Here is a 128720-nt window from a genome sequence, read left to right on the forward strand (position 1 = left end):
TTTACTATAGATAATTTAGCTGATCTGTAACAATAACATCTTCATGCCTTATATATCATGTACTGTAGTACGCTGCTAGATTAAAACTGACGTGGAAAGGTAACACATGCCCACCGAAAGCTCTTTTCTTAGAGAGCCCAGGTGGTCGTGTGGTCTAGCGGGACGGCTGCAGTGCAGGCGATTTGGTGTCACGATATCACAGTAGCATGGGTTCGAATCCGGCGAGGGAAGAACCAAACATTTGCGAAAGCAAATTTACAGATCTAACATTGTTGGGTTGATGTTTAGACGAGTTATATATATATATATATAAATAGATAGCTTAATCGTGTATTTGGATTTTTCTCGGTCCGTTTGATTTTTTTATAATAGGTTAAAAATATATGTTAATCATCGTTTTACCTGTATGAGAGTGAGTTTTTGGGGATCGAATAAGTCAACAAAATGGTTAACTATTGTTTTACTTTTAATTTTGACATTCTTTTTCCGTTAAATAACTGAACACGTCTAATTTATGCTCAATTCATCTCTATATAACGAGTTAAATTGTAGGTTATATCAATACTGATTCAATGAGGTCGAATTATTGACTTGCAAGTTTTACTTTTTCATTTTCATAAATGATTGAAGAAAACCAATCATTGTTTATATCAAGTAATTGTCATAAACAGAGGTAAACAGAATGCTACCTAAAGCAAAAAGGGCGTATGATTACCTGAGTTCATTATTGAGCATTTTATTTTTTATGAAACAAAGCAGGACTAACTCTTTCAATCTGTCTTTTAGTTTGCATTGTGGAGTTGTTGTGTAAAGTGTAAAAAATTCAGACCCAGCATTATAAGGTTACCGTTGTTTATAAGGACACTTATGTTGTTAAGGTATCCAATACAGTGATGGCAGATCTATTTCTTTATCTTAGGTTGAAATTGGAGAGAAATATAGACCAGACCTATGATTATCTGGGATTTCCTCTTTGTTAATTGTCGTGGAGGTATATATAGAGCTTTCTAGTGAACTGTCAATAACTTATTCATTTATCAAGCAGTTTTGTAATGTGATTAACACAAGTAAAGATGTTGTTTGTGACTCTATCTGCGGGGACAAAAACATATTTGTCATGAAAAACGAATTTTGCATCATTTGGGTTTTTCAAGATTGACATTACCATTAGAAAAGACCCGTTCAGTTTCTTAATTTTGATTTGTATCAACGATCTCACAGCAAAAATCCATTTGGAAAAAAGTATTACGTCTTCTTTCCCGCGCTTAGCCCATTGCCTGGCTTAATCCTCGACTAAAACTATCAGTACGTTGAATTTGTGCTTCAAATTGTTTGATAAAAGCTTACGATATTTCGGGCCGTTCGAAAACACTTTTAGCATAGAAGTGTTTTTGACAATGTCTAGGTGACCAGTTATAACGTAGCCAGGCGGATTAGCTATGAATGGGGAACTAGCACAGAAGTAATCAGGAGCTTACGACACAAAGTCATCAATATTGAGATCCTGCAATCTGTTGTACCAAGTATAGAATAAAACATCTTCCACTTGGAATTTAAAGAAATAACCATAATAAAATCAAGTGTTTGTAATAGATATCAGAAGATGTGGTATAAATGAAAATAAGAACAATTTTCATCCAAGTCACAACTAGTAAAAGTTTACATTTATATGTAACAGTACGACAATGAATACAGAGCTTTGTCTCACACCGAACAGCAACCTAAAAATCCCCTAAAAAGTTTAAAACCATTCAAACAGGAAAACCAACGGTCTAATCTATATAATAGAAACACTAATAAACCATATCAACTAACGGCAACCAACGAACAAGACTTTGATTAAGTTAATTTTAATTTATTTTGACGAAAAAAACAAGGTCCATGACCCCAAGTTTTTATATCGAAATTACAAATTCCTTAACCCAGATGTCTTTGACAGGAATCGAACATTTATACATGATACCACTTTATAATGCTATGTTCTAAAAAATATTTTCCCAATTTTCAGATTGCAATGGCAGGTCAATTTATCAGAGTTTTATACTTGCTTCGAATAGACCTTATTATTGGTTGGTATATTTTATTCATTTATAAGATATAAACTTTCCTTCTGAAATTAATGATTAAGCATTAGTGTCTTATATATTACTAGAATAGGACGGTTTGATTTCTACAACAACATATTACAATGTTCTTTGTACAGTATTAAGTTATAAGACAAATACATTCTGATCCGTTGTGGTGTAATTATATCGCCAAAATATCATTCTGTTATTATCTTTAACTGTTCCCGTGTTAGACAATGAAAAAAACCAAAAACAAAACATGCGTGCACTTCTATATACCTTTTCACAACTTACAAACATTCTTCTTTAAGTAGCAGGTTTTGGCCTGCCAGAAGACATTCCCAGCGAGAACTTGTATGTGTACAATGGTGATACGGCCAACCTGGTATGTCCCTACATGTCAATGGAAAATTCAGCCCAGTGGAGGGGTCCCGTGGGTTTGACTGTATATACCGACGCTGGAAGAATAAAAAATTCACTAACAAATTACGGAAGGCTGCAAGTAGTTTTTAGTAATGTCACTGGCGAAAGTAATCTGCTGATAAGTACCTTTTCTGAAACAGATGAAGGGCTTTATCGATGTATCACAATGTTGAATGGAACTGCCGTCCATAAAGATTTCATGGTGATCCTCTTCAGTAAGTATATAGATTTTTAAGTAAGCATATAGATTTCAACAACTAGCCTATTTCTACAAGAATTGAACAAAATGATTCAACTATACAGCATTATCGAAACATTATAAAATTATGTGTTGATGTCAGTATTTTGTTATCTTTCATTTATTTACAGCGTGTCTAGAGCAACGCATGGTGCATAAACACTTGTAAACTTGTAGATGATATGAAAAAATGTTTTTTTCAACATAAAGAAAACACTAGCTTTTTAACGTACCAGTCAACTCGTTATAACTATACACATACAGTTTACTATCAAGCTCATCCAGGTCAACACACATGTCCGTTTCACCGAAATGAGTCCTTAAATTCATATATCACCCACAAATTTTCAACTCTAGTCTAATTTCTTCCTTTGCTCAAAGTGTCCTATATTTACCTCAACCGCCTACACGTTTTCGACGTTCTAATCGCAGAACCATGCCCTTTTCAAGACCTTTTACAGTTTAGAATTTAATTTATTGCTAGTGTGTCCTCTGTGACGACAGTAACATTGTCAGTAAATTTAATGATAGCGACGGTTTTCAGCTGGGGTAAAAAACTTCAATGCCTTTTTTCACACAAATATTTATCATCATCGCAATAATCCCCGCTATCTAAAGTTTGATTTCTTTTTACTTACTTTGTAACTTAAGTTAGATGTTGTTTACCATTTTTTATGTTTCTAAAATCCACCAAGATATACGATCATGGGGAACAAATCCTACATTTATGATTTTTACGACTGAAAATGCCTCGTTATTACATGTATTATGACTTTCTATTTTCCATCATTGCATTAACTACATACGGGATCTTATTCGTGTTATGTATGCATCACAATGCAATTTTTCAAATATTCCAACTATAACGATATTAAACTTCATCTTTGGGTTCTTGTTACTAACCATTCTTTCTATTTTACATACTTCTATATATCATAAATTTTATAATATTCTTTGCTTCCTCCAATTCATTTTTACCATAAAAAACGAAATGTGAATACTAATAAGAATATTAATTTTTTTTGTAAAAAAGAACCACCTTTAAATATGACGGTGTCTAATGTCACTGACGATGGGACAATACATGTACTCGAAGGTACACAAATAACTTTAAGCTGTTATGTTGGCAGTGGAGTACCAGAGGAAATGATGACGTGGATTTCAAATGATATCCTGTTGAATAATGGTGGACCAGGATATCTAGAGTACATATTTATTCCAAAAAGAATTGACCATATGAGGTACTTCACATGTAGTGCTAGTAATGACAATACACATGAACCACTCAGTCAACGAGTACAATTAGAAGTTGTATGTAAGTATATAACGACTAATGTTCCGTGTCCTGGTTTTTCAAAATTTTCTCTTGAAAATAAAAAAGTAGAAAAAAACCTTGCTTGTGTTGACAAAAAAATGTATTCGAAACTTAATGTCTGTATATAATTATATATATATGTTGAACTCAGATCGACGTCCGTTCCTCAAATCGACGTCCAAATCTGACCTCACATTCTCAAATCGACGTCCAATATTTTAAATACTCTAATCCACGTCCAATATTACTTCATGTATTGACAAAACGACCGCTGATGGAATACAAGACTTACACTTATACATGTACATGTTTTGTAGGGTTCCAGATCATGACAACTAAATTTTCAAACATTTATACATACTTTCCAAATAGATTTTTTCAACCCGAAATAGGTAAAATACATATTAATATTTATCTTGATAAACAGTTAGTCCAATCGATCTACATTACAGTATGTCATTCATATTCATAACAATAAATAACATGCATGTTAGTGTAAGTCAATGAGAAAACAACCCAACAACAAAGAAAACAAAACGACATCTAGAGGTCATAAGTCAGTCTTCAGTAATGCACAAAAAAAGAAGTATAGCCAATGGTTATGATCGTATTATAATTCGGACTTTGTTTATATCTAGAGTGAAACATATACGAAAGAAACTGGCATTTTGTATAGAAACTATTCATACCGGAAATGTTGGATTTTTTAGTAATCTATATATCTATACACAAGAACATTTATTATAGTGATCTTTATATATATATATATATATATATATATATCTTCCCGGCGAGGGAAGAACGAAAAATTTGCGAAAGAAAATTTACAGATCTAACATTGTTGGGTTGATGTTTAGACGAGTTGTATATACATTATGTACACAGCCATATATCACCATCATTGATGGCGATCCGATGGACACATCTGTTGTAGAGTTGTCACTGACTCAGACGTACTTATAAATATAATTATTTTCTGTGACTGAATATTACATTAATTTGTAGGATCCTTTACTATAGATAATTTAGCTGATCTGTAACAATAACATCTTCATGCCTTATATATCATGTACCGTAGTACGCCGCTAGATAAAAACTGACGAGGAAAGGTAACACACGGCCAGCGAAAGTTCTTTTTTTTTTGAGGGCCCAGGTAGTCGTGTGGTCTAGCGGGACGGCTGCAGTGCAGGCGATTTGGTGTCACGATATCACAGTAGCATGAGTTCGAATCCCGGCGAGGGAAGAACCAAAAATTTGCGAAAGCAAATTTACAGATCAAGTTATATATATATATAACTCGTCTAAACATCAACCCAACAATGTTAGATCTGTAAATTTGCTTTTGCAAATTTTTGGTTCTTCCCTCGCCGGGATTCGAACCCATGCTACTGTGATATCGTAACACCAAATCGCCTGCACTGCAGCCGTCCCGCTAGACCACACGACCACCTGGGCTCTCAAAAAAAGAGCTTTCGCTGGCCATGTGTTACCTTTCCACGTCAGTTTTAATCTAGCGGCGTACTACAGTACATGATATATAAGGCATGAAGATGTTATTGTTACAGATCAGCTAAATTATCTATAGTAAAGGATCCTACAAATTAATGTAAGATACAGTCACAGAAAATAATTATATTCATAAGTACGTCTGAGTCATAGACAACCCAACAACAGATGTATCCATCGGATCGCCATCAATGATGGTGATACATGGCTGTGTACATAATGTATATACAACTCGTCTAAACATCAACCCAACAATGTTAGATCTGTAAATTTGCTTTCGCAAATTTTTGGTTCTTCCCTCGCCGGGATTCGAACCCATGCTACTGTGATATCGTGACACCAAATCGCCTGCACTGCAGCCGTCCCGCTAGACCACACGACCACCTGGGCTCTCAAAAAAAGAGCTTTCGCTGGCCATGTGTTACCTTTCCACGTCAGTTTTAATCTAGCGGCGTACTACAGTACATGATATATAAGGCATGAAGATGTTATTGTTACAGATCAGCTAAATTATCTATAGTAAAGGATCCTACAAATTAATGTAAGATACAGTCACAGAAAATAATTATATTCATAAGTACGTCTGAGTCAGTGACAACCCTACAACAGATGTATCCATCGGATCGCCATCAATGATGGTGATACATGGCTGTGTACATAATGTATATACAACTCGTCTAAACATCAACCCAACAATGTTAGATCTGTAAATTTGCTTTCGCAAATTTTTGGTTCTTCCCTCGCCGGGATTCGAACCCATGCTACTGTGATATCGTGACACCAAATCGCCTGCACTGCAGCCGTCCCGCTAGACCACACGACCACCTGGGCTCTCAAAAAAAGAGCTTTCGCTGGCCATGTGTTACCTTTCCACGTCAGTTTTAATCTAGCGGCGTACTACAGTACATGATATATAAGGCATGAAGATGTTATTGTTACAGATCAGCTAAATTATCTATAGTAAAGGATCCTACAAATTAATGTAAGATACAGTCACAGAATAAAGATGTAAAATTATTGCAAATGAGACAACTCTATACAAGAGACCAAATGACATAGAAATTAACAACTACAGATCAATGTACGGCCTTCAACAATGAACAAGCCCATACCGCATTGTCAGCATGTTTCACCTTGCACAATATAAATATAGAAATATGTTGTTCAGTCTGGAGTTTTATGTTATGTTATGTGAACTGGTCATCTGTTCGCTGTCGTTCGTTTTTAGCCATGCGTTGTCAGTTAAGCTCGCCTTTTTTTAATGTCCTCGTTGTACCTTTTTTTAAAGACATATGTCATACGGGTATAATTCAATAAAATGCCTTATTATGAACCAAATATGATACTGAACGTAAATCTCGTGGTCATGCTATCTATCTTAACCTACCAGTAATTTAATTCAAAAGAGGTGTTTACATTTATTAAGCCTTTGAGCTATTTCTTTGTGTATTACAGTTATTCCAAAAGTGACCATCAACGGCAGCGAAAAGATTCAAATTTCGGAAGGTCAAAGACTAGTTTTGACCTGTTTTGTAGATACAAACGTTAAAAACTATACCTTAAAATGGATAATCAAAGACAATGTAGATATTACAGATAAAGACACGAGTGACAACATTCTAAATTCTTTTGATGAATATTTACCAAAAAGTACTTTAACAATTCTTTGGATCAGGAAAGACTACAATGGACAAATACAATGTCGAGCGATAAACGAAGCAGGAATTGGAACAGACACAATTGATATCTATGTAAAATGTGAGTAAATAATTTTTAAACTGTCTAAGAAAAATGCCAGTTATATTATTTACAGATACTTTTAACTTTTTAAAATTTTATTTTAAAACATTCTGAAGCTTTTCAAAAGTTTTTTTTCTTCAGGAAACAAGGTATTGACATTTTACGTGGATAGTCTTTTGTGAGATTTTCTTAATAATTAAGAATCAAAATCGAAATCGAAATGATCGTTATTAGCATTTAGAACTACATTTTCATTTCTCCTTAGTGTTTGTATATTGGCCAATACCGAAAATCCAATTTTTGTTTATCTTTATATACAGAAAGAGATGACAATATTTCCAAACAACTTGTGGGAACATAAAAAACCAGTGGGAATATTCTAGATATTTTAAGAACGTGAAAACATGTCACCAGTGAGTTGAGACACAAAATTATATCAATGAACACTAAACAGAAAACGAAACCGGTCAAATATGTAACAAAATCTAGTAAATAGTCCGAAAGTGATGTAATTATATATTACGCCACATCTTTTCCTGCATTTCATTGGAATTATATATACTTGTTTAGATTCAGAGCAGAAAGTTTAATGAAGTCAAACGACTTTCTATGAAACTCAAATTGCAATATAATTAACAGAAAAAAAACTAAGAAAACTAATATTTTAAAATTCAATGTTACAGAAGTTTATATTCATATTGTTTTCATTATGTTGTTGACCGTAAAGGTATATCTGTTTCGGAGATGAAGATGAATATGTTTCAATCGTTATAACCATCGTTAATGCCGCCCTCCTTTTACCAAAATGTGCGTACGGAATTAGATTTTTCAACGAGTTTTGAATGTGTGTTAAAAGTAGCTACAAGACGGATGCTGCATGTGCAACAGGATCTGCCAAGCCCTCCACAGCACCTGGTTTTTGATGGGGACAGAAAAAATCTGAAGGAATAAACAGCATGTTGTCAGCACTACTGTGTTAATATGTCTCTAAAGCAATCATACAACATCTTCTTTTTTCATATATATAATTGATGTTTTATTTTAAAATCTAGTATTTGTTTTAAAGATTTGTATATTTGTTTGCAGATAAACCGGTTATAATTTCAAACATTTCACTTGTGATTTTAAAGGCAGAAATAAACGAACCAGCTAACATTTCCATTTTGGTTCAAAGTTTTGAAAAACCAAAGATTGCATGGATGTTTTCTTCTGGTGGAATAACCGGGCTTTGGTCTATACACAAACATATAAATGCATCATCCGATACAGATACATTTATTTTGTCCAGCATAATTGTTCCACGTAGACACAAACATTTTGGAAATTATACAGTTCGAGTTAGAAATAGTGAAGGCAGTGACGAAATGACGTTTAAATTAACATATAAAGGTACGTTATGGCTTTTGGGTTTCCAGATTTTCGAATATGTATGGTACAAAGTTAAATTTTACAATCACAAATGAGTATCAACCGCAGGTCTATTGTTAAAAAATCTTAGAAATGGAAATATATGTATAACTATTAGGTAACGTCACAAGTCGTTACTATTAACGATAAAAATTCTGTCTGATGAACCGTAAGAGATGCATGCGGTAAAAGTGCTTTACAGAAATAATGTTCGATTCATAATGTGATTTTTTTGTGTTTTTTATTTTTAAACTTATAATTAAGTCTTAATTGAAAACAACATTCAAATGCAACAGATCTAACATTTATGGGCTGATAGTAAGACGCATTAAAAATACAGATTGATTTTTCCGCCTTACATCACCATCACTGGTGAGCCGATGGATAAAATCTGTCGTAGCATTGTCACTGGTTTAGACGTATTTATAATATAATTATTTCTGTGACTGCATACTACAATAAGTTGTAAGATCCTTTACGATAGATAATTCAGCTGATCTGAAAAAATCCATCTTCATGCCTTACATATCATGTTTTATGTTATGACGCTAGATAAAAACTGACGAGGAAATGGTTACACCAGCCCACTGAAAGCTTGATTGTTATAGAGTCTAGTAGGTCGAGTGGTCTAGCGCGTCGGTCATAGTGCAATGTGATTTAGTGTCACGATATCTCAGTAGCATGAGGTCGAATCCCGGTCAAGGAAGAACAAAACATTTACTTCTGAAAGTTTACAAATCTTATATAATTATATATATGTTAGTTTGAAAATTACATGACATGACTTTTCATATTGTCATAATTATAAATTAACTGTTAACAAAACTTTGAATTTTTGAAATACTAAGGCTTTTCTACCTCAGGAAAAGTTTACTATAGCTGTATTTGTCAAAACGTTTATGATTTGTTTGGTACTTAATGCTCCTCAACTTCGTACTTTATTATGCCTTTTTAACTTTTTTTTAATTCGAGCGTCACTGATTATTCTTTGGTAGACAAAACGCGCGTCTTGCTGTAGTACAACAAGTCAATACTGGTATCTATAATGATATATAAAAAAGAAGACGTGGTATGATTGCCAATTATACAACTATCCACAAAAGACAAAAATGACACAGAATTAACAACTATAGGTCACCGTACGGCCTTAAACAATGAGCAAGGCCCATACCGCATAGTCAGCTATAAAAGGCCCCAATAAGACAATGTAAAACAATTCAAACGAGAAAACTAACGGCCTTATTTTGAAAAAAAAATGAACGAAAAACAAATATGTAACACATAAACAAGCGACAACCACTGAATTACAGGCTCCTGACTTGGGACAGGCACATACATAAATAATATGGCGGGGTTAAACATGTTAGCTGGATCCTAACCCTCCCCCTAACCTGGGACAGTGGTATAACAGTACAACATAAGAACGAACTATAAAAATCAGTTGAAAAAGGCTTAACTCATCGGATGGACAAAAATAAAAATGAGTTTATATACAACCACTGGGTCGATGCCACTGCTGGTGGAGATTTGATTCCCGAGTATACCACCAGCACAGTAGTCAACACTTCCGTGCTGACATGAATTATCCTGGCTATGGTCATATTTGAAAATTAACTGTTAACAAACTTTTAATTTTTGAAATACGTAGGCTTTTCTATCTCAGAAAAGGATTACCGTAGCTATATTTGGCAAAACTTTTAGGAAATTGTGATTCTCCATGGCCTTAAACTTCGTACTTTATTTGGCCTTTTAAACTTTTTTTCGATTCGAACGTCATTGATGAGTCACTGTCGCGTCAGGTGTAAATACAAAATTTCAATCCTGGTTTCTATGATGAGTTTATTTACACCAACAGTGATAAAACTGTATTGTTTTGATGCTAAATATTTGTCCCTGGGTCGATGCTACCGCTGGTGGAGTTTTTATTCTCCGAGAGTATCACGAGCCAAGAAGTCAGCACTTCTGTGTTGGCAGGAATTATCATTCATATGGTCATAATTTTAAATTAACTGTTTACTGTAACTTTGAACTCTTGAAATACTAAGGTTTTTATAACTCAGGAACAGAATAATTTGTCTGTATTTGGCGAAACTTTTAGGAAATTTGGTCCTCAATGCTCTTCAACTTCGTACTTTATTTGGCCTTTTTTTTAAAAATTCAAGCGTCACTGATGAGTCTTTTCAAGACAACGCGTGCGCCTGGTGTAAACAAACAAATTCAATCCTGGTACCTATTCTGAGTTTATTTACACCCAAACAGTGATATAATTGAATTGTTATGATGCTAAATATTTGTCCTTCAACGGGATTCGAACACACACCTTTGATACATTAAGTCTACGCAAGAGACAGCTTTACACTATGCATATGCCCACTGGATCTCAGTGTGTTCGTAATACAGAGTAAATACAAATATTTATATAAGTCTGAAAATTACATCCAACGGTGTTTGAATTAGGTTTTTGTGCTGACAATTTTTTGTCCCTTAACGGGATTCGAACTCCCACCTTATGTATAGTTTTTAGACTTAGATCGACGTTCGGTCACTTATCGACGTCTGTTTCTCAAATTGACGTCCAAATCTGTGTCCTATATTTAACCCTCTATCGACGTCCAATGGGACGTAATTAAACACAAAAATGACGTCCGACCGATCAGCAGACCCTCATCATGATGTTTACATTCATTTTTTAGCTCACCTGGCCCGAAGGGCCAAGTGAGCTTTTCCCATCACTTTGCGTCCGGCGTCCGGCGTCCGTCGTCCGTCGTCGTCCGTCGTCGTTAACTTTTACAAAAATCTTCTCCTCTGAAACTACTGGGCCAAAAAAAACCAAACTTGGCCACAATCATCATTGGGGTATCTAGTTTAAAAAAATGTGTGGCGTGACCCGGCCAACCAACCAAGATGGCCGCCATGGCTAAAAATAGAACATAGGGGTAAAATGCAGTTTTTGGCTTATAACTCAAAAACCAAAGCATTTAGAGCACATCTGACATGGGTTAAATTGTTCATCAGGTCAAGATCTATCTGCCCTGAAATTTTCAGATGAATCGAACAACCCCTTGTTGGGTTGCTGTCCCTGAATTGATAATTCTAAGGAAATTTTGCTGTTTTTGGTTATTTTCTTGAATATTGTTATAGATAGAGATAAACTGTAAACAGCAATAATGTTCAGCAAAGTAAGATCTACAAATAAGTCAACATGACCAAAATGGTCAGTTGACCACTTTAGGAGTTATTGCCCTTTATAGTCAATTTTTAACCATTTTTCGTAAATCTTAGTAATCTTTTAGAAAAATCTTCTTCTCTGAAATTACTGGGCCAAATTTAACCAAACTTGGTCATAATCATCATTGGGGTATCTAGTTTAAAAAATGTGTGGCATGACCCAGCCAACCAACCAAGATGGCCGCCATGGCTAAAAATAGAACATAGGGGTTAAATGCAGTTTTTGGCTTATAACTCAAAAACCAAAGCATTTAGAGCAAATTTGACGGGGTAAAATTGTTTATCAGGTCAAGATCTATCTGCCCTGAAATTTTCAGATGAATCGGACAACCCGGTGTTGGGTTGCTGCCCCTGAATTGATAATTTTAAGGAAATTTTGCTGTTTTTGGTTATTATCTTGAATATTATTATAGATAGAGATAAACTGTAAACAGCAATAATGTTCAGCAAAGTAAGAACTAAAAATAAGTCACTATGACTAAAATAGTCAATTGACCCCCTAAGGAGTTATTGCCCTTCATAGTCAATTTTTAACAATTTTCTTAAAATTTGAAGATTTTCAATAACATTTTCCACAGAAAGTACTGTTATAGATCGAGATAATTGTAAGCAGCAAGAATGTTTAGTAAAGTAAGATCTACAAACACATCACCATCACCAAAACACAATTTTGTCATGAATCCATCTGTGTCCATTGTTTAATATTCACATAGGCCAAGGTGAGCGACACAGGCTCTTTAGAGCCTCTAGTTTTTATCAATACCTGTATCGTTGAGTCATTTTATGAAGTAGCTTACAGAAACTATTACTGTTTTAAGTATATTGCTATAAAAAATAAAAGAACAAACACCAGGAAATGACAATAAGACAATCACTGACATCATATTACTATTACATGTACTTGCATATTAAATATTTAGTTGAGATATGTCATATTCTCGACCTACGTTGTTGTTTTCCTTTTGTTTTTATATAAACTAAAGGCTCTAAAGAGCCTTTGTCGCTCACCTTGGTCTATATGTATGTGCATATTAAACAAAGGACACAGATGGATTCATGACAAAATTATGTTTTGGTGATGGTGATGTGTTTGTAGATCTTACTTTACTGAAATTCTTGCTGCTTACAATTATCTCTATCTAAATTGAACCTGGCCCAGTAGTTAAAGTGGAAAATATTTTGTAATATTTTACAAAATTTATGAAAATTATTAAAAATTGACTATTAAGGGCAAGAACTCCTTAAGGGGACGATTGAACATTTTTAGGTCTTACTTTGCTGTAAATTATTTCTGTTTACAGTTTATCTCTATCTGTAATAATATTCAAGTAAATAACCAAAAGCTGTAAAATTTTCTTAAAATTACAATTTCGGGGCAGCAACCCAACAACATGTTGCCTGAATTGTCTGACAATTCCAGGGCAGATAAATCTTGAGCTAATAAATAATTGTATCTCAACAGATTTGCTTTAAATGCTTTGGTTTCAGAGATATAGGCCAAAAACTGCATTTGACACCTTTGTTCTATTTCTAGCTACGTCGGCCATCCTGGTTCGAGAGCGGGGTCATCGAACACAATTTTTTTAACTAGATACCCTCATGATGATTGTGGACAAGTTTGGTAAAATTTGTCTCAGTAGTTCCAGAGGAGAAGATTTTTGTAAAAGATAACAAAAATTTATGAAAAAATGTTAAAAATTTACTATAAAGGGCAAGAACTCCTTTAGGACGCAACTGACCATTTCGATCATCGGACTTATTTGTAGATCCTATTTTGCTGAACATTATAGCTGTTTACAGTTTATCTCTATCTATAATAATATGCAAGATAATAATCAAAAACGGAAAAATTTCCTTAAAATTACCAATTCAGGGGCAGCAACCTAACAGCGGGTTGTCCGATTTATCTGACAATTCAGGGCGGATAGATCTTGACATGAAAATTTTTTTTACACTCATGTCAGGTTTGCTCTAAATGCTTTTGTTTCATAGATATCAGCCAAAATCAAAGTTTACCCCTACGTTCTATTTCTAGCCATGGCGGCAATCTTGGTCGGTTGGCCTGGTCACCGGACACATTTTTTAAACTAGATACCCTAATAATGATTGTGGCCAAGTTTAGTTAAATTTGGCCATTCAGTTTCAGAGAAGATTTTTGTACGACGGACTACGGACGACGGACGCAAAGTTATGAGAAAAGCTCACTTGGCCCTGTGGGCCAGGTGAACTCATAAATCACATACGAGTATACATTTTACGACAACGAGACAACAATCCAAAAACAAAGATAATTAAAAGACATCTAGAGGGTAGTATGCAAACTCATTCATTAGAAATTGTGACAATAGGAATAGTATATGATTTAAGTACAAAATATTACATAAAATCTACAAATAGAACAATCAGGACAATAAACTACGGGTTTTTAAAAGCAGTTAAATACAGAGAAATTGCATGACTACCATACAACACCGTTAAAGGTAACGATGAATGTATACAAATGTTTTCACGTTTTTAAAGAATAGCTTGTATATATGTATTAAAGATCAAACATTAACGAATTCAAGGACAGAATTATTGCATGTCAATAAAAAAACTATGACAGAGTTAAAGTGCAAATATAATTACGGAGTTTTTCGTTATCTTAATATATACAGAGTCCTTAATGGTAAAGTTTTTTTGTGAAGATAAAAAACTTTTTTAGCTAGGATTTAACTAGTTCATATATAGAAAAATTGATAAAACTGAAGCAAATTTGACTTTGAATATTCCCCAATTAACTTTTTGTACTAAGAATAAAAACACATTACTTTGAACTTGATATATATATATATTGAAGTATATAACTCAGCGTTTTCTCTCTGTAAATAAATTTTAGGAAAATCTTTTTAATTCTTTTCAGAATGGCACGTTAACTTCATCCCAAAGAAACTGATTGTGAATACATCTAAAATTGTTCAAATGTGCTGCATGGTTAACCCAAAACACTATTCAGGATGGGCGATTAAAATCTACCACTATTGGAATGGCGTGTTTATTCGACAGTTTGGTGACATTGCGGTTGACCAAAATACAGCCAATCTTTCCTTCTCTTATAGTGAATATACTGACACAGGGGAATATGTGTGTTCAATGAGCATACACGAGGCTATTTTTACCTCAGCAATTAGTTTGCATGTTTTAGGTAATTTTCTAAATATGTTGTATCCTATCAGATAGGATGATTGTTTTTATGCCCCACCTACGATAGTAGAGGGGCATTATGTTTTCTGGTCTGTGCGTCCGTTCGTCCGTTCGTCCGTCCGTTCGTTCGTCCATCCGTTCGTTCGTTCGTCCGTCTGTCCCGCTTCAGGTTAAAGTTTTTGGTCGAGGTAGTTTTTAATGAAGTTGAAGTCCAATCGACTTCAAACTTGGTACACATGTTCCCTATGATATGATCTTTCTAATTTTAATGCCAAATTAGAGATTTTACCCCAATTTCACGGTCCACTGAACATAGAAAATGATAGTGCGAGTGGGGCATTCGTGTACTGAGGACACATTCTTGTTTTTATAAATTTAAAAACGCAGTGATTTTAGTCTTTGCGTCAGATAAGAAAATAAATGACTCTTTGATATAAATAAAACAGCCGTTAAAATCAAGGAACGAGTGAGATAATGATAACAATAATAAAGTGTTTATAAAAGAAATAACATGACATGTTATGGTATAGAATCTTTTATTACCCTTTTGAATAGTAAAAAATGAGAGTAACAACTGCAATTGGAATACTATTTTATAAATACAATTAAAAAATTGGAATTCAGAAATATGGCCATGCTATTCTTCATTGTGAACATTAAACCGTTAAGTATTTAAACGAATACGAATAAAACATAAAAAAAATAAAAAAAAATTTAACATAAGGATTTCTTTTAGGTCCTCCCGTAATAACAAGACAAAGAATCATACAGAGCCACACTAGTATTGAACTACACGTAGATCTTTATTCAAACCCACTTCATTCGTACATAGAATGGTTTTCAAGCAAAAACGGAAAAGAAATAAAAATAAATATTGACAATTTACAAGCAAAACAACTTACTGTGAATACAACCGTATTTATCTCAAGCTACAAAGTCAATGTACCTGTGAGAGGACTCAAAATCAAGCTAAGGATTGTTAAAAAAGAGACAATCTACACTGACAAATATATATGTCATATCAAAAACTCTTTTGGAGCAGCAGAGACGTCATTTGATATGTTGATGTATCCAGCTGAATACACATATCCTGCTACTACAAATCCTGATAATACGCATTCAAATAACAGCAATGTTTCAAATGGATATGGTATGGTAATCTAATGACTTTAAGGTTTATGTTTTGATCAAAAGTTGCAAGCCTCAAAATTAAAAAAATCCCGTACATGTCAATTATTAAAACAACATGTTATTCTCAAATAGTTGGCCAACAGTTGGTTGATAACCGTACAAACCATTTTTCACACGTTGTGAAGGATCGTTTTACGAATGCTAAACATTTAAAAAAAAATTTAACAGATGTTTTGCGTAGAATATAAATTAGCTGGTTACAAAAAAAAATAAGGAATGGACTACCTAGGCTGTATTTGGTACAACGTCTCGGAATTCTGGGTCTAAATGCTGAAATAATTCATAGTCTAGTGATTATGATGACCGCATCTATCCTTTTGAACTTTGAATAAATGAATCAACAGTTATTTTAGTTTCATATCTTGAACCAGATATATAGTTGTCAAATGTAGCAGGCTTATAATGTGATACACCAGACGCGTTTGGTAATTTGCTTAGAAGGTTTATAAAAGATAATATTATTTATATAATAATCAATCAGGTGTAAAATAAACTCCAGCATACTAGGAACATTTGTTATACTCATCAACATATAAGATAAGTTTCTAACATCAGTGGAATAAATATAATACAGATGGAAAAAGTATTCCATGACATTATTTCCGCAGAACAAATATTATTATAATATCATTTCCCTCAGGAACGTTGACACTCTATATGTCGATCATCGAATGTTACTCATCGCTGATTTTATTTTCTTGTCATGAGCAAGAAGCGAATGAACTAATTACTCTTTTGGAAGGAATTTATTTTTTAACTCGTCCCTAGTTTTAGATGCAATTCGCTTTGTTCAATCTTCAGCTTCCTCTGCAGTGCTTTTTTACTTGTTTGTCTTTCATTTATTTTTTGTTAAAGTCTAGATGTTTTGAGCTATTGTTTTTGCCACTTGATAAAGAACTTTCCGTTTTGAATTTTCGGGGGAATTCAGTATTTTTACTAATTTACTTTTAAGATATTTTGTTTTCTAACTAGGGTTTGATTGTCTTTTTAATAGCGTCTACATATCCAATCATGTACATTAAATACGGATTACTACTTTTGAATTTTAAAAGCATCCGATATGCTTTTACCTTTTTTGGAATATCCTTTTGGATTTAAAAAAAAATTAATTGCTTTCATCTTTGTATTTTATTTTGCCTTTGGAGTGTATGATTTGATTGCGACTGGTATGCCTTATATAGAAGAAAACTGTGTTTTACGTACATAAAATGTACTTACTAATAAGCCATGTATATTATATGAGGTGCTTCTCGTTTCAGATATTATGCGACCTCAAAGGTGTGTCTTGATTGGTTTGATTTCTGCATTTGCAATAACCAATGCCGTATTGATTACATACATTGTTGTTCGAAGATGGAATACAAGTTCTAGAGGTATGACTTATATTAAGAAACGTTACACAAACTAGCAACAGTACACCAGTAATTTGTCATATCTTTTTCACAATCTCCTTAAACTATTCGTATTCGGGTTTTGAATATTACACGACAATGAAATATAATAAAAAACAAATGGTATCAAAACGGTTTTGTGAGAATACGCTTTTGTTTATTTTTGAAAATTTTTGTATTCTAAGTGTCCTGGAAGAACTTTATAATTGCTTATAATTGCACAGACACTTCATTTAAACGTTCATGGATAGTTGTCACATTGGCAATCATATCACATCTCCTTTTTTATACCAATACTAGGTATGAAATTTTCAAAATCCAGATTTCTGGGAAAATATATAAAAACCTTTCGAAATTGATAAACAAGTTTTTATGCAAATTTAACATTGTTGTGCTGATATTTAGAGTAATTATTTATATAAACGGAGACACAGAGAATGTGAATAACGGGGGACCGGTATGTCAGAGTAGGGGAAACCCCTGACAAACTTTTTGTCCAAAGTGGCTCAAATGAGGATTCGGTATATCGAGGCCCTCAGTGAGCGTTTATAGCAAAATCATGAAACAAATATATATATAAAAATGAGATTTTATCAGTATATTTGATGTCGTTATTTTCATAGTATTATTATTTGGATTGTGACGTTTATACCTGATTTTTATTTGTGGGGGGAGGGGTAGGGAGGGTTGTCCAAAAAGTGTTGTTGTTTTTTGTAAAGTAAAATAACAAAAATACCGAACTCCGTAAATTAGAGCTGTGGATAACTTATATTTTACCAATATCATCCATCGATGAGAACAAAAAATGGTCGTCCCATCTTAATACTTGTTTGAACTGGGATACTGAAATATAAGTGGAATGTTGTTGGAATTTTGTCTTGTCCTTCTGTGTATATTTATGAAGCATTCACTATAATGACATAATAAGTAAATTTAAAGAAAATCACAAGATGAAATATCTCAAAAGAATGTATGTCTTTTAGATCACCATTCTCTTTCTGTCTGTGTTATCAAGAATAGTAAAATAGATTTATTAAAGACATTGAAAGTTGAAAGTATCAAAATATGTTTACACACAAGATTTTCAGATTGTTAGTTTTAAGTAAAAAGTGTGCGTGTTATTTTCTAGACCTATTTCCCCATTCGAATCGTTTTCAAACTTTTATCAATTTAAAATGAAAAAGATGTAATGAAAGCAGTTTTATTAACAAAAACGATTGAGGATATAAATGTAACAAATTTAAAATTCAGAATTATACGATAATCCAGTTTCAATGATGAGTTTTAGTTTAACAAAAAGATAAATAGATAAAAAAATGAACGTTGTAGCATATATTTGGAATAAAGATTGTTAAAATGTTTTTCTATCAACTCATCATAGATATCAGGATTTTGAGTCATATTCATTCTTTACTGAAAGTAAAAATGAATATCGTGTACGAAGCTACTTCATTTCGTGGTCAGTCGCAGTGTAAAACAAAAGACACATTGACATATTTCTTCTATAATTCTCCAAATTTATACATTTCTATTTTTATTTTTTGTAAAAACATAATGAGTAAAGTTTTGTGAGAAAAAAACCAACATGCATTGCATATCAGTTAATATATATATAATTTTTGTTTAAAGTTTTGGGTGAAGTAATTGGCCATGCTCCAAACGAAATTAGGTGAGTATTTGACTTTAGTGTTTATTGAATTACAAAAATATACTAAATGATTATGAATGATGAAAGATGCCAATTCATATCACTACTAAAATTGTTTTTTCTAAATACAACAAATGCTGATAACACGCATTCAAATAACAACATCATTTCAAAGGGGCACTAGCTACGAGATATATAAAAAAATCTAATATATTTTTTGCTCAGTCATTAATGGAAATGCAAATAGTGAAATAAGAATTCGCTTTTAACAGCCAGTATTGTTCAATTTTGTAAAAATAAGCTTAAAACATTAATTATGAATCATTCACTTGCAAGTGAATAATTCGACCTCATTGAAAACGTATTCAGGTGAATTTCAATTTAACCCCATAGCTTAAGATGGATAACACGTGAATTGTATATGTACATATAAAAAAGAAGATGTGGTATGATTGCCAATGAGACAACTATCCACAAGAAACCAAAATGACACAGACAGTTATTTGAGGAAAAGAAAGTCAACATTGAAAGTGAAACAAAGGTAAATCATTTGATTGACTGATTCGATCCACCAAAATTGTTCTTAAACAGGTAAAAACGATGATAAACATTTATTTTTCATCTATAATATGAAATTAAATAGACCTAGAAAAATCCAATAACACGAGTTTGCTTAATATATTTATATCTATATTGATGTTTACATCGCTTATATCGTCATCGGATGACTTTAGAGGTCAACTCGATAGTTAATTAGATGGCGTATAAACTTAAATACACGCGAAACGATGCTACGTATTTTCATGCCTGTGCCCTGTTAATTGTTTATTTTAGACTTTTAATAGTTTGGATAAATGTTTTACTTTGTTCTAAATGAAATATGAGAATTTGATTAAAATCGATGAACATGAATTTGACAGCTAGTGCCCCTTTAAGGTTCATGTTTTGGTCAGAGGTTGCAAGTTTCAAAATAAAAAAAAACAAAAAACGTACATGTTAATTATTAAAACAACATGTTATTCTCAATAATTTGCCAACAGTCGGATGATAGTGTTTAAACAACTGTACAACTTGCGGTTATTGCTATTATTAAATATTAACTTTTTACGCATAAAAGGGAACCATTTTCACACGTTGTGAAGGATCGCTTTGCGAATGTTAAACAGAGGCTGAGTATTTGAACATCTCAACTAAATAGTAGTTAAAATCTGATAATAATTAATTACAATGTATTTAACTTTAGTTAAAATTTATTATTTTATTTCTATTTATTTGAGATGTTTAAATACGCAGCCTCTATTGTTATTACTCTACTGAAGTAAAATTTGAAATATTTACAGAATTAGATCGGTCAGTGCTGTGTACTTGGAATGTTAAACACCCAATCGTTCTAGTAACATCGCAGCTGTCGTCACCGTTTAAATTTTAGAAATGTGCTAGTTCATATCGCACTTTACTATTTTCATTTGAAGTATATATTTGCGGAGGGATTGTACCTTATATTCATATGATGAAAAAATAATCTTTCAATCAGTTTAATTGAGGTCTGCAGCTGGCATGTCATTCACTGCAAGTGGTTTGTTGTTATCTATGTATTATTGTCATTTTGTATATTTTCTTTTGTTTCATATTCTGACATCAGACTCAGACTTCTCTTAAACTGAGTTTTATTGTGCGTATTGTTGTGCGTTTTTTTTTCTACATTAGATAGAGTAATAGAGGGAGGGTTGAGATCTCAAAAAAACATTTAAAACTCCGCCGCAATATTACGCCTGTCCCAAGTCAGGCGCCTCGGGCCTTTGTAAGTCTTGTATGATTTTTAATTTTAGTTTCTTGTGTATAATTCGGAGTTTAGTATGACGTCCATTATCACTGAACTAGTATACATATTTGTTAAGGGGCCGGATGAAGGACGCCTCCGGGTGCGGGAGTTTCTCGCTACATTGAAGACACATTGTTGGCCTTGGCTGTTGTCTGCGCTATGGTCGGGTTGTTGTCACGTTGACACTTTCCCTATTTCCATTCTCAATTTTATCTGTTGTAAATAGCCATATAACCTATGTCATGTTTAATTTTTTTTTAGAATTGAACAAGCGTCTAAACTAATGTTCGGTTTAACTGTTTTATTGAATAAATTTTAAGATTGTTACAGTTTAATCAAAGAAGATTGACATGACTCATTTCACATCATAATAATACTGATGAAGGACACCTGTTACCTGAAATATTCATAAATAATTACATTTATATTTTTCATTTTTAGATGTCCCCACAACGAAGTTGTCGGTGCCATATAGTTTTACCCTTGTCCGTAATTCCGTCATTCCGTCATTCCGCAACAAACCAATATACGGAGTTTTTTTCTAAACGCCTTCAGATATTGGGCTGATTTTTGGTATGTGAGTTAACCATGACGAGTTACTGATCAAGTTTAAATTTCGTTCCACTCTGCTAATTTTTGCCGAAATTACGGACTATGAACTATCCCATGATTACTATATTCCATGTGTATGAGAACTTGGGAATTGTAACCCGTAAAAGGTTATTTCTTTGAGGGGACAGTGCTCATTCCGAAGTAAGGTTAGCCATCTTTGATTTATGCACCGCTTCGAAGGAGATGCATTTGTTTAAATTGACATTAAAGTGGCCTTTTACGAACCTCGTTTTAAAATACCTCGCCGTTTTTACAAACAAGAGGCTCTCAAGAGCCTGAATCGCTCACATGTTATTTTTTGCTTAAAATCTTTCAACAATGATAATTTTTCTTTTTAATACATATTTAAATGAGTGTCTTAAAATTCCATTTAAATGTTCTTTGTAGCTGTCATATTTTCTTCAAAAGCGAAAAAAATGCATTTTACCCCCTATGTTCCATTTTAGTCATAGTTGCTATGTTTCTTGACGTACAAGGAAATAAAATACAAAATGTATACTAGAATTTCTGAAACTCATTTAGCCTACTGGAATTGATTCGACAGTTTTAAAGCAAGCAAACTAGATGAATAAATTCAGAAATTTTTTCTTTAAAGGGTAGAAACTCCTAAAGGGGTCGATTGGCAATTGTGGTCATATAAACTTTTTTGTAGATCTTACTTTGCTGAACATTTTTGCTGTTAACAGTTTATCTTTATTACAAATTATCTTTAATAATATTCAAGATAATAACAATAACTAAAAACTTCAAAATTTCCTTAAAATTACCAATTTAGTGGCAGCAACCCAACAAAAGTTGTTAGATTCATCTGAAAATTTTCTGGTTGATAGAACTTTACCTAATGAACAATTTTTCTTCTATCGGATTTGCTCTAAATGCTTCAGTGTTTGAGATATAAGCCAAAAACTGTATTTTACCGCTTTGTTCTATTTTAGCCATGGCGGCCATTTTTTTTTAGAAGAAACAGAAAATAAAACACAAACTTTATTCTAGATACCCTAAAAATCATTCAGCTAAAGTTTAAGAGGAGAAGGTGTTTGAAATAGTTTACTTCAGGTGGACGACGACGGACGCAAAGTGAAGGCAAAATCTCACCGACGGTGAGCTAAAAATAGAAGACTCTTTCCTTAAAATATTGATGGCTCTGGGAAGGACCGTTTGTTAAACCTATCATCGGCATCAGCTGGGTGTCAAATACTAGTATTTTAGTCACCCCTATAACTCCTTTGTTTTACCTGGTTAGTGAACTGGTCCGAAGATACAGTTATCAGGAAGGTTTATTAACTAATATCGTATATAGATGAAGAATGAGAAATATTTAATGCGCAGGAAATTTTTCAATACAGTTATCCAGTCAGGAATTTCAATTTATGAAGTTTAAGTAAAGACTTGGTGTCGAACACAACAAAACGAACTGGTTATTTGTAGGTTAAATCTTTGATATATATAACACAGATACATATTATTTTGTAGACGAGTTGAAGAAATTGAACTACAGAGACTTTCGCATGACCATACCTACAGCTACTGCTACGAAGAAATACAAAGCATGAATGTTGGTGCAGTTAGTATTTCTGGCGCAAGCGAATATTCCGAAACAAGTATACAAAGTTGTGATAAAAATAGTATTCAACAAAATTCAAAGTATGATGATCTTTGTTATTCCCACAGAAGACATTCATTGTTTGACAACGATTCTACGAAGAACCTTATGTATAGCAATCTGTTTGTATTTCCACGTTGTGTGAAGTCAGAGAAGAACATTAATAGTCAATGTAATATTATAGACAAAAGGGTTCTAAAAAATAAGAGAAAAGTTATTAAGAGTTTCTGAATTGTAACTTTAAATTCCTATTAAGAAAATTAAGCGAATCGAAATTTCTTCACAAAATAATCAAATTTCCGATACCACCAAACGATAAAAGAAATATAACAAAATATAATTGCAACATTATACATTAATTTCAGTTGTATCGTTCGTTACAATGATAATATCCAAAGAAAACAGATGTACAAAGGGGTTAAATGAATAATATTGAACTGAGACACATAACATAACATCAACACAGCAAAGCAAAGCAAGCAATAAGAAATAGGACTTTCGCGATAAACTTCATATATATGTACAAAAAACATTTCGAAACTTCTTGTCAAAATGTCATCTTAATGATAGAGAGAAAAAATATTATCTCTTTTTTTTTAAATTTCCCAGGAATGCGCTATTTTATTATTATTTAGATCATCGAGGGTTTAACATTTTTGGAAAATCAAAAGCTGTCAATTGCATCGCTTACCAATAATAAAATGATGTTAGTTGTGGCTGGCAACAAAAAACATGCTATAAGGAAATTTAAGTGGCAACCGTTTAAATTCAAAATAATACTTTATCGAGACATGTGGTGAAAATCGGCATAAAACAAATCCTTTTAAAGATGTTAAGGGCGAACTGGTTTCTGAAACATCAATAGTATAAAAACAGAAACTTTTGAATTGGGAAAAAGAAAAATATGACATTTTACCTTCTAACAGTTCTTACGTATACCTTACCGAACGTCATGGTTGCATTTGCCATAACATCGTCTTTTGTCTGTACACTGACAGATAAATTTGTTTTGCATAATGGATAAAGAGAATAAAAAAAATGCAAGAATGATCATCATAAACTGTGGGTTTTTTTAAAATTGCATCATGTGAATCAAAATTAAAAAAAAATACATGGTCAAAGATCCGAATAAACCTTTACCTTTAGTAATGTTTATAATGTTTATTTTTATAATTAGAATGTATCTTTTTTTCTAACATTATTGTATATGCTGAATTTTAAACAGTTAAAAGTAGGCGTAAAAAAGGTAGGTTGTAAACAAACTTTAAATCAACTGACTGTGTACTATAAATATAATATTTACCCTGGTATCTAAATAAAGAAAATCGAACGATTTCGACGATTTGTTTCGCCAATACACTGAAACAATACACATATCAAGTAGGTAAATATTTTAAGAAAACTTAATCCTCTGCGACAGTTTGATTTTTACATTGATTATATTTGTTTTGATGTTTGTCATATAATTTGTTTATTTTTATTTTCATTTTAACTTTTAATATTTTACTTCTTGCCTTTAATTTTGTTTTATTTTTAAACATATGTAATATCATTTAATTTTAGACAGTTTAATACTTCTACAATCAGTATTTAATTTTGCACATATCTCCTACCTACCTGTCAATAACAAACATTCATGAAAAAAGATTCGATAGTTAGTTTTTAATCTAACAATGAATAGTCGTATGACAAATCAAATCTCAGTACAGTACGACGAAAGCTCCGCCTTTTTTTTTTAATTCTTTACAAACTTAACTTACTAAAGCAAAGTTGTTTGCTTCTAAACTTGTTATTCTGTAATGGGATTTAAAGTTTGATACTTATTTCGATATTCATATTAAGTTTCGATATAAACATTTGTGATTTATCATTTAATCAGACGTTACTTTTGACTTTAATTTTAATAAACAATTGTTGAATGTTGTTGATGAAAATTGACAGTTAGAAGTTAATAAATAAATTTGGATTTTTGTATATTCGACAATTGTTGTGCTGACATTCAGACATTATCTTTCAGGGTAAGTCCATATTGTTTTTTTTAATATTTGAAACGGTATGTATATATACAATTTGTAATCATGTCTTTTTTTTTTTAAATATTGGGGACACATGGGTAACTATAATCAGCTGTATGAAAAAAACTTTCGTTATACGTTTTTCTCTTGAATTAAACCATTTAGTATATAGTTATTTGCTTATAATGTTTTGTTGGTTTTTTTTGTTGTTTTTTTGTTGTTGCTATTTTTCGTTTTGTTTTTGTTTTTTCTTTTGATCATTGTTTTTCTTCTTCTTTTTCTTTTGGTGGGATATTTAATTATACCTATTGATATTGCTCTGTTAAAACAATGACACATGGTAGTCTTTGAATCTTCCACTTTTCTGGGTTAATATCCCCAATCAGATGCAACTTTTGTTTTACATTCGAATCACTTTTTAAATCAGTATCAACTTTTAATCGAATAGAAATTATTTATCCAGGAAAATAAACCGAAAAAACTTTTGTTTTTTTAAAATGCACCCCAAACTGCTGTTGTTATACCAAACATGTACTTGTCGTAGCCTGAGAGAGCTCGTAGACCCTGCGATAACTTCAGCTGTTCGATTTTGTAGTCGATATAATTTTATATTAACTAACTACGAATTTCCAATTTGTATTGAATATTTTTGCTTTAATACTATATAACCATAACTTTAAATCTGTACAGTATTCATTTTTCTATGTATGTATTAAACTTCTTTTACATCTACCCTCTGTTAGATCTGTAAATTTGCTTTCGCAAATTTTTGGTTCTTCCCTCGTCGGGATTCTAACCCATGCTACTGTGATGTCGTGACACCAAATCGCCTGCACTGCAGCCGTCCCGCTAGACCACAGCTCAGGTGGTCGTGTGGTCTAGCGGGACGGCTGCGTCATTGATGGCGATCCGATGGATACATCTGTTGTAGAGTTGTCACTGATTCAGACATACATGGTAAATATAGGAGTACCTATCCCAAATTTAGCAGTGGTACTGCTCCTTTGAAAATTGAGACTGGAAGGTGTGAATGTCGTTTAGTTGAAAATAGAATTTGTTATAAATAAAGGCAACAGTAGTATACCGCTGCTCGAAATTCATAAATCGATTGAGAAAAAAACCAAATCCCGGTTGCAAACTTAAACTGAGGGAAACGCATCAAATATAAGAGGAGAACTACCACACAACAGAAACACAATTATTAAAATGTAACACACATAGTAACGAACTACAATATAAAAATAGCCATCTTCCTGACTTGGTACAGGACATTTTAAGAAAAAAATGGTGAACAGCATTTGTAATGAAAATCTTTTTAATTGAAGACGAAAAACATGTATTAATGAAATGTGTATGAAGATTTGCGTTATTTGTTTTATCAAGCATCTCTATTCAATGTAACTTTTATGCAATTGTCGGATGACGATAAGTTTATATTTTTATTCACAGATGAACATATGAACTTTTATACTGCCAAAATCTGCAATGACATTTTACTGAAAAGAAAATGTATTTTATATAGCTAGTTTTAGTGTTAATAATGTATATACATTTTAGATAGTCTCTAATAACTCTTTTCATGGTGGCTCTTGTATGTTTTATGATGTTGTTTATTAACTATTTGTATGTTTTATATAATGAAGAGGTGAGACTTAAATGAAATATTTTCTTGTCTTATACGACACAAAATCAGTAGATGCACAGAAAAACAACAAAAAAGCATAGGGACAGCGTATGTGTAATCTTATAATTTGTATTCTAATTATTTTTCATATGCAGAGTATTTCTTTCTTTCAATAATAATCATAAGTAATTCTTATTAATTTTGTTGTGCAAACATTTTTATTCTAAAAGATACAAAAGGGTAAATGGTGCATGATCATAGTAAGTTTTAACATTGAATTATAATTTCGAATGTGACTATCACATTATCAATGAAGTCAAAAGATTATTTGAAAAATAGATTGTATTATCAAAAGTTAAAGCAAATTAGAAAAAATAAAAATGTGTTTGTGAAAAAGAAGTATTTCTCAATAATACTTCTTACTAACGTAGAGAAAAAAAACAATTACTTTTTTTTCGGACAGGACAAGGCCTGTTTATCGAAGCTGTCCTTGGATTTGTCTTAAGACCTCTCTTAGAAATAAATAAGGAAAAAGTTTGGACCGACTTACGACATATCTCATCATGCATATCGAAGCTATCTTAGGACTATCCTACATAAGATGTCGTAAATAAAGGCAACAGTAGTATACCGCTGTTCAAACTCATAAATCCATGGACAAAAAACAAAATCGAGGGAAACGCATTAAATATAAGAGGAAAACAACGACACAACACTAAAATGTAACACACACAGAAACGGACCAAGCATCAGACAAAATCCCACGAGAATAACAAATATAACATCAAAACCAAATACATGAATTTGGGATAGACAAGTACCGTGACACGTCTTATCGCAATGTGAATTTACACTCAAAAATAAGAATAACCTCTTTTATGAATGTTAGCGTAAAGAAAAATAGGAATTTAATTGTTCTAAATGTTTAATTTCTGCATTTTGCCTTTCATTTTCAAAGATTATCATGTGACCACGAGAAAACAGTGATGATTTATGCAAATGACCATAATGTAACACCTCGTTCATTTACGATGCAAGTTATCTAAATGTCCGAGAGCTTCCGATTGTTCTCGTGGTCGGAACTAAATGCTTAATACCGATCTCCTTTAAAGGTGTCAGACCACCAATTAAAAATCCCTATCTGTTAAACCAAATTTTGCAATTTTCACAGCTTTCTAAATATTTTACCTTAAGTTTAACTTCAAGGAAACCAGGTATATCCCGAATTGTACATGTATCACCTTCCTACATGCCAATTTTCAACCAATGTTTAAAGTCTTGTAACAAATTTCTGATTTTGAAAAGACAGGTACTACCAAAATAACTCCCGGTTTTCTGGAAATCTTAAATTAGTGTACTATGTAGCGCATTAATCCTGAATTTTTAATGCAAACTCATAGACAAGTGAATTTTGGCTCAAAATGGTCTAAATATATTTCCCTTTCACCAAAAGTTTCATTTCTGCAAATTTGTTGGTTAGTTTAAGTAAACAATGACATCAAAAGCACTATTTTGTGTCAAAGTAGGACTACTTTTACATACGTTCTAAATTGGAGGGAGTAATTGGTGGTCTGACACCTAAAGGAGGTGAAAAATCGTGGTTGGCTACTAAATGTTAAACATCGATCTCCTACAAAATTTGCATATTTGAGTCTCGAGGCCACGAACTCTCTCGTAACTTGACGTCCATTTGAAAGTGAAAGTCAAAATGCAGAAATCGATGGGTCTCTGTGAAAACTGTTAAAATATGGAAAAATAAAAATTGGCAGGTAGGTGAAACTTACATAAACGAAAAGATAAATGAAAAATGAACAGATTGATGCCCGATTTATATAATTCCAAGGCCGTCAGTCGGCACCAGAAGCGACGAAGCAGCGCATCTATTTTGGGTGGGCAAATATCCACTCTTTGATATGGGACGAGCTCTGACGTCCCACGGCCCCAGCTTGTCTGGCAAAACAGCCGTTGGACGTCAGAGTAATCTCGGACTAGTATATACCCTAACTTAAGGACCAATTGTATGACATATCTTATCTTAGGAGACTTCCCTCCCCCCCCCCCCCCCGAAAATCAAATGGTTGCTTATTTGTAATCGTGTGTTCTTACCAAATAGGGGTCTCTATACAATTTTCCATGCCGAAATTCTTTTAAGGTTTGAGGCAAAAACAATACTGTCCTTTATTTATCATACTTAATTTTTGAAATACTAGAAAACGTCTATAACTATTTTGACATGAGCGTCACTGGTGAGTCTTATGTCAATTTATCGGAGACATTCTGTGAGAACCTATTATATAATATTCTATCCTGATTTTCAATATTTTATGAAACCTTAAGAAACTTTAGAAATGTTCTAACAAACAAAATTCAAAATCACGGTAAGAAGAAAATGTTATGCAGTGAATCTCGTATATCATATAATAATAATAAATGTTATTCGGAATACTTTGCTTAGTTTACGACAAGGAGAAAAAATTACACCTTTGATATTTTTTTTCTAAATGTACTTGGAAAATGTCAGTAAAAATATAGCAGGATATACAACTATAACAGAATAGCCTAGTCAATTAAGCTCTAAAATCACCTGGAAACTAATTGCAACACAAGGTTTTTAGTGCAAATTATAATATAGACTTGTTCTAACAACATACTAAAACATACATTGATACAATTTGAGGAAAAGGTTAGTATGAGGTGAAATATGTGGTTTTTATAGAAAAAATGCTGAAAACGGGAAAAGAAGAAAACTTGTTATTTATGGTTACAGTTTTAGACCTAAAGCTTGTTGAAGACAGGAAACATTGTCTTTATAGAGTATTATGTAGTCATCTACTTATCATTACTCATATTGAAGTAATTTTAAGGTGAAATGAGTGATTTTTAGTGAAAACGCTGAAAACTGGAAACGTGGAAAATCTCCATTGTTAATATTTTTGAAATGTGATCTCTTTATAGAAAAAGAACTTGACTATTTTATAGTAATTTTGAGAAGACCTTTAGTTATCAATATTAATATTTGGGTTATTTTGGTTGAATTATATGTTTTAGAGAAAAAAACTCGGTAAACTGGAAATGAAAAAATTACAAAACACGGATATGTCCATAGTACACGGATGCGCCACCCGAACTATCAATTATTATGTCCCGTAGACCGTAAAATTTGGGTCAAAACTCTAATTTGACATTAGAGTTAGAAAGATTATATCACAAGGAAGATGTGTGCTAAGTTTTAACTTGATTTATATATGATACTAGCTGTCATTTTTCTCCATTGTTGAAGCACATGATAAAAAGATCATAACATGTCATTTTTCATATCGCATGTATTATCAGCCCATGCGGCTCTAGGGCTGATATTGAATCTAGAGCTGACAATACATGCGATATGAAAAATGCCATGTAATAATCTGATTTTATCATATGTTTAGACTACAGTAGTTTTGAATATTTGATAAATAGACTGCTGTTTAATCCATATCGCGCAACTTTGATGCGCACCCTTTTTCGCATACACTTTATCACACCCCTACCCTTTATCGCATATCCTTTATCACACCCCTACTTTTTTTTTTTTTTTTTTTTATATACATAAAGTCAGTTTTTATTTATGTAAGCTTAAGAAATATTTGTTTTGCATATGTAATAACCTCAAAATTGCTCGGAGCAAAAAAGAGTTTATTGGTTATTGTGCCCTGGTTCCAAATGACGTGACGTCATTGCATTCTTAACGACACTTTTGTGATAAAAAGTTTATTAAGATTTTACATGTTATGTTTCATTAAATTGTGACAATTTAATTTTTTATCTCTTTTCTGTAGAACTTAAATATGTGAAAAATAGATTATAACATGTCTTTTCCATATTGGCCCTGGTATCATCCCTTGACCCATATCAGCCCTCTAATAATATTATAAATTTATTTTGCCTAAAACATAAATCTTTAACATACATGGGTTTACAATAATATAAAGAACAAATTCCAATACGTATATAAAATCTATAAATACTCATTCAGTTATAGCTAGGAAAATACATTTAATGGCGGGTCACAAAAAATAAATATCCGCCGCATAAAAAGTAAAATAGCAAAAATACTGAACTCCGAGGAAATTCAAAACGGAAAGTCCCTAATCATATGGCAACATCAAATGATAAAACACATCAAACGAATGGACAACTTTTTTCATATTCCTGACTTGGTACAGGCATTTTCAAATGTAGAAAATTGTGGAGTAAACCTGGTTTTATAGCGCTAAATATGTCACTTGTATGACAATTACATTAAAGTTCATTATAGTTACAACAATACGTTAACAAACAGACATAATAGGTAAAATAGTCAAAATATGGGTACAGCAGTCATCACTGTGTCACTGATGCAAAATATGCAAAAATAAAATAAAATAAATAAAAATTCAAATTCAAACAATATAAAAAAGGAGGGAGGGTGGGAAATTTTTTTCGATCTTATTACACTTGGAGTGAACACAAATCAATATCAGTTAAGCGAGAATATCTAACGATCGGCCAAAGGGGAGTAAATAGAACATATTTCGCATTGTAATAACTAGTTTTTTAAGGAACAAACAAACAAAATACTTCTGATTTGAACAACATGACAAATGTGCCCTTCTGTTAAAATTTATATACTTTTTATTATTTATAAGAAACTTTCAACAAATATTCTGAAGTTATCCTCAATCCACAATACATTAGCTTTCATTTGATACACAAAAAAAACCCCAAATATTCAAAAGAAATATTGTCAAAGATACAGCTTCGCGTAGGAACTTTTTTGTTTAAAATATGAACTCCCCCCCCTTTTTTTTTTTAATTCTAAACATGTTACGATATAAACATGTTAAAAAGGATAACTGAAATACACCTTGAATAACATTCAATGATGTTATTACAAAAGAAAAACGTAGCACTACAATTTTTACAAGCACGTAAACTTCTGCTTTTTCTTCTATTGATAACATTTAAGACGTAATTTTCGTTTAATATATTGAATTGATATAATGTTTGCAGTTTATATGTACATAGAAAAATTTTACCCTGTTAAACTAGCCTTTTCCTTAAAAACGACATCAACAGGCTGATTATAAATGTTTGAAGTTATGTTGCTATAACCTGCCATGATATTTTATTTCGACGAAATAGTGTATACATGTACTTATTGACTATGTATGAGTGAAATTGTAAGTTTATTGTCGTGCAACTATTGCCCTCAGCTACGAATAGTTGCTTCCGAGGGGACAATAAACTTACTATTCCACGAATATCCAGTCAGTAAGTGTTTTATTATACCGAAAGAGACAACAGACAATAAATATCAGTACTAAATCAATTATCGTTATTAAAGAAGAGAAACACATGTTTACTTCATTTATATACTAAATGGTAAAGCTACGTTATGCACAGATACAACCCCAGGTGAAAGAGGTAAAACTCGATGTTGCAACTCCCGAGCCATTCTAAAAAATTGGCCAATCCCGTAGCTGCATTTGAAATTCCGATAAATATGATTACGCTTGCGGTCATATATTTTTACCGAGGTCCAATAGTTGGAAACTATTTATCGGTCCCATAGTTCAACGCTTGCAATTTGAAGAAGAAAAAAAACAGTGAAAATGTGTGGTACTTATTTTATATAGAAAATGATGACTGAGGTATAATATTCGAGTTTTACCTCTTTTATCTGGGGTTGTGTGTGTGCAATAGTTGCACTTTGGGATAATAAACTTACTATTTCATTCATACCCAGTCAATAAGTATACAATACTGTTGACAATTGAAGTTGTTATTTTTATGTACATGTATCAATTTTTATCCTTGGATGTACATGATGATATTTCACTTTTATGTGTTGTATAAATAACAAAACTATGTTTTATTCTGATGTTTTATACATGTAGTTGTATATATATAGATTCTACCACTGCATCGAGTGTGATACGATATTTAACCACTCGAGACAGTTAAAATTTCCAATTTAAAACGCGAGGCTCGTCGAGCGTTTAAAATATTTGAAATTTAACTGTCGTGAGTGGATAGATATCGTATTACACAAGATTTGGTGGTGGAATCTGTTTCTTTAATAATTTTTAAACAATATGCAGACAAATTCAATACTTCTTTTCAAGTGATCTTCAAAAAGATGTGTTCTTTCTATGTGACGTCATATTAAAGGCATGGTCGCCTATTTTCGTGCCGTCAAAATAGGAAATTCAGAGGAAAGCAAGAAAAATCGACGTCATAATCGAATTTTGACCAATGAAGAACTGAGATCAAACGAACCACTTGTTAATTAAATAAAAATAATCTACATGTCAGAAAAGGGATAAATCGTGTAAGAATTAGAGAAAACAGTCTCTCATAGTTCTCATGGCACATGCATTCTAAATTTTAACATTGTGTATTAAATAAAGGCAACAGTAGTATACCGCTGTTCGAAATTCATAAATCGATTAAGAAAAAACAAATCCGTGTTACAAACTAAAACTGAGGGAAACACGTCAAATATAAGAGGAGAAAAACAACACAACAGAGACACTAAAATGCAACACACACAGAAACGAACTATAAGATAACAACTGTTAAACATTATATTGTGTTTATTCATGTACTTGTATATGTATGTGGTGAGACTATAATAAACTTTTGAATCTGATAATTTTAAAAGATTGCATACTCTATAGATTAATGGTAATACATACAACTTTTGTGTGTCGTATGAATTAATTACGGACTGAACGTTTTTATATATGTTTTAAAAAGGAAACATCTTTTACCTCATGGAATGTCTGCATATCTATAATTTCATATTTGAAAATATCGCAACTCCACATGAGAATCGATTCGCACTTTCCATAGACTGATGATGTCAGGAAAAGAGTTATCATTTTTTAGCAATATTTTGGGGTAAATTGAGGAACATCCGTTTATTTGCGGTTTTTACTTGTTATGCTATAATTTTGTACTCCGGTTGACAATTAAAAGCATTTATTTTAAAGTAAAATACTATAACTTTACTCTTCTACTTTCAGAAAGAATGTTGTTTATCCAGTTGTTTTTGATTTGTTTCTGTGGTTCTACACCTATGATACATGCATGTGGTAAATATTGTTTTGAAGAGTACTTAATATTTTTTTATTCGTTTTAAATATTAACGTACGATGATTAATGAAACTGGACGTAGAACACTAACCCTAATACTAAACAATTATACTTCGTCATAAGGAAACTGCAAGTTTATGCTTAATTAACTATAATGTAATAAAATGAAAATTATATAAGTTCCATGAAGCAATGAAAATCAACAGTGTCTATTTATATAAACGATAGTACGTGTAAAAAAAAAAGAAAAAAAGAAAGAAAGAAACAGACCTCAATATGGTTGTCTACCCCGCTTAAACTTGGAATGCCGTGAATCTAAAATGATTCATCTACTGTAACACATTAATGTATAATACGTCTACCTTTGTTGTCGGAATCACCAGTAGCAGGCCTACCCAAGTATGTCAATAATTGTTATTGTTTCGTATGCCGGACTGGAAATACTTTCCAATTTTACAATGCAGTTGGTTAAAATAATTAATTTGTATTTGGATATTGTGCTTAAGATTTCGATATTTATATTTGAAAGATGTTTAAATAGGATTTTATTGAATAAATTATTCAACTAATATTCATTGTCACTCCAAATTTCAAGGATAAGTTAAAAACATATTTATTTAAAGTGGATTGTAAAACAAGTTATAACAGCTTAATTAGTCCCTTTCCATTTTGCGGGTGCGAGTGCTGCCTTGTAGCGGCATTAGCCTGCCCTTTTTCGAAATCTACAAGGGTGTCTTTATGACTCTATCTGTACCAAGTCAGGAAAATGGCAGTTGTTATCTCATAGTTCATTTCTGTGTGTGTTGCATTGTCGTTTTGGTTTTTTGTTGCACTTCAGTGTTTCCGTTGTTTCGTTGTTTTCCTCTTATAGTTGATGTGTTTACCTCAGTTTTAGTTTGTAACCCGGATTTGTTTTCTCTCAATCGAATTTTGACTTTCGAACAGCGGTATACTACTGTTGTCCTTATTTAACACGGGTCAGCCATTTATCGTCTCCTTCCGACGGACAATCATCGTTTCTGAAGACAAAACTCGCAAATGGTGCCAAGGAAGATTCTAAAATTCAGTTCAGTACCCCTAATTTCTCCCCGGAACGGGGATCGAACCAGGAACCTTTGTGTTAGTAGTCCGATGTGCTAATCGCTACACCACGGCTCTCCTATTTGGATCTCAGGGGTTATATACATTTACTGTCTTCACTATAAAAATATGCATGTGGAGTGTTGTCTCATTGGCAACATACCACATCTTCTTTTTTATATGCCTAATTAAATGCAACCATTTTTTAACAATTCTGTAAAAATGAGGGGTCCGTGTTCTTGTTTTTCAGATCCATTGAAAATTTGGCGAATCATAATTCTATCTAGACATTTCTCACATTTAACATTAAATGGCATCCTTTTCTATAAAAAAATTATGAAAAAAATAACAAGGATTTTACAATATTTTCAAATATGGTCTTTTAAACTATACGTTATTTTAAAAATCATAAAAAAAAATTAGAGGTAAGCGGGGACTTTTTTTAATGGCACTACATGGATAAAACCGGAGGATTATCTTGCAAAAAATCAAAAACAAGAGGAGCGAACATCCTTAAAATACACAACATGAGGTGCACCTTGCTATTTCGGCACATTGTAACTAAATTGCTATCGTTCTACCCAAGTTGACAATACCGTATGTGTTTTGGTTGCCTATAAGTGGTTACAATCACTTTATTTAAACTTTGGTGGATAGTTGTCTCTTTGGCAATCATACCTCATCCCCTTACTTTTAACCAATTAGGAACTGTTACAGCTTCTACATCGATAGCACTATGAAACCGCCATTTCTCTAAATGTTTAAGACACCAAAAAACTAGAATGATTGGAAGATATTTGTTTTGGTATTGCGGATAAGTCACAACTCTGTTGAACTCTTGAACATTATTTAACGATATCAAATTTTCGGCCCTGCAATAGATATTTCGGTATTAATGATATTGTATTTTCCCCCTCTTGCTAAACTTTTAAGTTACACCATAGATTGAAGAATTTCATTTTTACACCCGACGAGATTACTACTAATACGTAACGTTCGTGTTTGACAGGTAACCTATCTCATGATATACGTGGACATTATCTAGTGCAAAATAACATTCCTTGTCGCTTGTTATAACTTCGTTTCTTCAATGAATACTCATAAAAATATTTTTGTTAAGAACATACATTAATTATATGAAAATGTTTTGTCGTTAGAAATATATATATATAAGTACATATATATGCACACGTCCTAAAAAAATGCGTTAACGCATGCGCAAGAATATCTGTTCTGTTCTGTTAAAGGCCGAGTTCACTTGAAACTCTACAATCGACCTCAGAGTTAATAGATTATCACGTGAACGTTAACACGGCCGACACTCGGCTAACTGAGAGATTAGTCGGTTAATCTATATTGAGTATGCAGCTATATGGGCGATTGGTCTGTTAATCGGGATGGTTATACGTCTGTTAAGAGTAAAACGCTTAATTTAATGTTAAACTCTATAAAATATACAGATTTTTGGCATGTTATAAGCACCAAATCAAAAAAGGAAAAGTGTCTGACAAAATGATATCTATCATAGAACATTTTGCACTTGTAAAAACATTTCTTAGTCTGCGCAGTTTTCAGTAAAACCAAAAAGGCGTCGCGCAAGTATGTAGTATTTATGCTTATACGCATAGCAATTTTTTTTAATAAAAGGCGAAGCAAACAAATTTAGATATCATTTAAAGGACAAAAAATAGTACTGTGGTTCTATAAAAAAAATTGACATTAGTAAATATTTCATAATTGTAAAATAACGTGAATAATACCACGTTTTAGTGAAAATTATGGGAATAAAGTCTCTTAATGGGTTGGACAATTGAAATTGTGTCAGTTAAGAGCTATTTAGCCACGACAATAATTTTGCTACCTTTATATTTTCCCCTTGAAAAATTTAAGAATGAGATGTTCCTGAGTAAACAAAAATGACAATACGGTACCACAGTATCCTAGAAAAAGCATTTTTATTTTGACTTTCTTTGCATTTTATTGAAGGGTGTGTCACTTGACTTCAATATAGCGTGATATGGATTGGCCTCTGGAATATGCATGAATTTTTTATTGACGTTTTCAATCAGCCTTAATTTTTGTGTCTGTTCGAAGTAGCACGTTCTCAATTCCGACTGAAAATGTCTTTCTAATTCAACACAGGGTACATATAACGTGTTCTCGTTCACATATGAACATGATATTTGTCACTGGATGTTAAACCCTAATTCGTCAGCATCATCCAATGGGTTCTTTTCTTTTATTACTTAATCATATGTTGTTTACAAATCACTCTAAAGAAGTAAACGGAAAGGAGCGAATGCAGCTACATTTGGTTATTTTAAGTTTCAATTCATTTTATTCCGTTTAGTTCCTTTCTACATACGTGCAGACGAGAACTACAGTTGTCTATGGTGGCCGGTGAAGTCCATTTCGCGTTTTCGCGATTTCGCCTTTCATATTCTATAGGGCGAAAACACGAAATCGCGAAAAGGCGAAATCGCGAAGTCGAAAACGTGAAAACGCGAAGTCGAAAACGAGAAATCGGTTCCGCGTTTTTGACTACGCAATTTCGCGTTTTCGCCATATAGAATATGTAAGGCGAAAACGCTAAAACGCTAAAACGCAAAATTAAAGCCTATTCATTTCTACCAGTGATTTTTCCTTAAAATTATGTGTGAAGGTGTTTCATGATTTGAGGAACAAAATATTATGAAAAAAATTAGGGGTCACCGACTTACTTTTGTCGCTATAGCAACCGCAGTTTCGTGTTTTCACGAATATTAACATAATTTTTGCTTGTTATATAAACTCCTAAAAAATACTCTATATCAAATCTACAAGCACAATTCTTGTTTCACGTTAAACAGTAGATTTGTATCTATAAAATACAGGTTCAAGAGTTTAAGACTCATATTGTTTTGCTCTTTAAAAATATGATTTATTTCATTCCCGCCAAAAATAAAACGTAAAAATGAAAAACGTTTCCAGTATTAAAAAATATCTACTAGTGATTTCTTCATAATAATTTCAAGAAGGAAAGTGCCATGTGCACTCTTCAAAATAAAGCAAAAAAAAAATTGTATGTCACCGACCTTTCAAAAAAGTTATGAGTAATTTTCATGTTTTTTTTCTCGTTCGCTTTGAAGAATAAAGGCAACAGTAGTATACCGCTGTTCAAAACTCATAAATCCATGGACAAAAAACAAAATCGGGATAACAAACTAAAACCGAGGGAAACGCATTAAATATAAGAGGAGAACAACGACATAACACTAAAATGTAACACATATAGACAAAATCCCACGAGAATAACAAATATAACATATATATATATAACATCAAAACCAAATACATGAATTTGGGATAGACAAGTACCGTGACACGTCTTATCGCAATGTGAATTTACACTCAAAAATAAGAGAAAACAAACGGCACAACGTTATAATGTAATACACACAGAAACGAACTATAATATAACAATGACCATATTCCTGACTTGGTACAGGGCATTTTTAAAGGAAAAAATGGTGGGTTGAACCTGGTTTTGTGGCATGCCAAACCTCGCACTTTTATGGCCATATGAAATATAACATCAAAATGACAACACAGGACTACAATATAAATAAATTGGAGAACACAATTGACAAAGAATCACACGAACAACAGCCAACAAAAGGCAACAAGTTTAAAATTTTAATACGCCAGAAGTGTATTTTGTCCACACAAGACCTATGTGTGACGCACAGATACAAAAGTTTGAAAGCCGAAACGAGTACAAAGTTGAACAGCATCGAGGACCAAAAGATCAAAAAGGTTGTGCCAAAAACGGCAAGGGTTTTCCGTTAAGTTACCAGAAAATCCCTATAATTTAGAGTAATTTATACTTTTGCAAACAGTAAATTTAATAAAATGAATATTCAAAAGATGTACATGATAAAGCTGAAGTATTAACTAATTACAGGAAACAACTGAAATACATTTACATAACCAGACATTTGAAACACAAAAGTAGACACATCCGAATACGTTTAAACCTCTACGCCAAGTGACGTCCTATTTGAAACTGAAAAATGACGAAAAAATGACGTCATTAGAATTAGTAAAACAGAGCATCAAAAAATGAAAAATGACGAAAAAATGACGTCATTAGAATTAGGATTAATTTAAGATTATATATTTGAACTAAATACTGATATTGCATTTAATAACAAAGCACATTTTAATTCTTATTAATATAAAACTGAGGTAGCAATTAACTATATTATAAAACTATGTCAGGTTTGTTATGAATCTAACTTCAAACGTAAAATATCGTACTGATTACTTTGAACGAAATCAAATCTGATAAATGAAGGCGGTGATTAATTTTCTTTACCATAACACAGAAATATAATAGAAAAGACGTCAACACATTTGACAAAATCCGATGAGAATTACAAATATAACATTAAACATTTAAACTAAATACATGAATTTGGGATGTATAAGTACCGTACCACGTCTTATAGTAATGTGAGTTCACACTCGGCAAAACAGTCACAATCGGGAATAAGTCACGTTTGGTAATTAAAAGATTAGACGACATTATGACAAAACACAATCTACCATGTGGTAAAAATGTCCTTAGCTAGTTTGGTCAACGAAACATCGTATGGATCCACCAAATCGTGATGGTGTCCATAAAATTTACGGAGTGTCAATTTTAATCTGTCCTCCTCATAACTTTGTTGGAGCAGTTTCTGCGTAAGGAGCACACTCCTGTATATGAAGTCCGTATAGTGTGAACAAGCACGTGAATAACGTATCAATTGTGATATGTAAACACCATACGAAGGGGCAGAGGGTATGTTACTGCTAAGAAATGGGAAATTGATAATTGGGAAGTTGAAATCGTCCCGTTTATCCCGCTTCTTTTTGAAGAAAAGAGTTGTCTTTCTTCAGAACATTGCATATGACGTCACAGTACAAAACTTTGCTTGCTGGCGCACTATTTGAGAAAAAAAATCGCAAATTGGACGTTTGAAACCCAAATTTAAATTTCCAAGAATAACAACTATATTCACCTACTTTATTATCCGGTAATACAAGAGATTAAATGCATGTGTCAGTATTAGATCTTTTGATATTGTTGCCGCACAATATTAACCTTCAGAAACATGCACCATCCGTCGGAATGGAAAATTGTTTGAAATAACCTTTCACCCCGCTTTTGTTAGGAAAGTCTGTTTTTGTCCTCTGCTCCTAACAATTAACAGTAATTATTGAAAATAAAAAAGAAATAAAAAAGAAATGAAAGATGGCACTGGCTAACTACTGAGTATTTGACTATATCAGACCAGATGTGTGTGGGTTTTTTTTCGCGTCAATTTCAGAAGTTTGCCGTAACGATTTCATTTGCTACTGTTGACAGACGGACATACAAAAGCATGGACGGACATCTTTAAACCATTATATTTTCCTGACTAAGATGAACGTATGGAAATTATTCCATCTATTTTGTGAATTCATTATTTCTGAATATTTATCTTTCGTCCCTCTTATTAGATATAAGGAAATTGAAATTATAGGTGTAATATATGAACTAAACGGTTTTTGATTCTAAAACGTTATACATCTATCATAAAATACAATCCCTGTTATTACTACCTCACGTGTTTTAAATAAACGAGACAGTAAATATAAAATACAAAAAGTTTTTAATTCAAAAATTAATTTAGAAATCAGTTTTTCTGTTAAAAAATACAAAGTAAGATTTTTCCAACAGGATAAAATATTATAAATCTAAATTGCTAATTTTGGAAATTAAAACAAAGACAAGGTTGTTGCCGGCATTGAAAATCGAAACGATTTCAATCTTTTCGGTCATAGTCGTAGCTAAATGAAAGGGAGAGATTTTATGTTGGATATTATTCTTGGAGCAATTGTTTTTGTCATAAGTTAAATTTACAATAATTAAGTTTTAAACACCAAACATTTTGATTTTAATTCATATTCGCTGAGTATTAATTTGATTAAAATGTTTTGCCTTACATCTAATTTCCTAATGCATGTAGGGTAAAACTTTGGTTGACTTTTGCTTTGTTTGTATAAATGTTTATTCAAGCTTTGTAATTAAGATTGACATCTTCATATATAGGTAAAATTGGAGTAGGAACTCATTTTTATAATATAATCAAAAGTATGTATTCTAATAACATACTATGTATAAAAACACGAAACATGTTAACTTCAGACTTTAGATCATATATTGGAGTAAGACAAGGAGATAATCTTAGCCCAAGTCTCTTTAAAATATTTATAAATGATTTTAAATCTTTATTAGATGAAACCTGTGACCCAGTATTGCTATCAAATGTTTCATTAAATTGTCTTCTTTATGCTGACGATCTTGTACTGCTTTCTGAATCTAAAAAAGGCTTACAGAATGCATTAAATAAGCTGGAAATGTATTGTCAAAATTGGGGGTTAGAAGTTAATTTAAAAAAAACAAAGTCTGTAGTTTTTAATACATCTGGCCGTATTAAAGATGCACAGCTTTCATATAAAGACACGTACATCCAAAGTACCCAACATTATACTTATCTTGGCGTAACTTTTAGTGCATCTGGCAGCTTTTCAGAAGCCAAAAACATGTTATATAAAAAAGGCTTAAAAGCATTCTTTAAATATACAAAATATTTTACTAATTATAAACCTAATATCTCCACTCTAATGCACATTTTTGATCACACAGTGAAACCTGTATTATTATATGGTTCAGAAATATGGGGCTGTTTTAATTCAAAAAAGTTAAATAATGACACAGAACTTAATTATTTCTATAGATTATGTAAAGATCTAAAAAATGAAAAAGTGCATCTAAAATTCTGCAGATTTACATTAGGAGTGAATAAGCACGCAACAAATTTAGCCATATTTGGCGAATTAGGTCGTTATCCTCTAATGATAGATATTTTAACAAACATGATTAAATATTGGAAAAGAATTCATATTAAAAATAATATTTTATTAACAAATGCATACTCTCTCTCAAATACATTATCTAAAGCCGGGAAGAATTGTTGGGCTAGTAGTATTGATGCTATCTTAAAATTACTTGATTTAAAAGAGTATCAGGTGCTCTCATCTAAAATAAACATTAGAAATATGGTGAAAAAGAAATTATATTTAAAGTATTGCAGCATATGGAAGAAAGAATTATTTAATGATAAAAGACAAAATAAGACCTCTGGAAATAAACTTAGAACTTATCGATTATTTAAACCAAATTTTAATTTTGAGCCTTACTTATTGAAATTACCATATATTCAAAGATGTGTTTTAACAAGATTTAGAATTGGAGCTCACAAACTTGAAATAGAAAAAGGTCGTTATTTTAATATTAAACTAGAAAATAGAATATGCAAACTCTGTAATGAGGAAATAGAAGATGAGATGCATTTTCTTTTAACATGTAAAACTCTGGATAATGTTAGAAATCCCTTTCTAAGCAAAATATATAGTAAAAATAAAAATATTTCAAAACTTGATAACAAATCTCTTTTTATTTGGCTAATGGGAAATGAAGATAAAAACATTTTGATAATAATTTGTCAGTTATTAGAGGTTTTAAATATAAACAGAAATACAATATTAAATTAGATTTCTCTATATAAAATTATGTATGATCAAATATGCAATTACATAAGTTATTTCTTTTACATTTGATAAATTATTAGTATATACTACGAGGTGTGCTGTCCAATAAAGGGACCAGAATAACAGACTATTGGTCATATTGTATTATATATGTTTATTATTTACAAATTGCCTACTTCATTTTCTTTAATATTATATCAATCAACTAAATCAAAATCAATCATATTATGTACTTTGTTTAACCTATTTTGAATTTACTTTACATTATGTTTGAAAATTATATTATAATTATTCTGCTCATTCTGGGCGCCGTGATTGGCAAATAAAATATTTGTTTGTTTGTTTGTTTGGTATGTAAACCTGTATATATGATATTTAAATTCAATTGGACATTATCAAAATATAGTTATACAAAATATACAAACAAAGCAAGAAGCTAACCAAAGTGTTGATCTTCATAAATTAGGAAATTAGCCAACATGTTTATCATTTCTTTTTAAGACAATTTGAAATGAAACAAATGACAAACGACAATGACCCTTTGTCATAATTTTATTTTTATTATGAGATTTTGTCAAACAAGCAGTATAAATAAATTTTAACTTCATTGCAAGATCGGACATTATTTTACGAGAATCATCCAGATATCAGTTACATGCATACGTTGCAAGTATGTCAAAACTTCTAAGAATAATTTCTTATCGGCCTGACCTTCTGAATACTCAATTTTTGAAAGTTTTGAAAAAAGACATTAAAAAAAGAAGGATCAAATCATACGGAACATGTGTACTAAGTTTTTAAGTTGACAGGACTTCAACTTCATCAAAAACTACCTTGACCAAAAACTTTAACCTGAAGCTTGACGGACGGACGAACGAACGGACAAACGGACGCACAGACCAGAAAACATAAATTGGACATAAAAATAACTCTTACCATTCTAATAACCCCGGTAATCTGTACACAATCGGCGCAAATGAAATACAAAATTTACCCAAGTGAAAGAATGAAAACAAATGAAATGCAGATCGGCGCAAATATAAGACAAAATTTATACGCATGTGAAAGAATAAATAAATGATCGTGATCAAAATTCATATTTTATTATTTTTATTAGAACGAAGGTTCAATATAGTGTAGTATCTTTTGTGTCCATTTGTATTAAATTTCCGCAAGATATCAGCGCAACGTTTAATTCCTCTTTTCTTGTGAGACTAAGCGTACACCATGTTGGAATTCATGAAAAACGCGAAATAGGACGTTATAACTTGACGTTTTTTTATTGCTAGATAAAACGTCATAGAGCTTTTATGTCACTGCCAAGTTGCGTTAGTTGATGCGCATAAACAATAGGCTGTTTGGTCTTTAATTAACCTGCCACCATAGTTGTCCGCATGTAAACTTCTAGAATTTGTCACCAATATAAGTACATCGCAATCCGTTACTGTTTTAACAGCCATCGGTGTTTCATGTGTGTATTCTTAAACGAGTATTATTTTTCTCTCGTTTTTAGCAATGTATCACTCTCTACTGTCCTTATATATTATTCTATATTCTGCGTTTCCATCCAGATTCTCGTGTATACCATGAGGGTCCGGATTGGGGGTATTGTTTATTTCTGTATTCTTTAAATTGTTATGTCATTTTTTTCTACATTTTATTTATCTTACTCATTATTCTTTCTTTATTTTTCATATTTTGTCATCCCAATATATTTTACTTGCTGATGTTTAGTTACATTACGACGTTTATCTCTGATTTATATGCTGGTTACCAATGTAGATGACAAATTTGTGTCATTCATGACAATTAAACAGAATCAACATGATATTTGCGATCATTCTTGGATGAAATTAATATTACTTTAATATTACACTTTTTGAAACCATTTTAACAATTTTCAATTGCATACATGTGTTGTTTCCGTATATGTTATGTTTCATTGCTCATGTGTTGTTTTCGTATATTTTAGCCGCTCGTCTTGAGCCTACTCATTTGATCCGATAACACCCCATATAGCATTGCCAAATAAAATTATAATTTTATTGCCATTCATAACTCTTAACAGACCAATTAACAGACCGGGTTTTATACATCCGACCCATTAACAGACCAGGTTTTAAATAAAGATTGATTTATGTCACCAAAACACAGATTTTCCTGTAGATTTTTCACACAATGATATCAATATGGTAAACAAACATAATGCCTTTCTTTTTTCGATGTTCAAAATATTGAATGCAAGTAAATTTAACCAATGTGTCATTTTGTGTACATTTTATGTGTGTAAAATGTGTATAAATTTATTGATGAGTAACCCGCCTTTTCATTTTATAGATCGTACATCGAAGCTAGAAAAATAATAATTACACCACTGAATTCAGTACATTGAATTGTTTTGTTAGACATGAATACTTTTTATGATGAAAATATATTTAGAAAGTTATACAATGAAACATGCTGAACTTTCAATGATTTTCTCGATAACACCTGATTAACAGACTTTAGCCAACCCGATTAACAGACCAACCGCCGATATAGCCGCATACTCAATATAGATTAACCGACCAATCTCTCGGTTAGCCGAGTGTCGGCTGTGGTTAAGGTGGATTAGATAAAGGCTTATAATGTCTTTGGTGCAAATTGCGGCAATATGATTCAACGTTGAGGGAAAATATGAATGCCTGCTCAAATCCAATCTATTAGAAAAATCGAATTATTACAGAAGAGTGTCAATCATGTACTTGTACTGCACTATAATTAGAACAGTAGAATAGAATGATATACAAATGGATGAAAATTATGTATATATGTAACTGCTATATACAAACATGAATATAATATATTTCCATATTATTAATTCATGTTTGTGGTTTACCATCTTTGCTGCAAGTGTATTGTTTTCTATTTGGTATTGAATTAATATAAAGATCCACTTTGTGATCAATTTATTTGGCAATCGTCAATTGCAGTCAGCAGGGTTTAAGAACATCAGTTGTTCGACCTGTTAGGCAATTGCGTTATGTTAAAACATACTTTTTCACTTTTTTGAGTCTTTAAGAAAATGTTGTTTGTGCAGTATTTTGACCCCAAACATGAATATAATATATACATGACAACAAACCAGAGTATACTGATTTGCATCACTACACTATCGTCAGTTACATGACGTTAAATTTTCCTGTCATTTATTCATCCTCTACGCACGAACTTGTCCAAGAAAAAAAAATATATATCTACACATTAACCTCACTTTCAGGTATACAGATGTAATTTTTTTCTGAGACAAGTGCTTGTGACCATCCAGAAGAACTTCCGATGTTCACTACTTCAGTATTTTGATCACACTTTAAGTTAGTCACGTCTAACGTCAGACATATCACACTATTCTTATACATCAACACATCAGTATATTCAACATAGGCGGATCCAGTGGGTCCCTTGGAGGGGGCCGGGCCTCCCTTAGATGGGGAAAATGTGGTTGATTATATAGGGAATCATTGAAGCATGAAGGGAGAGCCCCAGCCTTAATGTCAGTCAGCGCTCCCACCCCTTTATGAAAAGTTCTGGAGATCTGGATCCGCCACTGTTCAAACATAGAACTGAAAAGCCTTTGATCCTGAAATATCGCGAGGTTAGCTCAGAAGCAGCACTACCAACATAAATTATTTTTACGAGATATTTATTTTTCGCGACTTTCTTGTGTAGAACAATAAGTAGAAAAATAACGCGAATAAAAGTAACTTGGAAATTGCTGTAAGCATGCTCTTTGGTCGGGTTGTTCTCTCTTTGACATATTTCCCATTTCCATTCTCAATTCTATTTAACTCCCTGATATATATACATATAGAAAACAAGAAAACCACAAAAAAAGCGCCTCAAAATATCCCCAAATGTGTCTGGAAAGGGCGGAACACGGTTATTATGAATTCATTAAATTTGTTTTACATTATACATGATGTACTTTCTGGTCTTATCAATTCTGGTATAAAAAAAATACGACCATAGTCGTTTCAAAATGTCAAAAAATATTTTTGCAGTGAATTATTTAATTAGTTGTTTTCTTGTTGCGATCAGGTTTTAAAGATTCTGTTCCAACTGATTTTATATTCGGTCATAGCACTTGTCCATTTGTCAAGAAACCATATATAAAAAAAGTATTATTTTGATGAACAAAGGAAGAAATACTTACGCAAAACACAAGAAAGTAAGTAAGTGGGGTAAAAGCGAAATTTGAAAACTGCCAGTAGCGAAACTGGTACCTTTCCTCCTAAGGCGCACTAAAGAGCGTATACATGTCGAACTAAAAACGTCATTGATACGATCGGAGCCTTTGTGACCCCTCTTATTTGTTATATATAAATAAATTAATCCTTTTATTTTTACAGCTGAGTGGAAAATAATTTCACCACCGATAATATTCGGACAAACAGCTAGGCTTGGTTGTGAAATACAGAATGGAACTGACGGGAATACAAGAACATGGCAAGGGGGACCAGGTTACAATTCTATTTATTTTAATGGACATTCGTCCAACCCCGACAAATATATGGAAGTAACAGCTCGTGAGCCCTACAGATCTTTGCTAGAAATTTATAAATTTAGTGAGAATGATGTCGACTGTGATTATTCATGTTCCATTGGATTTCATGAAGACAGGCATAAATTATCACTAAACCCGGAGGACTTTGAATGTAAGTTTTTTTATTTTATTTACCACGAATAATATACGATCCATTTTTTTTAGATATTTATTTGGCAAAATCACCCGTTTTCAACGAAGACGAACATTAAAGGTGTAAACTCACTATAACTCGTGTTTTACGATATTTCTCCACTCTCGACAGTTATATTTTAATTATTTAAAAAGCTCGACAAGCCTCGCGCTTTAAATATTTATAGAATAACTAATCTAAGTCTTGACAACGCCTGTTGTTGTATGACGTCAGAGAGTGAAATAATATTTGTAATGAATACCTTCGGTTTTGCATATGCAGTAACCTCAAAATTGCCCGGGGCAAAAAAGAGATATTGATATCGTGCCCTGATTCCAAATGACGTGACGTCATTGCGTCCTTAACGACAACGGCGAGCAATGACGGTGTTGTAATTGAACTTTTTTCTCCTCTCTGCAAAACTTAAATATGTGATAAATAGATTATAACATGTCTTTTCCATATTGGCCCTGGTATCATCCCTCGACCCATATCGGCCCTCGGCTAAAGCCTCGAGGCCGATATGGGAGTCTCGGGATGATACCAGGGCCAATATGGAAAAGGGCATGTTATAATCTATACTTATTTCACATGTGAAATTATCGGTTTTTAGTTAACTGGGAAATCAATGTAATTCATGGCAACCAATGTAATAATAAAATTTAACTGTCTCGAGTGGAGAAATTTCGTAATACACTTGTTGCAGTTGTGGAATCTATATATAACTCATATATGATTATGGTACAAAAATCAACCAAAAAAATCAATTCGGTTTGGCCCCAGATGACTTTTAAATATTTATATCATTGAAAAAGCTCCAAATTATTTCCCTTTGGTGCAAAAATGTAGATTTTGGGCATTAAAATTGAAATATCTTTTTTAACTCATCGGTGACCTATATTTTTTTATTATTTTTTCAAATAAGCCGTACATAAACTAAATAATTGTAAAATTTAAGCGATTTCTGTAATTTAGTTCTTTTTTTATTTCGATACTTCCTTTATTTCTCCTATTAGTTCAACAGGAAAAAGGACATTAACAAAAATGTATGCTTCTTTCGGAGGCAGATTATGAGCTTAAATGAACGGTGACCCCATTTTTTTATTTCATTAATTTTTTTCTATTAAGTATATGATAAAGTTCATCTATAAAAAAAAATATATCGAAATCCTACATGTATATTAAAAAAAAAGACAATTAACGAAACTTGCTCTGGTATTTATAGTGGCATATATCTGTGATTTTTAGATGTTAAAATGGTTTAAAATAATCCCTTTTTTTGTGTATCCATGGCATTATTCTGCATATATTTACCATAACATATTGTAACAAGAGGCTTTCAAGAGCCTTAATTGCTCATCTTATATATTTTTACTTAAATCTTTCATCAATGATTATTTTAGCTTTTCAATATTTTTATGAGTGGCTTAAAAATGCCTTGAAAATGTTCATTGTATCTATCATATTTTCTTCAAAGCAAATAAATGCAATTTAACCCATATGTTCCATTTTAGCCATAATGTCTATGTTTCTTCAAGATAATAACCAAAAACTGCAAAATTTCCTTAAAACTACCAATTTAGTGGCAGCAGCCCAACAATGGGTTGTTCGATTCATCTGAATTTTAGGGCTGATAGATCTGACCAATTGAACAAAGTCACCCCATGTCAGATTTGCTCTAAAAGCTTTAGTTTTTGAGATATAAGCCTAAAACTGCATTTGACCACAATGTTCTATTTTAGCCACCATGTTTGTCGATGGATCAAAACTCCGGATACAATTTATAAACTAGTTACCCTAAAAAACATTAAGTTAAAGCTTGAAGGTATTTGGCCCAGTAGTTTCAGAGGAGAAGATTTGTTATATAGTTTACGACAACAGACGACGACAGAGTACACAGCCGCCGCCGCTGACGACAGACGACGGACGCCAAGTGATGGTATAAGCTCACATGGGGCACTTCGGGCCTCTGTGAGCTAAAAAGGGACAAGGAAATGTCGCATATTCCCCAAAATTTGATTGAAACTAGAACTGCAATGCCCTTGAGTGATACCTTTTCTAAAAAAAATAAACAGTAATCTACCAACATTAAATGATCTAATAAAAATTGAGTGTCTATCGACTCATTTTTTTCGTAAATTTAATCACAAAGTTCGTGCGACAAAAAGTTGGAAAAAAAACTTTACAATAATTGCCTGATCGATTTCTGGTATGGATATAAAAAAAACCGGACTGCCATACAGAAAACAGAGCATAATACTTAAACCACACGCTCTTGATATTCCCATAAACCTAATTTGAAGGCTATATTAATCCTCAACTATCCAAAAATCAACAAGCTCTCATATTTGAAAAATCCACAGTGGCCAAAATGCAAACTTCACACCTATCTGTGGAGTGCTACCCAAACACCCCATAATTACATGTCCCAGACACGCCGAAAGCACTGATAATTGTTCCGAGTACTACAGGGACGCGTCTCAAATATGATCAAGGGACGTTTTTCCTCCATAGCGTGAAGTTCATCTACGTAAGATAAACGCCAGACATACGCCAACATATGTTACTTGAACACCCAATAAATATAGATTATACCACTACATCGAGTTTGATATGATATTTATCCACTGAGATCAAATAAACCACACGTAGATTACATTTTTTATACATTGTGTGCAGAAAGGGATAAATAGACGAAGCATTTGAGAAACGCTTATCTACGCTTCTCGTACGCCCTAAACACGGTAAAACATCGTTGCGCACACGATACACATGTGATTGACAAGTTGAATGCGTCCAAATTTACTAGCCTATTGGCAACGTACATGGTTTTTGAACACGCCGGGCTTACGTCGGTGCTTTACGCTGATGTGTGCCGTCGATATTAGGCTCTTTATAGTATTGTAAAATTATTGACATTGACGAAGGATATTTGTTCGACCGAAATATTTGTCATCACGTTTTTATAACATCATCTACGACATATCCGTCTATCAGTTCTCTTGCCTTCGCTAGAAGCGACTCATAAAACGGCTTTTTGTACTTTTTTGGCTTTATAACTATTTTGATCTGAGCGTCACTGATGAGTTCACAGACGAAACGCATGTCTGACGTATTAGATTATAATCCTGGTACCTTTGATAACCATTTTTTCCGTAAGTGAAAAGACACGCGTTTGGGGAATGGGTCGTTTTTTCCTTTTCCCATTCAATTGTTGGTACTTTCATCTTATTGTTCTGTTTTGGTCCTATTTATACGATCTTACAATAACAGGCGCAAAAGACGCAAATTATATCATTTTTGTTACTTTTCAGATAATTAGAAATGTATTACATATAACAGGAAATAAGTACTTCTATATAAATGTTTTATATTTCAAGCGTTTTGAATAAGAAAATTTCGAATGACCTGGTCTAGTGAAATAAATGTATCTTTTTTAGTGCACCCCACGAGAGCCTCAACATCTCGTGCTGCAACTCTGCGTAAAGGACACTTGGTTGTTGATGTTTCCATGATGAAAGTTTATCCGGAACCGAAATGTAAAATAAAATTTCAGGTAATACACACATATCTTGTCTGCACTCGTCTTTTCTGTTAACTAAACTTAAGTTTCAAAAAATGATTTATTTGTCGATTTGTATTATTTTGTCAAATTATCTAATAAGTGTTAATTTTCCAAAAGTGCAAAAAAAAAACACAAAAAAACAACAACATGTAACACAATGTCGCTTCTCAGAACAGGGCCATTTAAATATTCACTAGTGTTAAACTGATAACCGATGGCGACGGCAGAAATGGGTAAAATCTTTTCAGTCATTTTTCTCAAATGTAGCATGTTTTTGTCAATAGTCACTCAACTGCAAGGTTTTCTAAACCATTACATCATATTTGAATCGTTACGGTGCACTGTCTAAGCGCTTAGAAAATTCCCGTTGGAAAATTCAGGATGATAATCGTAATTCAATGGCTTTTTTCTTGTTTGATAATCGTAATTTCTTTATGGGATAATAGTAACTGAAAAAAAAAATAAATGTGTCTTCCAGTTTTTCAATGGTATTTTGTGTGTAAAAACAGGAATGTCCAGTGAAACGATGACATTAACCCAAAAAACTTACAGGTTAATATCTAGGACAAAACTGATATATATCTCGATTTATAAAAATATGCATAACCATATTTCCAATCGACATAATCAATAAAAAGGGCAAATTGACCTCCCCTATCCAATATTCCCTATACTACAGGGTGGCTGTGGGTTACTTCCTATATGATATGTAAGTTATAACATTGATCAGATTTTTGGTCTTCGGCAATAAATGGACGGGTATGTTTATTTTAGATTCCAGAAGCACGCCAGGGATGGCACCACCCCGCCCCCGTGCTCTATAAAAGCCTCATTTGACATTAGTTCTGTTTATATTCTGGAATGGGTCCACATGTTTTGAAAAAGGGAAATAGGGGTGCTACTAACTGAACGTTTATACTGAATTTATGCGCGAATTGAACAAAATTTTCCATCAGTAACTTAATTGCATTATCGGATTGAACAGTTGATCTTGTATTGGTGTTGGTTTATACCCGATTGTCCCACCTTTTAAGATTTAAGAGTTCTGATTGTCCCACATGAAAAGTTTTGATTGTCCCACATTATCTGATGAAGTAAAATTAAATGTTCCTTAGAAAAAAAAACCAGTTGAAAAAGGCTTATCTAATCAGATGCATGGGTACAAACAGAAATACATTTAACAGAACACAGAGTACACGTGAAAGGCTACTTATGAATACCCACAACAAAGACACTCAGTACAGATCTTAGAGTACTCGCAGTCACTGACAGCTAGTTCAAAGCCAATAAAAACTAGTTAATAAAATCATGCATCTAAATCTTATGAATTCATATTATATTCAAGGTTTGATGATACTTCAATTGTACCTTCTATGTGAAAAATTAAATATGTAAATCTTATTATTTTTTCATGGTTTTTTTTCATATTTTATAAGAAATAAAAACTCTATTATATTATTGTGTCACTTATTGATTGACATACATATTTTAAAGTGCCAGTCTTTGTAAGAATCGGGCAATTTAGGTAAAAATTAAAACATGATTAGAAAAAACCCACCGAGTTAATCATGCTATTTAATACTAACCATTATCCTGAGTTAAAAAGTATTAGTCTTTTGTTTGTGTGTGTCTGGTAATATCAAATAACTTTGTTAGAAAATTGGTTAGAATGATAGCAAATTAAAGAGTTGTCTCCCCTTATTCGTTAATTTCTAGTGCATTTCAACCAAATTGTATCTTCTATTACCAGAACAGAAAATGGAAATGAATGTTATTTTTGTGCATAACTACATATTATGAACTGAAATCAATGTCAAATAGGGTGGGTTTTTTTGGTCATGTTTTCACCACTGCCTGATTCTTAGGCAGACTGGCACTTTAAACAACAATATTAAAACATACATAGAACAATTAATACCCAGCCATATCATTTGGCTTATGAGACGCATTGCACAAAATATATATAATGTTCTTGTAATGGCCCTGTTTCGTGCAGGCTCGCTCCCGTTAGCCATCGAGACTGAAAGATACACCAAACCGCCAATACCTATTGAAGACCGTTAGTATGTAGCTGTTTACATAAGAATTATTAATCATATATGCACAAAAAGAAATGTCATAAGATGTTAGAGCGTTTCCGTGATCAATTCAGCACCATATTTTCATCATATGCTATTAGATAGACAGCTTTTAGTGTCAATGGTATAGAACAATCTTGCAGCTGAGTAACTTTTGACAAAAACATGCTAAATTTGAGAAAATGACTAAAAAGATTTTACCTATTTCTGCCGTCGCAATATATCGGGATCGTCGTAATTCCAGTTACGGTTATCAGTTTAATACCAGTGAATATTGATATGAATTTAACGCATACTGTAAATATACTTAATGTAATCATAATTATCATGTTTGGTTTGTAACATTCAAATTTCACTATATTTTATCAACTTGTCAGGTGTAATACAAAATCAGGGGGTATTGACAGTACCTCTTTTAAATTATTAGACAATAATACCATTTCCTTTTCTTTATTTCAAGGAAAAATATTATATTGGAACAACAAATTCCGAAAAAAATGGAAAGTTTTTCCGGGTTAATATTATGCTCGACCATACCTTTGAAATACATGTTTGCAAAGGACAACTAACAGTCGCATGCATTGTTGGGAATTCAGATGTTGAAGTTTACTCACAGTATTTCAATACTTGTCCAGGTAAATAAAATGTGAAAAACAGCTACACTCTCATGTTGTCGAAAAAGTTGAACCTTTAAAAATCAGTCTATGGAAGAAGCGAATCGATAAAAAAAACTTTTCTTATATCAACGAGCGATATTGTCTTATATTAACGAGTTGCATTGTGGGAAATTTCAGACGAATGTCAGTATTTGTACGAAGAAAGGCACATTTTTCGGTATAAAGTAATGACTAGTAATTTTTCTTAAAACAGGGTGACATTTAACACGACATACGTCTGCTGTATAATTTCCGTGAATTATTGTATGTAATAACAAGCAAGGTGTATTTAAACGAGAAAATTGAATTGTTGAATAAATGAAACATAAATGCACGATTTATCATTTGTAGATGTACACATTCAATAAATATCAGGTAGCAAATTCAGTGGAATGCAATTCAGATGAATTCAATTGTTTGCTAAGCCAAAATCACCTATAAGTCAAAGATACTGCTATATTTTATTATATCAATGCGATATTTGTCTTATATCATACCGATGTTTTTTTAATATCAAAAATTTATGAATGCGATACTTTTCTAATATAAATGCTATAGTTTTCTAATATAAAATGTATACGATGATACGTCACAATGCATGTCAAGAAAACCGAAAACATAATTCACAAACTTAGTTCATGACCGGCTTAATGTTTGAGGATCAATATCACTAAAATTTCGTATCTGTAACAAAATTAACGCTTACATGAACTTATCATTTCGAAAAGTTGCTTGACCCTATTGATAGTTGAAAGTGTTAAGGTAGATGGGGTGTCTAAATTATAATCCATAGAATTTTTTAATAATTTGCCAAAATGTAGTTTATATCGTGCTTTTTAAAAGAATAATAATAAAAATAATGGGTCACCGGGCTTATTTTAACGCTACACGGTGTTCAAAATTGACAAATTTTGTATAGATTATGCATGGAAAACCCAATTTTCAGGAATAAAGCGTAATCTACACCATAGAATTTTAAGATAACATATGAGGAGATGACTTAAATAGTATGCTTTCATTTAGGAAAAAGAAACAATGGGGTCACGGGAACCGTTTTCTTGCTACATTTTAAAATAGGTAAATTCATAACACAATCCAGTGTAAAAGTACCTTATCTGAATTATCTGCCCTTGCATTTGAGTTGCCTCCCCTTATTTGGCAAAGTTGAAAAAAAATTATCAAACAAAAAATTTCTGTTTTTTGTAAAATACAACCATAAATATGATAAAAACCCCTTTTTTGTCCGATCAATGCATTTGAATGGGAACATATGGTTGGACCCCCTTTTATCCTGGGTTTGGAACCCCCTTTTGAAAACGACTGTATCCGCCCTTGAAGTCACACTGTTATAGCCTATCCACATGAGTAATATCGAAAAAGACAAAAAATACATTCATTCAAACAATTCAATCCAATACAGCTTCAAATAACAATGAATATTCAAATGGATAATAAATATTCCAAACAAATTAAAATGTACATATGCTGATGTCCCGAACTTTGAAGATACCAACTGAGTAGCCTCAGACTATGAATTGAACAACTTCAGATACAACGAAAATCAAAAATCTTGTCAAACAGAAAATGCATTTATTATTAACATAGAAAAAAACTATTGAGATGGAAAGCAGTTCTTTTTGGATATCAAAGACTTTTCCAGTTGGTAAATCGATATCTCTATGAACATAATCAGCTCGCCGCGTGGAGGCTCTTTTACATCGCGATGACTGTGAGGGCTTTCCGATGTATTGGTGCCACAGATATTTGACTTTCGTTTTTGACTAGTCGTATCGTATAAATACGCAAACATTTCTTAGTGCAAAAAAACAATCCGTATCGCTTTTCTAAATTCATTTCTTCAAAGAATACTAAAAAAATATTTAAGACAATAAATGAATAAGATGTAAATGTCTGTTGACGTTAGAAATGTGTATATATCTTTTATATATTTATAAATTAAGATCGGTCAGTGCTGTTTATTTGGTATTTTTATTAACGTAATCGTTCTTGTACCATCATAACTGTCGTTACCGTTAAAGCTTTAGAAGTATGCTAGTTCATATTGCACTTTACAAAAGATTCAGCACCCAAATGACGTTTTTGGAGGACTGGAAAGCAGTTATTTATAAGGGGAAATTTTAAAAATTTATAAATATAAGAAGATGGTGCATGAGTTCGAATGAAACAACTTTCCATCAAAGTAATAATTTGTTTCAAGTAAACCATTATAGATCAAGGAAACACGGAGCCTTGGCTCACAGCCAACACCACTCTATATAGGAACCAACAAATTACTAGTATTAAACCATTCAAACAGGAAAACCAACGGTCTAATTTGTATAAAAAAGGAGATTCAAAAGAACAGGTCAGATTTTGCCGAATGAATCTGAACGAGGACAGTATGATTCATCTTTGTCACAAGCTAGTTTCATTGTTATCAATAAAGAAAGTCTTCCATGCGTGCGTTGCGAGCATATCAGATATATATTATTTTCGTGCGTTCATTATAACATTTGTTAAATGTTATATAAGTGAACAATAATTTTGATACCTAGCTATTTGATTACGACATTGTTTATTAAACCCCATCGGTACCGGCATTTTCAAATTTTGAAAATGGTGGATTGAACCTGGTTCTATAGCGCTTATAGTAGGGTGCCCAGTATCGAAAAAGACGTCTAGTAAACGAGTTTAAGTTAACGGAGAACATACGTCTAAATTTAGATGCAAACTGTTGAAAAATCATTATATTTTCCAATCATGAATGTCGTCGTATGCTGCCGTGGTCACGTTTTTCAAAATTTCGTTGTTTCTTATGGTACCCAAAGATACTGTACAGTACAGGTCATATTCAACACAAAAAATAAAAGTATTCCTCTTTGTTTTATTTGTTCAAATTGTACTTATCATTTAGCTTAAATATCAAATTATTCATATAAAGAAAGCTAACAAATATTTATATAATTTAAGTATAAGTATTTCATGATTTTAGTAGGTCTATTTTTATAGCTGAAATTAACTACATTTTCAACGAAAGCAATTTTATTACGTGTTACTTTCACGGGATTTTTACTCTGATTACACCAATAAGACATGGTTCATATGTGTGCCAAATATATTTCGTGTAATGTTAATCGGTGAAAAGAAAATAGCAATTAAAAACACAAATTTAGTGATAATTTTGTCTTGATTCAAACACGTCTTTTCTCGTGTCGTTAATCGTTTTGTAGCTTACACTACTAGGTCATTAACTAGGACAATTGTCACTAACTTCATTTCTTTTTTTTGCTTGTTGTATGGCCAATTTGTTTGTTTTTGATAGTCCAGTTTGTTTGAAGATCGTTGTTTTGTAACTTGAAATATCATTTTGTTGGCTTTTGTAACTTTAATTGTTTTCTTTTAATTGATAGTTTTGTTATAATTGTAATATACAAAACAAATCCTTCGGTCACGTTTCAGACCCGGTATATGGCACACATTCACAGTCCTGTTAAACTATGCTAATCAAACCCTAAGCAAAGTAGGACTGAAATACAATGGGATAAGTGTGTTATAACTTATATGTCATGGTTCTTCTACTGAATTGCCTATTAATATGCGAGGAATTAACACTAAAGCTTTATCGAGGCTATGGGAGGACGGAAAGATCATGTATATTTTAGTATATTGCACGATGCTTCAGACCTAGACTATCTTCGTACTGATGATTACAAAATGTTGTACCATCATTCTTGCTATAAATCTTACACTAGCAGACACAACTGCAGTTATTTTAAAGCTTAATCAAGTTCTTGTTCGTCTGTAAAGTGTTTCAGGGCATTTATAGAAGGTCGTCAAATTCCTGACTGTATAAAATTTCTTTGGGTCAGTGAGAACCAGCAGGCCTTAATCAGATTTCTTGGTGAATTGATTGTTCAGCATCATGGTATATCAACAGTTACTATAATACATGAAGAAGTCATATTCTATTTAACACTTCCAAGGACCCTAAATCAGCTCAGACGGAGTATTCAGGTTTGAAGAATTATTTTGTACGCCCGATGAAGTAGATACTCGCATGATTGTACATGCTATACATGTAGACAAAGAGTTCGGTGTGAAAGGAATCAAGAGTAGGCTATTAGTAAAAAAGTCACAAGATACAGATGTTCTTATCTTATGGTTTCATAAGTACAAGTGAGAGGTTTAGCGCTATGAAACCAGGTTCAATCCACCATTTTCTACATTTGAAAATGTCTGTACCATGTCAGGAATATGACAGTTGTTGTCCATTCGTATTTTATGATTTGCATGCGCTATGGTTTCAAACTGGCAATATAGCTTGCACACAAGATTTGCTCCGCTATTTACCTGTCCATGACACAAGTTAAAGTATCGGGTTTGCCACCTGTAACATGGTACCAGCCGCACATGATGTTACATGATGCGATACAATCAATGTAATCGGTCCTGTTTAGGATCGATAGGCGCACTGTTTATAAGTCTTAAAGGACAACCCAGATGATTTCACCGATTTGTCAAACCTTTCTTATTGTGACATCGATGAATCGATTAATGCAGCTCGAGATCTTGTTGTTAGGTTGGATGATCTCAAGTCAAAACTAAAAATAGGTCATTGTGCTTAAACAAATTGAGCGTAAAATTGGCTACAATTTAAAATTTCTCCCTTGTCAAATTTCCTACTTGTGAATCTACTTTTAAACAATATGAAATAAGCGCTTCACTCCAGACGTAAAGATATCTTCCAAAATAGCAAAACTAACCTAGCATTCTCCTCTTCAGTTCGAATGGGAAAAGAAAAATGACTTGTCTATCTGTCATCCGAATTTCTGCAAGATTAGTTTGTACTTGTGAGGGGGAATCTGTGTTTTCAAAGGGTTGCATTTGCTTCGACAAAATCTATCCTGTACAGATGTATGCTCATGTCAGGCAAATGACATATGTCAAAATGTAAATACTCATCTGGTTGCAGTAAAAACATTGATGACGACGAAGATGACGATGCAAAAGATATCATTTTTCTGTATGTACCTTATAAATCATTGTTAGTTATCGAATGAAAATTAAGAAGTCCATAATATTTTCTAAACAATAAATAAAACATATAATCAATTTTGATATCGTTGGAAATATAGTAATAATCTTTCTGTAATGGGGATTCCGAAAGATATGTAAATTAAAAAAAAAAAACAAAAAAAAAACCCTGCCATATGTTCTCTGACCTTGGCATGGTTGATGGGCTAAAACTACAGGAGACAATAGAACGTAGTAGGTAATACTAGCCTCGATCATAATTTTCTATTTGCATTTGATCTTTTGTGTGTGTGTGTTTTAGCAATACTGTTGTCTGCTTGTTTTCATTTTATAAGTTTTTAATGTTCCTTTGGTTTCTTACGCCTTTTTTGTTTGCATTTGTTTGTAAAAACATCGGTGCTGTACATAACCCTCTCCCTTATTACATTTTTGGAATACTTATAAACATTATAGCCAATTGTTGCTCATTTAGTATATGTAAGAAGGGGTGTTTTACCTGTTCTAATAGACGTTTTGTTTTCATAACTTTTGCCCCCCCTCCTTTTCTCTGTTTGCAGTGATTTTTACTTCTTTAAAGCAAAGTTATACACATAGCTTTAAATTCAATCAAGTTCGACGTTAATTTCAGAACAAATCATTTATATTTACTATTTCGCACCGAATAACAGAAATTTGATATTTACCTTGAAATTGACGAACACCTTACTATCAAAAGACGTGAAAAACACATTTTGTTTTCAACAAAAGATTAAAGTTAAGATCTAAAAAACGTCTTTAGATATTACTTGTAACGAATTGAATACAAAAATAATAAATTTAGAAATTGAAATAGGTCAAGGTCACTGTTATTTAACAGCTGTTTGAAAATTTCAAATTTGCACCCTACATGCAAAAAAGTCAATCTAAAGTCATTTTTGGGGATAAAAATATAAAATAAGTTCTAAATGTAGACACAAAAGATATTTTTCTATAAATTAATTGTTTTTATTTTGCTCCAAACGCATAGATCTAGGAGAATCAAGCTATCTAAATGTGACTGTGCATTTTCCTTGAATTTTTGCTCTGACCTTTGACCCTGATTTAAAAAAATCGTGACCACGGTAGACAGCGACGACAACGCTATTTCGATGAGGATTGTTCTCCTCTTTCCAATGATATAAAATATAGCCGTATGTTATTCCGTTAAGGCAAATCGATAATATTTGTTGATTGGGCACCCTACTATTAACCTCTCACGTGTATAACAGTCTCACCAAATTCTGTCATATTTACAACGATGCGTGAACAAAACAGCCATATTAGGTAAAATTGTCAAAATATGGGTACAGCAGTCAAATATTAATACTAATAAGTACTATTATTGATATAACAAAAACACCGATATGATATTTTAAAAGTATCGCATTGATATTAGAACTAATAGCATTTTGTATATTTATGTATATAAGCATTTCAAATTTTACACGGACATAAACGTTTGCTTCTAACTAACTTCTGAATGTATATTTAGACTCAATTGTTGTTCGTATTTGAACAATAAGTTTTAAAGTTAGTATTTTCTTAATTTTTCGTTGCCGAAAACAACATTTTTTGCATGGAATGTCTGCATATTTACAATTGATATTAGACAATATCGCTATGTGATATAAGAAAAGTTTTTATCGATTCGCTTCTTCCATAGACTGAAAATAATTCAAATAAACAATACATGATTGAAGTTTCTGATTTCGAAAAAAACATGTGTTTACCATTCTAGTGCACAAGACCCCGTTGCCTTATCAAATACTAAAAGCTATAACTTCAAAGCTATAAACTCAATAAAACCTAAAATTAACGACAAAAGGGACGATTTTCCGTTCCATATTTTTAATTTTCCATTTTTAATAGGTGCTGTTCCTTTGACATCATCTTACGGAGTTCATATTTCACAGCTCTTTCGCTATGCCCGTGTCTGTTGTGACGTTTTTTATTTTAACGAACGTAATCTATGTATAACTGGTAAATTATTATACTAGGGATTTCGTTACCATAAATTATTTAAACCTTTACTAGATTTTTCCATAGATAAAAAGATTTGGTTTTGAAGTTTGGTTGTACCTGTAGAAAACTTATTTCAAACGGGATAGCACATCCTCATTTTTTCGGAAATGTTGTTAACCGTGCACTGAAATTTAGAAATGATCCTTGTAATCTTATCGCTCCTTTAAATAAACTTATTATAAAAGTTTACCAATTCAAGAGTTGAGAGGATACCTCCTTGACGGACACCTTGCCTTATGGGAAAACTGGTACCTTTCCAATTGATTCTTGATGTTAGACCGTGATACATTTCATTAATTGGTTCCAAAATGTCTAGTGGGATGTCCCTTTTGCAATAATTTGTCTAGGAGAATATCGTGTTTTACTAAATCAAATAGATATAATAGGAAGATGTGGTGTGAGTGCCAATGAGACAACTCTCCATCCAAATAACAATTTATAAAAGTAAACCATTATAGGTCAATGTACGGCTTTAACACGGAGCCTTGGCTCACATCAAACAGCAAATACAAAGGGCCCCAAAAATTACCAGTGTAAAACCATTCAAACGGAAAACCAACGGGCTAATCTTTATAAAAACGAGAAACGAGAAACACTTGTGAACCACATAAACAGACGACTACCACTGAACCTTAGATTCCTGACTTGGAACAGGTGAAAACAATTGCAGTAATGCATTTTCAAATGTGTTCCCTAATATTAAGGAGACTGTTTCTCTATAGCTGTCTAAATAAACTCATCATAGATACCAGGACTAAATTTAGCATATACGCCAGACGCGCGTTTCGTCTACAAAAGAATCATCAGTGACGCTCGAAAAAAAAAGGCTGCTGTCTTTTCCTTTTTTTTTTGCATACCGGGGTGATAATTCCTGAGCCTGTCAATTTAAGATGTTATGAGAATAAGGAATATTTATCTCCTGCTTTACCACTATTGAAATTTTTTATGGCAGCTAGGATTTCGTCTTCGCTAAAGTCAATGCCACTGTCCTTGTTGTTTTGGGTAAGTTCTTTAATGATGTTACAACGAAGCTGACATGTTTTGAGATATTCTTTGTCATATTCATTAGAAATTTGAGGTGTAGATAACTGTTCATAACAATTTGCCAAAAGTTTCTGTTTATCCTGACAGCTTATTTCCTTATTTTCATGCTGAATAACTGGAGTATTTAAATTTTCCTTGTCCATATTTCTATTTATAAGTTTGAAATAATTTTTTTCAAGGTTTTTGTTCAAGTTGATGGTAAAAAAAATCTTTTTCTATGGCTCTTTCTTTGCGGACGATTTTCCTTGCATTATATTTTGCTTCCTTTCGTTCAATGTATGATTTGTCATTTCCTTTTGGACGAACCTTTATAACCCAAATTCTGTGTTTTTGTTTGCTTGATTTTAGCAGCCTTTTTGCTCTGGCGACAACTCAATTTTTTGGCCCACTTAGCTTTTTGATCCTAGATGGTATCGATTGCTTATCTGCCTTTTTTAAAGAGTCAATAGTAATGGCAACTATATCTGTTGTTGTCGGATTGTTATGACTAGACATCTGTTGTGTTAATGATTCCTTTAGCTTTGTTTTATACAGATTAGTGTTTCCACGGTCCAATTCTATTTCATTATTCACAGACAACAATGAATGGCTCTATTAGTTCTTCATAACTTTTTGTCTCATGAAAAAAAAAGTTTTTTTGTCAAATCTTTTGTGTTTGTAATGTATAGTCCAAATATATATCCAACATTCAGAAAGATTGTCCTCGAGAATCTTACATATTTAGCCAATACACACCCATACCCTATGGACAAGTCCCGATAACTGTAAATATTACCTTTTTGCACTTGGCCTAATCACTCTTTCCATATCAAAATGATTTAACAGTTTAAATACAACATCCCAAAATTATTATTTGCCTCTCTTTTTTCATTTCAACCCAATACAAACTAGAAAATAAATTATAAAGGCAAATAAAAAAAAGAAAGAAAAAATACACTTCAATCAAAGAGAACTATATCATAGTGGGGTCATTAATTGTGGTCTTGGGTCATAAACATCAGCTTTTATTTTTTTTAGAGATTGGTTTATCTATATTATATCATGATTCATGTATATTTTAGAAGTGTAAATCCTAACGATTCTACTGATGATCAATACTTTAATTCTGACATTGCACAAGTCTTCTTTGACTGTCCAAGGCGTTAAAACACGAATCCTTTGGATGTGTTCTAATTGATATTAGTTTCTGATGCATGATATTTTATTTTTAATTGGTTTCGGCTTTAAACTAGCTTTCAGTAACAGGTTATACCCTCAAATCTTTTTTTCGTGTTCATTTGACCTGTTGACATAATTTTGAATGCATGTAACGCCTATGTTACATTGGCACCTACGTGTTGATGAAGTATTTATATTGTGTCATTGATCAAACTTATACGTTCAGTGTGTGTTTGCTTGTTTTTGTTTAAATGTCTTTTTGATGAGTTGAATATTTTATAGTGTTTATTTTATGCTGTGATTACACTATTGTCTAAGGTTTGAGTGAAGGCTGGCGCATGTTAAAACGTTTTAACCCACTGCACTTTTAAGCACCAGTCCTAATCCAGGAGCAAATACTTGTTTTATATATCTGTTATGATTTTTTACTGTTTCATTTATTCATTATGGATTTTTCTGTTCAGTAAAGTTTAAAAGGCTGAACCCCACAAACCTTTCACAGTGGTGCAAGCAAATAATACGAACAAACAATAAAAACCAGTTTGTTCAACTGATCAGCACTAACCGTACATCAAATCTTAAAAAAGAGCAAAATACCACAAGGTTATGATCTAAGATTTGTTGTAGTGATGGCCTTCTCTTGAATCAAATACGTGATAGAGATGACATACTTTTTTAAATCTACCATTTCATCTGAAACAGTGCAAGAATGAAAAAGCTATTTCAACAAATTGATACATTTTGGTTGATTCACGTAGTAATCGCCCCTTTAATGTTTAAATTTATAACTTTTTCCTTTTTTATATAATTGATTAAGATTTTTTTTTATTGTAGATAATACAGCAGAAACTGGTAAGAATAATATAGTGTTGCCCTGTTTGCAGCGGGTTGGAAAGTAATAGTATCTGGGTAAAAATCCCGTTATACAATCAGTCACGGGTCTTACACCGAGTGACGTAGACTATACACTTGTACCGTAACTTCCCCCTTTACCAAAAACGAAACATGAAAAATCATATTTCCTTACCTTGAAGCACACTAATCAGGGTTAATATCAATTATGCAATACTTAGCAAAGAAATCAAGCCAAAACTGGCATTATTTGTCCAACAAACATAAATATAACAAACTTTAAACAAACTAAGAGGTACTTATAGGTTTCATAACGAGTGTGAATTAGATATCGTTTGATAACAACTCAGTTATTTAATTTTAATATAATATTATACAATTATGGCCCGTTGAAAAGGTGAATATCCAAAATTGTCAACACGAGAAGGTTATTTCACTGAGGGCGCAGCCCGAAGTGAAATAACTTTTAAGGGTTGACAATTTTGGATATTCACCTTTTCAACGGGCCACAATTGTTTTATAATACCGAACTAACAGTGGAAAGGCCTTTCGAAAACTTTCAATATATTTTTTACATAACAAAATCAAAGACAAACTGACGTTTGAAAATACATTTGTGCTCTAGAATTTCTAGAATGTACAACAAAGGTAGAATCTTTTTGTAAAATATTGATGGCCCTAAAAAGGACCGTTACTCTATAAGAGCTATCATCAGCTGCTGGCACTCTATTCATGTCCAATGCCTTATTTCCTCGTCTCTCTGTCAATGAGCTTCCAGTTAACGTGAACGCTGCCATTTTGTTTATTTACGTCTATGACGTCATTTTCATGGGAGATAACTCAAGTACAAATCAACAAACTCAAATTCTAATGCAACAACGTTTGTAACGTTCATTTTGATTGGATAACGTCACTTTCTTACATGGCATCAATTGACAATTGATGCTATGGGACGTACGCGCAAGCGCAGACGACATATGACAGATTTTAAATACATGTTTTAACGTTGTTTTCTGTCAGTTTCATTAGAATGGAGATAACAATATTGTATTTTAAGCTCCGACGGCATCAATTTTGGATTGGATGGTCGCAAATACCCGTTTACTGTCTCCGCTAACGCGTCGCCAGTAAACTTAATTTGCAACCATCAAATCCCCAATTGATGCCGTCGGAGCTTAAAATACAATACAGTTATCTCCTAAAGGTTATTCGCCGGTGAATAATAGGGTTATTCACCGCTGGTGGAAATTTTTAGGGTTATTCATCCTTCCTTGCAATTGAATAAAAAAACAACTGAATTATTCCATGTCACGTGATAACGTTTCACCCAATAGAATTGTTTAAAATATATGAAAGGTATAATAATAGAATATACTCACCCCTTCTCGTCCAATGAAAAGTCAGTTTTTTGCCCTCTAATTTTCATAGTACATGGTTTTCCATGCACTATGAAATGCTATACATGAATGACTTTTCATTGTCAGTTAATTATGAAAGTGAACTCTTAATAGCTGCACTGACGAAGTGTACAATCCCCTAAGGCATTTTCTTTAAGAAAATAGCCTACTGATTAAAGATGAAATAGCAAAGATTAAAATAAAAACATTTTGAATTTTGCAAAATTCCATGCATTTTCACATGGTACACATATATAAAATAACCAAAAAATAAAATTGGTAAGGACAAATAAAATGATATTGATTTAATTTATATACCTTACATTTGAGGGAATTATTTTCTTTTTCTTTCAAACACAATGCCAGACTGCTGATATATAAAGCAAAGGATTGTTTTCGGAGAAACACAATACATTTAAATTTATCAAAAAAAAGTAAGCATTTAATGTTGAATGGTCTGAATTCAAATATTCATAAAACTCACTGTATACACATTTCAATTCAGACCATTCAACATTAGATGCTCGCTTTTTATTGATAAATGTACATGTATTGTGTTTTTCGAAAACAAATCCTTGCTTTATACTGGTATTTCCGCAGTCTGGCATTCTTTTCTTGAAAGAAAAAAAAATCACTCAAATGTCAGGTATATAAATAAAATAAATATTATTTACCTACATCTTTACCCCCATTTCATTTTTGTATTTATTCTTTATATGTGTACTTAATAGTTATCCCACAAGGACGCGGTGTGTCAGTTTAAGATCACCCCGATGGCCGGAGGCCAGAGGGTGATCTAACACTGACACACCAAGTCCGAGTGGGATAACTATTTTACATCCCAGCTGTTTTAGATTAGACGAAAAACTATTTATAATTCATAAAATCTAGTTTAGAACGCCACACAACCATTATAATATACTTTATATATTACTATATGATGTATACCCTTTATGACCCCCGAACACGATGAGTAGATATCAAACAATGTCAACTCGCCCCACTTGCCAATCGGCCTATACTATATCGACACTTTATAAAAAAAATCGCCCCACTCTTGTTTACCGACTCGCCCCACTTTTGAAGAAGTGTAAAATCAAATTGAACAATCAGTCTGACAACTCACTTATTAACGAAAAGGTTTTAAAAATCCCACTAAATAAAGGTCTGTCAACTCGCCCCGCTTATAAAAATATTTTGTTCCTTTTAAGAATGTTAAATTACTGTTAGTTCGTATCGAGTCTTCCTGGTGAAGTGGTAAGTGTCGTGGCTTGGTATGCTACAGGTCTTGAATCCCAGCATATACATTGGATTTTTTTCTACGTGAATTTTGAAAGATAGTCTTTTCCGTTTAATTGATTATAAGTTTTATAGTGGATTTGACATTCCCGCCAAAATGATGCAGAACAAAGGAAAGCATGCATAACAAAGAAACTCAAACTGAGGTGATCTGTAGGGGCGATCAGGCTCAGATCACCTCTGTTAGTACAAAGGAGCTGGGATATAACATTACACAGGTCGGGACCACTACCTTATATGGAAATGCATAAATTAGCATACTTATGTTCTCTCACATGTAATTGTTTATTTACATGTGACGCAATTTATTTTTACCTAGGTTTTTGACCAATCCACTAAATGAGTAACAATGCATGATGGACTACTACGCGTTTACAATCACAACACATTTTTTCATGCAATACGGGATTCACAGTTTCGCTTAGTTTTTCATTTTGTGTATCCTCATTTATAGTTCGTGATACAAAGTATAATTCCTTCCATGCTCAGATTAACGAAGAGTTGTTTCTATGCGAAGAAAAAAGGGTTTGAATTACCCGATATATAGCCATTAATATATTTGATGATGGCACGGAGATTTCATGTATTTGTCCACCCTACAGTAACGAAACAACAGCGAAAAACATTACCCATAAGACAAACTTACTAGTGTAAAGTAAGCCGTCGATAACAGTCGGTGCTAATATTCACGAGTACAGCAATTTCCGTATAGATAATTAAAGGCAAATGTGTGATCCTTGAATTTTGTGTTCGTAAAAAGGCGAAGAAATATTTACATACATGGCAGTGTTAACAAAATCTACAAGTATTTATTTTTGTCACATTTCAGTATGCGAGACTTCCAAACTGTTCCCTTTGTTTTGAAGGTAGTGAAGTCACCAACTGTAGTTTCATTTTGTTTTCGTTTTTAAAGGACGACATAAAAAGATCGATGTAGGATAAAAAACTTAAATCGAAGAGTTTTTTGTTTTTTTTTGGGGGGGGGGGGGGGGGTGTTGAAAGTGCTGCAAGTTTTATCGATCAAAAATCAATTTTATATAAATACATATTGGTCAATCAATTTTTCCCAAATAAAGTTTAGAGAGGGGGTGTTGGGGTCAGTGAAAAAACTATGCGAATAAAGGTTCTTATCCTTCATTGAATTTTTGATGTCGTCCCTTAAACGGGCTCGGACATTTAGCAAAATAAATAAAACCATTACAGCTGATTTCCTAATGCTTGCAAAGTAAAACTTTGGTTGGCTTGCTTGCTTTGTGTGTATAGTTGTTTATACAAGCTTTGAAAATAAGATTGACATCTTTAAACAATATATACAGGCATAGTTTAACTTGTATATTTTATATTTGAATTTAATTCTTCTTATATTTTTTTGTTTGTTTATTTGTTTTGTTTGGATTGTTTTACAAAATTAATTTTGGGGTTAATTATAGCGTACTTTTCGGCACTGAACCTATGACTGCTTACTTTACTAGATTGTGTCTTTTTTGGAAAGATGTCTCATTTGGTACTCATACCGCATCTTCTCATTTCTATATACAAAGCACGTTTTAGAATTAAAATAATAGGTATTGTGGCACCCACTGTGATCCATGAGCTTTAAATATTGGAGATATTTCACATACGTCAACATGACAGCAGCCGAACGATAAAAAAACCTCTGAGGTATATTTTGTGATAAAACTAGCAACAAATGGACTTTATCGATGGACGAAGTTATACAAAATGTATTAAGCTATATACCGTACCCGCTCAGTGGCGGATCCAAAAAGGGGGGGGGGGTCGGGGGTTGGACCCCCCTTTTTTGAACGATCAATGCATTTGCCAGAATGGTGACATGTAGTTGGAACCCCCACTCCCTTTTATCTTGGTTTAGGACCCTCCTTTTTAAAATGACTGGATCCGCCCTGTCGCTTTCATAACACTTATTTTTAGCATACTGAATATTATAATGTTTTTACTTTCAGTTCAGGACCTGATAAAAATTTTACACATCCAGTACAGAAAGAAACGTTTCAATGAAAGTTTTCGTGTTTTTCTAGGCAGAAATGATTTTGGAATGACATTATACAGGTTTAAAAGAGCTCAAAAAATTTCATCTGAAATTTCACTGTTTCAGGTCGTAAAATAATTGCACAGGTACAATGCATACCAATGGTGAAAAACCTGTTCAACAACTTTTAACAAGGCGAAAAAGAAAGTCGAATAGCGAAGCCCGTAAACAATACTTTTTTAATCTGAGCATCTAAATTGAAGATTATGTTATATATTTTACAAAAATCACATTCGCAGAACAAAAACATATATTTTGAGAATCCCAGACACTATATTAGTTGACAGTTCTTCCACTAATTCCACGTGTATTCCGGTTGCAGTAAACTCGTAGTAGCCCACAATGCATTGTAGCTCATTGAGTCGATTGGTCTGTTTTTCAAGGCCGTATTGGCCTTGTGTTTGGGAAATTACTATGCAAATATATTCTGACGTAAAGAAATCTAGAGTTCTCGACCTGTTACAGAATGTATGAAAAAATCTCAAGGAAAATGCCTCAGGGGATTGTTATTAAGAATTCACTTTCATAACTAATCTACAATAAAAAGTCATTCATGTTAAGCATTTTATAGTGCATGGAAAGCCATGTACTATGCAAATTTAAGGGGGAAACACTATAATGAGAGTTGATACCAAGCGATATCCAATCTACACGAGTTTGAGTTTTTGTATTCATATTTCGTTTATATTGATTATACATGTATCTACATGTTGTAAAACATTTGGTCAATAAATAATTGAATTAAATTGAATGGAGGTGTTTAACCCATTTCTCTAACGGTCAACACTCTTTTTGTTTTTATCTATCTGCTCTGAAATTTTCAGATGAATCGGACAACCCGTTGTTGGGTTGCTGCCCTGAATTGGTAATTTTAAGGAAATTTTACTGTTTTTGGTTATTATCTTGAATATTATTATAGATAGAGATAAACTGTTAACAGGAGTAATGTTCAGCAAAGTAGAATTTACAAATAAGTCAACATGACCGAAATGGTCAGTTGACCCATTTAGGAGTTATTGTCCTCATATAGTAAATTTTTAACCATTTTTCGTAAATTTTAGTAATCTTTTACAAAAATCTTCTCCTCTGAAACTACTTGACCAAATTAATCAAAACTTGGCCACAATCATCATTGGGGGATTTAGTTTAAAAAATATGTCCGTTGACCCGGCCAACCAACCAAGATGGCCGCCACGGCTAAAAATAGAACATAGGGGTAAAATGCAGATTTTGGCTGATAACCCAAAAACCATAGCATTTAGAGCAATCTGACAAGGGGTAAAATTGTTTATCAGGTCAAGATCTATCTGCCCTGAAATCTTCAGATAAATCGAACAACCCGTTGTTGGGTTGATGCCCCTGAATTGGTATTTTTAAAGAAATTTTGCTGTTTTTGGTTATTATCGGTAATATTATTATAGATATAAATAAAATGTTAACAGCAGTAATGTTCAGCAAAGTAAGATTTACAAATAAGTCAACATGACCGAAATGGTCAATTGACCCCCTTAAGAAGTTATTGTCCTTTATAGTCAATTTTTAACAACTTTCATAAAATTTGTAAATTTTTACTAACATTTTCCACTGAAACTACTGGTGCAAGTTCATTATAGATAGAGATAATTGTAATCAGCAAGAATGTTCAGTATAGTAAGATGTACAAACACATCACCATCACCAAAACACAATTTTTTCATGAATCCATCTGCTTCCTTTGTTTAATATTCACATAGACCAAGGTGAGCGACACAGGCTCTTTAGAGCCTCTAGTTATAAAATTGATTGAGATTTTTTTTTATTGTAGATAATACAGCAGAAACTGGTAAGAATAATATAGTGTTGCCCTGTTTGCAGCGGGTTGGAAAGTAATAGTATCTGGGTAAAAATCCCGTTATACAATCAGTCACGGGTCTTACACCGAGTGACGTAGACTATACACTTGTACCGTAACTTCCCCCTTTACCAAAAACGAAACGTGAGAAATCATATTTCCTTACCTTGAAGCACACTAATCAGGGTTTATATCAATTATGCAATACTTAGCAAAGAAATCAAGCCAAAACTGGCATTATTTGTCCAACAAACATGAATATAACAAACTTTAAACAAACTAAGAGGTACTTATAGGTTTCAAAACGAGTGTGAATTAGATATCGTTTGATAACAACTCAGTTATTTAATTTTAATATAATATTAGAATATACTCACCCCTTCTCGTCCAATGAAAAGTCAGTTTTTTGCCCTCTAATTTTCATAGTACATGGTTTTCCATACACTTTGAAATGCTATACATGAATGTCAACACTCTTTTTGGTTTTAATTAAAAAATTCAGGGAATCGATGATCTTTTTCATACACTAGTATAGCGTCATATGACCCTTTCAGTAGTAAAACCTTAACATTTGACATTTTAAAACATTTCTGACACTTCAGAATGTCATAAAATTTGACAAAAAGAAGGTTTGTAGGTGAAAAAGTGTGAGTGTTTTGTATATTATTGAAGAAATCAAAAATGTCCATTGCCATGAACGAAATGTAAATCGTCTAGTTATTTGAATTACCTTACGAAGAACCAATGAAAATGTCGTTATATTGCCTCATTATAATGGACAAGACAATCAAATTAACGCACTTTTTCGTATCACACTCGTTCATAGATAACAAACCACAACCATAAGAGAAATCAAGAAACTGTTAACTGTAGATAACTTGGTATGTAAAAAAATGTATAATTAAGGACATCCTTTTACAAAAAAAATAAAAATTATGAAAGTGATAAATTGTTAAAATGCTCGGATGTCTACTCGATTTTCATGTGAATTTTAAGCATTTAACAATGAATGATTTACTTCGCCTTCATTATGAGTGAAACCATTAGTGGCGTTTTCTTTTTGAAAGAAAACAGAGTTTTAATGATCTTTAATGTCCCCTGTGTGTTCAACAAATTGCTGATATAAATTTTTAAATACAAGTTCGATAACAATTTGATGACAATTGTATTGGTGAGAGCGTTTTTTTGATTTTGGCATTTGATATGCACTGATGTTCGAACTTTTCTGACATATTGATGACATAAACTTTTGATATTGGTTATATAAAAATCTATCAATAATTGTACACAAGACCGATTACAATGAAAGTTCCCAAATACTACTTTCCAAGGAACTCTTTTAAAGATAAAAGATAGGTGGTCTGCATCGATTTTCAAACTTGTCCAAAACACTGCCTATATAAATCTAAGATTTAAATTTGATAAAAGTCTAGTAAGAATTACACTCGTGAGAACACTTAAAAGACCGAACACCCTGTATTCCTATGTCTCATCCACAACGCGTCACGATGGAAGCAATGATTACCGAGGAGTTCCCTCCGGTCAATGAAAACTTAAAGGGCTATGTCACAGATTTGGATTAATTTTTGCATACAGCTTGATTCCTGAAGTATATCTGAAAATCGAAAAAATAATACATTTTTCCCTTTTATTGTTTGATATATATTTAGAATGTATTCTTTTAAAACAGGTGTATATAAAGTACATAAAATAAGAAAAAAAAACAACACATTCTAATTGACCAATCGGTTACCTATAGTTGATAGTAGAAAGCCAAAAAAAATGTTTCCTGGCCAATAACGACATAACGTTACGCTTATTTTAACTCTTTATGGTTTTGCCTCACCAAGATCACTACTATGATATATACCGTAAAAACGAAAACGATGACCCTACTATTAGCTTACGTCATTAAAACGGAAATTTGTGTATAAACCACAGATGTTTTTAAGAGGAAAAGTCTATGGATTTAAAATTTGAGATTTGATGATTTAAGGTGGTACATAACACTACAGGGAGATAACTCTGTAAAATCAACAGAACGTTTTAATGACGTTGTGTTGTTAAGGGAATATTAAGCTTCTCAATGATCAAAATAAGTTTTTGTCAAACTGCTATATAACCAGTTCAATTATCTGATTTAACGGTTATTTTTTTTTTTTAATTTTCATATTTTTGTCAAAGGGTCAAAGTAAATACTGTGTCAAAATTTTAAGAAAATGAAACGAGCCAAATTAATTTTGGTTAAGGTGTTGGGTACCACCTTAAAGAATTTTGTCACCAATTTTCAGTGCATTTTAATATCATCAACTTTAAAGAATTCAATCATAAATATTTTAAACAAGAAATAGGAACAAATGACTTATTTTTTTAATTTTCAATTGTATTTCAACCATTTAAAATCTTTAAAAAATCAGTGGCATTGTCCATTTAGTGAAATTCGATGTACCATATCACATCTACTATGATAACACGCGTTTTTCTTTGCTTTTGAGTAAGTTTGTAGCGGAATTCGGGTTGGAATTAGTATATCTTTTTTCGGAGCTGCAGTACTCATTTGTAAGTCGTATTTTTGACTATAATGGTTCATTTTATCTTATTTCTTTCTTTAGAATAGTTCTTTGCTTGTGATTTTTTTCTTTGCTTTTTATACATTACTGGTTGTATTTCTGTGTTTACTTAAAGTGCTTTATCGTATGGTTCGACCATTTTGGAAAAATGTCAAAAAGTGTAAACTGCTTCTATAATACTCACTTTTTGATATATAACAGTTAGACTGTCTCACTTCTCGACGGAAAGGATCTTTATCAATTCAAATAATTATCAGTATTCATAGTTCTTATTTCATTTTTTATTGCTTCTGCTTTACACCGACTTCATTTTTCTAGTACTAAAATTTTGCTTTTCTAAATATACCATTGAAACATTAGTATATGATATTAATCCGTTGTTACGCTTCTAACTCAATCGAGTATAGTTTGTAAGGGCTGTCCCATTTTGAACTGTAATCAATGCATTTTCAAAGTGTGTTCCATTTACAATAAGTCGCTATCAACTTTGACCAAGCGGTCCGAAGTAGAACGTTTTCAGATTATCACTTCCGTATTTGAAATTGTTCTATGATGATGCACATGCATAATTCTGAATTAAACATAGAGATAATTCGGTTCATATGTTGGAACCAGTCTTTAAACTTTCAAAAGAGGAAATTACCCAGAATTTTGCAACCAAATGTTCTTAGAATGAAGAAAAATGTCCGAATTTAAAACGCTAAAATCGAAATACAAACAACAACATGGTCAAAAGAAAAAACAAGAAACTGACAAACAACAATATACAAAACCCAACACAAAGATTTAAAAACACGACCTCACTAAAGACTTTACACTTCACATTAGACAAAACAAACATATACATAATACATTTCAGGTAGGCGCTTATGGTAATATCTTCTTCAATTCCTCTGCCAAAATTAATGTGTATTATGGCATGTTCCGAAGCTATGACATTCTCACATACGTTAAATTTTCAGAATACGAAGTAAAATTAATTTTGATAATTTAGAATACCCCGAAAAAAAACCTCTGAGATGCAGCCTTTCGAGGTAATAAAAAAATCCCTCCAATTTCACAAAAAGTTCTCTAAAAACTCAGAAATATCGTATAATGCATTGATTGTTCAATAAAAACTAAGTTTACGCTATTTTACAATTTTTCCTTTGATCTTGCTGGCTGATAATTTCTAACGTCCTTGATAAAATAGCGATAAACAGATTTTCATTATCCCGGCTCAAGTGAGAAAATCACTTCCGTTCCAATATTGAGCGAGTGGTTGGAAAAACTATGAGAATATATTGCACAAATTATTTTGCAAATTGAATTCTCCTAATTGACCATCAGCACTGCTGTCATTAGGGAATTCATTAGAGAAATGTGACTAAGATCCTGCAGAACAAACATTATTTCTAGTTTATCCTGCACAATGAAGATCACCAAGATGCTTGATGAACGTTAATAGTGCAGGGATACATGTGATCCCCTCTATCAGGTAAATGACGTCATAAAGGCGCGCATAATTAACGAGTGTTTTTTCCAGTGAAGGTCAAACTCAAAAGTGGTGTATCCAGTTAAGGTTTGTAAGATATAAATAACGTAAAACGTGAATTAAAGATACCAGTGTATATTCAAATATAAATTGAATGTGTTATCAAGCTACATGAACTAAATTCTTTTCTTGATTTCATAAACTTTATATTTCAGGGACAAGGAATTATCTACCTTACGTTGTTGCAGTGTTAATATTCATCATTTTACTGGTAGTTTTATACATTGTCGTTGTTTATCTTAGGAAATGTAAAAATCCAGTATTCTGCAATTTTTGCAATACGGGAGATGGTGTAGCACTAGAGCATGTGACGCAAGATGGCCAAAGACAAACCCTTGTCGTTCATAGTCCAAACATGAACATTAATACCAATAAAAATACCATAGGAGATATTGCTAAGACTGATGGAAAAAATAAAAAGCAGGAAGAAGCTAAGAAGGAAATGAAAGCATTGATGCCAAATGAATAAATTAAATAAGTAAAGGAGATGTCTTATAATGATAGGGATTAGAACACTCTATTTTTACAAAAGACTCAAAGATTTTAACTTTCCATATGAGTATTATTTGTTTCATTGTCTTTATTTTTTCATTGTTTGCGAATGGTTGCACTCATCATGTTGTACTTGGTATGAAATTTTGAAAGACGAGTTACAGTTAAAGGTGATTTACTGTCATCATCTACTTTACTGTTATATATTTTCAAGTTGATAGGTTCAAGTTATTCACATACGGTTCGTTATCAGCTACCGTTTCATTAGTAAACAATAACTAAATAAAGGATTCACTTTATTTCAGCATGAAGGTTCTATTCTTTTCGAGAAAATGAATTAGCTTTGCCATGTTATATTGATATAATTAAAACAAATTTCTATTAATATATAATTAAACGCTTAATCAACTGGAATATAACCATTAACAATGTATTTCATTTTATAATAAATTGTTTGATTTTTCAATTTAAGTTCTACAGAAAGTGAATCTAATATCGTTTGAAATCCCCCATTTTCTGCCGTCGTTTACGTTTACACATTGAAAAAAATTACAATCATTACAACCCATTAACATATGAAAGAAACATTGTTTTTTGGTGGGATCCTTGTAGCTCAGTCTTGTGTTTTATAAACTGCTGTTTATTACTTCTTTTTTTGTGTTTTGCCATAGCGTTATCCCTTTGCTTTCAACTATTGATTTTGAATTTCTTTTAAATTCGTCTGTCTCTCATTTATAAATGAGGGACGAAAGATACCAGAAAGGACAGTCAAACTCATAAATCGAAAATAAACTGACAACGCCATGGTTAAAAATAAAAAAGACAAACAGACAAACAATAGTACACATGCCACAACATAGAAAACTAAAGAATAAACAACACGAACCCCATCAAAAACTAGGGGTGATTTCAAGTGCTCCGGAAGGGTAAGCATATCCTGCTCCACATGTGACACCCGTCGTGTTGCTGATGAGATAACAAATCCGTTAAATACTCTAATTCGTTAGGTCACATTTATGAAAGGGAAGGGCATTGTAGTTACGACGTCTGAATATATCAAATTAATATGGGCGTTTTGATATTCAACTAGACATATATACACATTATGCTCGGTGTGAATACAAACAGTTGGTACTTTTTTTATCCGTTTAATTACAATAGCCATTACAATAACATATTTGGCTGGATAAGTTGTCAACAATTTTGTTTGCGGTTGTATTTTTGTGTTATTTTTGTACATGCCTCTTATTGTTATGTTTTATCTTCAACCATGCAGACCATGGATGTCCTTGTATTTCCTGAGTCATTTTATCTCCCATACATGCATCATATTGTTCTATTTGAACTGTTATTAGACCACAGATGTCTTTTCTTCTATGTTTTGTGTTATTTTATCGCCTAAACATGCATCATTCACCAAACCACGAAAGCATTGATATCATCACTCATAATAGTATCAACATAAAATTTCCTTAGTGAAACATACATGTAAATTTCTCCTGCCATAAAAACAAAATTGTTATGTGTGGTATATATGCATACACGGGAAAAAATTGCCACTTATATCTAAGTGTGAAAAATAAGAGTGTTGAACGATTGTTTAAAACCATCGTTGCAAACTTTTGCGTAAAATAAATTTCAAAACTATGCGTAAGTCATCTGCATCAAATAAGTGTTAAATAAATGTTTCTAACTAATCGAAAAAAGTTTTACCAATTGCTGATTTTAGCTAGATATATAATTAGTTCACGTAAAGGTATATTGATGATCTTCTTTCCATCGACAATCTAAATTTAGGATCACATTAATATATCCTCCGGAACCTGAGATTAACGAAACTTGAGATACAACTTCCTTCGCCTCATTTTCTACCATTTACCTCAAGTTAGACAATAGCGGCAGTCTCAGAACCAAAGTCATAATTATCCAGTAGATTTAAAAATAATAATTTGACAGATTCCAATCGAATTTATAATGAGAATATCGGGACTGGACACTGTTCCGATGTTTGAGAATTTAAATTGGTGATGTTCCGATCAAGGATGCAAGTAAAAATATGATGTGTGGCTGATACTTAGTCCAACAAAATCTAATCAATTGTCTGGTGTATTTTAATAACCATTTCACAGATGATATCGGATGTGTTTCTTACGTCGTAACTACAATCCCCTTCCCTTTCATGAATATGACCTACCGAATTAGACTATCTAACGGATTTGTTATAACATAAGCAACACGACGGGTGCCATATGTGGAGCAGGATCTGCTTACTCTTCCGGAGCACCTGAGATCACCCCTAAATTTTTTTTATGGGGTTCGTGTTGCTTATTCTTTGGTTTTTTATGTTGTGTGTGCTATTGTTGTCTGTTTGTCTTTCTCATTTTTGGCCATGGCGTCGTCAGTTTATTTTCGATTTATGAGTTTGCCTGTCCCTTTGGTATATTTCGTCCCTCTTTTGTAGACGTTAATACAATCTACAAATTAGAAGCATTTATAATCATTCATCGACTTTTTCCTTCGAAGAATACGATTTCCTTCATCCAAAAAATCAACATTGATTTTACCCGATTAAATATGAAGCTGTAATTAATTTTGTCGGTTTGCAGGACTAAACTGCAAAAAAAAAAATCAAAAAAAAATTCGTTAATTGCATAGGTATCTTTTTAATAATAAACACAAAATCCCATTATCGACACGTTTTTGAGAACCCTTGCAAAATGCAAAAGATAATAGCAATTGATAAAAGATTGGTGTAACAGTAACGGTAAATGCAGTATTTTAAAATTATTTTTGTAGATATCAAAGATACACTCATGGTGTACTTATTCTAAAGAAAGATTAACGGATTATTGAATATTCCGCATAAGCAAAAGTTTAAGCTGATATAATATCATAATCTGTTACATGTTGAATTCCTTGAAATAGTTATATTTTTTATCCAAATTAAGTTGAGGTTCATTTTCTGTGTAATTCATGTTCACTGATTTGATTTATAACACACTAAACAGTGTATCCATATTACAACAAATCTAAAATAAACAATTATTAAAGCATAGACTTTATAATATGCATAAATATTTCGTGTGTAATTATATCATCTAGTTACCCAAAAATATGACCTCCGAAGATGTTCATTTATAACTCGATATAAACATATATATAAATATAAACAGATAGCGATAACGCACAATTAGATATATAGGGTAAAAAGTCAATCAAATGGTTCATCCTTGTTTCACTTTCAATGCTAACGTTATTTTCCTTTTAATAAATGAATATATGCGTAATCCATCTCCAGCTAAGGGCTTACATTGAATACAACGTGAATACAGATTCAATGAGGTCGAATTATTCAGTTGCAAATGAATAATTTATTAGCGATGTTTCGTAGCTTAGAAAGATCAAGAATATGATGTTAAAAAAAAGGGGCCAAACTGAAGACGTCGAATATTTTTTTAAAGAGAAAGCTGATTCACATTGATGAAGATTTCAAAGGATTGAAAAATTGTGAACACATTTATTTCAATACTTATTATTGTAAATCAAAGTTGTACTTTTATTTTCAGATTTTATTGTTGTGGAATTTTGTGCTAAAACTTTATATCTTATCTGATTGTTTTATTACTGTACATTTTTCAAATGTTCTTAGGTAGCTTGTATCGTCTCTCATAGTTGTTAACTATATGGCTTTTGCATTTTTTCGTATGTTGTGTTTTATGTATATGAATTATGTTATATTTTTTAAAGAGTTTTCAAATATTTCATGGAGATTTCTTCCAAAAAAATAAAATGCAATAGTTGCCAAAACTTTAATTGTCTCCTTTTATCTTTTTATATCAAAAGCGGAGAATTTCATGCGTTAAAATATAGCATTTTGACCGAATGCACATTCCATTTTCTTCTCTTTAATTTTTTTATGCACTAAAGCGATTCTGGTATATTTTCTGTTTCATTTATAAATGTATTTTACTTTAAGGAACAAAAATATACTATACACTGTATGTACTGTAAACGGAATAAAACTTTTGTATCTGCGTCTTCGTAAAAAAACAACCTTTCTTTCGGGTCATTTTCAATTTACCATCAACAACAAAAACGTTTTTTTTTAATACTTTGTCACTACCAACTACTACAAATGTTCTAATCTTTTTTGTTAGACTTCTATTTGTATGTGTGTTTGGGGGTGGGGGTCACACAAGTGGGGGTTTCAACTAGCCATCAAATTTACCAATATCTTTGGGATAAAGTCAGGAATATGGCAGGTTTTTTTTAATTTGCGCTGTTCATTGAAAGCGTTTGATTTTGTTGATTTTCATTGACATCTTTTTAGAGTCGGAGATTTTGTTAAACTTTTTTTATCTGAGGTATTTGCATATATTATAAAGAATGACTCCAATGGGGACGCTGTCTGGACGAACTGGTATTTTTTTTGGGGTACCAAACGAAAGATAAAAATATGAAAAGAATCGTTTATTTTATTATGCAAAAGATAGATTGAGAACGGTATTTTTGGAACACCTCATAATCCAGATCTGGTCATTGTCGTAATTAAATTTCATACTACAAATAACTTAATATCGATTCGATGTTTGACAAATTTAAATTTGGAATGGTCAAATCAAGGACACCAGTAAAATTATTATGTGTGACTGATGCCTCATGTCCGTCAAAGTCTGTCAACATTTTTGTGTGGTGCATTTTATAGAGGCTAACACAATCTTAAAATTTGAAACATTAAGAATTTATTAACATTTCTTCCATTCGACGACAGCTATAGCAAAATGCTAAATAATTTAGCAGTTAAAAAAAAAGATTGGTGTAACGGTCAATGAAGTAAAGATTTTTAAAATATTAAATTCATGTTCACCGATTCGACTTTAATTCATGAATACAAAAAATATCAAATACACAATTAAAAAATCAGGGACCCGAAACTATGCATAAATATTTCGTGTGTCTTTTTGTTCATATGTCATCTTATTAACAATCGATATGACCTCCGATGAATGTCAATGGTAATATATGACCCGCAATTGATATAAAAATAAATGGAAAGCAACCACGTGCAATTGATATAAAAAAGTAATTCTATCACCGTTTATTTACGTATAAGAATGATATTTTGGGAGCGTAAAACTTGCTTAAAAGACACTAGTGTATATTACAAAAAACAATAAAGAAATTTAAAGTGTTTTCATGCGATGTTTTTTTAATCAGACGATACTACATAAACGAAACCCTTTTCCTGATTTCAAACGATTTATTTTTCAGATTATCTACTTACCGTGCTAACAGTATTCATTGGCGTTGTTTATCTAAAGAAAATAAAAATACAGCATTCTGCAAATATTGTGAAAGTGGAGATCTTACTTCTACTAATGTTGTGCTCCTACGTTATGTGATACAAGATGGCCGAGATCAAAACATTCTCATAAATACCCACAACGTGAATGTTGATACCAATAACCATACCGAGGGAGATTAGACTGATGGATAGTATGAAAAGGATGAAAAGCAGGGAGAACCTTTTGTTATAAATGAAATGAAAGCATTAATTCCAAATGAACATGTCAAAATGTGTAAAGGATATGTCTTATATTATAGGGATAAAAACCCTTTATTTTACAAAAGACTCGAAAGTGTTTACCTTTCTGTAGAAGTATTCGTGGTGTCAATGTATTTATTCCTTCATTGTTTGATTATTTTTTGCAGTACTCATGATGAACTTATTTTCAAAGTGGGAATACTTAACTTAATAGATTATTGAATATTCTGCAAGAGCAAAAGTAAGAGCTGATATAATGATATTATCTACTTACCTGTTGACTTTTTTGAATTAGTTATGTCATTTTCTATTCAAATACTGTTTGTTATCAGTTTTCGATAACATAGTGATTGCAAACGAATTGTTTAAATAAATATACGATTATGTATTTTGACTCTTGTTACACATGATATATATATATATAATGACTGAATAAATAGTCAACGATTAATCTTATAGGGCGATGGATCATGTAACATGATTCTGTACACTACAAAATGACATCGTGCTATTCCCGAAGAAGGATATCTGCTTTCCGAAATATCTAATATATGTTCATTTTATAGTTATTTAATGGTGATGTTGTACCCTTTTTGACTTGTTCTATATATATATGGGTTCGAATCCCGGCGAGGGAAGAAAAACAAATTTGCGAAAGCAAATTTACAGATCTAACATTGTTAGGTTGATGTTAAGACGAGTTGTATATGCATAATGTACACAGCCATGTAGAGTTGTCACTGGCTCAGACGTACTTATAAATATAATTATTTTCTGTGACTGTATCTTACATTAATTTGTAGGATCCTTTACTATAGATAATTAAGCTGATCTGTAAGAATAACATCTGCATGCCTTATATATCATGTACTGTAGTACGACGCTAGATTAAAACTGACGTGGAAAGGTAACACCCGGCCACCGAAAACTTCATTTTTATGAAGCCAAGGTGGTCGTGTGGTCTAGCGGGACGGCTACAGTGCAGGCGATTTGGTGTCACGATATATCAGTATCATGGGTTCGAATCCCGGCGAGGAAAGAATAAAAAATTTGCGAAAGCAAATTTACAGATCTAACATTGTTGAGTTGATGTTTAGACGAGTTGTATATATATACATAGATTACTAATAAATCCAATGTTTCCGGTATGAATAGTTTTAATTCACTAATACTTTCATGTTTTAAATAACAATCTTCAGGTGAAACTATATATATATATACCATCTTTGCTGCAAGTGTATTGTTTTCTGATTGGTATTAAATTTATATAAAGATCCACTTTGTAACATATTTGTCATCAATGTATTTGGCAATCGTTAATGGCAGTCAGCAGGGTTTAAGAACATCAGTTGTTTAAACTTTTAGTCAAATGCGTTTTGTTGCAATATACTTTTTCACTCTTTTGGTTTTATTTGAAAAATGTCGCTTGTGCTGTATTTAGACCCCTCTACAACGAAATTTGTTTTACATTGAGGTTTTATCCAACACAATCACACGTTGGAACGTAGTTTTCAATTTATACTTTTATATATATATATATATATATATAAAAACGAGTCTAAATTGAAAACTACGTTCAAACCTATGATTGCGTTGGATAAAAACCGTAATTTTTATACGTATGCATGTAAAACAAATTTCGTTGTAGAAGGGTCTAAATACAGCACAAACAACATTTTCCAAAAGACCAAAAAAGTTAAGAAGGATATTTAAACAAAATGCATTTGACTAACAGGTCGAACAACTGATATTCTTTAACCATGCTGACTGCCATTGGCGATTGCTTAATAAAATTGATCACAAGATGTATCAAAATGGATCTTAATATGAATTTAATACTAAACAGAAAACAATTAACTTGTGGCCACGATGTTATGCCACAAACATAAGGTGTTAATATTTTTTTGTACACCAGATTCGGATTTCGACAATAAATGTCTCTTCAGTGATGTTAGGGATCGAAACGGTATTTGGAAGGCCATATGAAATGTACCCTCATTTTTAGATAGACTCTTCAATTTTAAGAGTCAATATAGGATGAACGGATCATATAAACCGGAGGGAAAATATGATACAAGCCCAAACGAAAAAATATAAACGAGTCTAAATTGAAAACTACGTTCAAACCTATGATTGCGTTGGATAAAAATTCAATTTTTATACGTGTGCATGTAAAACAAATTTCGTTGTATATATATACAGCACAAACAACATTTTCCAAAAGACCAAAAAAGTGAAGAAGTATATTTAAACAAAACGCATTTGACTAACAGGTCGAACAACTGATGTTCTTTAACCCTGCTGTTCTGTTTAGTATTAAGTTCATATTAAGATCCATTTTGTTACATCTTGTGATCAATTTTATTTGGCAATCGCCAATGGCAGTCAGCAGTGTTAAAGAACATCAGTTGTTCGACCTGTTAGTCAAATGCGTTTTGTTTAAATATACTTCTTCACTGTTTTGGTGTTTTGGAAAATGTTGTTTGTGCTGTATATATATACAACGAAATTTGTTTTATATGCACACGTATACAAATTGCGGTTTTTATCCAACGCAATCGTAGGTTTGAACGTAGTTTTCAATTTAGACTCGTTTATATTTTTTCGTTTGGGCTTGTATCATACTTTTCCTCCGGGTTATATGATCCGTTCATCCTATATTGACTCTTAAAATTCAAGAGTCTTATCTAAAAATGAGGGTACTTTTTATATGGCCTTCCAAATACCGTTTCGATTCCTAACATCACTGAAGAGACATTTATTGTCGAAATCCGGATCTGGTGTACTAAAAAAATATTGACACCGTATGTTTGTGGCATAACATCGTGGCAAAAAGTTAAATTTCTTTTCTGTTTAGTATTAAATTTATATTAAGATCCATTTTGTTACATTTTGTGATCAATTTTATTTGGCAATCGCCAATGGCAGTCAGCAGGGTTAAAGAACATCAGTTGTTCGACCTGTTAGTCAAATGCGTTTTGTTAGAATATACTTTTTCACTTTTTTGGTCTTTTGCAAAATGTTGTTTGTGCTGTTTTTAGACCCTTCTATAACGAAATTTGTTTTACATGCACACGTATAAAAATTGCGGTTTTTATCCAACGCAATCGTAGGTTTGAACGTAGTTTTCAATTTAGACTCGTATATATATTTGCAATTATTGTATAATTTATATCATCTGTTCAATGTTTCATCTTTGTGCGATGATATTCAACACTTTTTAGTGTTTTGTTTTCCATCTATTTATCGGTATTGTTACATAATCTTTTAGACTCATATAATTTTTCCTGTTTATGTAGTATTTTCAATTTTGATGTTCCAATACCTATATATATATTACTCGTCTAAACATCAACCCAACAATGTTAGATCTGTAAATTTGCTTTCGCTTTTTCTTCTTCCCTCGCCGAGATTCGAACCCATTCTACTGAGATATCGTGACACCAAATCGCCTGCACTGCAGCCGTCCCGCTAGACCACACGACCACCTTGGCTTCAAAATAAAACTTTCTGTGGCCGTGTGTTACCTTTCCTCGTCAGTTTTAATCTAGCGTCGTACTACAGTACATGATATATAAGGCATGGAGATGTTATTGTTACAGATCAGCTCAATTATCTATAGTAAAGGATCCTACAAATTAATGCAAGATACAGTCAAAGAAAATAATTATATTTATAAGTACGTCTGAGTCAGTGACAACTCTACAACAGATGTATCCATCGGATCACCATCAATGATGGTATTACATGGCTGTGTACATAATGTATATACAACTCGTCTAAACATCAACCCAACAATGTTAGATCTGGCAATTTGCTTTCGCAACTTTTTTGTTCTTCCCTCGCCGAGATTCGAACCCATGCTACTGAGATATCGTGACACCAAATCGCTTGCACTGCAGCCGTCCCGCTAGACCACACGACCACCTTGGCTTCAAAATAAAGCTTTCGGTGGCCGTGTGTTACCTTTCCTCGTCAGTTTTAATCTAGCGTCGTACTACAGTACATGATATATAAGGCATGGAGATGTTATTGTTACAGATCAGCTCAATATATATATATATATTATGACTGAATAAATAGTCAACGATTAATCTTACAGGGCGATGGATCATGTAATATGATTCTGTACACTACAAATTATAATATATATTACAAGTCAAAAAGGGTACAACATCACCATTATATAACTATAAAATGAACAAATAAGTTATATAATGGTGATGTTGTACCCTTTTTGACTTGTAATATATATAACGTCTGCATAGAAGTCAATGATCTTTCACACGAGTGCACTGTATCGTTGCGAGTAACGATGTAGTGCACTATAGACAGTCAGGATTCTACTTCGTTAAAATTATCTCCTCATTACGCCAGTTCATTTTCACAATCGTAGAAATCGAAGCCATTGTAGGGATGATCTTGGGAACCGATAAATTTATCCACATTGCACCAATATATGTCAGTTGTATTTTAAAAGACAAATGTATCAACTAGCTAATGAGCAGCAGATAATGATCTTGTCTGCATTGATTCAACTTAAAAACTTTTGTCTGATCGGTTGTCAGGTGGAATTTTCGACGCTAGATTAAAACTGACGTGGAAAGGCGAAAATTCATAAACATTTAAAAAAAATCTAATTAAATATTTCGTGGAAGGGCAGACTAGATTGTTTTAGTTGTTGAAGACTATAAACCCTAGTTATCACACACACAAAAATAATTTTTTTCGAAGATATGCATTTTCATCATCCGATTGTGGTCAAGTACTTTCAGTAAAAAATAGCTATTCGAACACACCTTCTCTGTTTGTGTGATTCATTAGATAGGTATTTCACTTGACCCACATATTTCAACTTTTAGTACTGTGATTTGTTTATGTTATAAAGTCAATCTATAGCTTTGATATATAAAAAATGATAGAATCTGAAGCGAGACGATTTCTGAAATATTCTTGCTTTGTACGATATCAAGACAAAATATTCAAACACGCCATAACACATAAAAAGGTGCACTCGATTTTCTCTTTCGATACAATTGTTACCCATTTTTTCTGGAGTCACATAATGGAAGGGCAGACACGAAAATTACTGAACTAATAGATGGGTTTGTTTTCCGTCCGTGGTATTTTTTTTTAAATCGGAGGTTATGCATTTTCTTCATCCAACTTGAGAGATACCCATGTTGTCGACTTGATATCTTATTGTTCTGCTTAACTATGTACAAATGTATTAAATAAATTGAAAACTTCTGCAAATGGTGTTTTTAAAATAAAAGACTTCGTTATTGAGAAGAAAATTGTAATTTGGTTTTTTTCTATTAACTTTTAAACATTTTGTCACTATAGAAAACATTACGGTAAAAATTTCTCGCCTTCTCTTACAAAGAGCTCCGATTCTTTTGTTCTATTTCAACCGGGTTTCCGACTGTAGATAAATTATATAAACGCCTATTACTTATTACAGTACTACATGTGACATTATCGTATTAATGTTGGCCATAAAAAATATGGTCACCATGATGGCCCTTAATGTCAATCATTATACCTTATGTTGCTTAATAAATACACAAGGTATTAATCAAAATCTAGTCGAAAGTCTTTCTTGATTGTTCTGATAAACATTTTGTCTGTCTGTATAGGAACTTGAATCTTGAATTTATCGTTTGAATAGTACTATTTAAAAAAAATTCTCCAGAAGGAGAATTGTCTTATTGAGGCCTAAATATTTCACACAATTTTGCGAGGAAATTGTGTGATTATTACAAGTAACATCAAAAATACGAATTTTAGATAATTTAAGTTTTGACCCAAACAGAATAGTTTCTTTATGACCCAAATGAAGTGATATTTTATTATCAATCAGCCATTTGCTACAAGATTCACGTTCCTTACCCAGTTTCTCAGATATAACTTCTGGGTTCTTATGAGAGTATAATATGGTACTATCATCTGCATATAATAAAATTATGCAGTCTTTACCAATACTTATAGACATTTCATTAACATAATATAAGAATAAAAGCGGTCCTAAAATACTCCCTTGTGGTACACCACATGTAAGATATCTTAAATCAAATTCAGTACCATTAATACTAATTTTTTGTTGTCTATAACATTAATATGATTCAGACCATTTTGTACATTTGAAACCCAATTTTTATAGTTTGTTACACAATATAAGATGGTCGACAGTGTCAAAGGGTTTTTGTAAATCTAACATGATTATTCCAGTATTAAGTCCCTTAGCAGTTTAATTTTTAATATGATCTAACAAATGAATAAGACATGTATCTGTAGAATAAGCAGATCTGAAACCAGATTGTAAATCTAACATGATTATTCCAGTATTAAGTCCCTTAGCAGTTTAATTTTTAATATGATCTAACAAATGAATAAGACATGTATCTGTAGAATAAGCAGATCTGAAACCAGATTGTAAATTATAAAGTAGATAATTTTCCACCAGATATTTTTCAAGTTGTGAATATACTGATCTTTCAACAATTTTAGAAACTAATATTAAAGTACTGACTGTTCGATAATTTCCGACATCCAGTCTACTATTTTGTTTAAATATAGGACACACTCTAGCTGTTTTCATCTCATCAGGTACTATGCCTGAAGTTATTGACAAGTTAACTATATAAGTAATTGGTTTTGCTGAAATACTTGAGCCATTTCTTAAAAACTTTGATGGTATTCCATCCAATCCAGTACTTTTACTTAGATTATTTTGTTGTAACTGTTTAAAAATATATTCTTCAGTCACAGGTTTTAATTTAAAATTCAAAACTTTACAACAAACAGTGTTATAATTTTTTTTTTAAATATGTCTGTTTTAATATCAAACACTTCTGGAACTGGTGGTAATTTTGATACTAAATTATCAGCTAAAGTTGTATAAAAGTTATGAAAATAGTTAGCCACTGTATTTGAGTCATGACAGTTCTCATTATCTATATTAAGTACAACTTTACTTTTCTCCTTCTGTTTAGTACTGTAACCCATACTTTAAACTGTTTCCAGATATTTTTTGGATTATTTTTATTTTCTTCAATTTTACTTTCAAAATATGAAGACTTAGCTTTGTTTACCTCTCTCTTGGTTTTATTTCTGCATTTACAACAATCATAATAAAAATGTTTACTATTTTTTTTTTTTTAATATATATATTTAAAAGCAGGTCTCTCTTTTGCTTAAGTTCAATAATTTCAGAGGTCATCCATGGCTCTGTATTGTTTTTTTATATTTTAATATCTCTTTTAGGAGCTGCTTCATTTAAAATAGAAGTAAAAATATCTTTAAATTTTGCCCCAGTTCCATTCACTTCTCTACATAGATATAATTCAGACTAATTAGCATCATTTAAATTTTTACAGAAGTCTTCTCTATTATAATTTTTGATGGATCTTATTTTTATTTGATTTTCTCCACTATCTGAATTTGTTTTTCTCTCAAATTTTCTAGTAAAATATGTCATAAAATGATCACTAAGTCCAATTGGAATAACACTTGATTGACTGACTCTGTCGTCAGAGTTAAATAAAGGCAACAGTAGTATATCGCTGTTCCAACTCATAAATCCATGGACAAAAAACAAAATCGGGGTAACAAACTAAAACTGAGGGAAACGCATTAAATATAAGAGAACAACGATACAACACTACAATGTAACACACACAGAAACGAACCAAGCAACAGACAAAATCCCACGAGAATAACAAATATAACATCAAAACCAAATACATGAATTTGGGATAGACAAGTACTGTGACACGTCTTATCGCAATGTGAATTTACACTCAAAAATAAGAGAAAACAAACGACGCAACGTTAAAATGTAACACATACAGAAACGAACTATAATATAACAATGGCCATATTCCTGACTTGGTACAGGACATTTTTAAAGAAAAAAAATGGCGGGTTGAACCTGGTTTTGTGGCATGCCAAACCTCCCCTTTTATAGCCATGTGAAATATAACATTAAGATGACAACTCAACACCACAGGACTACAATATAAATAAATTGGAGAATACAATTGACAAAGAAACACACGAACAAAAGGCAACAAGTTGAAAATTTTAATACGCCAGCAGTGCATTTTATCCACTAGTGATGCCTAGATACAAAAGTTTGAAAGCTGAAACAAGCACAAAGTCGAACAGCATCGAGGACCAAAAGATCAAAAAAGTTGTGCCAAAAACGGCCAGGGTTTTCTATTAGTTACCAGAACATCCTTATCATTTAGAATAATTTATACTTTTGCAAACAGTAAATTTTTTAAATTAATAAACAAAAGCTGTACATGATAGAACTGAAATATTAACTAATTACAGGAAACAACTGAAATACATTACATAACCAGACATTTGCAACACAATATGTAGACACATCCGAATATGTTTAAACCTCAACGCCAAGTGACGTAATGTTTGAAATTGTAAAAAATGACAAAAAATGATGACGTCATTTAAATTTGTAAAACAGATCATCAAAAAATTAAAAATAACGTCATTTGAATGAATAAGATAGAACTAGGACTGACCCAAGATTACATTTGAACTAACTACTGATATTGCACTTAATAACAATGCACATTTCAATATGTATTAATAGCAAACTAAGGCAGCAATTAACTATATTATAAAGCTAGGTCCGGTTTGTTTTGAATCTCACTTCAAATGTAAAATATCGCACTGATTACGTTGAACAATATGAAATCTAATAAATGAATGCGGTGATTAATATTATTTACCATAACACATAAATATAATAGGAAAGAAGTCAACACATTTGAAAAAATCCGATGAGAATTACAAATATATAACATTAAACATTAAACTAAATACATGAATTTGGGAAAGACAAGTACCGTAACACGTCTAATAGTAATGCGAATTTACACTCAGCAAAACAGTCACAATCAGGAATAAGTCACGTTTGGTAATTAAAAGATTAGACGAAATAATGACAAACAACAATCTACCATGTGGTAAAAATGTCCTTAGCTAGTTTGGTCAAAGATACATCGTATGGATCCACCAATTCGTGATGGTGTCCATAAAATTTACGGAGTGTCAATTTTAATCTGTCCTCCTCATATCTTTGTTGGAGCAGTTTCTGTGTAAGGAGCACACTCCTGTATAGAAGTCCGTATAGTGTGAACAAGCACGAGAATAACGTATCAATTGTGATATGTAAACACCATACGAAGGGGCAGAGGGTATGTTACTGCTAAGAAATGGGAAATTGATAATTGGGAAGTTGAAATCGTCCCGTTTATCATAAATTTTCGTGTGAAGTCGTCCATCTACGTCAATATTGAGGAAAAGATCAAGGTATGAAGCAGTCCTTCTAGTATCAGTAGTATCCTTAATTTCAAGTTCACTGGGATATATGCGATGTAGGTATTGGCTGAAATATGGGTTATTCAATGACAGAACATCATCAATATATCGGAAAGTAAAATTAAAGAATTTCGCAAGGTGCTTTTTCTTTTTGTCTTTAAGAAGGTTCTGAATGAATTCTGCTTCATACGAGTACAAAAACAAATCAGCCAGCAGGGGTGCACAATTAGTACCCATTGGAATACCGACTGTCTGTTGAAATATAAATCCTCCAAACTCAACAAATATATTGTCGATCAAAAAGTCCAGCTTTTTGATAATATCATCTTCAGTATATTTTCTGGAAGATTCAGTGTGATTCTTCACAAAATATGCTCTATTGTAACCCAAAACAAGAAATTTGTATCTACGATTCCCATTTTTATAGAAAAAGCTCTGTTTTATGAGATGGTGAAGTCGATCTTTCAACTGAGCATGGGGAATAGTAGTATATAACGTAGAAAAATCAAAAGTTTTTATGTTGCTGCAAAACTGCAAAGATTGTGATCGAAGGTTAAGCAGTAGATCTTTCGAATTTTTGAGAATCCACATCTGGTTAACACCACTGGTAGAATATATCTCATCACAATATTTTTGAAGCCCATCTTTAACTGTAGAAAGAATAGTAGTCAGTACTTTAGAAAGATGTTTAGTCGAACATTTTGAAGACCCAGCTATGTATCGTTCTTAATATGGGGTTTTGTGTAATTTAGGTATCCAGTATAATGAAGGCAAGTTTTCTTCGTTTTTTTTTATGTTGATACCAAAAGAAAGAAGGACAGATTTATGATTTTGTAAAATTTCGTCCTTGGTAAATGATGTTAAAGAATATATAGGATTACCAGTAGTTTTATCAATTCCAAGCTCTGTAGTGAGACATTGCAAATAATGTTTTTTACATATGAAGACAATATTATTGGAGGCTTTATCTGCTGGAACAACGACATATTTGTCATGCAAAGAGGATAAAGCATCCACAACCTCCGGATTCTTGAAAGGGTTAGAAACTCTAGTACTCATATTACATCGTAGTTTTTGTATGCGCCTCTGAATGCATGATCGAATAGCTTTGATCCATTCAGACAAAGTGTAACAATTACATGATCTAATAACGTTTTACTGTTTTCAGTTATTCAGTTGTATCCGTCAATGTGAATTTCAGCATGTGTTACTGTTTTGTCCAGCCATTATTCTGTAATTAAGATTACAGCAACTTTTTTCTTAGATGCGACTATTTTAATTTCTGACAATTTTGGAAGACGGGAGAGTACATTACACTGGATAAAATGCAAACCCTTCCGCTTAAAGAGTCGAAATAGATCACCATGGTTTTCACTAGTAGAAATGTTAAAGGATGCTCGAATGTCCGTAGTATCTTCAGATTGGTCATTTATATGCCCATCGTTGTTCAGAGGTAGATGTTGTAGATATATGAGAAGTCTGTGTTGTTCTTGACATATTCCTCATATTGTTTTATTGAGATTGTTTTAGTACATACCACTGTTTGCAAAGATCACAGTTGATAGCTTTATTCGTAGCTATTACCCCCTTTTTACAATTTGTGCATGGGTATTTTGGTTGTTTTTTACTGTTTTTCTTTGGCGGCCCTTAGTTGTAGTGACTATCTCCGCTCCTCAGTAGAAATAATAATGTTAAAGTTTTGTACGATGATCTAAATATAAACGGACGTTTATATTCTGATAATGTTAATTTGATTATCTCCCCTCGTCTTTGTTTACTTTGGTTACCACCTCGATTTATGGCAGCTAGCAGTTCTGCTGTTCTCCGTGATGGTTTTTCGTGAATAATGTTAGAATTTATAAAGTTATAAGACTCATCTTGTCTTTTATACTTCTCACAGTTGGCAATTATGATCAAGAATATTGCAGTCAAGAATAGCCCAGTTGTTCCCGCCATTATACTGGAAGTCGCATCGATAAGAGCAAATATAATTAACTTTCCAGTGTTTCGTACTAAATCTAAAGTATATTTAAGTATATAGGCAATTACTCATCATTTATTCAAGTATTTAGAAATATATATATAAATATATTTGGCTTGAAAAAGACACTCAGATTGCTTAGTGGAATAATGAATTAATGTTTTTAAAAAAAAAGGAGAAATAATAAAAAGATAAAACGAAATAATTTGAAAATTAGGTAAATTTTGCTGAGAATCATTTTAGAAAACAATGTATTTGAATTTGATGAAAAAATTTATAAACAAATAATAGGTACGGCAATTGGTGCAGTTCCTTCACCGGAAGTCTGTGACATACTTATGTTCGAAATATTTAATCAAATTATTTCTGCATTTCAACATAAATACAAAATATTTTATCATGGCAGATATAGAGACGATGGATTCATAATATATGATGGGGCATCAGATGAAATTATAGATTTGTTTTATCTAGCAAATAATTATAACCCCTTATTAAAGTTCACCTATGAAATCTCAAACGATAAACTGTCGTTCTTAGATGTTGATGTAATTAAAGGTAAAAGATTTACAACACATGGCATTCTTGAACTGAAATACATTTTAAAGAAACATTCTTATCTGTCACTCACATCGTGTATTCAGAGGATTTATTAAAGGCGAAGCAATACGGCAAATTAGAAACACAAGTGACCATAACAAATTAATAAAAAATCTAACTTATTTCTAAGTTAAATTATTAGATAGGGGTTATGATAACGTGGAAAAAGTTTATAGTTTAACTGAATTACTACAACAAAACAAATCAAAAGAAAAACAAATGATTGCATTAGTTTTAATATAACTAAATATAATCCATATAGACATAAGATAAAGAAACGTATTATGAAAACACAGGCATGTACATGTATTACAGTTTGACGAAGATTGTGTACAAATATTCAATACAGCACCAATAGTTGCGTATAGCAAACACAAGAGTGTTGGGGATATGCTTTGCATAAACATAAACATAAAATTGACAGTTGGACCCCTGATGGTGGCAGATCGGTCATAATAACTAGATCTATTGAAGAAGAATTCAAATATAAATATATTAATACTAGAACACACCCGTGATATCGCGGGTCCGTGACTGAATTAAAGTATATAACTATGCGCAAGCCTTATTTTAGTATTAGAATGGTCATCTGATAAAGTCATGCCGATTATAAGATACAAAGTTTTCTCTGTTATCAAAGTCTTTCTGTTTGAACCCGTCGAACTGGAACTTATCAATTATTGGTAATATTAATTATTTAGAAAGCAAACGTTCCTGGAATGGAATATTTTTTAATCAACAGCATTGTCCTTTATTAGTTATAAATAAAGTTGAATTCTTTGATTCTCTGTTTTACGCCATGCCCGCTAACAAATTGAAAACTATACCTATACGCCTTATTTTTAGTCACAGAATTTTAGTATTCGTATTGTTATCTTAGAAAGTCTTACTGATTAAAATACTACAATAGGTAACAATTTGACAATTTAGTAGTGTCAACCCTGTGATTATGACCCGTGTATATAGCATATTAATCCTGAATACACCGTTTGGTGGTGCGCCTGATATGCGGAACGTACAGATAAGGTAACAGGTAACAGGTGAATATACTATTGGTATCGGTATCGGACTCGACCCGGAATTTCTTAATTATTGGCAATATTAATTACGTGGGAAACAAAAGGGCCTGGAGTGGTGTAATTTTTAATCTACACCTTTGTACTATATTAGTTATATATAAAGTTGAATTCTTTGTTTCGTCGTTTTTACGTGATGACGGCTGACAAATTGGACCTCGTAATTTTAGTATTATAGATATAATACTGTTACGAATCCCAGTTTATGACTAAACTTAGTAAAGACTCGTCGAAATTGCATTTAATTGATGAATTCAACAACACTCACCGTTATCCTGATGATATTCTTTCGTTAGATAATCAAGAATTTTCTCAATATACTGCTGAAATTTACCCAAAGAAACTTACTTTAAATAAATCAAATTTATACGGTAATAACTGTCCTTTCCTGGAATTAGATATTTCGGTTTTAAACGGGAAATTCCACACTAAAATTCTCGACAAAAGGGACGATTTTTCGTTCCCTATTGTTAATTTTCCTTTTTTAGATGATGATGTTCCTTTGGCACCATCTTACGGTGTTTATATTTCACAGCTCGTTCGCTATGCCCGTGTCTGTTGTGACATTTTTGATTTTAACGAACGCAGATATAAAGATTTGGTTTTGAATTTTGATTGTGCCTGTCGAAAACTTATTTCAAACGGGATAGCACATCCTCATTTTTACGGAAATGTTGTTAACCGTGTCCGGAAATTTAGAAATAATCCTTGTAAACTTATCGCTCCTTTAAATAAACTTATTGTAAAAGGTTACCAATTCAACACTGTAATAAGATCATTGAATATTGTTTTTATTGGTATAAATAGTGATTTTGTTATCAGTAAATTAAAAGCAAACTAAATATTACTAGTATGTTATATAAATATTCACAATAATGGATCTACAATCTGTCGATACTTGTAATTTAGCATTGCACAAGGTCATGTTTTTTTTTCTCACTGTTTATGACGTCTTTACACTAAATCCATTGGATGTTGGATGTGTACAGATTGATAGTTTAGTTTTGCATGATTTATATTTAGTTGTTAGAGGCTTGGAACTAGCTGTTAGATAACTGCAAGTACTCTCAGATCTGTTCCTAGTGTCTTTTTTGTTGTCGGGATGTACACGTACCCGGCCACGTCAACTTGTATTTTTGTCCATCTGATGAGTTGAGCCTTTTTCAACTGATTTTTATAGTTCATTCTTATGTTGTACTGTTATACCACTGTCCCAGGTTAGGGGAGGGTTGGGATCCCGCTAACATGTTTAACCCAGCCACATTATTTATGTATGTGCCTGTCCCAAGTCAGGAGCCTGTAATTCAGGGGTTGTCGTTTGATTATATGTTACATATTTGTTTTTTGTTCCTTTTTATGTATAGAAATAAGGCCTTTGGTTTCTCGTTTGCAGTGTTTTACATTGTCATATCGGGGCCTTTTATAGCTGACTATGCGGTGTGGGTTTTGCTCATTGTTGAAAACCGTACGGTGACCTATAGTTGTTAATGTCTGTGTCATTTTGATCTCTTGTGGACAGTTGTCTCAGTGGCAATCATACCACATCTTCTTTTTAATATGGATAACTTTCATATTTGGTTTTACTCAAATAATGCATCTTAAAATGACCATCTCAAGCTTAACTGCCGAAACACTAAAATAGTGTCGGGTCCTATCATGCAATCTGGGATGCGTGGTTGCATGGGTGGTTTATTATAACAAAACAAAACGTTGATTGTCACTGATATATTTCTGAACAGATGTAAAAATAGCAATATTCATATCTTATGAAAATAATCTGTTTCCAAAATGTAATAACTCAATATTTATGTCAACATTATCAGCAATGGAGTTAATGGAATGAAGTAGGATCTGTCTTACAGTAGTCAGCACGTCGGTGTTGACATGAATATCAATTATACGGTCATTTTTATAAATTTTCTGTTTACAAAACTTTGAATTTTTCGAAAAACTAAGGATTTTCTTACCCCAGGAGTAGAATACCTTAGCCGTCTTTGGCACAACTTTTTTTAATTTTGGGTCCTCAATGCTCTTCAACTTTGTATTTGTTTTGGCTTTTTAACTATTTTGATCTGAGCGTCACTGATGAGTCTTATCACTGGTGTCAACGTGATGATCGTAACTGCAGTTACGATCATCCCAATATGGCGGACACAAATATAGGGAAATTTTATAAGGCTGATTTCTCCACTTTAACAGCTTATTTTCAGATTTGTAGTATGTCAATAAATGTCTTATAAGCATTGCCATTGAAATATTTTATCGGACAGGATGGAAAAGTAACAAGAAGAATGAAAATTGAGATACAAAATATCACGATGATGATCGTAACTTTTATTTATTTTTATTAACGATGATCGTAACTTTTACTTAAGATGATCGTAACTGTCTGTTCCAACGAAGCATTTTCTGATAAATAAGGACAAATAAAGCTGTCTATTATGCAAAAAAATGTACGTTATCAGCTGATATTGTGATAATAATGAGGAACGATCACTGAGGGGAGGGTAACGTCCTATTGGTAAGTGCACAAATTGTTATGACTTCGCGAGATTTCGTATTTATTTTTATCTAGTTCAATATTAAAATGCATTGGGGGTTAACAACTTTATATTGATTTCTTATGTTTTATATAAATAAGGTATTGGACAGTTCATATTAATGACCAGTTTGTTAAAATTGGAGATTTTTTTCCTTTTTTTCCCAACACTTTATAGGGACAATAGTACCTTTCGAGGATCTGGTATTTTGGGGGAATTCAGACTTGATAGTTTCTTTTATTAACAAATTTACGATTTTTAAAGGAGATGTTGAAAAATAAAGCATTAAGAAGTGTAATCATATCTGTTGAATGAAAGAAAAACAATGAAACCGTCAATAAAGGGAGCTACTATTTGATTTTTATTTGGGGGAGGGGCTAGGATGAATAATTTTGTCCTGCATTTTTTATATTGAAATCTCTATCCTGCGTTTTTATTTTACTCTATTCGTTCCTGTTTTTTTCATCCTGATTTTTTTTACCTAAATTGTCATCCTGCCTTTTTGTTTGGCCAAGATGTTCATCCGGCTTTTTTTTTCTCAAACCTCCTGTCCTGCCTTTTTCAAATTCCACCCCCCTTATAAAAATCAAATGGTAGATCCCTTATTGATATATTTGGCTTAAAACAACGTCTTCGACTAACTTCAATAATACATGTCATATACCGTACAAATGTAAGGATTTGTAGCTTGAAAAATCTAATATGAACGTGTATACCATCTATTTCAACTTTTCCTTCTTTACATAAATAGCCAACCCATGGTAAATATAGGCAACAGTAGTCCAGTGGCGTATCCAGAGATTTTCATAAGGATGGGGTACTGGCTGCCTAAGAGTAGGCCCGCTACAGTCATGCTTCATTGATTCCCTATATAAAATCATAATATTTTGTTTTATCGTAACTGCTAAATAGGGTGTTCATTTAGTTAAAAAAAAACATTCGTAAATTTTGAGTTCCGATCATCTCTTTATAAAAACAAGTCAAAGTTACGATCATCTATGAACGAAGTTACGATCATCATCGTGATTTTTTGAATCTCGATTTTCTTTCTTCTGGTTGTTTTTCTATAATTTATGAAAAACACACCCAATGGCAATGCTTATAAAGATTTTTCTTGATATAAAAAAAATCTAATAATAAGCTGTTAAAGTGGAGAAATCTGCCTTATGAAATATCCCTATTTTTGTGTCCGCCATATTGGGATGATCGTAATTGCAGTTACGATCATCACGTTGACGCCAGTGCTTATGAGAGAATTTTACGTTTCAAACGAAACTTACGTACGTTAACGCAAAAAACTTTGGCTAAAATTATCCGGACTTATAAGACATAATATAAATTGTGTTTGTCTCCCTTCGCCGGTTTTGTATTTTATATTTCAGTCGGAAAGGTATAATATTGTTTTAATGCTAAAATAACATTCGTGTAACAGCCACGGACCATTCCATTTTTTTTTAGGTGGGGTAGGGCAGGGGTGGGGGTTGCTGGGAAATTAAAATGAAGATATTTCTGCCCATTAGATATTTTTCAAAACAAAATTTCCACGTCAGACAGAGTATCCCCCCTCCCCCCCCCCAAAAAAAAAATCTAAATGATCGATGACTTAATTACAAATTAAATACAGAATAACCGTAAATTGTCTCGAAATATCAGTGTTATTTGTACAAGGCTTAGAAACAGGTAGAAAGCGAGGCTGTTTCTAAGCATTGATATTTCGGGACAATGTATGGTTATTCTATATTTATGCGTTAAACATAAGGTTCTTTTTTTATACAATCATATCTATTTCGGAGGGGGCTTGATCAAATTTGAAATAAATAGGCAGGACCTTCGAATTTATGATGAAACCAAGTTTGGAAGAGTATTTACAAAATCAAAAGGCAGAACAAAAAAATAGTCGTAAAACAAGATGATTGGAATATAGAAAACAAATGATGGCAAGCTTGAAAAATTAGGTTCAATCAAAATTTCGACTAAAAGTTTATCCATGCACCCCTCCCCTAAAAATAAATGGGTTGCATCCTTATCAAAAACAATGAACGAAAGTAAAAGATGTACAAAACAAATAGAAAATAACACATTTGACGGAAAAATAAATTACCACAAACTTTGTTTTTGGTATTTGAATGTCAATATTTGCCATTCCTTTTTATCCGTCTTCCTTCTTCTCGAGACTGAGAGAATTATTGACCTCACTGTACAAGAATGCAAATAAGTCTGCATGGTCGGCATTCTATCGAACTGACGGAAATTAATTCAACTATCTGACTATACCTCATTAGGTCAGGTCAATTAAGATAAACGGTACTGTAGTTCCATCGGTTTAATTTAAGATGTAAATCGGTTTAGTCATGTTTGTACATAAGTTCACAGAGTAACAGGTCGACATGTTTACACTAGAAAGGTTGAAAAGTTGATCCTAAAAAGGTCTAACAGGTTGACAAGCGTTAAGGTCATCAGATTGACAGGTCGATATCTTGAAAAGTCGATAAATGCATGATATGTTGAACGGTTGACAAGTGTAAAGGTTATAAGATTGACAGGTCGACAAGTTGAAAAGTCGATAAATGCATAGGTCGACAGGTTGACAAGTGTAAAGGCTCAAGGTTAACAGATTGACATGTTAAAAAGTCAATAAATGCATAGGTCAACAGGTTGACAAGTGTAAAGGTTAACTCTCGTGTATTGTTGAATGTTTTGGACTTTCTCGCCTTTGGATTTTTTTGTCGAAACGCCGACCTTTTCTTTTCCCGCGACAGCTTTCTTTTTTCTAAAGTAATTACTCTTCACCAGGAATGCTTCGAAGGATAATAGTAACACAATGCTATCTTCAATCGCGCTGTCGGTCCGTAGGTCCGTCCGTTTGTAACAAACCTGTTGACACTCTCGAATCTGCATCCTTCAAGGGATTCTAAACATGCGATATGTTTTTTTATCACTTGCCATAATGAATTTTCCAGGTAAAAAAAATCTTGGTAGATTGTGGCACACACGACACAGATCCTTCATTGAAAAATAGATAAAAGCTGTTATCAATAAGACAAAAAAAATGTTTGATATTCTTACAAATACATGTATTAACAAAAGTCCTTACTCATGTTAATGGCAATCAAATAAAATAACACCCAAAACGATCTGATGATAAAGTAACCTGGGTATTTTGATATGCTTAAGTATTAGAAAACACACAAAAACCTACATGTATATATTAACCTAAATTACTATACTTGTACAATGCCCTTCATCTTTGAACAACTTTATCCTTTTTAGAATAAATATGTTCAAAAACTGATTTTCCCGTATACTCTCTGAACGTGGCACGCCATATTCACAAATTAGTTGAAAAGAAACTCTTTTTGTACGAAAATAGGAAACATTGTTAACTGCATATCATTCAAAATATACCTGTGTCCCCTGCGAACAAAGTTTGCATTTTCTTACGTTCAGATATAATACTAGTGTAAACGTTCGGTTGTAGAGTACGCTATTTTAAATAGATTTGAACTAAATGTAAAAAGGGAGACAACCACAATTTTACAACGACCAAGTTAAGGTGTATTACGTACGTCAAAATATATGACTTTTGTTTAATTTACAAGTTAAATGGTCATCGGGACAGACGGACGGACGCACCGACTAGAAAACATAATGCCCCTCTACTATCGTAGGTGGGGCGTAAAATTGCATTTTATCAATCAAATTTTTCATAAAACAGTATGTTTAGCACTGATTTCATTTATTTTTAACTGTATATATTATTCGAGATACGTCTCAATAGTTATCAAAGATACCAGGATTATAAAATGTTTGTGTGACACAGCTGTTTTAAAAGGTTGTCCACTTAAAATATCCAGACTGACATATAGTCTCATCAATACCGATAATGAAGATGATCATAAATGGTCTGTTCTTCATGAAAGTTTTATCCTGAAAAAGAAAAAGACAAATAAAAAATAAAAAGTACATTAATGTATGTGTATTTAATAAAATGGCAAAGAAATGTTATTGTGTACTAGAGAATCTAGTCATCTCGACGAAAATATTTTTATGTCATGTTACTATAATATTAAATTAAAGTATTTACCATCTGATGCTAAATATCCTGATCGAGAAAACATAGTCTCCAACAAAAGCGGATGAAATAACCTTGACCAGAAATTCTATAAACTTTAACGTTGAGGTCAAAATATAGAACGTACAAAACTAAAAGTAGAGAGCAAGCGTACCTGGACAACGAAAGTCTAAATCGTGTAATTTTTTATTTTATTAAAATGGATAATTACCACGTGAATCACTGTTTACATTTACTCGGAATATATTGTTCCGAGTATTCCTTATTTTGAATGGTCAATTTGTTACCTGGATACAGGACGCTCTTATATGATCTTATATATTTCTTTGTTTCGGGATTCGCGGTACATTTGAAATTTTTCATGAAATTATTTAAAAGTGAACCCTTTTATATATTCTTTATTAGTGTTATCTCCTTTAAATTCAGTTCCAAAGAGTACACCAGGTGAAAGAAGGGTAATACTAGATTTAAGTTTTCCTTCTGAAAATTGTATTAATGCAGGTATTGATAAAGATATTTATTTGGGTGAGTCAGTTAATTTGACTTATCCATCTGTAGATGATTTTGTTAATCTTATTAAGTTAAAAGGTAGAAATTGTGGTATTTTTAAGAGGGACTTGAAGCGGGCTTATCGCCAAATTCCAATTGATCCTGGAGATATTAATTTTGTTGGATTTCATTGGAAAAATCACATTTTTGTAGATAGAGTTTTAAGTATGGGACTTAGGTCATCAGTTGATATTTGCCAGAGAGTGACTTCATCTGTAGTTTACATGATGAAGCAGTCTGGTTATTTATTATTAAATTATTTAGATGATTTTGCTGGAGCAGAAAAATCAGAAGATGCAAATGTTGTATTTGATTTATTAGGTAGACTTTTAGACAGTTGTGGTCTTGAAGAATCAGTGGAGAAGGCGAGCTCTCCAAGTACGGTTATGACATTTTTAGGAGTGAAATTTGACACTTCGGATCTTACAATTTCAGTAACATCTGAGAGAGTGGAAGAGATTTTATTGTTGGTAAAGACTTGGTTAAATTTACTGGTTGCTACAGTTAAACAGTTACAGTCATTGTTAGGTAAATTACATTTTGTATCTAACTGTGTAAGACCAGGAAGGCTTTTTGTTTCTAGGTTGCTTACTTGGCTTCGTAGTTTACCAGATGACAAATGTGACCATATTATTCCTTTGTATATAAGGAAAGATTTATTTTGGTGGTATCATTTTTTAAAGTCTTGCAATGGTGTTTCTATGATGGTTTTAGAGGATTGGTCTCAGCCAGATGAAATATTGGAGACGGATGCTACTTTGAGTGGATGTGGAGGTTGGTTTCTTGAAAAAAAGAGAGTTTTTTCATGTTCAATTTCCTTCCTTTTTGATGGATTTGAATTTACATATAAATCAATTTGAATTGATTGCTTTGATGATTTGTGTTAAAGTATGGAGTGTACATTTTGTAAATAGAAAGATTTTAGTGAGATGTGATAATCAATCTACTGTGTTGGTTTTGAATTCTGGTTGTACTAGAGATGCATATATGCAATGTTGTTTAAGAGAAATTTTGTTTTATGCTGCAAAGTATAATTTTGAAATTAAGGCTGTTCATTTTCCTGGAGTTGAAAATAGAACAGCAGATATTTTGTCAAGATGGCATTCTGATTCAAGATTTGAAGACTTATTTTATGAATTGCCTGTTGTGAGATTAGGTAAATGTTTTGAGAAATTTGTGTATTCAGGTTTTTTCAGTTTACTCATGATTGGTAATTTATTGTAGATTTACAGCTGAATTTGTTGAAAGTGGATCAACAGACATCGTGCAAGTCAGCCTTTGCTCATGGCACTTTTGAAAACATTAAAGTTCAGTGGAGGACTTTTTTTTTTAACATTTTGTATTTATTTTGGTTTTAAATTTTTACCAGCATCTTTGAATACTGTGTGTTTGTATGCTCAATTTTTGAGCAGGTCTTTTAAATCGGTGAATTCTATTAAAAATTATTTAAATGGAGTAAGATTATTGCATTTATACAATGATTTGGAGTTTCCTTATTTACAAAGTTTTTCGTTAAAACTTACATTGAAAGGTTTACAAAGATTAAATCCTTATTTACCAAGGAAAGCGCTTCCTATAACTCCGTTGATTTTAAAACAAATTTATGAGTTTATGGATTTAAATGACACCCAGGATAAGACTTTCTGGAGTTTGTTTTTGTTAGCTTTTTTATGATGAGTAGAAAATCTAATCTTGTTCCAAATTCAGAAAAAGAATTTGATGAAAATAAGCAATTATGTAGAGGGGATATTATTATTGAGAATGATGTTTTAATAATTATTTTGAAATGGTCTAAAACAATTCAGTTTGGACAAAGAAAGTTGAGAATTCCCATTTCTAGTATTCAGGGAAGTATTTTATGTCCGGTTAATGCATACAAGAATATGATCAAAGCTATTCCTGCGGTAAAAAAGGATCCTGCATTTTGTAAAGTTAAAAAGGGGCGCATTCTACCCATTAATTATAAAGAGTATCAAAATAAGCTTCGATATTTAATACAAAAAACAGGTCGTAACTCTTTATTTTACTCTACTCATAGTTTTAGAAGAGGGGGGCAACATTAGCTTTTGATGCTGAGGTTTCTACGGAATTAATTCAACTTCATGGAGATTGGCATAGTGATGCTTATAAAAAGTATTTAGAATTTACTTTGGAACAGAAACTGCAAGTTTCGCAAATGATGTCGAAGAGTGTTTCCTTGTTAGGTTACTAATTTAAATCGTTTCTTTGTAGAACCAGGAACTTTTCTGATAGTGTCAGACTCCATCGCAAAATATGTGAAGCTTGAGAATGCGGATCTTTATGCGTTTCGGGGGGCTTCCATTGGAGAAATAACCTATCAGCTTAACAAGAACAAGGGGAGTATTTATGAAGGTTATAAATGTTTAGTTATATTCATTGTGGTACCAATGATATTCATTTTTTATCTTTTGATCAGTTTAAGTCTGGCTATTGTAATTTAATTTCTACCGCCAAGTTGTTGTTTCCTTCTATGGTTATTTCCTTGTCTGGTATTCTTCCTCGTCCTGTTGATTTTGAGGAAACAGGTCAGAAGATAAAGGATGTTAATATGGCTTTGTTAAATTTATGTTTGAGTTATGAAGTCGAATTCATTCATTCGTATAGATATTTTTTGAAATGTGGAAAGCCAAAGGTGGAGCTATTTGCGTATAAAGATGGTGGTTTACATCTCAATTGTGAAGGTACAAGGCAGTTAGGTTTATATTTTAAAAGAAGGGTTGCTCATTTAATTTAGATAGGTTAACTTGTCATTTGAGATATTTCTCAAGTGGAGTTAAAGGATTAGATATGGTTGAATTTCATGTTTCTACCATACTTCCTTTGGTTTTTTTTTTAGTTTATGGTTGATATTATTTCTTCCATACTAAAATTTGGATTATTTTTATTTTATTTTCCTTAATATGTATTAGTATTATTTAAGATTGTTTGGTTAAGATGTAGTTAGGTTTATTTATATTAATATGTACTAATATTTTTATTTTATATTGCAGGTAAGGGACTCTTTTCAGTGAGTATTGTTCACACTGTTGGGTGCTGTTTCTTTTCATATGATATATTGTTTCTTGTATGGAGAAAAGTTTATGTTCAGGGTTGATATTGTTTCTTCCTTGCTTGCTTTAATTATTTAGTTTTTGCTTGATATTATTTCTTGCATGCTAGATTAACAAGCTTAACTTGTGTATTGTTTATATGATAGTTAAAATTAATCTGCTTAATTATTTGTTCAACACAGTTGTTTGTTTATTTTTTGGCGGCCGTTGGCTTGGTGGCTAGCTCATGTGTTTATTCGAGCTGTTTGGATGAATATATTTATCATTTCTAATGGCTAGACGCTATATTTGCTCTTTAACATTAACTTTACATGTTATATGTGACTGTCAGTGGTAATAAAATTGAGTAACTTTGATTTCTTTTGTGAGAAGCCTGGTAATTGTGTAATTTTTGATTTTATAAAAATGTATAATTACCACGTGAATCACTGTTTACATTTACTCGGAAGATATTGTTCCGAGTATTCCTTATTTTGACTGGTCAATTTGTTACCTGGATACAGGACGCTCTTATATATTTCTTTGTTTCGGGATTCGCGGTACATTTGAAATTTTTCATGAAATTATTTACCCTCCCACCCGCCGCATACAACTGTGTTAGTTGTGAATTTTAATGTATTTTCTGTACTTATTTATAAGATGTGCTTGTGTATACTGTGGTTAGCTCATGTGTATATTCGAGCTGTTTGGATGAATATATTTATCATTTCTAATGGCTAGACGCTACATTTGCTCTTTAACATTAACTTTACATGTTATATGTGACTGTCAGTGGTATAGTCGAGTGTTTGTCCTGTGCTGTGAAATATATCTGTTTGTCTTGTGTATATATTGTACCGTAATAAAATTGAGTAACTTTGATTTCTTTTGTGAGAAGCCTGGTAATTTATTGCAAAACAAACACCATATAATTGACGAATATAATCATCATGAGAATATAAATTAATATATGCCAAGAAATCCTCGCTAAAAATTCCGGTCGACCCCCTACGGCAGTCATTATAGTAGCTAAAGATTTGATTTCATTCAAGAAATTAATGTATGACCTTCATGTACGTGTCGCTTAGAACACGGCCATATACCAAATGGTCAAAATTAATCATCCATGTAATTTTCTCTATGGGGTGTTTGCAGAATTTCAACGGAGGCAATTTCTTGGCATGGGAGAAAGGAAGAAAGACCATTCACAATGTGTCTTATATTTGTTTTTCTGTTTTTTTAATTAAATAAACAAAAATAATAAACCTTTCAAATGTACAGTTCATAAGATAAAAAATAATCCCTGTGGAACACCTCCCCCTTTTTTGTGCTCTCTATGTTTAACCCTCGAATTAAGCTTTCAAATCTAATTAAAATTAAAACCTTGCTTTCTAACCAATCTATTCATGTACCGGACCGGCAACTTTCTTTATTTAATACGAAAATCTACAGTGCCGTTATACACATGCATGTTGTTTGCTTGGAGTCCCTTCCCGAAAAGAAAGAAATAGCCCAACTCCAAGATATCATATTCCTGCATCAAGTGATTTTTACCACGTGGAGCTTAGATTTGAATAAATACCGAATATGGAAAGTGAAACTACAATTCAAAACATAAAGTCCGAAGGCACAAATAAGAAAAAAGAAAGGTTTTTTTTTTGGCAAAGGGTGCCGAGGTAATTCTCTCGGTGTTCAAAATATACATGAAATATTTGCCACTGCCCCTTTTCTGCTCTATGAATTTTGACCCTGAGTTTTCTATCCGTTACTGAGATCGATAACAAAATACATTTTACTGTACGGGATAATAAACTTTAGAAATATTAATCAGGAATACACCGACTATAAACATAGAGAAGATAGTAAAGATCAGTAAACAAACCGGTATTACTTAAGACAAAAACAAACACAGACCTAAATTCATCTTTTAAATACCAACGATCTGAAAAACCAATCGCAATCAGTGAGGCGTATAACGGTATTTCTCTGGTAAAACAAATGCTATATCAGTATGTAAACAGCCCTATAAATAAGTCTTCTTGTATAGAAACAAGACTAAAAGAATTTAGTTTTAAGTCAGTCAAAAGAAATAACAAAATAACAATAAAGAAAACAAATCCTAAATGGTTCATTATTAATGCTAAGAAAGATAACTCACCATGTATAGCTACTTCAGAAAACGAAATTGTAAGATAATCATGACTATTCAATGAATAAATAGTTGAAACTAACATGCAATACAATACTGCTTTATTTGATGAGAGTCACATACAAAGAATCCATCATAACACACAAAATAATAAATACATTGAGTTACGTCCCTTTATCAATGAAGATCTGTACATATTCATAGATTTTTTTTTAACTGAAGCAAGTTAAATTTTAATTCTTAAACACACTTATTACTTACCTACTTAATCCTTTTCATGCTTTGATGCACATTAGGCAGACAAAACACAGTTATTGCCTACATTTAGTAATTGTTTGCAGTTGCCAGACTATAAACAAAGAGTTATTGTTCTTTAATATGTACTTTTTCAGATAATTAATCAACTTATTTTCTTGAGCCAAGCAATTTGAATTATAATTGATAAATGTATATATTCTTATTTATTTTACAGAGAATCAAGTTTAGAAGACCTTAATTATTTACATTAAGATACAGGAAATTTATATTTAATCTTGCTGTTGATTAAAAATATGGGAAAGAAATGAAAATCAGCCAGTGGCAAATTTTCATGCATATTCATGACAAGACCGGATGAACACTTTAGTAAAGTATTATTATTACATGAGAATCACCAAACATATGCTTTGCAGAATTAAAAGAGATATCAAGTGGGACAGCAGACAAATACGTGAAAGCGACAATAGCTATGGTCAATGAGGCTTCAACCACTAATATAAGGAATTTGTTGGGAAATTAACAAACTACATGACAGACAGGTAAGCGACCGAGTTGAAATTCAACAAGCTACTTAGTGAACTAAAATCCGAGGAATTGCCAAATGACAGTGAACTGAATGAGCTTCAGTGCTACGTACACCCATTGTTACAATTTGCGGATGAAGTTGAAAAAGTTGCAAAGGAAATTGAAAAGAAGTATGATGTGAAGTTTAAGAATTTATTTCGAAACAAAGGGGAATCATACTCTCATAATTTGATACGGTGTGTTTCCAAGTTATTTCATAGTGACAAAGTTGGAGACCCCCTTTTTTGTAGAACATTTTTACGTGAAAATGATAAAATACATGTCCCTATATTAGACTTTGTGGGCAATAGGTTCAATACTCTATTTTATAATGCTTGTGGTACTTTTTGCCTTAAAGATACATAACTTCTTCAAAAGATAAACCGAATTTTATGCTCACATCTATTCTGCAACTATTTGAGAATGAAGTCATCACAGCAATTATACAATCTATTGGAATAATCTACATCAACATTACTGCTCCTTATTTTTCTTTGACATCTAAGAACAAACCTGCACTGGAAATGGCAACTACTTACAACACTCTGGTTGTTGAATTAGAAAAAATCTTTTTTTATGTTTTAGATACAGAATATATAATGTTTCCAGGACATCCTTCTGAAATTTCTACTTTTAATATGGCAGTTTTAAAACCACTGATAGCATATTCTACAGTTATAGAATGTCTTGGACAAATGGCATCGTCTATCTTAAGTAAATTTCGGATATTTTTCACAAATTATCTTCCAGGAGGAAAATTTGAATTTGAAATGAACAGGTATATTCAGGCATTGCAGTTTAAAAAAGATAAGTTGAATGCTTTAAAAACCCAAATTATATTCCGAAAAGATGTTGAAAAACAAATTTGTGACAAAGCACTATTTAGAAAAAATTTAGATATTCAGCAATTACAGAAAAATTTGACAAATTTGATGGAAGAAGAAAACAAAATTTCAAATCTTGAGGATGCAATTGTAGTTCCAATGGAGGTAGATGCAGATATCAATTTGAGTGCAAGATAAAGTAACAATGACAATTCATCATCACTATTGGCATCATCATCATCATCATCATCATCATCATCATCATCATCATCATCATCATCATCATCATCATCATCATCATCATCATCATCATCATCATCATCATCATCATCATCATCATCATCATCATCATCATCATCATCATCATCATCATCATCATCATCATCATCATCATCATCATCATCATCATCATCATCATCATCATCATCATCATCATCATCATCATCATCATCATCATCATCATCATCATCATCATCATCATCATCATCATCATCATCATCATCATCATCATCATCATCATCATCATCATCATCATCATCATCATCATCATCATCATCATCATCATCATCATCATCATCATCATCATCATCATCATCATCATCATCATCATCATCATCATCATCATCATCATCATCATCATCATCATCATCATCATCATCATCATCATCATCATCATCATCATCATCATCATCATCATCATCATCATCATCATCATCATCATCATCATCATCATCATCATCATCATCATCATCATCCGTTTAAAAACCTAATCAGTCAGCAACTCCATCGGCACCAACACAACATGAATTAATATCTAAACCTCCATGCTGGTTTAACAAGAAGTACATAACCCATACTTGGGATGAGGGGTCAGAATTGACAACCTACCATGGGAAAATTGTACATTATGCCGCACGCAGAAAAACTTTTAGGGTAAACAAAAATTTCCGATTTATCTGGCTTGCATGTAGACTCCTTCTTTCACATTTGTTTTAATGGTGTACTGAAAAATTAGACTTACATTGTCACCATGGGAAAATAGTAATATAACAAATATCTCATTCCTGTCACCTCATTGAGGTGAACAAAATACCTTCCTTATTCATTGTTGAAGCATATATTCACAAATGTTTTTATTGCAATTGTTGCATGCAATTTTTAACACACACTTTATTATTAAATGTATATATCATTTTACATCCAAGGTGTAGGATTACAACACATCATCACACCCAATCCCTCCACAAGTTATGGTAGGAATACACTATTGCACTCATTGTGCAAACTTAATTTCAAGGGTTTACACACATTTACACGTTGTATTTATTATATATATATAAAAAAGAAGATGTGGTATGATATTGCCAATGAGACAACTCTCAGCTATATAAATGCATATATAGATTGTAGATACATGTAGATAGATTGTAGATACATGTATATATATATATGGGACTGCAATCATTCAGTATTTAAAAATAAATTCGAAGTCTATCTTTTTCATGTTTGTAATTCCATTATACTCAAGTACCAAAAATTTTCCCTGTTGTATATTTTAGCGACTTGTGTACAATGGAACTGGTCAAATTAAAAGTTTAATATCAAACCATATAAACTTTGACAAGAAAAATTAAAACCTACTACAAAAATTGACTCTTTAATAAGATAATTAACAAAATTTAATTCATTGCAATCAAATTACTGATAAGGCTGCCATGAAGAATGACTACTTCAGTCTGCTCCCCTAAATGTAACAAAACACTAGTTTTATTTCACAGTTCAATAATACTTTCATAGCTTAAGTTGTGGCTTTGTCATTGCTTTATTCATGCTGCATTTTGTCACTGTATGTTGCATTGCTTTTATATAGTATGTTGCTTTGTGTTAATTTATGTTGCTTATGCTAGTTAATTAATGTTGCTTTGTGTTATTTTATGTTGCTTTGTGTTACTTAATACTGCATTTTTTAGCTATTGTTGCTTCATGTCATTTGATGTTGCTGCTTTGAGCCAGTTAAGTATTGTGTTGCTTTTGTTTTATTTTTAAATAATGATTTAAGAAAAGTTATTTGTTAACTAATACTATACAGTGTTGTGAAGTAAGACTTTGAATGTACTTTAACAAAAGCTAAAATAAGAATATATATCTTTTGGCAGGTAATATATTGGAATGAACTGGAGGGCCAAATAGAGAACACAAACCTTGAAAAGTATGACTTAACAGTGAAGGAATTGAAAAATGACATAAGTGAAGGGACTTTAAAGATTATGTAAGTGTTCTTCAATAATAATTTTAGATGTTATCTTTTGAAATTACAAGGAAAACTTGGATATGTAGGAGTATGTCCATGATGGACTCAAAATGACCCTTCAAATCAAAAATATACCTTAAAAAATAAAAAATAGAAAGTAATGTGATGCTAAAATCTGAAGAGTTAGAAAAAATAAATGAAAAACATAAAGAATCCAGAAACGTGATCTCACAAAGTAAGAATAACAAATAAAAATAACATTAACGGTACCAATTTATCTGCACCAGATGTGCATTTCGACAATACATGTCTCTTCAGTGATGCTTGTTGCCAATATATTTGAAATCCAAAGCTTATATAAAGGTTGAAGAGCTATAATCCAAAAGGTCCAAAAAGTATAGCCAAATCCGTGAAAGGAATCAGAGCTATATAATATTGTAACGAAAACCGAGCGGTCAGGCTTTGGTGTTAAACTATAAATGTGTAACCCTTAGTGTGTTGCTATAATAATGTGATTTATAACAATGAATAAGTATATATGAACTAAAGTAATAACTGACGACCCTTCTTTGGTAGCGTGGTACTCTGGTATCGAGGTACTTTGTGGTATCTGGTAGATCTAAGGATGGTTCTGTATAGGTTTTTGTGGTACTTTGTGGTATTCCGGTAGATCTTAGTTTGGTTCCGTTTAGGTTTTTGTAAGAATAACAGACTCGTTAAATAAAAATCAACTTGTATTAACTTTAAGATGCGTTAAATATCAACAATACGTACAAATATTAAATATAAACTTAACAGTACTCTAGTCTAACAAATAAATACCCTACTTTATTAGAATATCGTAAAGAAAATGGATAGCGGAAATATAAATACTCGAAAGTTTAGTTTGGTTATCGGCAAATGGTAAATCAAATTCAATGTGAAAAGATAACGTTTCTCTCGAGAAGTTATTCTCTAAATGCAACTTGTTAAAATTTGCTTAAATTAACAAGCCCACATTATACGGAACTAGTCTGGTAAATGGTTTCGGTTCAGGTATATATTTAAATCGCTTGGAATTAGCGTGTGTTACTTGCCCAGGGTAAAGTCGTACTGAAGTCTTATCCTTTCTCTCCTCTGTATTTATACTTTGGTAAACCATTACCGAAATGGTTTACAATTTTCCATTTCGGCTTACCATTCACCTAAATTACCAAACCCAGAGCCGACGTCATAACAAAAATAGGTTATGACGTCATTGTGTTGAACGTCATTTAAAGTAAACAATTCACAGCTGTTCCGTTTGTAAAAACATGGACAAGAATAATAAAAAGTTAACAAACATAGTTACACAGGAAATATATAATAAAAACAGTCAATTAACGGTAAGGTTTTAACAACATCATCACACAATTTTAGGGAAAACAATTTTAAGTTCCATTTCAAGGGACCCCCATTTCGTTACATTCTCCCCACCTTTGAAAAATAATGTTTGTCCCCAAACATGAATAGACATTCCCTAAAATTTAAAACAAGTTCTCCAATATCTTTCATTAAAATATTCTATAACATATATATTCCAAATTATAAAACAATATTTGATCAAATTTAATACAATCTTCTGAGTGTTCATTGTTCATTTTCGTCTTCCCGCAAAGTTTGACTTCCGCACAGTTCTTCTAGTATGATCCTTTAGTTTTGTAAATGTTCATATAGCACCAACATCTCTTTTTCACATAACGATTGTTCATAAAACACGAGTTCTGTTTATTTTGACGAATGTTTATAGAGCACAGACATATAATATCTACTTCACTTGACAAATGTTCATAAAGCATATACACATCATCTTCTCATAATGACAGTTCATAAAATACGAGTTCTGCTTATTTTAACAAATGTTTATATAGAGCACCGACAAATCTTCTTCACTAGACGTTCAATACGAATGTTCATTAAGCAGCGACACTTCTACTTCGCGTTATGAATGTTCTTACATCAGAAATAATTATGTGTATTCTAACAAATGTTTATAGAGCACCATCAAATATTCTCTGCGGGACGAATGTTCGTAAAACAACAGTACAAATGAATTTCCTGAAAACATGTTACATATTAAACATACCATCAAATGTAAACAATATCAATAAAAATCTGAAATAAATTAAATTGACATTTAAATTAAAAGAAAAAACTCTTTCCCTTATCCAATATATACATGGACTTTTATCTTTAAAAATCAAACTCAATAATCATTGATACAAGTATATCTATGTCTACAACAATGAGACACGATACCCAGTATTTATTAGACTGCGTTGGTAATACAGAAGTCCCCATCGGCATAATTACGCTTCCATTAGCCAGGGGTAAACCACTACGTGCATTGGTTAACACTGTCTTCAATATTGGACATGGTGTTATTCATGGATGAATAACAAAACAAAAAAAAACCACTAACAATGGACCTGGTATCAATCAAACAATTTAATTTCATGCCAAAAACATTGACAATTACATATAAACTATCAGAATATATGTATCTGACTGAAATTATCAAAATTATTGGACTCTTCTAAATCATAATTAGTCTAAGCTAAAACTTGGTACTCAGTTTCAGCTACATAAAGTTTCCCCGACCAGTCATTTGGTCTGCCACTTTTCTTGGAATTGAATTGTGTTATTTCTGTTATATGGAATTTTTGAAAAACGACCTGAAATGTCATCAACTTGTTCAGACAAATAAATTTCTCTATTTAGATCAAAATTATCATATTCATTTACAGCACGGACTGGCTTAGTGTCGTATTTACGTCTGTTGTTTTGGAAGGCTTCATATTCAAGAGCTACTTGAATGGCTTTATCAATATTTTTTGCTTTGGCCTGGAAAATAGCCCATTCCATGTCAGCATCATTAAGGGAATCAATAAAACAATCACGTGCTAAAAGTTCCTTAACCTCCATTGGAGCTGATGGATACGCTAATCTTACTAGACGTTTAATGTCTTGGCCTAATTCAGGTATTTGTTCCGTGCGTCCGCGTATATTACTTTTTATTTGCGCCCTGTACATTTCTGCTTGGTTTTCTGGTTGAAAACGTGACGCTAAAGTGGCAGTCAGTTGTACAAAATTGGTCCGCATCTCTGGTCTTAAATTGGTTAAAATACTTTGGGCGGAACCTCTTAAGCTAGTAGCTAATTCTAAAGCTTTCTCTAGTTCAGACCATTTATTAATTACCGCAATTAATTCAAACTAAACTAAATAGTCTTCCCAATTACCCTCCCCATCATAAAGTGCTGGTTTCTTTTTGTAACAGTTTGTATTTTGTAAGTTTATATCATAATCACGCTCAAAATTTGGTTTATTGCTAATGCCAGAATAATTTAAATTACTGGTCATTTCATCAGTACGGTGTTCATGGTCGGTCCTGTTAACCCCAACTCTGAATCGTCCGAGGGACGTCAAAGGTAATGCTTGGTACGTTGCCGGAGTACGCCCCGGTCCAAAGTCCTAGGTAAATCTCCCGAATCCCATCTGGATTCACAAGACGTTGCGCCTCGTCTTGTATTCCCGGAGTCTCCCTCAGCAGAACCCTTGGCCTCAGCAGTACCCTCTGCTTCAGCATAACCCTCTGCTATAACAGTACCCGCTGCTATAGTAAAACCCTCTGCTTTCTGACTCCAAAACCCATACCTAGACCTGGAGGCATGGTTATAAAGAGTGCTTGACTCTTCACCAAAATTCTGTTTTACCGGCCACGTCGCATTTGGTTCCAAATGCACAACCGTTGCCCTATTTGAAACTTCCTTATTTTTCGCTTGGTCAATGGCCACTTTCGTTGATGGTGATAAACCTCCTGACAATGGCCTTTTGTCAGTATTATGTATACCGTCCTTTTCGTATCTATCTGTATTCTCTTGTGAGGGCCATTGATCTTGGTTCACTCTTATGCCTATCTCTCCGGTCGGCGTCAGATCATGGAATATTTCACAGGACCGAGATCGGGGGAGCACTGGTCTACCCTGGGCATTTAACCTAGGTGTTTCAAATTTATTTTCCGCGCTATCCATTTTACTTATATTTATTTATGCCTTATCTCAAATATTATTAAACTTATTGTAAGAATATAAAATTTAAAATTGTAGGTACGTGCCTCCGCTGCCACCACTGTAACGAAAACCGAGAGGTCAGGCTTTGGTGTTAAACTATAAATGTGTAACCCTTAGTGTGTTGCTATAATAATGTGATTTATAACAATGAATAAGTATATATGAACTAAAGTAATAACTGACGACCCTTCTTTGGTAGCGTCTTACTCTGGTATCGTGGTACTTTGTGGTATCTGGTAGATCTAAGGATGGTTCTGTATAGGTTTTTGTGGTACTTTGTGGTATTCCGGTAGATCTTAGTTTGGTTCCGTTTAGGTTTTTGTAAGAATAACAGACTCGTTAAATAAAAATCAACTTGTATTAACTTTAAGATGCGTTAAATATCAACAATACGTACAAATATTAAATATAAACTTAACAGTACTCTAGTCTAACAAATAAATACCCTACTTTATTAGAATATCGTAAAGAAAATGGATAGCGGAAATATAAATACTCGAAAGTTTAGTTTGGTTATCGGCAAATGGTAAATCAAATTCAATGTGAAAAGATAACGTTTCTCTCGAGAAGTTATTCTCTAAATGCAACTTGTTAACCCTCTTAATGCCAAAGCGACACATATGTCGTTCTAGAGTTGATGCCAAAGCGACATATACGTCGTTTGGGGGTTTGATGCCAAGGCGACATATATGTCGTTTCAACAATAGTATATACTATAAATCAAAATTTTGCAATCTTCACTTCAGTAAATAATTATAAACCTTTATAACATTGTTGACCATCGATCATCTTAGTGTATTTTGAAGCAATGACGTTATATCCATGACGTCATTATGACGTTATAATTATGGCAAAAGTAAATTGAATTTTCTTTCTCAGAAAAAAAAACAACACGTTAACCCTCTTGATGCCAGATTTAAAAAAATCAACGTTTCGACGTTGTCAATAGGCAATAACAATTTGACGTCGCCAGTGCCGAATTCTTTTGACGTCGTCTTTTTGGCGTTATTTTTTTCATATTGATTTATAAAGTGATTTTTTCTACACGAACGGCATTCACAAGGGCGGGAGAACATTTTGATAATTCTATATTGACTGATTAAAATCTTTTTATACAAATTTGCATCTTGATGGACCAAGGAGATTCACAAATGTAAAGTAAACTGATATTTTTTTTCAAAATGCTGTTGAATTCGTGCAATTATAAAAATATCTTTTTTAATTGAGAGAGAATTTTTTAAAGTATTATGCGCCGCCTACAATTTTTTGCTACATATTTTCATATAACAGTTTTTAAAATTATATTTTATGGTATTTATGGGCGGATTTTTACCAAACCTTATGTTGAAAGACACGGAATTGCCGGAAATACATTTGTTTATATGGTCATAATTTTATCTTTGATTGTTTTTATTTTCTACTGATGTGGACATCTATAATAATATTTTTCAAACCAATTTTCGTAAAATATATGGCAAATTTCAGGATAAAAAAATAGTGTTTATATCTCCAGTAAAAGATAGTTGTTCAATGATAAATATAACCTGATAAACAAATAGATATGTGATAACAAATAAATCTTTTGGTTGATTGACATCCCATAAGAAATAACTTTATAAAATTTATTCAAAAAATGCAATATATAGCACAAAGTTGTTCGTGACAATATTCTTCTCGCCACTGTATGAAAGGGTTTCGTACATCATTTATTCGAAAAGGGTAATAAAGCGTCAGTTATAATCGTTTTTTATTTATCCCTGTCCAAGAACTTTTATTTTTCTATAAGTAACATTTTGATATAACAATTACCGATACAAAAGGAGGCGAATAATGTCGGGATATTTTAGCCTCATATTATTGTCCTGTGCTGTCTGAATACATGAACCATGCGAGCAGAAGCCTTTTTTTTTTTATATCTCACATTTTTTTCTTTCATATAATGTGTAGGGATAAATTCAGAAGACTGGCTTGAATTTATCCCCGTTTCGACACGGGACTATTTACTTTATGAAGTTTTATACATTTTGTAGACTATTTACTTTATGAAGTTTTATACATTTTGTAGACTATTTACTTTATGAAGTTTTATACATTTTGTAGACTATTTACTTTATGAAGTTTTATACATTTTGTAGATGTGATTACGTATTGAATGTTTGTTTTTTTAAATTTATTGTGTCTTTTGATGTTGGCCTATATAAAAAAAAAATAACATGAAGGTCACGAAATTCCTTTTGTGTAAATTTCTGAAGAACCACATACATTTCAAAAACATAGCAAATACAAAACAGTATAAAAGGAAGTATTGCCCGTAACTATTATCTAAAATAATTTTAGTATTCATACTCCTTGTACTCCTCACGTGCAAAACAACTTATATTTTTTCTTAATTGTATATGTTACATCATTATCCGAATCAAAAGATAAAAATAGGTCCAGATTTTAAAGGCCTAAAAACCGCTGCTGGTTTTGTGTAACAAAATTGTGCCATTAGAGGGTGTCTCCTCTTATATATCTTTTCGTGTTCTCTTCTAAGTCTTCTAACGAGTGCCAAAAAAATGGGTGTTCATTTTGGATTTTTTAGTGTGAATCATCGCACAGATAAATAGTGAATTATTTTATCGACAAGATCCTTTTAAGTTAAATTACAAAAATGAATGCCAAACACTCGGAGAACATATTGTTCCATCAGTTTATTCTCTATAATTTGGTTATGAATATTTCATGACCAGGTCTTTGGTTTCCCGTTTAGTGAAATTCAAATCCCTAGCTTCTATTAAATCCGGAAAAGTCCGACTTCAAATAAAAAAGACTGGTGCCTTTAAAATTTCAAGCTAGTTACAGATGGTGCATGCATGCATGCATGGCTAAAAAATACCAAAATAATGTCATGAACCTGTATGCTTAAATAAGGATCTGTAAAGGGTCTATATGGAATTCAATTAAGCTGATGCTAATATAGATGAATAGTCCCTGAGCAATACAGTCTCCTAGAAATCATATTAGATATAGAAATACAGAACCCGTTACAAATATTTAAAGGTTAAAATTCGTTAATTTTCATTTTTTCCCTCTCAATTAAATGATTAATACTTATTTGTTATACACGAGTATGAATAAGCCAAATATAGTATTATGAATTAGGCCATTCATTTTCTCGATTAAATTGTTTCCCATCTTACATTTCAGGGCCTTCTGTAGGCGATTAGTTGTACTGTTTTTTTCTCATTGTTGAAGGCCGTACGGTTGCCTGCAAAATTGCTAACATCCACTTCATTTCAACGTTCTTTGATTGTTGTCTCATCATGTTCATTGGCAGTTAAACCAAATCCCCTTATTTTTATATTATAATTATAAGTATGAAATATTTGTCGCTGAACTAAATGACACGCAATTAATTAATCGTAAATTCAGTTTTAAAATAGCTTTAGTTAAAATTTAAAATTAAATATTTCGTCTATCAATTATGTGAAGTCGACTGAAAGTGTCCGTCAATAATGCACCATATATTATATAATGTTTAACAGTGACACGATTTCAGTCCTAAAATAAATGTTTATAAATATTTCTCCTACGGGATTCAGACAAATAAAAGTCTTAAGTTTACGAAACGTATGTTTGTAAAAAAAATGAATAAACCCTTCCCGCCTTCATAGCAGGAACTAAGCTAGCAATAATTCCAATGGGAAATATGAAATTTGGTTTATCGAATTAAAGTCAACTTGCAAGTATTTGTCGCTTATCAATCAAACACCATTTGGATAAAAGGAACTCAATTTAGATAGGAAAATGTGAACATTGACAGTGTGTGTTTTATCGATCATTTAAGGTGAATTTTGTTTAGTTCCATGCTGAAAATTAGTGTTTTTCTGAATTTTCATAACTCCAAATCTTAACATTCTTTTCAGTGTTAATAATCGAGTTTTCTTGTGCCATTATTCTGTCATGAGTGGACGGGCCGATTTCCTGTTTGAGGTTAAAGACATAAACATTAATATTCGAACATTCGTAATGTGCGAAACTTTATAAGTCATTTTTCAACACACAGTTTATCGAATATGTCGGAAATGCGTCAATAAAGTGTTTTTAATTATGTAAGTCTTATAAGTAACGATGCAAAAAAAAAAGGTGACCCGGTTTTATTCAATTATCTTGTGTTTCCAGCTCTTATGTCAATCACTAAATTTCAGCACCAGTGTCATATGCTTGCAAAGATCTGCAAATATAAAAACCAACGTTGCCGTTTTTTCCGCTGGTTAACGTGTTTTTTTTTCTGAGAAAGAAAATTCAATTTACTTTTGCCATAATTATAACGTCATAATGACGTCATGGATATAACGTCATTGCTTCAAAATACACTAAGATGATCGATGGTCAACAATGTTATAAAGGTTTATAATTATTTACTGAAGTGAAGATTGCAAAATTTTGATTTATGGTATATATACTATTGTTGAAACGACATATATGTCGCCTTGGCATCAAACCCCCAAACGACGTATATGTCGCTTTGGCATCAACTCTAGAACGACATATGTGTCGCTTTGGCATTAAGAGGGTTAACCAGCGGCAAACGGCAACGTTGGTTTTTATATTTGCAGATCTTTGCAAGCATATGACACTTGTGCTGAAATTTAGTGATTGACATATAAGAGCTGGAAACACAAGATAATTGAATAAAACCGGGTCACCTTTTTTTTGCATCGTTACTTATAAGACTTACATAATTAAAAACACTTTATTGACGCATTTCCGACATATTCGATAAACTGTGTGTTGAAAAATGACTTATAAAGTTTCGCACATTACGTATGTTCGATTATTAATGTTTATGTCTTTATCCTCAAACAGGAAATCGGCCCGTCCACTCATGACAGAATAATGGCACAAGAAAACTCGATTATTAACACTGAAAAGAATGTTAAGATTTGGAGTTATGAAAATTCAGAAAAACACTAATTTTCAGCATGGAACTAAACAAAATTCACCTTAAATGATCGATAAAACACACACTGTCAATGTTCACATTTTCCTATCTAAATTGAGTTCCTTTTATCCAAATGGTGTTTGATTGATAAGCGACAAATACTTGCAAGTTGACTTTAATTTGATAAACCAAACTTCATATTTCCCATTGGAATTATTGCTAGCTTAGTTCCTGCTATGAACGCGGGAAGGGTTTATTCATTTTTTTTTACAAACATACGTTTCGTAAACTTAAGACTTTTATTTGTCTGAATCCCGTAGGAGAAATATTTATAAACATTTATTTTAGGACTGAAATCGTGTCACTGTTAAACATTATATAATATATGGTGCATTATTGACGGACACTTTCAGTCGACTTCACATAATTGATAGACGAAATATTTAATTTTAAATTTTAACTAAAGCTATTTTAAAACTGAATTTACGATTAATTAATTGCGTGTCATTTAGTTCAGCGACAAATATTTCATACTTATAATTATAATATAAAAATAAGGGGATTTGGTTTAACTGCCAATGAACATGATGAGACAACAATCAAAGAACGTTGAAATGAAGTGGATGTTAGCAATTTTGCAGGCAACCGTACGGCCTTCAACAATGAGAAAAAAAACAGTACAACTAATCGCCTACAGAAGGCCCAGAAATGTAAAATGGGAAACAATTTAATCGAGAAAATGAATGGCCTAATTCATAATACTATATTTGGCTTATTCATACTCGTGTATAACAAATAAGTATTAATCATTTAATTGAGAGGGAAAAAATGAAAATTAACGAATTTTAACCTTTAAATATTTGTAACGGGTTCTGTATTTCTATATCTAATATGATTTCTAGGAGACAGTATTGCTCAGGGACTATTCATCTATATTAGCATCAGCTTAATTGAATTCCATATAGACCCTTTACAGATCCTTATTTAAGCATACAGGTTCATGACATTATTTTGGTATTTTTTAGCCATGCATGCATGCATGCACCATCTGTAACTAGCTTGAAATTTTAAAGGCACCAGTCTTTTTTATTTGAAGTCGGACTTTTCCGGATTTAATAGAAGCTAGGGATTTGAATTTCACTAAACGGGAAACCAAAGACCTGGTCATGAAATATTCATAACCAAATTATAGAGAATAAACTGATGGAACAATATGTTCTCCGAGTGTTTGGCATTCATTTTTGTAATTTAACTTAAAAGGATCTTGTCGATAAAATAATTCACTATTTATCTGTGCGATGATTCACACTAAAAAATCCAAAATGAACACCCATTTTTTGGCACTCGTTAGAAGACTTAGAAGAGAACACGAAAAGATATATAAGAGGAGACACCCTCTAATGGCACAATTTTGTTACACAAAACCAGCAGCGGTTTTTAGGCCTTTAAAATCTTGACCTATTTTTATCTTTTGATTCGGATAATGATTTAACATATACAATTAAGAAAAAATATAAGTTGTTTTGCACGTGAGGAGTACAAGGAGTATGAATACTAAAATTATTTTAGATAATAGTTACGGGCAATACTTCCTTTTATACTGTTTTGTATTTGCTAGGTTTTTGAAATGTATGTGGTTCTTCAGAAATTTACACAAAAGGAATTTCGTGACCTTCATGTTATTTTTTTTATATAGGCCAACATCAAAAGACACAATAAATTTAAAAAAACAAACATTCAATACGTAATCACATCTACAAAATGTATAAAACTTCATAAAGTAAATAGTCTACAAAATGTATAAAACTTCATAAAGTAAATAGTCTACAAAATGTATAAAACTTCATAAAGTAAATAGTCCCGTGTCGAAACGGGGATAAATTCAAGCCAGTCTTCTGAATTTATCCCTACACATTATATGAAAGAAAAAAATGTGAGATATAAAAAAAAAGGCTTCTGCTCGCATAGTTCATGTATTCAGACAGCACAGGACAATGATATGAGGCTAAAATATCCCGACATTATTCGCCTCCTTTTGTATCGGTAATTGTTATATCAAAATGTTACTTATAGAAAAATAAAAGTTCTTGGACAGGGATAAATAAAAAACGATTATAACTGACGCTTTATTACCCTTTTAGAATAAATGATGTACGAACCCCTTTCATACAGTGGCGAGAAGAATATTGTCACGAACAACTTTGTGCTATATATTGCATTTTTTTAATAAATTTTATAAAGTTATTTCTTATGGGATGTCAATCAACCAAAAGATTTATTTGTTATCACATATCTATTTGTTTATCAGGTTATATTTATCATTGAACAACTATCTTTTACTGGAGATATAAACACTATTTTTTTTTCCTGAAATTTGCCATATATTTTACGAAAATTGGTTTGAAAAATATTATTATAGATGTCCACATCAGTAGAAAATAAAAACAATCAAAGATAAAATTATGACCATATAAACAAATGTATTTCCGGCAATTCCGTGTCTTTCAACATAAGGTTTGGTAAAAATCCGCCCATAAATACCCTAAAATATCATTTTAAAAACTGTTATATGAAAATATGTAGCAAAAAATTGTAGGCGGCGCATAATACTTTAAAAAATTCTCTCTCAATTAAAAAAAGATATTTTTATAATTGCACGAATTCAACAGCATTTTGAAAAAAATATCAGTTTACTTTACATTTGTGAATCTCCTTGGTCCATCAAGATGCAAATTTGTATAAAAAGATTTTAATCAGTCAATATAGAATTATCAAAATGTTCTCCGGCCCTTGTGAACGCCGTTCGTGTAGAAAAAATCACTTTATAAATCAATATGAAAAAAATAACGCCAAAAAGACGACGTCAAAAGAATTCGGCACTGGCGACGTCAAATTGTTATTGCCTATTGACAACGTCGAAACGTTGATTTTTTTAAATCTGGCATCAAGAGGGTTAAGGAATTAACAAGCCCACATTATACGGAAGTAGTCTGGTAAATGGTTTCGGTTCATGTATATATTTAATTCTAATGCAATTTGTATGTAACAATTATTTTCATTGGCTAAAATTTGTCGTCAAATCCACAGTTGACCAGGTGTAACTAAGGAGGGACAACCATTTTGAAATGATTGAATCAACAAATGTTCGATTACATCTATATAATCGAAAATAAAACAACACCTACTTCGAATTTGCCTATTTAATGTTATTTTATCCGAATTTGAAGCGTACAGGTAACGTAATAACCTCCAGTTTGTAAGTTTTCATTTGTATGACGTCACGTTTACCCATGACGTCTTGGTGCCACAATCATTTGTGAAGTTTCGCGGATTTTTTTTATTTGTCAAATTTAGACATTTTTCCAAATTTTTTCGTATTATTTCTTTTTGAAATGCATTAGAATCGGAATAACAGTACTGTAGTTGAGAAGTTGCCACCGTCAATTTTGATTTGACGGTTGCAAATCTCCGTTTTACTGTCTCCGCTACGCGTCGCCAGTAAAACTGCATTTGCGACCGTCAAATCTACAATTGACGGTGGCAACTCTTCAACTACAGTACTGTTATTCCTTAAATCGCTTGGAATTAGCGTGTGTTACTTGCCCAGGGTAAAGTCGTACTGAAGTCTTATCCTTTCTCTCCTCTGTATTTATACTTTGGTAAACCATTACCGAAATTGTTTACAATTTACCATTTCGGCTTACCATTTACCTAAATTACCAAACCCAGAGCCGACGTCATAACAAAAATAGGTTATGACGTCATTGTGTTGAACGTCATTTAAAGTAAACAATTCACAGCTGTTCCGTTTGTAAAAACATGGACAAGAATAACAAAAAGTTAACAAACATAGTTACACAGGAAATATATAATAAAAACAGTCAAATAACGGTAAGGTTTTAACAACATCATCACACAATTTTAGGGAAAACAATTTTAAGTTCCATTTCAAGGGACCCCTATTTCGTTACAATGTATAACAAATAAAGCTTCCCATTCATACAGTTTTAAAAGTGGTAATTTTAACTTAATTTGTAGAAAAAAAATTAGAATTTATAAAAAAAATGTTGACGGTAAAAAAATATATCATTTAAATATTGTATCGAAGAATTTTGTGATCACAAGTTGTTCAATTGTTCTTTTCTGTCAACATAATGTTTTTTTTATTTTTCAGATATTGATTTAAGAAAGAGACTATAGTTTATTTTAATCTAACTTTTTACAGTAAGTAATAAAAATGAATAAGAGTTGTCTCTCTTTGTCAAGTCATTTTTTGGGAAATGTCTATTTGTTACTATATAAAGATCCTTCAATAACGTCCTTAAAATAGCATCCAACCAAAAAGTGTAATATTTACAATTAGGTGAAGGTCTCCAGGTGAATATTTTATGAAGAAAAGAAGATTTTAGTGAAGTTGAATTTTTTTCCTGAAGTAGCTACCATGTATGAAATTTAAAATATCCAACTATAAACCACCATGAAAAACTATTTGCATATTTGTACGGTCAATGCTAATGGCCTATAGCAACCTGAAAAAATAAATAAAATAGTAAGTTGGGCAAATCAACAAAAATGTGATATAATTTTTATACAGGAAACTCATTTTACTAAACAAATGTTTATTTTGATTAATATTGAAATGAAAATATTTACACGCTAGTAAATACACCTAATTGCGGCCAAGCTTAGCGAAATGTCGTGCGACATAATCAGTCAAACAAGCTTTATTAGATTAACTCTCTAAGGAACGATCGTTTTCATTGGTGAATTCAAACCTTCGACCTCACACCTGCGAAAATAGAACACACGTACAATAATGTTGAATGGACTGATTAAAATTCACGTAGCTGGTCAAGGTCGTCTAAAGCTTCCATCGTCGTATTCGCATACATGATTCCAATCACAATTCTAGCTTTTATAAATGTACATGTGCAATTCATTGGTTTTATAATTTTCTGCAATTGGTAGTAAAGTTTAAACTTTAAAATCTTAACAGTTTTCACATCTAAAAATTCAATTTAAATGTCTCCTCTAGATCAAGGGACGACATCAAAAGTTCAATGTATGATAAAAAAAAAAAACTCAATTCACATCACATATTTTTTTCATTGACTCCCTCCAAGTTGCTTATCCTGCCTTTTCTTTTACTCAATGGACTTGATAAATTAACGTTGTACTTGAAAAATGACAAACACTTTTCATATTCTTTGCCAAGTTTTAGGTATTCGACATAGGATAGTGAGTTTTTTTTTCTGATTCCGTTTACTTGAAGAAAAAAAAATCCCGAAATTTTAAGTAAATTCTTAACATGTAACCAACCATGCTTTGTTAAGAAAAAACGAAAATGGCCAATCATGGCACAGGGGATGATTGAATGTAGTTTATAAACTCCAACGATATACTTCATGAGGTTTTGCTATTCTCGGTTGAAAAACGAACGTAAATTATATACTGTAAATATTAGACCGTTGGTTTTCCCGTTTGAAGGGTTTTACACTAGCAATTTTGGGGCCCTTTATAGCATGTTGTTCAGTGTGAGCAAAGGCTCCGTGTTGAAGGCCTTACATTGACCTATAATGGTTAATTTTATAAATTGTTATTTGGATGGAGAGTTGTCTCATTGGCACTCACACCACATCTTCCTATATATCTGTAAATAGAAACAAACAGTTTTAAAAAAAAAGTGTTTATTCATTAAATCATTTAAATGTATTGATAAAAAGGTGAGTTTCTTCTTGTACATGCATTTAGTCATCCTTAATTTCTTGATATTTTGTTTATCAGTTCTTTCACGTTTCGTTTTGTATTTCATTTTAAATACGAATACATACTTCATATACTTTAGCGGATAGTTCAACAATGTTATGCAGCTCTATTCTTACAGTATAAAATTAAAAGATAAATGTTCATCCATTTAAAACCGAAAACAGTACATTTATATTTAAACTAGAGGCTCTAAAGAGCCTGTGTCGCTCACCTTGGTATATGTGAATATTAAACAAAGGAAGCAGATGGATTCATGACAAAATTGTGTTTTGGTGATGGTGATGTGTTTGTACATCTTACTTTACTGAACATTCTTGCTGCTTACAATTATCTCTATCTATAATGATCTTGGGAAAGTAGTTTCAGTGGAAAATGTTAGTAAAAATTTACAAATTTTATGAAAATTGTTTAAAATTTACTATAAAGGACAATAACTCCTTAGGGGGTCAATTGACCATTTTGGTCATGTAATACGTATTTTCAGGTCTTACTTTGCTGTACATTATTGCTGTTTACAGTTTATCTCTATCTATAATAATATTCAAGATAATAACAAAAAACGGCAAAATTTCCTTAAAATTACCAATTTAGGGGCAGCAACCCAACAACCGGTTGTCGGGTCAATCTGAAAATTTCAGGGCAAATAGATCTTGACATGATAAACAATTAAACCCAGTCAGATTTGCTCTAAATGCTTTGATTTTTGAGTTATAAGCAAAAAACTGCATTTTACCCCTATGTTCTATATTTAGCCGTGGCGGCCATCTTGGTTGGATGGCCGGGTTACCGGACACATTTTTTAAACTACATACCCCAAAGATGATTGTGGCCAAGTTTGAATTAATTTAGCCCAGTAGTTTCAGAGGAGAAGATTTTTGTAAAAGATTACTAAGATTTACGAAAAAGGGTTAAAAATTTACTATAAAGGGCAATAACTCCTTAAGGGGTCAACTGACCATTTCGGTCATGTTGACTTATTTGTAGATCTTACTTTGCTGAACATTATTGCTGTTTACAGTTTATCTCTATCTATAATAATATTCAAGATAATAACCAAAAACAGCAAAATGTCCATAAAAATTACCAATTCAGGGGCAGCAACCCAGCAACGGGTTGTCCGATTCATCTGAAAATTTCAGGGCAGATAGATCTTAACCTGATAAACAATTTTACCCCGTCTGATTTGCTCTAAATGCTTTGGTTTTTGAGTTATAAGCCAAAAACTGCATTTTATCCCTATGTTCTATTTTTAGCCATGGCGGCCATCTTGGTTGGTTGGCCGGGTCACCGAACACATTTTTAAACTAGATACCCCAATGACGATTGTGACCAAGTTTGATTAAATTTGGCCCAGTAGTTTTAGAGGAGAAGATTTTTGTAAAAGTTAACGACGACGGACGACGGACGACGACGGACGACGGACGCAAAGTGATGGGAAAAGCTCACTTGGCCCTGCGGGCCAGGTGAGCTAAAAAGAAGATGTGGTATGATTGCCAATGAGACAACTCTCCACAAAAGACCACATAAATTGGACCGACAAACCAATCAAAAGCATTGGAATATATTTTGGGTATTACAAAAAAGAGTGTCAAACATTAAATATTGAAAAAAGTGTTGGACAAACTAAAGAAACTTGTAGAGGGATGGGCAAAAAGAAAGTTAACACTACTTGGAAAAATATTAGCAGTAAAAGCTCTTCTGATATCAAATATAACCTACATTGCTACTAACAGTATTATTACTAAAGAAAATCTACAAAATATAAATAAAATCTTATATAAATTCATTTGGAATGGAGGAAAAGATAAAATAAAAAGATCAATAATAACAAAAAACTTCGCAGAAGGGGGGTTAAAAATGATGATGGAGAATCCTATATAAAATCTATACATTTAAAATTGATTTTAAAAATATTAGAATCAGAAAATGCGAATTGGTCTGTGTTATCAAAACTATACCTTAACAAATTCGGAAAAAAACTTCTTATTTTCAAGATGAATGTAAATAACACAAAATTGCTAGATAAAAACATTTGGTACACCAACTTGGGTCCCCGTTTCAGTTATAAAACCAAACAAGTACAAAGTTGAAGAGCATTGATGACCCATAATACCAAAATGTGGTGCCCAATACGGATAAGGTAAATTATTCATAGGATAAGAAAATCCTTAGTGTTTCGAAAAATTCAAAGTTTATAACAGTGACCATATAATTGATATTCATGTCAACATCGAAGTACTGGGCTGGTGATACCCTCGGGGACGAAACGTCCACCAGCCGAGACAACGACCTAATGGTATAAATAGTCATCATAGCTACAACAATTATAATTTAGTACGTCAGACGCACGTTTCGTCTACATAAGACTTATCAGTGACACTCACATCAAAATAGTTATACAGCCAAACAAGCAAAAGTTGAAGAGCATTGAGCACCCAAAATACCAAACAGTTGTGCCAAATACGGCTAAAGTAATCTATTCCTGGGATAATAAAACTTGCATTAGTTTAGCGGTTGGTTCAGTGTTATGATCATTTTTTTAGTTGGATTCTCATGGTAAAAAGTGTAGACTCGTCAATTTTAAGGAAAGTGATGGAAAATACAATATAAAGTAAATTTGCTGATGTTGTAATTTAATATCGGTCATGATCCTTACATAAATTGTCTTTAAAAAGGAACATACAATAGGGATATGGATCAATCTCTTCGTCATCGTTTGCGGATTCAGTACGCGTATTAGCATTACAACACACTCCTCTTTCTTTACACAAACACGTCGGTGCAGGAAAGAGTTTATTCAAAGCAAACACAGCTTTTGAGCACAAAGATTTACCGTTTAAAGTTAATCTTTTAAGTTTTCTAATGACGTTTGTTCCTTGAAAAATGTTGGGGTTAATCCTTTTTTGTCCCCCAGCCGAAAATTCAAGCATGAAGTCTGTACGAGTGTTGTTATATCCGGTCTAAAAATGAATAACTAAATGGCTTAACGTTTCTTACTGAACAGGAAAATTTCCAATATCTCTTGACATGAATTCAAGATTTCCTAAAGAATCGTCGATGTGTTTTCCATTATTTCAGCACAATTGAATTTTTTTGACATCATTCAGAACACGAACAGGAACTTCTTCTACTTTTAGTTAATTGAGAAGAAAAAAGAGGGACGAAAGATACCAAAGGGACAGTCAAAGTCATAAATCTAAAATAAACTGACAACTCCATGGCTAAAAATGAAAAAGACAAACAGACAACAATTGTACACATGACATAACATAGAAAACTAAAGAATAAACAACACGAACCCCACTAAAAACTAGGGGGGATCTCAGGTAATCCGGAAGGGTAAGTAGATCCTGCTCCACATGTGGCATCCGTCGTGTTGTTTATGTGATAACAAATCCGGTAGATAGTCTAATTCGGTAGGTCATATTCATGGAAGGGAAGGGGATTGTAGTTACGACGTAAGGAACATATCCGATATCATTTGTGAAACGGTTATTCCATAACGATCAACCAACTCGTGATCGCGTCCGTAAAATTTACGAAGGGATGATTTCAACTTCACCATTTGGAACTCTTGGTTTAATAGCTTCCTTGTGAGCAGCCACCCTCTATCAATATAGGAAATGACATATCCCTTTGTCATCCCTTGTCCCCGCTTAGTCTGAAATATAAGATGCCATATACACTATTTAGTTTGTTCTGGAGTTTGGCAGTTGGGTAAGTATCATATACATTCTTAAAAGTAAAAAGTGAAAGTGATCGGTATATGTCGAGGTTGTGCTACATGAGAAAGGCCTTTTTGTTAAAGAACAGATCATCATTAACAATCGTTATAAGAGGTGTGCTATGAGCTCCAACATCGGAAACTGCCAAAGGCTACAGAGGCATTCACTGGGGCCTTTCGGAAGTTTACACTGAATATCCCACCAGAACGTGCAGTCAAAACGCTATTCATTGCAGTCCACCGTCTATCGTCTGGTGAT

The 128720-nt window shown here is 32.3% G+C and overlaps 1 protein-coding gene across 1 annotated transcript; it reads left to right on the plus strand.

Moving 5' to 3' along the window:
- Positions 1-3774: 3774 nt before the first annotated feature.
- On the plus strand, positions 3775-78093 carry LOC139522672 (uncharacterized). Its single transcript, XM_071316140.1, has 9 exons — positions 3775-4042; positions 7004-7306; positions 8375-8677; positions 47220-47525; positions 50987-51102; positions 53650-53824; positions 63956-63973; positions 70524-70541; positions 74810-78093. The coding sequence occupies exons 1-9, from the start codon at positions 3775-3777 to the stop codon at positions 75121-75123; spliced, it is 1821 nt and encodes a 606-aa protein (XP_071172241.1). The 3' UTR covers positions 75124-78093.
- The last annotated feature ends 50627 nt before the right edge of the window (positions 78094-128720 follow it).

This window comes from Mytilus edulis, chromosome 5 (assembly GCF_963676685.1).
Source record: "Mytilus edulis chromosome 5, xbMytEdul2.2, whole genome shotgun sequence".
Taxonomy (NCBI): Eukaryota; Metazoa; Mollusca; class Bivalvia; order Mytilida; family Mytilidae; genus Mytilus; species Mytilus edulis.

Coding starts and splice junctions, on each gene's coding strand:
- LOC139522672 (XM_071316140.1), top strand. CDS start 3,775: ATGACGGTGTCTAATGTCACTGACGATGGGACAATACATGTACTCGAA. Junction 8,678..47,219: donor GTTTAAATTAACATATAAAG/GTACGTTATGGC, acceptor TTATTTTTACAG/CTGAGTGGAAAATAATTTCA. Junction 51,103..53,649: donor AATGTAAAATAAAATTTCAG/GTAATACACACA, acceptor CTTTATTTCAAG/GAAAAATATTATATTGGAAC.